The following is a 144179-nucleotide window of genomic DNA, read 5'->3' as shown; positions in this document are numbered from 1 at the left end:
CACACTCCTTTGAAAACAAAAGATTGTTGGAGGTCAGCATTTAGCAGCCTATGGGCCTCTCAGTTTTAATATATACAAACCCTCACAAAATGTATTACTATTAGGAAGGTCACAGGGCCTGCTGGACACCAAAAAGTTCCTGTGAGCAATCTGAATCCATGGAAAAACCAAGTGTTAGCATTCAGCATGCTGGGCTACTAAACGACAGGCCTTCCCCCAAAACTGCACAGTTTGATTCGCTTCTTGAACTTGACATGTTCAGTAATTCTTTTTGCAAATGCACCATTTTCCATGAATGTAGAAATAAATGTAGTAACATATGCAACGTATGTCCTTGCAGAGATACTTTTCAGCTTCAGCATTACCACATTACTGTAATATTCAATTTCAAAGAGTTTGACATAAAAATAGAGCCTCATCCTGATGGTGGGTCATTGTCGCTGCTACTTCCTGATCCCTGTGTAGGGTATGGGGTGCCAGAATGAAGTTACAAAGATAGACCTCACCCCACTGATCAGGCATGTGACCAGTACAAGGACTGGGAAGCCCTGGCCCAGCAGGGGTCAGAGTGGCACATTTTACTCTCAATCCAGGCGAGCTCTGATTCTTTCTCCTCTCATTATCACTGTTATTCCATCACCTTTGGTTCATCTATGTGCATGCAGGAGGAACCTTTGGTTCATCTATGTGCATGCAGAATCTCCAAATTATGGAGGCTGAATCACTGCTACCTGGGTGTGGTGCTTCCAAGGCCTCAGAAGCATGTCATTGAAAAAAGGAGATCCTGCTTCCAACCTCTCGCTTCCAGAGACTGATCTAAACTAGGATGCTTAACCAACTATTTCAACTTCTGCTTTTGTCATTGAATTAAGATTGGAACTTTACATGTAGTTATTTGCTTTTCCCTTCTTTTCTATACTTTCCATTAGATAATATCTAGGTGGGGCTGTAATACGGCAGAATAATGGAACTAATCTGTGCTGCTTTTGCACTTTGTTTTGCAGTGCCAAAACATACCAAATTTTCTCTGCTCCATAAAATACACTTGTGAAGGTGTAAAATAATGGCATTTGTTGGGTTTGCACAACAGAGCAAGCCCCAGTTTTGTTTGACCATTATTTGTCACGCTGTGCAAACCCAGTAATGGTGTTTCAGCATAGTATTTTTGGTATTTAGAATATAATAGGGAATGAGGGTTTGTTCCCTGGTTTCTGCTTACCATCATGGTTTCTCATGACATCTGAATCTCTCATCGTGGTTTCCACAGTCCTTTTATTCAACTGCCATAGAGTCCCTGGAAAGAGTGGCTTGTCTTGGAGCGTCTCCATCCAACCATCTCTGCCTAGGAACAGACTTGTCACTGCTTGCCTTGCCCCTACAGGCTGTTCTCTATTCCCATCCCCATCAGTCTTCTCTGTTGTCATCGAAATGTCCACCTGTTGTATACTGTTCTGTAGTGAAGTGTGCAGCACTGCCCAAAAGAGCAGCCTTGGTATCAACCAATCTCCATCCTGTTATTTGCCTGCTGTGACTTTCACGGATGCTACTCTGGGTTGTGCCTTTTATTTTCGTTCCAAAATATTTGGAAATATGGATACATGCTAGCATGGGAAAGAATGCTATAATTAGATTATGGGTCCAGCTTTTGGGCAGTACAGCTTATGCACTAGCTCAAGATTTTAATAGATATTCTCCAGATAATAAGCTGTAGTTTCCATACGAAGAAATCTTTTAAAGGAAACAATAACCTTTTTGTGCTGCTGAAATAAAGATATCTTTACTATAGAAGAGACTTTCTTGTTGGGAGGGTTTGGTTTGGGGATGGGTTTGGAAAGAATTGTTCTTGTTAGAAAAAATACTGCACTGTATTTCAGTGGGAACTGTGTGGAAAGTTTCTATAACAATGCCCAAGAAGACTGGGTGGAGGCTTAAATATGTGGGTGCTTTGGAAGACATGGTATATTTTTTGAAAAGGGGAGAGAAAGTTGGATCGGCCCTTCTGATCACCCAAAGTGAGCATACACAAGAGGGACAAAAGTAAGAGAAACTGGAATGCAGCCCTGTGAGCTATGGAGGGTGGGAGGAATGAAGTTGGTGGAGAAGTACAAAGAAGGAGCTGGCACAAAGGAGTGGGGGAAGATGGGAGCAGGAGTGATGTGGTGGTTACCATGTTGGACTAGGGATATGGGAAATTTGGGTCCTAATCCCCCCTCAGCCATGCAGTTCATTGCATGCCTTTGAATCAGTCACTCACTCTCTGCTGTACTCAGAAAAACAAATGTTGCCATCCCGCCTCACTGCCTTGCCATAAACACATCAAAAGATGCCTCGATGTCTGGTGGTGAAGACCAAATGACCCCACTCCATTAATGGGTAACTGTCAAAGTGTAATTTCTGTGTTTTATAGGGTTGCCAGAGTGCCTCCCTAACCCTGTAAATTCACACATGTAACCTTTTTGTTTACTTAACTTGTCTAGTCTGTTCAAGGTAACTTTAATTTAGAAGGCCTGTCAAAGGTATCTAATTAGAGTGAAATGTAACTTTTCTTTATGGTGCTGTGATGTGTATCCAATCACTTTTCTATCCATATCAAAGTATCCAATCACCTTCCCTTTTGTGTATTCTATATAACCCTAATGAAATTAGCATAGGGTGTTCCTGTCTTGGGCACCCATGGATCCATGTGTTCAATTGTAAATAAACCCAATTGCCTTCACAAGAAACTGACCATTAGAGCCTTAATTGTGGATCGATGTGACACTGCTTGGCCTACCTCATGTCATTTTCATTGTGAGGATAATAAAGGTAGAGGAGGAGCACAGTGTAAGCTACCTTGGGTTCCTCACAAAGTCAATAAAGTCAGACAAAAAGGGAACGGGGAAGGGTAATGGGAAGCCAGGGCGTTTGTGATGTTTGAACCCAAGCTGAAAGAACAAAACAGGGGAAGGTAGAAGTAAGCTGGCATGGATGGATACCAGAGGATATTGACTTTGGGAAGGAGTATTTCCTAAAGCATCCTGGACCATAATACAGTGGTGGGGTGGGGGGAGTGTGTAGGAGGAACAAAGGCAGAGGGTATTGGAGAAGGACAGGAAGAAATGGAGGCTTGAGGAGGGCTGACAAAAAGCCAAGCCTCTGTGCCTGCTCTTTAAGGGGGCGAGGGGCAGGGAAGAAGCTTTGCTGGGTGGTGATGCAGGAGACAAGGAAACCCTGGCGACAGGCATAGTTGGGAGACAGAGCAGAACATGCCCAGACACACTCCCTCTGTGGGGAATGAATGCATGGCAGAGGGATGGGAGGGAACCTAACAGAAGTGTTTGAGGTTTCTGCACAAAGTCAGGCCTTGGTAGATCTTCAGTGAGGGAAGGGAAGGTGATAGGAGAGAATGTGGGTACAGATGCTTCAATATGGAGAAGAACTGCAGTTAAAAAAAGTAATTTCTGTGAGAAGTTTCATTCACTTTGGCTACGAAATATGTGGGGGGGGGGGCAAAAGGAAGGGGGAAAAAGAAGGATCATTCATACCAAGAGGAGGTGGCTTGAGCAGAGAGGATGGAAGCCATGCTAACATAGAAACTATGTTGAAACTACTTGATTATCTGTTCGGTAGAATATGGTTACAAAACCATGAATTGTGGTAACTATGCAGAGCTGCTGGGTGTGACATGCAAATCTGCCTATTTCTTAAAGCACCTGTAAACAGTCATGAATGAGAATGACTAGTGCACAACATTAGCCTCATCTAGAAAAGTGGTCATACTGTTGTAACCCTTTCATTTCCAAAATCACATGTAATAAATAAATAAATAAATAAATAACAGCACCTCTTCCTTCTACTTTGCAGTCTGGTTAGTGCTGTGGTCCTGGATTGATGGAGAATTAGGCATGCTTACCATATACCATAATCAAATAATGTTTTTCTGATCACATCAAGCAGATCAGCTAAACAGGTCACTTTTGTTTTACCATCAGCATTGCACAGTGCTCCATCACTCTAATTTCTTCTATTTTAAAGCTTTTATTTCGTACATCTCCCTTTGACCTCACTACTACCATTTTTACACTCTGGACACCCATATGCTTATATGTCTGCCAACAAAGGATAACATTACATTCATTTGATGAAGTGGACAAAACTAATGTCATAATAAAAGTGGGAGTCTTTAAGTTTCTGCAAGTTCTTTCTAACTCTAGTTATGATTGAAATTGAAATGCAGAGGAAGCACAACTTCCCATATTTGTCTAAAACTTGGTACCTAAGCCCAAAAAGAAAAAGTCAGAGTTGATTCACATGACCTTTGTGTGTGATTAGTTTCCGATCCGAGCACAAGCTCTGCAACAAATTCAAATACATTCCATCCTGCTACCACTCTGTGATGGCCATTTTCAAGTTAACTGTATGCCTGTAATGTTCAGATTTGCTGTTCTTCAAAAATTCATGAGCTCCCCTCCTAAATATTATTCTATAATGGTACATAAGCTAGTAATTCTCATGAGCTACTACAGCACTGATGTTTATGGCACATTCAAAACGATCAACAGTGAATCATTATTTTAACATCATGTTGCCTCTCCGTCATTTTGTTTTTGCAGATGCATCAATACAGAATGATTGAATTTTTTCTTTCATTAGAATGTACGACTCCAAGAGGGCTGTAGCTAAGAAGCAAAGTACTTCAATGCTAATGTGTTCTGGCATTATCACACACATTATGGAAGAACAAGGATGTTTACATTAAGGGCACCTAGCATATTTATTGAAGATTACTCTCTGCCTGCCCTGCTCTTACATCCTGCATATCCTCCAGCATTTCAGAAAAGAAAACTGGGATCCTCTGATGAAGCCTGTTCTTCCTTTTCTTCTGAAGCAGGTTGCATTTTACTTAAGTGATCACAGCAGTTATTAATGACATATATCTAGTTATTACAATGTGATATTTGTAAGGGGTGGCTGTGGAAACCCAAATCTCCCCACCTTTGGTATTGTTGTAGGATTCCTATCCAACTGATGAACAGCAGGAGGAGAGGAGCGCAGCTGAGTGATGATAGATCCACTTTCTAATCTTAGATCATAATTTTACCACTGTGCTTTGGATATGACCATGAGATGCCCAGCCTTCACTATTAAAAAACAAACAAACATTATACTGCTTTCCCCCCTGCATCCATCATTCTGAAATTTTGCTAGTTTCTTTACTGAGGACACTTTTACTATATGTGCCATTTTAATATAAATTTCTCAAAAGCCACAGGTGGAAGGAAAGGGAACTCCCTCCAAATTTTAGGACTCCATTTCATTTAAACCTCTCCATTTGATCCTTCTTAAATGTTGTAGGTTTTTCACTAGGCTTCTCACTAAGAAATATTTACATACTTTCTGTTATTTTTAGAGTAGTGGCAAACAAGGAACATAGGGAGATAACTGTCTCATCACTTAGAGTCCCTCATAACGTCAAAATTCCTCTTGCATGCATGCACATGCTTGATTTATTATGCTGAAATATTTTTGGAATTCCATGTATAACATAAAAGGTATAATAATCTAAGGTACAATATTTAATCTTAAGTGCATTTACTTTAGCCTGCAAATTGAAAGGTAAAAATGCCTATCTATATCATGTCAAAACTCATTAATTAGGTTATCAAAAATTAGCTTGATAATTTGGGGTATACAGGAATAAGTATTCCCAAATAAGTGATGAGATCTGGATACCATCAAAATCAACTGTGTCAAAGCTGAAATGGACAACTAGAATTTTCAGATAAACAATAAAGGCTCCTCAACATAAAGAATACTTCTAAATTCTAAACAGCAGTCAGAAAGTTGTGAACATTGCTATGTATCTTATCTAATAGTACACACTAGGAGTTCCTAAATAAATCAAAAATCAAGAGAGAAAGATGATATCCCTGTCTGGTACCTCTCCCAAGTGAAAAGAAAATGTGTCAAAATCTTATTGTGAGATTAACCATTCTCCCAGTATGATGTCTGTTATGAACAAATTCCACCTGTTTTGAAACAATATTATTCAACTCATATTTAGTTTTATGAAACTCCAAGTAAAGTTGTACAATACGGCAAATGGCAAACTGGGTCATAAGATATTTTAACTTTTTTTTTTTTTCAATTTATATCCTGCCTTTTTCCTACAAAGGGCTCAAGGCAGCTTACATCATTCTCCTCCTCCATCTTATCCCCACAACAACAACCCTGTGAGGTAGGTTGAGCTGAGAGTCTGTGATGGGCCCAAAGTCACCCAGTTGGCTCCATGGCTGAGCGGGGACTCAAATCCGAATCGTCTGAGTCCCAGTCCCATACTCTTAACCACTACACCACACTGGCTTTCAGTGGGAATTTCTTCTTCAGCTATATTTTTAGACAAAAGTGTGAATACCACCACAGTTTGTCTCTTTCTTATCCAGCAAAAAAATCTAAAATCTCACTAATGTCCCCAACAACAATCAAGCAAACACACTGTTATCAATCAATTCACTAAAACATTCATGAAACATATCAGAAAATCATTATTGGGCTCATAAACATTCACTATGGCAATTACTTCATAAATATATTTCCCAGCCAGAATCAGAAAACAACCATACAAATCAATAATCACCTGTTAAGCTCAAAACAACAAGCCACTTATAAATTAAAATAACAAGTCCTTTAAACTGTGTTGAAATAGCTGTTACATAGAACTTCCCAACTCAAATCTTTTCTCAGCAGAGTTGATCTGCAGCCATCAGGTGGGTTTCTTGTTTAATAAAAAAAATAAAAATCCTCATCAGGGTTAAGTTCATTTAGCTTAGAGCGCACTCTTTCCTACTTATTCTGCTTATTCTTATCCCTTGATATTCCATGAAATCACATTAAACATGGCAAAACTGATCACTTCTCCACACTGTTCTTCACCAATTTTACAGTTGTTACCTACTTTAAATGATATGAATAGATATAGTACATTTCTGTCCATTTTTTGAAAAGCTAATATTTATCATGCTAATCCCTATAAATTATCTAAAGTGAAAAAAATTTAAATTAAAAATGTAATTTAAAATAAAGACTCAAATATTGCATATATTGGCAAAATTCCCCACAAAAAGACTCCAAAATATAACAATGCTATTTTTAAAAGGGACAAAGCAAAAAATCAGAAAAGAACTTCTTGCCTTCCAGTGGAGGACAAAATGATGCCTGTTGCCAGTGCCTATTCAGTTATTAAATACACGCACTAGTCAAAACTTAAGTATTTTAGAAGGTATTCGGCTCTGCTTGTAAACCTTTATTAAGCATATCAAGTACATATAACTTAGATTAAATAAATATAAGAAATGTATGAAAGTTTATGAAGATACACAAGGGAAAACTGAAGAAACAAGAGCAAGAGAGAGTATAAGAGAAAGAGAGGAAGGTTTGAAGACTGATATTAAATAAAACATGGTCAAATAGTCAGAGCTTTATCTACTTAAACAGCATAAACATGAATTAACAACTGTGGGATGTCTGAAGGCCAAATTCAACTTTTTTGGTAACAGCAGGGAAAGCAGACTCATCAGTGAGAAATGATTATTTAGTTAATTTTGATTGGTTACACAAAAAATGCAGATAATGGATATGACAGTGCAAACCAAGGTGTTGTGTCAAGATTCTTGGCTTAGTAAATTGACTTCTTGTCTTTTAGAATTTGTCTTCTCTAGTATTTTGGGGAATCCAGGTTAAGCACGATCTTATGGTTGGCTCTCCTCTTTGTCTGGCTGTACAGACCATAAAAGCTACAGCAAAATTGGACCTGTTCTGGATGCTCATGTGGAAACAGAACATGATCATCTCATTCAGTATCATGAGCTTAAAATCTGGTAGCTATGTCAAGAACTTATGCAAAAATATATCCATAAACTATGCCAAAGAAACTCTGTGCAAACTGTTCCAGAAGATCATGCAAATTGGTCCTCTAAGAAAAGGTTTTGAGAAGAGAAACATGTGCAGATATTACATGGTGAGAAGCTGCTATTGCTATCTTCTGGGTTGTAACTTAATTGTCTAGCATATTAAATTTTGACCCCATCAGTTTAAGGCAAACATCAATAAAACTGAATTATTTGTGGAGATTTTAATTGAATCTTGGATCTGCTGCAACTGTTCAACCTGCTTAGACTGCTAGAATAACTGCAAGGACATATTTTCATCACATCTCATTCAGGAGGCTGAAGTTGAGTGCTAGTCAGTGGCATTTTTAAGTCTTTCTTTGGTATTCGTGTACCCATGATGAAACTCTCTTCTGAAAAGAGACTAAGTGTACATAAAAATGAAAACAAATCTAGAATAAGACTAATGCCAAATACCAGGATAATATCATAGTTTAGAGTAGATTTTTAAAGCCAAAAGATGGGCGAGGCACCCATGTTTGAATTGAACCTGTTTCCACCTTAAAAAGTCTCAAGATTTGTTAGGTTCCAGAACAGGTAAAAATAGATGGAATATGAATTAGCTGAAACCAAATGAAACATTTTCCAAAGTGCCAGACTGGAATCCAAGACATAGCTGGTGGTCAGTGCATGCCTCTAGCCAGTACAATGGACAAAAGAAGGTAACAAGTGTATAAATCTATAAAGGAAGATTTTTTCCTTCCTTTGGTTAACTCCTTTGTAACACAGGTAGTAGCACTTTTATTAATTCTTCCAGTGACTTTCAGTGCACAGCTCAAGCACTATCATATGGTGAGTAAGCGTGGGATATATACAGCTGCTATCAATGTGTGAATATTTTCCAAAATACCATAGTAGATTCCATTTAAATTTATTGGAACAGAACAGCAGCTCATACCTTGCCAGATATAGGGTTACCATAGTCTCTGCCAGCCTTTTACTCCTCCCTGTGCCTCCCTGTGCAGGGGAGACCATGAGCAAGCAAGCAAGCAAAAGACAAGTAATGGGGCATCTATTGCAGAGGTTGGGTCCAGGCCCTGACCCCACACAATGGTTCTAGGTGTGTATCCATGCTAGTGCTAACTTTCTTAAAACTGCCTGCATGTACCTGCAACAGAACACAAAAGTACATGAGCTAGCAAATCCTTCAACCTGAAAAATCCTTACTGCTCTTCATTGTTGAAGCTTTGTTCCATTTTGAATCAAATAATGTGTCACCCATACTGAGCAACAACACTCAGGAACTGTGATTCCAGACAATATATTCCCCTCTCCTTCTTTCAGTCTTGAACTAGGAAGGAGAAAAAACAGAGAAAAGGGACAAAATTACTTCAGCACTGAAAAATTATTCAATTTCTCTTCTTGTTTTATTTGATTGAAAAGAAACGGCTTTCCAGAAGAAATGTTAAGGAGAACAATTTGGAAAAATTCTGATGGGCTGGATTTAGGCTTCTTGCACCTACCTTACTTATGAGAGTGCCAAGGAATTTGTATCCCTTCATACATTATACGAGATGTATATCTTTTTGGCCTTCTTGGCTTCCCACACGTCTGTGAAAGTTCAGACATAAGGATTTGTTGGTAGGTATATAAGTGTAGGCATATAGATTTGTCCTAAGGTTCTGCTTACACACAAGATCAAAATAGATAGCATATAAGATATGTGAGGATAAGGTAAGGAGGGATGTCGAAAACAGCCAAGTATTTGTTTTATAGCCTAGTTTGAGCAAAATGGAAGTTCAAGAAATGATGACTGGGTTACAGAAATATTAGACTTTGCTAAAGGGAAAAGTTTACTAGGAAAGCTTATGGTTGATGCACCTTCTTAGACAAGTTACCAAACATAGATTATAGAAACAGGATATTTAAGGAGGAGCAGGCACCGCTTAGTACGCAGTTTTAGAAAAAGGACCTGAGAAGAGCTAGGCCACCCTACGAAAGCCAATCAGCAGGATTAAAACATGTCAGTTACCAAGTACAGCAGCAAGCATGAAAACTGGCATTGTGCAAGGGTAAAAAGAGAGTTTGCCTCAGGGGCCACGGTTTGCATTCATTCACGATCCCCAGGGCCTTTTCCGAACTCATTGAAAAGCTCTTGAAAGACCATTTCCTCACTGGTCAACATAGTAAGCTGATTCTATTCTTTTTCTATCACTGTATAAAGTATGGAAAGTTTGTATTTATATTCTAATAAAAGCATTCCATTCTATTTTAAACCGTTTTCTTCTGCGTGTAAGTCAGTATCAAGGCAACCACTTCTAGACTCGACCAATTGTTAGCAGACAGAAAATGGGAACCTTGTAATCCTTTAAATGGGTAGCTTGAAGAGAAATCACCTGTACCTTTTATTTCTCTAATGAAGGAAGTGTATCCTGGGAGGCAACATAACAATGGAGAAATACATAAAAGAAATACAAAAACTCACATAAAGATAGCACTCTCAACTACCTTAGAGCTCAAGTAAGCTCAAACATTATAAAATACCCAAATACTCAAAGAATGATGCAGAAAAATCGAAATCTCTTTCATGGGCTAGATACAACACTCTGACAACATTTGGGGAATGTGAGAGATTTTGACACAGCATGAGCTTTACCCCATTCCTGAAGATGGCTATAACAACTGCCTCCGTCACACCTGCATGGTGATGGATGGAAAATGGGAGTCAGGGTGATCCCACAGCTGAGCTTATTGCCAGCTGCAGTGTCAGGGCAGAAAACCAAAAGTCCTCAGGAAAAAGGAAGCAACTGTACTTCCCAATGGAGAGCCCTATATGTGAGAAACCACGAGGAGAGTTTCTCTTCCCACTGGAGAAATTCAAGAGGTTATCTGTGGAAGAGCTAGACAAAATAATGGAGAATGTTGATAATGATGATGGCAAAGATAGGAAATGGATTATCAGTTAAAGCTTCAATGAAAAATAGGGATGCAGCCACAATGAAGCTTTTTAATTCTGTAATTGTTGTGGTTTCCATTGTTTTGATGCATTTGTTTTTGTTATAATCAAGTTTTATACCTAATTGTAAGCTGCCTTGAGTATCACTTTTTCTTGGCAAAAAGGTGGGACATAAATCAAATCTACCAATGCAATATATGTCAGATATTGCTGTGCAAGATTAATAAGAACCTTCCACTGATCTCCAAAAAGGTTCAAAATTTCATGAAATCTCCGTTGCAGTTCTCTACAACCTGATAATATCCAGTTGTGGTGAACTATTGTTAATATTTTATTTATTTGGAGTTTTTGTATGCCGTCCCATTCGCATAAACCTTGGGACAGCTTCCAACATAATAAACAAACAACATATAAATAATACATATAAAATCCGGATTCGCCCTGGCTGTAGAAATTAAAACTAATAAATGATATTAACAGTTATTAAAATATTGTTGAGATAAAAAGGTCTTGGCCTGGGGCCGAAAAACAAATAATGACGGCGCCAGGCGGACCTCTCTGGGGAGCACATTCCATAAGTGGGGCACAATATCACTGTGCTATATTTATACCCTGCCTTGCTTCCTCCTTCAGGAAATTGGAGACAACTTGTAAGGTTGCCTTCACCTCCATTTCTGTTCTCAGCACAACAACCTTGTGAAGAAGGTTAGGCTGAGAAAGGCTGTGACACACACGATAGTCACTGTGGTTCTTTTTCTTTTTTCTTTCCCATGTTCTACCTGACAAAGTAGTTTCTACTTTGTCATGGTTTCCATCTTCCCTGCTCAGTCCTCCCCGTCAGCATTTATCCTATCCCTGAAATGCACTTCCAGGATGCATCACTCCCTGCCTATGCTGCCTGTCTCTCCCTTGTTGCTCCACACATAGAGGCTACATGGCGGGAGTGGCTCCTGCAGTTGCCACTCTTTCTGGAGGACTCTGTGGTGGTTGCAAGCAACTACTGCAGAAACCATGATCCTGGGTTCATATAACAGGACAAGCCATAGTGGCTCCAAGAAGCCACAGAACAAACCATTTCTTATCATGATTTTTAAAGACCAAGCATGGTGAGATACTATTATTGGATTCATGCAACCTGACAGACCAACAAGGGTAAAAAAAACAACAACAACCCACCATGGTCTATCATGTTTCTGAACCTAGTCAGTCAGTGACTAGTCCAAAGTAAGCATCATGACAAGGGGGTGGGGGTGGGGGACTAGAAACTGGATCTCCTAAATTCCAGTCCAGGACTCTAACTTCCATGCAACATGGGGTGTTTACATTTTCCCAGCTCCCCCAAGATGATGGAAATAGTGGTCTAACATATCTGGAGAGCCCCAGGGTGGGAAATGCTGCTCCATACTGTCCTGCTTGGCATAAATCCCTTTTTCTTTGCTGGTAGATTGTGATCTATTGCTCCATCTCAGGACCTTTAGATGATTTACAGCAGTGCAATATCAAGTGTGTAGACAAAGGTGACTGCTTAGCATGTTCTTTGCTTTCATTGGAGTTCTGCTTCCTTTTTCTTCAAGTAACACCTTCTCTCTCTTCTTACCACCTCCTAAACAGTGCATACATGTTATGTTCTCTTTAGAATTTTTACAGCCCTCCTCCACCAATTAATTTAAAGGTCTGACATTGGAAGACACTATTTCTAGCCATTTCTTAGAAACTCTCCAGATGTGCCCAAGTGTTTGCTGACCTCAGTGGTGTTATGTTGTGAGTGAGCCAGGTACAAATGTTACAGTTTTAACTATTACAGCTGTGATAACTTAGTACTATTTTGCTTCATACAAGGAGAACTAAACTCACTTGAAGTTTCTGGGTAACAAATGTTTATGCAAGATGACCATAAAATCTCAGCTGTTCCTCGTCAGACACAACTTCCTTCATTCTTCACTGTTATTTCTTCATTCCAATTTTCCCAAGACTAAAAGGGGAAAAATAACCTAGTATTTTCCTGTGGTGATACAAGTTGCAAACATCTGAGGTGTTGACTTTAAAATGTTTTAGAACAAAATGCCAGTATTATGAATCATGGAAGAACTTTTCAGTTTTCCAACAAGAAAACTCTTTCATGGGAGGAACATGTCTTTGGTTACATAACTCCCTTCCCCCCACACCTAACTTGAGACTAGTTCAAACAAAGTTAATTTGGGAGAAATGCAACACGAAACTCCAAAATTAGACTCCAAATATTGCATGGGAGGGAGAGATCTGCAAAATTGGTTCCAGATTTTTATTAAGCAGGTAACACATAGACTTGCGTCTACAGAAGTGCAAGCTGAAAGAAGCAGGTGAGTAAGTGCTCACTGGGACAGCTCCCATAGCCTTGTCACCACTAAGATTGTACATACAACAGTGAACCACACATTCCTTGTGTGACAAACTTGGGGAGAACATTCCAATCTGCACACTGTGCAGGTGAGTGAGAGACTGGGTGCCCAAGGTAGCTTGTGCCTCCCATGACAAACTCTCTTTTGCAATGCCCCACTCAAAGAAATAAAGAGGGGAGCGGGCTAACAGGGTCGGGGGGACATGGTCTCTTCTGCAAAAGACAGTTCTCTATTGGAAGAGCTAAGAGAAGACCATCCTATATTTGAAAGAGTCCTCTGTTTGAAGTCTGTCTTGTCCTATTCGGTTTAAAGATAATACGGTATACTAATGGTTGTCCAGTTAGTGCCTGCACAGAAGAGTGATCAGGTGGGTACTCCAGTCACCACCTTCTACGATAGGGTGAGGTGTATGACATTTCTATTTAAATTACAGTAACAGTTTTTAAAACTGTAGCTCTACATATGAGCAAAGGTTGTGTGAATTTGTGTTCTATTTTGTTCTCCTTCCTGGAGATGCATGCCCTCTTTTCTGGCAATTAACAGAGCACAGCATGAGCGAGTGGACAGAAGCAGCCACTTGCCCTTTTTCTGTAGGTAGCACCGAGTTTGAATTGCCTCCACTGCAGAGCCCAGAGATGGTGAGCCGCAGAGCAATGTGGGAGCAGCTGCTTGGACCTTTCCAGATCCAACACCCTCCCCACCACCACCAAAGAGACAGACTTCAGAGGAAGATGCTCTGTCAGCCTTTCCTGGTTCACACATCCTGAAACAACCCAGGAGCGGGTTGTAAATCAAGAAGAGAAATGATGAGACCACACTCTTGTCCCTGCCTCCCTGATGAAAAAAACTCACTTAACACTTCAAGCATTAAGGGCAAATAGAGGAGCAAAGCGAGTTAGGATGGGAACCAGCTGTAAAGACTCAGGAAACATTGAGAGATCAGAGGCTATCCATTCCCAAGTCCAGCAACTTTAAAAACCATGTGTGGACCAATGAGATTAACCTTCCCTACAATTACTGTACCTCCTTTCCCTCTCAGTTCCCACTAGCATGCATAAGAGCCACAGAGACAGAGTGAAGTGGCTGTCCCGGCTGTTATGAAAAGGCAGCAAATGGTTATTAATTCAATTCATTCATGCAGTATTTTTACCTCCAGGGATTTCCTGGTTGCTGGTCTGAAAATGGCTTGCACAATTTTTTGGGTGCTCCTATATCTTCTGTGGTGGGTTGGTCTGGGGTGGTCTGCAACATGTCTTGGGCCAGCCCTGAAGAGCAAAGCTGCTGTGAACACTTGCTTCAAATGGCCGCGACTGGACTTCATTTTGGCAAGTCAAATTGTGAAATAATGTGATGGGTTTCCTATCAGATTTCTATAGTTAGCAGAACTATTGATTGCTTGCCCCTGAAGCATTGTCTGGCCAGAGATATGAGGGTGACTGTTGATAGACCTGCAAAATGTTTCCATGGGACTAATTTACACCATTTCCCCAAAACACCTTTCTCTGCTCCTGCTTGGTTTCTTTGGATTGTTTCTCTCTATTCCTAGTATTGTCTACATGCTGAGATAATATTATTATTCATGTGGCATGCAGAAGACTGGCAACTATCGCTCCAGGGGATGTCACAATCCCTGTTGTGGAAAATGTGTTCCACTCCTTGCTCCCAAGCCGGGATGGAAGGTGGCTTTCCAGGTCACTAGTCCCCATGGGAATTCCCTGAAAAGCCTCCCATAAGGGTCGGGAGCATTCCTGAATCAAATGGCCTGTGGGGCAGAGCTCTAAGAGTGCCCCAAATCAGGAAGAGGTCCTCTCCTGAAAACCACCCTTCTTTACTATGGGGCAAAGCTGGAGTCCCATTTGCAGCAACCAGCCCAGATGTGGCCTAAACGAATAGCAGGTTATGTCTGCAATTATGGATGTGTGCGAGTCCCTGCGGAATCTTTACTGTGCTGCACTGCAGTTAGAGTTTGGCACTGGAATGAATGCAGTAGCGATCTGTCAAGAGCGAGTCAACACGAGGTCATCACATTTCACTCCACTTCTTTTTAAAAGGTGACCACAGTCTAAATGGAGCAGACACTGCTTTAAACCCCACCATATTCTCACAAAGCAATTATAATCCTTTGGAAATAGGGATTATTTTCCAAGTTTATTAGTAAGGCTCACTGACCATTCCTTTGTTAGACTGATTGCTGCCTACCCTAGGCACTTTTCTACACAAGGCATTTATTGTGTTCCTTGAGCCCTTTCTCAAGATTGTTTACAGGCGCTTTAGATGGCATTGTGGTCCTCCAGTTCTGCTTTTTCAGAGCATTTTCACTTTTTTAAAGAATGGGTTAGAATGGAGAAAATGACCCTGTTTCTTCTTGTGCATTTGAGCTATGCAAAGAACCTTGTAGGAAGAAGATTCCTTGCTAGAGGAAGTGTGCAATGTAGCAGTAATAATATTCAGCTATACCACTATAAGACAACTTCACCAAGAGGTAATATAGAGGATAAGCCAGGAAGAGAGAGTTCTGAATGTTTAGCTTGGATCTCAGTGCTGTGATAGTGAAAAGAGATACAGCAATTAACAGCCATATGTAGAAAAGGTTTAGATCTCTAGATATGCCACAACAAACATAAAATGACTGCATGGGGGAAAACATGCCTACGTTTTTAAACAGCATGTTTGCACTAGATGATTAGTGAAAGACTCAGGTGTATGAGTTGCACCCTTGATAATCATTACTTCCCAAACCTGGAAGCTAATGGTCATTCTATATAGAGAAGGAAGAACAGGAGGGGGTTTCATGCCCTGCATGTTTTGCTAGACAGGCTTACTTGCTCACACAGCTGGGGTGCTTCAGAGGGGATGGAAAGGAGGCTGGAGAGCCTTCGGGATGGCTTGTATCATGGTCTCTCCAATCATCTTCCATTCCTGGTCTCCAAACCATTCTCTCTCTCATTTTTCTGATCTCAGCCAGTGCAGTTCTTTTCACATCAGCTGCAAGGGAGCAGGGCAGGGAAGGTCAAAGTCAGAGCACTATCTGACTCAGGGCCTGGAGAATCCTGGGCAGCAGGATAGCTCCCTAAATCCATTTTTGCAGTCAGTGCTGCAATTTCCTCTTCTGTAATTCAAATTTAAAACCTGTATTTGCTAGCATGGAACTCGGTTTAACAAGATGGAATATCGTCTCCTGGCAAACAATGTTGATAATGAACCATGCCAGATCTAAACTGAAGGAGAAGCTGCGGATAGCCTCGTATTTACTTGGAAGTTAAGTTAAAATCTGGTATCGGTTCTCAAGAAAGGGTGCCTAGGATTGCCTCCATTGCCTTGTAGAAGCAATCTGACTCTACCGCAACTTCCTCTGAAAGGACCTTATTCAGTTAAAGTTGCATCCAACTCCAGCTACTAAAAGCAAGCTATAATAAGCAGCTAATTGTTTTGTTATCTCCCATGTCTGAATCGAATTTCTGCCAGGAACATCCCAAACTGGGCCTCCCATTTTGACAACAGATATCACAACACTGCTCTAGTACCTCTGCTGTTGTTCATGCTGTCAGAAAGTTATATTTATAATATGGCACCACAGAAATTTTAGGACCGTTATTGTATTTCCTCTTGATTCTAGGAATGGCACCAAAAAGCATTAGTTCTTGCTACATGTGTATGCAACACACTAAGACTCTGATCCGGTGCACACCTACCAGGGCATGAGCTCCATCCAGCATAGTAGGATGGCTTTCTCGGTAAGCATGCGCTGAATTGCATTATCAGTTTGCATCAAGAGTGTCCAATAGAGGTGAAGAAATAGTGTCTAGAGTCACCTTTCCAGCATGGTGCCCTACAGACTACAGCTTCCATCAGTCCAGCTTGTATGGCCAGTGACTGGGAATTGTGGGAGTTGCAGAGCAAAACAACTGGAGGGCTCCAAGTTGAGGAAAGGTGACAAGTCTGTTCTAGAGACCCTGAAGGATAAAGTGAAACCCGCAAAGAATGCAAATTTGATCAGTCTATCAAAAGCAACTTAACAAGGCATCCCTACAGGGTGGAAACAGACATAACATTTTATCAGGGACAGGGAAAAAACAAGCATAAAAAATAGGAACTGATAACTCTAAACAGGGACAGCTTGTCATAATAACGAAAAATATGGGCTTGACTGATCTTTTGCCTAGTTGATGTTTGCCTTCGTCCTTTCCATCCTAGTTACCTCCTGTCCTTGTTTTCCTGTTACCAGAAAAAATATGAACAATATCCACCTGTATCTCCATGGGATTAAAAGAAAAAACACAATATTTTAGATAAGATGGAGCTAGCTAGAGATCTCCCTGAAAGGAGTAGGAGAAGGAAAGAAAGAGTCATGCTTGGAAATAGTGATGCTGCAATGGATAACAGCTGGCAAGAACATGACTGTAAATGTACACAAGCAATCCTAACCCCCTTGGGTGGCCCACTGAGGCAAGTTAGGGGTGCAGACACCTGCTGAGTAGATACCTCCACCCAGAGAGCCCCAATCTCCATTTGCTTGTAGGTGCCAAGCTTGGCTTTTCAGGGAATGGAGGAGGGTTAGACTAAGATATTCCCACATGAGGCCCCAAGGTTGAGCTTTTACTGGTATAGGTATTTTTCCTCTCATTTAAAGCAATGAAAAGAGGGTTTTTTATTTTTATACTGTATTCTATTATATGATAGGGTTCTTCTTGTTGTTGTTTTTAATGGCTAAAAAACCCCATCTCTCTGTCCTGGCACCACACAAGTTATCAGGGCAGACAATCTGCTACTTCATTCCAATTTAGTATGGTTCTTTTCTTAGAACATCAATAGATCAAGGGTATACAACTTTTTTGTTTTCAAGGGCCACATCCAGTGTCTGGCAAGGGATGGTGAGGGCTACACATATACCTGTGCACAAACACACATACATACACACACAGTCATAAACAACTCTTCCACATGCATACCCTTACTCACTCTGTGCTTGTTTTATGCAAATTCTAGCATTAAAAAGCCTTCTAAGTCATGAGTGTGCAAATGTGACACATTTTCTAGGGTATATTCTGGAGCTAGGGTCCCTCCATATGCATACTGTGTGTGTGTGTGAGAGAGAGAGAGAGAGAGCGAGCGAGCGAGCGAGCGAGCAAGGAGCATAGAAGACTTGTTCTTAGAGCAATCCCAAAACATCCTAAGAATCAGGCAAGGGACTTTTGAGTGTTGCTTTATAGGCAGCTCCAGGAATTAGGCTTCTGTGGCAGGGACCATTGAACCTGTCTGAGTGGGGTCTTTCTCCTTTTCCTTTTTCTTATTTCCTCTCCCTCCTCTTTTTTTTTTCTGGGTGGCAGCAGGTGCTGGGATCTTGGGGCACTGGAATGGTTTGAAGGGCTGGTTGTCGTTCATGCACTGTTTTTTGTTTGTTTGTTTTTTGCCCCCCTACTATATATCAAAGCATATTATGCAAACATTATTTTGGTCTTGAGAATTATTGAATATTTAAATAGAATAGAACATAGTTTAGAAAGGTGTACAGTTAAATAAATGATGATGATGAAGCATGTTTTGAAGGGCAGGTATTCATCGTGACAGTTCCTAGTGCAGGGCAGCAATCCAAAGCTGATGGGAGAACAGATGACCCCTCATACAACTCTCCATTGGTCAATCAATTTCAGTGCTATGGCCTGATGGCAAAAGCAATTGTCCACATTCCCTGACATCATCCAGTTCTTGGCAGCCATGGCAGAATGACAAACCTCTTAATGCAACTACCAGAAGTCAGAGCTTTACTGCACGTTATCCATTGGAGAAAGCCCATGTCCAGAAAGGCTGCTTTGCCATCTCTAAATCTTCTCCCACCCTCAGTCAAATGGAGGAGAGCTCCTCTAGCCATTGACTCAGTTGGGTGGTTTTCCCAACATCTTGAAGAAGCTGTTGTGAAGGTGAAGCATCTGGTATTCTATTCCGTATGCTGAGAGAAGGAGAGAGACTGAGACAGAGAGAGACCTACAAGTAAAAAGGGCAAATTTAGCTTAAGAACATGCTAAATTTAATGCTTTGGGTGTTGCAGAACTACTTTCCACTGAATCTTGATGACAAATTGCTGAGTTTCCCCAATTTTTTTCCTGGGGCATGCTATGGGTTGTGCAGCATGCAGTGCAACATGTGGGGTGTCTAGGCAAGTGTGAAAATGTCTCCTGAACCTCCCAAGTGGCCCATCACAGGTCTGAAGAAAAGTAAAATAGTAGTTCAGGAATTTGCTTTTCACATCTTGATAAATCAAATGTCAATACAATACCTCTACCAAACCTATTGCAGCTTATGTTGCTATTATGAAAGCACACATTTCTAAGGTTCCTGAGCAAGTTAATGTAAACGGGAGAGGTGATATATCTTGATAAGCCTATGAGCATAAATTTACATTGATGCTTGTAAATGCTTCCTCATCACCCCAGCTACAAAGAAAAGCAGCTAACGAAACCACAGACAGGTTTGTTTAGCATGACCTGTGAACCTGGTCCTGTAGCTTGTTTCTCTCCCAATAAGCCAGCAACAAACCATTGGTTATTTCTCTGGTTAGTCAGGGAAGAACAAGCTAAGGATCTAGGTTCACCGGTCATGCAACACACACAGCATATACTTAAACTGGTAGTGATGGACACCAATTTAGATGGCTTTAAAGGGAGCCTGGACAAATTCATGGACTAGAAGGCTATTACCAGCTTCTAGTCCCAACAGCTGTGTGCTACCTCTGCATCAGAGGCAGTGTGCTTCTGTCCACCAGTTGCTGGGGAATTTGAGCATGAGGGTGTCGTTACACTCATATCCTGATTGTGGGACCCTGTGGACAAGTGGCTTGCCACTGTGTGAACAGAACGCTGGCCTAGATGGATCATTGGTTTGATCCAGCCTGGCTCAATGTATGTTTTAAATCATGAATTCAAGCTCTGTGATTTGTTTTGCCACTCCCACTTGCTGTGGGGGCCATTAGGTAGGGTGAACCAGATTTTTTCTTGTATCAGATCACTTTGCAGACTGTATGTGAATTGAGTCAATTTGGGACGTGGAAACCTGCTTATTGGAGGCATCAGCAACAAATTTGCACATGCATAAGAAACCCAGGTTCATCCCTGCTCCATCATGAGGGCTAGCAGATTCTCCACTATCTCTTACTCTAACCTACATCACAATATTTTTGTGAGGCTAAAAATGTTTTACTGAGTTCTTAGGAAGAGAGACATATAAATATAACTCTCAAACAATAGTTAACATTGAGTTTGAACCATCTGTGCAGCAGTAGGACCAAAAAGTCTCAACATTTAACACCAGTTCTGGCCAGCTTGCACTGATTGCTTATACTGCTTCTAAGCCCACTTCAGGGTGCTGACTTTAACCTATAAAACCCTACATGGCTTTCCTCCACAGTGCTTGATGGAATGCCTCTCCCAACCACAATCTATCCAGACACAATGCCCAAAATGTGAGGCTTTTCTTCAAGTGCGGCCTTCAAGGGCAGCTTGGTTGGTGGCAACAAGGAATAGCCTCCTCATTACGGAATGATCTCCTCCCTGAGGCCTGTCTGGCACCAACTTTACTATCCTTCCATCACCATGTTAAAATGACTCAACTCCTGTGCCAAGGAGTTGAACAGCTCTAAATAGTACCTGTGGGTTGTTGTAAGCTATTCTAACAGCTGAATGAATCTATGAAGTTTCAGTTTTAAATCTTGTTAACTGGGTTTTTGTTTTGTTTGTATTTTATGAATATTTGTACATCGCCCAGAGGGCATTGGTTATTACAAATAATGACAAAAATGATAAAACTTCAGGCACATCATAAGAAGGCAAAACTCCCTGGAGAAAATTGAAGGTAGATGAAGACCGAATGTGAGCTGGATTGACTCCATGAAGAAGCCCACAGCCTTAAATATAGAAGAGTTGAGCAGGACTGTCATGGATGGGATATTTTGGAGGGCTTTCATTCATAGGGTCACTGTAAGTCAGAGAAGACTTGAGGATAATAATAAAACATCTTTGATATAGAATGAAGAAATTATTATGATTATCTATTTCATTTCTATACCACCACATAGCCAAAGTACACTGGGGAGTTCATTAATGTGTAATTAATTAATGAAAGGAATCATTTAAGTAAGGTGTTTAAATGGGAGGAAAGAGGCTAATGATCTTTTGGAAGAATGTAAATTTCCCACATTTCTATGTGTTAAAGAAAAGTTTGACAAAAACAATATGAAGTGGTAGCACTTCTTCTAGATGCATTATGCAATTCATGCTCTGCTCAAGAATATGCATCTTTTAGGGTGCAATCCTATGAGTTACACCCTCAAGGACTGCAGGCCCCACATTTGAAAGCTTACAGCCAGCCCATGCAGGACAGGAGGAGTGAGAATCTCCACTACCTTGTTCTCCCACCATGCATTTTTACTAGTTCATCCATCTAGTGAAAGCATTTGTGTGTGTGTGTGTGGGGGGGGAATCAGAGAAGCCCCAGATCAGCTCATATCCAGGCCATTCCTGTTTTTTCCTCTTCCCATCCACCAAAGCACAACCTTTTATGCCTCTCCAAGGTTGCACCCCTGATCTCAGACAGCCAGTGCAGCTCTTCAGTGGTTGCAAAGAGGAGTGGGCCAGATGGTGGATTTTTCTCTCCAAGCTCAAAACACCATCTCTGACCATGAAGATTGGTAGTGTCCTATGGTCCCTTGAATGCATAGGATTGTCCCCCTCAACCCCTCATGAGAATTGTTATCTTTTTCCCTCTGAAAAGGCCAGATAGGAAAAAATATATATACTTGATTATAAATAGATAGCAGAAGGATGGGCATTTTGTTTCCCAAAAAATGGGAGGAGAAGATTGATCCTCCTTTCCATAGCCTCCTTTAAACTCTTTAATAACCAGGTTGTTAAATTATGAATAACCCAGCAGAGTGGTACATGGTAGAAGCCAACCCTCAGACTAGGCAAGAGGATCAAATCAACTCCGCTCTACATCGATCAAAGAGCCAAGCTGAGAAAAGTTCAGAAATACTCTCTGGCATTAAGATTAAAACAAACACAACTAAAATCTATGAATAACTAAAGTAACTCAGCAAACGGATTTGTGGAGGAGAGGGAATGACACCCACTCCTGAGCTCAAGGCTTGCGCTTGCCTTCCCAGTTTGCCAGCTGGCTGGGGGCTGAGGCTTTTTCCTTCAGAGGCTGCTCCCAGGGAGAGAAATGAAAATGACTAATCAGTGCTTGGTGGGTTGATCATGAACTGCTTACTTCTTTCCTAGGTATCTCGGTAACTTAAGGCTGTGACAATATGAGCAAGTCCTTCGTTCAGAGCAGTTGCTGCGACAGAGGAGGTAAAGTTCATCACAATAACACATGAACATTTATTCTAAGCTGCATATTTCAATCACGTTCTTTAGGATCTGAAACATTTTCCACTTCTATGAGTTATTAGTCTAGTGATCACTATCAACCAAATAATAATTAGACTATTAGTGCTTCCCAAACTCTTCACAAAAATAAGAAGTTAAACGATTACACATACAATAAAACATTTGAGCACCAGCGACATAATTATGAAAATAGATGGATGGTGCCAGAGGAATATATCTTTATAAAGGTCATCTACAGTTGATGCTGTTATCTGAAGAATACTCAGGTGAGAAAAAGAACTCACAGTAGCATTTGCTAACCAACAGAATCCCTTTGACTCTAACCTCCATACTACTGTGAGGAAGCTGCAAGTAGCAAATGAATCTCACTATTATTAGTATTATTAGGAACTGAAATGGCAATATGGACTACTAACATAAAGCTGGATAATTTGAACATTTGTTAATATATTACTATATTTTGTAACCTGTCCAGAGAGCTGTTTTGGCTAATGGGCAGAATAGAAATTTTACGCACATACATGGGAAGGAGAGAGAGAGAGAGAAACATAACATTCAGATAAAGAGGCACATTTATCAAATAGATTCAAGAGCCTTGTGTGCTTTGTCAAGCTTTTTCTGTCATTCTGTTAAAAAGGATCTAGCATTGAATACCTGCTTTAAAAAGTAGAAAAAGAATGAGAAACACACGTTTTATAGATGGTTGACATACTCACTGATCTCATAAGACTATAAAGGGAAACCTTTTGGACCAGAATAATTCTGATTTAAGTCCAGCATCCTGAATTCCAAGCATCTAGTGTTGAGATCAACAGTACTTCTGATCCTGGAGCTTTCATATGTATAGAAGGTACAAGTGAGCAAACTTTAGATTGTTGGGATCTAATTTGTTTTTCACTAGATGCCTCAGCTTCACCAATGAGAGCCAGGTGGAAAATAACGGCACAGGAAGGCATACATAGAATTGCGGAACAAGGAGACCTGAAGCATATATTCAGTGCAGAAATTCATTCCACTACTAGAACTGGAACTTGAAAACCAGCTCTTTCATACAAAAATCTACTCCTGTCTTGCCCCAGGCTTTTTTGAATTCAGCAGCCTAATTTAGAAGGGGAATAAAAGCTTTATATTATTGCTATTGTTAAACTGTTGGAAGATGAAAACCCTTGCTGAGGTTCTGCAAATTACCTGAAGATCTACCAGGTGATTTAGACTCCTGACATATAGCCATTATGCTCTGCAGCCATCAGTAGTCTCATCTACCATTAATTTATCTAATCCACATTTAAAACCATCTAAACTGGCATCCTTCACCACATGTTGAAGAAGCAAAGTCAATAGTGCTTCCTTTTGTTTCTCCTGAATCTCCCAACATTCCTCTTCACTGGATGATCTAAGATTGTAGTATTCTGTGAAAAGGACAAAACAAACAAAAAAATCTCATCCTCTAATCTACCCGCTAATCTCCCAATATCCATCTAATCTGCAATTAGTCTGCCAACCTTGTAAAAACACATCTTCGGTGAGGATGCTGTTTGACTTGAAAATGTGAAATTCTCCATGCAATGAAAGGAAAATGTAAAGAACTAGCGTAAAAGGAGTCCTGTGCAAATGCCAAGGGACTAGTTCACAGGCCAGGTCCTGGGTTGTTTAACTCAGGAAATGGTGAGGCAGCATGGTTGGGTTTCTGTTTGTTTGTTGTTTTGTTTTGCCACATGATCTCACTGGGTAAATGACTCAGCAATCTGTGAGTTGTGCAAACTGGGTAAACATGTTAACTAACCTGAAGATTTGCCAGAATATACAGATATTCAGTTTTAAAATCTTTTTGCCAGCAGGTGTTCAGATAAACATGAAGTATAAATTACTGTATTTTTTTGTTCTATAAGATGCACTTTTCCCCCCCTCAAAAGTAAGGGGAAATGTCTGTGCGTCTTACAGAGCGAATATGTGTGTGCAGTAAGTCTGTCAGATGTGCAGCCCATGGGGAAGTGGTGGGGAATGTGCCTGTGATTATGTGCCCATTTGAGTCAGAATATTTTTTTTCTTGTTTTCCTCCTCTAAAAACTAGGTGCGTCTTATGGTCAGGTGCGTCTTATAGAGTGAAAAATACGGTACTTCATACCGAGGGTAGGGAGAAGAATAAGGTAACTGAAATGAACACATGGCAGCTTCTCTTCTGTCAGAATTCATGGCTATCATTAAATGGTCTAATCAGATGCTGATCTGAATTATCACACTAGACTAACCTGTACATTTGTGGCAAAGTCCAGAATTCAGCATTCAGCAGTGTCAATAGAAAGACCATGCATCCCAAAATTAGAAGAGATGACAAAGCACCCATGTATGCTTTCTGTGAAATCAGATATCAGAATTCAAAATCAGGAGATCTGGTTCAGGTTTATACAGTCTTCGCTCTCCATAAGCTTCAATGATGAAACGTTCCAATCATCTAAGTATGAAAAGGAAAAAACTAGAACATGAAAATACAGTTCTGTGTGATATCTCCAGAAACCCTTAACAGAGAGAATATGGATGTAGCCACTTCACTAACAAAGCTGCAAGTGTGGTGGAAGTGGATAGAAAGATATTTTCTCATTCTCTTGGGAAAAATACAGCTGAATGGGGAGAGATCAGGACAGACAGAAGGAAGCATCTATTAACCCTGAACACTAGCAACGTTTCCTTTATTTGCATTAGCCATATGCCTTTGCATAAATATAAGAAAACATAAAATCAGTATACTATAAATAACACATATATATCAGATATATTTATACATTGCAATGCCAAAATTTAAACAAGTAAATATGTAAAAACTACAATTTTACAATCACATTTGACCTGATTGTAATTGCTGCTGCTAAAAATTTAGCTGACCTGTTTATCACCTGTTTATCCTGGTGATACGTAGAAGTCAGATTAATGACTTGACTTCTTAACTAGCAAGCAACAAATAAACTCTTTTTGTGCATCTCTATAGAAAGAGCAAAACAGTAGTACATGGTCTAACGGTTCAACCCTAAACCTAATGAAGTTCAGATTTGATACATTTATGTAGGATAAGACAATCAGTGGCTACTAGTCATGATGGCTGGAAATTGCCTCCATCAGAAGCAATATGCTTCTCGGTACCAATTCCTGGGGAACAGGAGTGAGGCATTGCACTCATGTCCTGCTTGTGGGCTTCCCATTGGAGGACCAAGAATTATAAGACTTGAATGAGTGCAGTACCAAACCCCATGCCTTACTTTCTAAACCATCTGCATATACTATATCAGAAAGGGCATCTCAGCTTGGGTGACAGTCCTCCAAACCCCCTCCCTTGTACAGCCCACACTTGTTCAGTTTCCATAGATAATCTCTCAGGTGTGAATAAGAGGTTTCACTTGCAACCTTACCTTGCAGCTGGGCTGAAAGAGAATCTTATTCTCCTCTGGGAGAAATCAGATGGGAGACCAGGCAAAGCCAAATTCGCAGGCCTTGAGTTTCCTGTGAACGATTGGCTCCCCAATTATCCTGTCTTAAGCTTGAATCAAAGTCTGGCTCTGAACACATAGACTCTATTTTGGATACCAACTGGAAAATTTACCCTGTATTTCAATGAAATGCACCCAGATAGAAGGGTATTCCTCTCTGTTTGTCACTCATCTGCATTCAGGACCAGGTTAAGTCTGGAAGGAGATGATCTGGGACCATCTCACAGTCCAGCGGGGTTTAGGATCCATATCATACCTATCTTGAGATCACTCAAAAAGGATCCAGAATAAAGATGCATGTCTCTAACCACTCACAACTCCCTTGTTATTTTGAGTGTGATGGACCACACTGTTGGATGGCACACAGCAACGCCCACTGGAATAATAACCAGCAGGCCTTGGCAACTGGTGGCTTCCTGGCTTTTGGGCATTCTAAAAGATTGAATTCCTCTCCTAAAAAGTTGCTATTGACAGTAAAACCTTTAAGCTAAAATATGCTAATTCCTGTCCCCTTTGCCTTCAGGCTCCCCTAGTATGGAATGCAACCCTTGAAAGTTTCTCTGGAATGGAATTTGGCCCCCCAGCTGAAAGAAACTCTGCATCCAGGTTTAGCTTTTTTGGCTGGTTTTTCTTTTGTGTAGTAGTATTTGGTGTTCATTGGCCTTTCTCCACTTATAAACAAAATAAACCCCAAAAACAAAACAAACCCCCCCCCTTTCTTCATTGTAGTCACTGGCTTAGATCTTGACTTGGTTATGCTCAGAGTAGAACCATTGAAATCAATGGGGCTTCAGTCAATCACTGGTCCAATTAATTTCACTGGATCTCCTCTAAGTATGAGAATGTTTGGATGCAGCCCACTCTATATATAGTTATTCACTGTTATCATTCTTTCATCCATCATAGTAGCCTGGGCCCACAAACACTTATGTACTGACATATTTTGCTAGTATTTAAAGTGCCACATTATTCTTCATTGTTTTGCTGCAACAGCTTAGCACAGTTAATCCATCTGGTATTTTTCTGGGTATGTTATGGCAAGTCACCTAGAATGTGTCACTGGAGGAAACAGGTATGCTCCTGGGTCTGTAAAAAGCAGGTGGGAATCTCAGATTTCCACACTACTTAAGTCAATTGGCCTGAGTCTAAAGGGACAATCATAAGATAACAATGCAGATTAAGTCCTTTTGTGGTAACATGATTTTCATGTTCTGTCAGAGTACTCAAAAGCCAGTAAAAGAAAAGCATATCCCCATTTTTTCCCAATGAGTTTGAAAGGATAAAGCTTTTTTAAAATTTTAATCCACTTTAGTGATTCCAAGGACTTACCAAATTAGTTATGAATTATAGATGGATTAACATAAAAGAATTGCCCTATGCTACAAGAATAAAAAGGAAGATCTTTATGGTTTAACTATTATTGTTTAACTATGCCAATTCTGTCAACAAGAGAGACACACTAAAGAATAATTAGCATATATTCATAGGTTAAATAGTTCTATTCATATGACAATTACTGCCAGTGGCTGGTAATTTTAACACACAAAACCTCCATCCTATCACAAGATGAACAATGTTTCTTGTCACCTCAGGCAATTACTCAAGAAAGGAAGTGCTGATAAGTCTGATGTGCTGATTTGCCATGTTATGGGCTTCACTTGAACAAGTGAACCTGCCCTAAAATTATTTTTAAAAAATGATACCAAGTGTGGCATCTGAGGGCAGTGGGCTAGGGAGGTAGTGCCATTAGATGCAGACCTCCAGGTGACCATGTGTGACTGCCTCCTGAACTCAGAGGATGCTCAGAAGATGGAAGGAAGGCAGAAGTGAAGGTCAGCTCTGCACTTCTCCCATCTTGTAAAGTCTTAGCCAGTTTGGGCCATCTAAATCTTTGGTGCTTGTTTGCAAGGAGAACATCTGAAATGCTCCGAGTGTACATGGTCTCCCAGCAGAGTCTTGTGTCTCCATTCCCTGCCCCTCCCCCCCTCCAGAATGCCTTTCCCACTTATGGCTTTGAGGTTGGTCTTCTGACCTTAGAGCTGCAGTGGGCACCATGCAATCTGAGAGGGCTGCGAGAGTGAATCAGAGGGGCTTGTTTGCGAGCTCCTTCCAAGATGCAGTTCCAAATGTTCCTGTGGCCATTTAGCTTCTAACTGGTGCTCATGGGATTACACCCTTAGTTATTCTAAATCAACGGGACCATCAATGTGCAGTAAGAGTGACTCCACTGGGAGTAGGCAGTAGCATATAAATGCAAAAATACATAAATACATAAATAAATAAATAAATAAATAAATAAATAGGTCGTCCCATTCCAGTGGATCCTCTCTAAGCATTTCTACATCTGCTTTCAAGACAACATATTCAGCTATGTGAGGTGCTGTCTATCCATTATCATATCATTATCTTTTTTTATAATGTATCCTGCTTTTCCATAAAATTGTGCCCTGTGTAGCTCAAACGTGATGAATGAATAGTAATAAATATAGTTCACATCACACCAAATGAACAGCACTAAAGGTTACGGCAGTGTTCAAAGCGTAGAGTAGGAGCATTTGTAAACAGCAATACTATTAGTAGATAAATGCACATAAAAATATCAAAACTGTGACAGATGTGTCCTTGACTAGGTATTTGGGATTTCTGTATTTCGCTTGATCATGGATCAGCCAGTAACATATTCCATGCAATATTCCATGAACAAAGTTCCATCAAAGAAATAATAAATGTATACAATCACTGGTATTAATACACAGCGTTTGTAAACAGGAGATGTAAGGATCAAACCTGTCCTTTCCTCTTTTGCTTCAAAATCATCATCAGCTTTCATATTAGATATCAAAACATCAAAATACAATGTGGTTGCAAACAAAGTATATTCTAAAGTGTCCTAAGTTTAGTTCATAGAAGCATTACCTCTAAAGAAGAAAGTTTCTTACCCAAAGGCATTTCTGAGCTGGGAGCAAAAAGGATCATGATGAGGACGACAGCTCTTGACCTTCTGAGGATAGATGAACCATGTGATGAGAACTGATGTTTGCTTTTCAAGTCCGTGTGCTCTGGCTCTCATATTTATCTGATTCCTTATTAGCCCAGTTATGTGATTCGGTTCATAATAAAAAGTTCTTACTTTTTCTTCAAAATTTCCAGCAATGATTTGGAGAGCAATATGTTTACTTCATATCTTGTCAGTAATGCTGAGACACACTTCCCTTCAAAACAGGATAACATCTGTTTCTCTTTTCTAGGTCCTGTTTACTTAGGATTTTTCATGTCCACTTATTTGTGTCGTAAGTTGAACACATGCGAACAGTAGTTGAGCAAGCAGTTATCTTTATCTTCAGCTTCCATATCTGAAATACCTGTTGGCCTTTTCTGAGCTCAGCTAGAAATATTTCACCTTTCCCATATCAGGCTCCTAGGCCAGTGAAAAGTCATGGTATTAATGCTTCTGCTAGAATGCCTCTGTAAGAAACAAATTTCAGATTTACTACAGAAATATGCTTAATAATTCATTTGTTTCTTTATAAAATATAGCATAGAAGACTGCAACAATTTATGAGAGAGATGTAGAAAACCATTAACTATGTAAGATAAATATTTATTTATTTTATTTGTTGCATCTGTATCCCACACCTGTAGCTGTCTGGCTCTCTGGGACAAATATTTGCAAGGCAGTCAATTTGAAATGTTGGTGCGGGAGTCTTGCAAGATGCAAAGGCTTCTGAGACAAATATGTATCACAATACAGTTATCAGATCGAACTGTACAAATTATCTTATCAAATTTAGCAAATTATATTCAACAAGAGAGAGAATAAGTTTTAAACGATCCCCTGCGAGGATAAGTAAATCTCCATTCCACAGAGACAACATGGAGTTTTCCACAGTTAGCTTACAAACATTGATTGGAGGACACAATTCTCATTTGTGGCAGCCTCCCTCCAGCTCCTACCTAGGTCTCTGCCCGCAGTCACATCACCATCTCTCACCTGGAAAAATACACATTGGCAGTTCTCCTTCAAGCCCCATGTATACTCAAAAGTTGACACTACACTATCTCTCCATCAAGCATCCCATGTAGCTTACATCTTCAGGAAGCAGGCTTGATCAGACTCCAAGATGATGTGGTTAGAGTAGAAATATTTGATTCCTTGATGGTTAGTATCACTTTGACAAACTGCCTTCATATGGCAAACTGTGAGTCTTTCTCTCACCAACTCTTGCAAAATTTGCCATTCCTTTTAAGAGATTTCTCACCCAGATCAATATAACTCCAATTCTGGTCCATTAACACTGGCTGCCTGGAAGTTTCTGAGACCAATTCAAGATGCTGGTTTTAACCCATAAAGCCTTACATGACTTGAGACCACAGTATCTGACAAAGTTCTTCACCTGACAGGGACACACCTGTATTCCAGAATCAACACATGAGCCCCTCCAAGAGCCTTTTCTGAGCAAGGTTCAGAGGATGGCAACAAGAATGAGGACCTGTTGGTGGTGGTCCTAGTTAGGAAATGTTCTCCCCACGGATGTCTACTTGGTACCAGTATTGCCATTTTGGATACCAGGTCAAGACTTTACTCTCATTTGATAGCTTATATTGAGGTTTTAAATTATTGTGTTTATGAGGTAAAGGTGTTTTATTGTATCTTCCATTCTACTCTTTTAAACTGTTTTTAAAAATGTGTGTGTTAAAGATTTAAGATTTTGTGTCTTTCAATTTTGGACTCCAAACTGCTCAGAAATTTTGGCCAGATGTTCTTAAGGTCTGTATCACTAGTCTTGAAACTCACCATGTAGTCCAGAGACTTCACAAGGCAGGCTTCATGAGTCATAACAGCCAGTGCAGAAACAATGCAAACCATACATTTGTTATGGACCAGGTATAATTCCATTATTCCAATGGAAAAATCTTAAAATCTGTATCAGCATACTACATATATTAGGCAACCTTAAAAACCATAAAACACTGGGCAAGCTTTCAAGTTTTTCAAAAGCTTCACCACACAAGATGGTCAACAAAGCAAAATGGAAGAGTGGGAGAATGAAAAAAGTGTCTGTAGTTACTATGAAGTCAGCATTGAGTAGCTCTTGCAGTTTTAGTTAAACTAGTAAAGCTGTAATCTTAATATGATTTTACCACTTTTTGGAGAAGTTTTCTTTTGGCCAACTCAGCTACTTTTGCTTTTGTTTAATTGTTGTACTTGAGGTTTTATTGTTTAATTGTTGTACCTGAGGTTCTGTGATACATTATGTAGTATGTATGAATGCATGAAACAGAGTATTATGTTGAAAATAGGCATGCTCTGGCCAGGAGATGAAGGGGCACTGGAAGGCTGCCCTCCCTTCCTCCCTGGAAGAACATTATGAAGAGAGAAGACCAGTCTGCTCCAACCACTGACTATAGGGAGTTTGCTTGCTTTCTCCTGGTCAGGATGAACACTTCACTCCAACTGCCAGTTACCTTGGGACTGTGGAAGCAAAGCACATTTTGAGCCCTTCCTTGGGCCAGAGGTTAAAAAACTACTAGTATGTCTGTGGTTTTTACAGTATTACTGTAGTCTGTTGTAAGCATATTTCCATTACAAGGTGTTGCATAATTCTTCAAAATAAATGCACATGTCATACAGAGCATTGTTGAAGTGGAAGACCAAATTGTCCTCACCCCACAGAACCTCCATGAGTTGACTGACACCATAACGCATGGCCACAATCACTTATATCCTATCGTGGCCTTCAGTTACTTAGAGACACCCTCAGGTGCAACACAATTTAGGAGAAGGGTATACTGCAATGGAAAGACCACTTGGACTTGGGTGGAAATGGTCCATCTAGTTTCAGAAGTTCTAACTATATAGAGAGCATGTGATAATGTGATATGCACTTGGAAGTATGCATATACCTCTTAAGCCTTCCTGGATCATTTGTGGTTTGGTTATTCCCTGAAGACGAGATATGGAGACTGCTTACAGGCAATTTCCATAGGATGAGGTTGGCTTTGTCTAGGGGCTGACTTATTTTCTGAACTCCTTTTCATGGTAAGAGATGCCCTACCTGCCCCAACCTTCACCCTTTCTAAGATGGCACCTCTTGACCAGGTCATGACATTCCCCACTTTGTAGACATGATCAGCATCACCTACAATCAATTTTCTTCTGTGCTCAGAAACCTTTCTGCTTCTTCCATAAGCATGCTTTTTTTCTGGTGTCTCAGCGTGAACAAGGCTCCTGAGCTCTGTTACAGTCATTTGCTTGTTCTGGTTTCTTTTAAAACACAGTGGTAATCTCTGCACTAAAATATATAGAAGTAACAGTTCTGTATATCAACAGCTGCAATCAAGACTAGGCTTTTAAGCAGGAAATGGATTGTGCCAGACCTGTCAGGAGAGAAATTTCCTAACCAGTTAGACCTCACCTGTGTGTTGGGTTTACCTCTCAAGTGCTGTGATCTTTCCACTTGGTCTCTAAGAACTTGTACACGGGTCATGATTTGTCCAGTGCAGTCTATGTACATGCAACAGGCTTGGTTTATCAGAGGACAGACTCCTCCCCGTGTTGTTGTGAACACATCTAATACTTTTCTGTTTATGATAGCTCAGCTGTTTCTTTGACTACAACTGTGGCATCATCACTCTTCTCTAGGACCATACTCATGTTGAACAAGTTTTCTTTGAGGTGTATTATTTCTTTGGTGCACTGCTCTATCCCAATTCTTGGTGTTAGGATCCTAACAAGTCTTCAGCAGCTGGTGTCATTATCCGATCCCACTTTGATGCTATCTCATTTCTTCTGTGGGATCTCCCCAAGTTTCTTATGTGCCTGCCCATTTGTGTGGTAAAGAGTTCTTGCACTGAGTTTGTTAGTTGACTAATAGTCTCTGACCAGCTCATCTACTAATTTCAGGCTTTCTTTTGCTGGTGGTGGAGGAACAGGTATTTTCATGGGTCTATCTGTTAGGATCTCATGGAGGGATAGTCCTAGTGAACCTGCTACTGCTTTCATACCATTAAGTGCTATTGGAAGAACCTCAGTCCATTTGATGCCCATTTCTTCACAAAATTTTGCAATCTTATTTTTCAAATTGTCATTGTACCTCTCAAGTAGACAGGCGGACTGTGGGTGCTAGAGGGAATGGTAACGTTAACTTCTTGTGCCTCATGACCTAGGGCAGTGGTGGCGAACTTATGGCACGTGTGCCGCAGAGCACGCCAAGTTGCCCAGCATCGCCCCAGCGGCCGAGCATCGGATAACAGTGCACATAGGAGCCATGCGCATGCTCGTAAAGGAGTAGTGGTACCAGGCAATGATGTCACAGGCCACGACTCATTAGCCATGACTCGTCTGAGCTTTGGCATGACTGGTCAGTGTGCTGCCTTGGACTGACTGTGAGTTGTTTTTTTCTAAACTAAAACTTCAGTTTTCAGGTTTGATTGCAGTGTTGGCACTTTGCCATACATAAGTGGGTTTTGGGTTGCAGTTTGGGCACTCGGTCTCTAAAAGGTTCACCATCACTGGCCTAGGTCATCACCCTCCTGGTGAAGTGCCTGCCTCGGTCACTCTGGAGTATGACTGGTAGACCAAATCTTAGAATACACTCTCTTGACAGTTTTTGTCACTGTAACTGCATCTGCCCCCTCCACTGGATAAGCATCCACCTGTCTGGAAAACATGGCTACAGTGACCAATGCATACTAGAACCTCTAACATCTGGGCATTTGTATAGTTTAATTCTGACTTCATGCATTGACCTTTTGGAGTGGGGGTGCTGCTGCCCAAGAGACTTGGGCAGGGTTTCCCACATTAGGCTTTGACAGGCTGCACCATGCTCAGCCACTGCTTGCAAACTGGTCTGATTCCTGGAACAAGCCAAGGATGCTATACTTGGTAATCCATGCTCTCTTTCTTTACAAGTCTTACGCTATGCGTGCCATTGGGAATACAGCCTTTCTCCAGCCACTTCTGCTGCTCTGCTCTACTGGCTGTGTGCTGAACTTCTGCTAAGTGGGTAGCGTCAGGCTGAAGTCCTGTACAAGGTACAGGAAGCTCATGTACAGTAGACAGCCTGAACAGTGACAGGCTGGTGTTCAAAAGGGAAAAGTAAAATCTAATGGGACAATGGATTTTAATAAGCCATTAGTTCAGAACAAGTCGATCGCTAAGTAGTCCTAGGGTGGTGAAGCAGAGAGCAAGCTCTGAATACAGAACATGCAGCTTTCCTTCCAACACAGGGGAATGCTGCAAGGCAGGTAATGGGCAACATCTCTTATTTTTCCTTTTGCACATTAGTTGCACATTAGTTGGACAGGAAGCTGTTTGTATCTTTAGACTGCAGAATATGATTAAAAGGCAATAGGAATGTTTGTTGTCTGCAGCTGGGACTTTCTGGGTGTTTTGTGTGCTAGTATAGACACAAGGCGGGAATTTGTTCTTGCTGGCAGCATGCATTAAAGCCTCAGCAGGGAATTCCAAGTCTTTTGAGGCCTGTTGCTCCCCAACTTGTTTGGAATGGGGTCCTATGGAGAGTGTGAGGTAGTGGATTTGGCTGGAAGAGGCAGACTCAATGCAAGTGTTTGTACATTCAGATTGCTGGGTTTGATGATTTGGTCCATAAGGGTGTTAAAGGAGGAGTTATAGAATGCAGCAGGTATTGAAGAAATTGCTGAGTATTTTGCACAAAAAAAAAATTAAAGTGAGACTACAGGCTCTCCTGGAGGTGAGAAGTGGCCAACCCCAAGCCTAGGAAGAAGTATAGATAGATCATACTACTTGGAACAAAGATATGTTCTAGAAGGAAAAATCAGTAGTTGTGAGAATTGCAGAAAAAGCATTCCTGTGGCTCCAGAGCATATGCAAAGTGCAAAGCCACAGGACAAGAGAATTCACTCCAAACAGGGTGAATTTACTTGAACAGAGGAGCACCTAGACTAACACTCAAAAGAAAAAAAAATGTGCAAAAGAGTGGTGGAGAAGGCTTTAGAGGAAGAATGTACAGTGTTGGTTTTCAATTTTTTTTATTATTTTCTACACACTAAACAAATAATTATTCCAAAGACTTCCGACATGCTGGGTACAAAATCTTATTTCTCTCTACAATTACTATGTATTTCAGCCCTAATTAAAATTCCAAGAATGTACAGTGCTCAAAGTTTATATTGCTGCATGCAGAACATGTGTGTAGGAACATGATAGTTTTAAAACAGAAAACCCTATTGGAACTCTTGATAAAACAATAGAGGAATATTTTAAGGAAGGCAAGCCTTACAAGGCATGACAGAAAGTAGCAATGTTATAGGACATGCATCATATTTGTATCAGCCCCCAAGAAAGGCTAAACAAGCTGTTTCTTGTGTTTCTCATTTTGTGTTTGAGCAAGGTTTAAATCCACGTTTTGAATGATGAGATATGAGAAATGAAAGAAGATCCCTTGCTCAATGTGAAGTTCTGAATATTTAGAATGGTCTTGTGTAAATGCATTATTGATTGCCTTACAGTCATCAATGTATGTAGCTGTGATTAAATGTGTGGTTTACTTGGGTAAAGATGTAGGAAAATATCTTGATAACTGAAGTGTTTTGTACCACAATGGGAGTAGGCAGAGTCAGCTGCCTGATTGTGCTAAGATCCTTACTATGAGATGATCAAAACTGTGAAACTTGATTGACTGGTACCAAATTTTCTTAAAATAGTTTAACACTATAGTTGTGTGTGCCTAATCTCTCAGGACTAGAATGTAGGTAGATATATGAGACAGAAAGGGCAAATCACCTGGTTCCTGGCATTTTTAATGGATATAGGATTTGTTTCATTCAAAAGTCCAAGTAATGGTTGTTTAAAATGCATGCTGGTTAAGGTTTACAATCATCAAGATGAGTCCGAGTATTTTTGTACCTATGTACATGGGCAAATGCCATTGCTATACACAAACGGTTGTTGTGAAACTTGATTAGAACACCCAAGTTCAACAAAGCTTCCATTGTACAGTAAAACAGAACCTTGAAGACTGGGCTAAAGAGACTTGTTCTAGGACAATGTAAAATGCCCTGAAGTACTTCCTTTAGCACTAGGACAAATCGAGGCTATACTAAGAACTCCTTTGATGTGCTATGGGCCCCTCCCCTTCTCAGGAACTATATCTTTTATTACTGGGGGAAATAGAATTAAGAATATGTGATTGCCCTGCAATCTCATGTTTCCCAGATCCATAGCTCCCATCAACCCTCACCAGTGGACCACCCAGTACATGATGTACAGCATGGAGACTGGATGCTAGTGAAGACTGGAAGCAAGAACTGTTAGTTTTGTGTTGGAAGGGGCCCCTCTCAGTGCTGTTCCCAACCTCACAGCAGAAAAGCTGGAAAGTGTTATGACTTGCATCCATCACAGCTGAATGGAGAATGCTGAACCCTTTGGAGAAGACTCACAGACCAGGTCAAGCAGTTTGCCTGGCCCAGAAGAAGATGTCAGTGAGGCAGCCAAGGCCTTAGCAACTGGAGAGAGTGGGAAGAAGTGCCCGGAAGAAAAATGTCTATCACAGGACTCTTCGGGTCTTGGCCTGTAACTAGAAATGTAATAAGAGACACTTGAAAACAGTCTGGGAAAGTTGCCTTTCATGGAAGAAAGTAATGACTCTTGGGCCTCTGCTAGAATTTGGTTGACTGTAATAGTAGTTTGTGTGGCTTTAGAATCTTTTGGTAAAAAACATTACTATAGTAACCCTTCCAACAGGGAGCATAAAGGAATCATGGTCAGAAAGTATGACATAGTAGGTATGTCCTTTTGTGCACTTCTATTAACTTGGTGGGCAGGAAGGGAGTCTTGACTCTAGAACCCTCTGAGAATTCAATAACATCCTTGTTAAGACTATGGCACTCTTCCTGAATTTAGCTAACTAAATGACTGGGAAGGGGAAGAGGTCATCATTCCCTTCAGAGCCCATCTGCTAACATCAGAAGACTTGATTAGCCCCATAATCTTCTCAGATGACCCCATAAAAGAAAATCAGACAGGGGAAGAAGCCAGGTATCGTACCAAAACAGAATAGTGGGACACCGATTGGCAAGATATGTGTTGATGTTTCAGGAGAAACAAATTGGAAAGTGCTACCAGGGATTTGCAAGGCTCCCATTGCACCTGGACCAGAGACTGGAGCCCAGACCCCAGCTGGGGATCCAGAGGACTTGATTGCAGTGCATTCTCCAGATAGAATCAGTCCACCTGAATGGTATATGCTACCATTCAGTGCCACCGTGGAGCTGGAGACCAGCAGTTCGCTTGAGCTCAGGAGTTCTGAGCTGCAGTGGGCTCTGCCAACGGGGTGTCTGCACGAAGGTCTGAGGGGAGCTGCAGGCTCCCAGGTTGCCTAACTGGAGGTAGATGAACTCTAAAGATTGATGCTAATTGATAAGTGGTAAGAAAATGTGCTGATCATATTCAACATGTAGTTTATGTCCCTGTGCAAAAATTGAAAGGATTTAATTTGAAGATTTAGCTGACCTCAGGATTACAAGGTTTTATTTGTCTAAAATTGTCATTCTTTTATGGAACCTTCATAATTATAGTATTTATAAGTTGTTACTGTTATCTTCAATGTATTCTCAATTTACTCCAGCTTTGCTCTACCATTATGAGAAAACCCCTGAAGGGGGCTTATGATCAGTAGAACCAGTTCAGCCTAACTATGGCACTAAGGCAACTGTGTGGCATAGCTCCAAAGGGAGGAATTGATGAGGAAGCCCCAAAATACCAAGTGCTTGCATTGCAAAACTCCATAAGAAGAAGGACTGCAAATGACCCTGACAGTTAGCCTCTACAAGGAAAACAGGACACATGTTTAAGGCTGCTTACTTTAAATAAGAAATTATTTGCTTAAGATAGGAAATGTCTAAGGAAAGTGTAATGATGTGATGCTTTGTTTACTTTGCACTATAAAAAGGGAAACCAAGAGTAGCTTGGGGGCTCAGTTTGGAATGATCTACTGGATGTCTTTTATTTTGCAAAATAAAATTCTGATCTCCACATGCCTGTCATGTTTCTTATTGGGTAATAGCAAGCCAGGGCAGATACAAGTCCACATTTGGACAACAGAATGGTCCTCTAGGAGTGGGCTTTCTTCCAAGGCTTTCCCAGAACTGCCTATTATTGCAAACCCACTTGTTTCTTTCATCTCTGTTTACTGAGCCATCTATGCATCCCCCCCCCCCCCCCCCCCCCGCATATCTTCCAATGCCTGGTCTTTTAAACCTAGCCTTGTCTTTGCATCTCACTGAATAGCAGCTAGGCTGTTGTATGAATTCCCTTCATCTTTCCCTGGCAACAAGGTTACTGGATAAAGGGAACTACATCTTTTCACTTCTATTCCATCTTGTGCTAGAAGGGGTTTAGTATTGGTGAAGATGAGTAGTGGACAGGTACAGGATTTTAGCTTTTAAGAGCAGCATTGTAACTGTGTCGCTTGACCAGGGGATGTTGCAAGACCAGACGTTCACTAGCTCTCACTAGCACTGCTGCTGTGACCATCGCGCTGAGGCTAGGTGGAAAAGCCATTGATATAGGATCAAGTGAGAGACTGAGGTAAGCTACTGACCTCTGCCTAGTACCATGTTCTTCACTTAATACACCTGAGGCTTTTCCCAACTGTTCATGGCAGAAGATGTTGAATGTGTTACTATAATCCAGGAGTGCTAGTACTGGTACTTGGAACAGTGCTTGCTTAATCTGACTGAATGCCTGCTCATGTGTGTCTCCCCACTGAAGAAGTTCAGGCGTTTCTGCTTCTAATGAGAGGTTTTCTAATTTTTCAGAATCCATGATCCATTGCCCACAATGTCCCCAAATCCCTCTGATTTGTCTTTGCATATTAAGTTGGGGTATTTTTGATTGTTTCTATTCTTTGAGTTGTTAGCTCTCTGCCTTCCAGTGGGAAGGAATATCCCAAATATAGGAGTTCTTTTTGAACACACTGGACTTTGGTTTTGGCCACTTGTCTTTTTGCCAATTGCTGTAAGCCATAGACTGAACCTGAGATACATTTTGGATGATCTGGACTGACCAGGAGCAGATTATCCATGTATTATACCAAAACTCCTCACAGAAAATGTTTGAGTCTGGGGAGTTGAACTGAGAAAAGTGGACAGATTCCCACCACCCCCTCATACATCCTTATTCATATGCCTTCGTAGTTAGACCTCCCTATATGAGCATTCCTTCTCTGAGTGGCTTGCCTGGCCACCATGGAAGTATTCACACATATTCTTTGGTTTTTCTGGCTTGGGCTGACCTGGCTGACTGAGGTCTATTCCTTGCCATGTGACACCTTGCCCCTTTCTTCTAAATCTTCCTCACCTACCTCTGCTGTGAGAACTCCTACCCTTGGGGGTCTGTGACTTGAGTTGGGCTGCCTGCATGACTAAAACAGAATCACTGAAATCTTCCTAAAGCTTTTCTTGGGGCTCTAAACAATGTTGGACTGTGTCTAAGATTTCTCCAGTGGGTTTATTTTTCCATCCTACTGTTATGTCCTTGAATCTCATTTCCTCAGTACTGAGTAGACCATTTTAACAGGACATTTACCATTGCTGTAGAGGCATTTTTCTCTCATCTTGTACACCTGAATAATTTTCAAAGCCTTCTAACAACCTGTGGCAGTAGTATGTTATCTTTGACAAATCTGCCTTTGAAGGCAACACTTTTAGCCATCTGACCATATAGGGACACTTTTACTTTGTTCCTGTCCCATTATGGCCCTTTGTGGAGGTCTTCTCACCCACTTAAAGTATGCTGCTCTTAGGACTTAGATCTTCTTAAAGAGTGAACCTCGAGGCTTACAGGCCCCTTTCTAGGCCTTACCCTTTCCTCATGTCATATGAAAGCGTCTGGGTTATGTGGGACTCTGGGCAGCATCTGGAACCCTTGTAAATTTGCCAAGGACGGAGGGGATAGTTTAGCAAAGCAGGGATTCCTGTCCATTGTCCACTTTACTCACCTGATTGGCTGATGATGTGGTCACCTGGATGACTGCTGAACTCCCAGGCTGGTATCTGAGCATGGAGGACCTTCTGAGCGGATCATGAAAATACCCAGGGAGAACAGGTATGCTGGGGGTGTTCAAGCAAAAGAATGTTGCTATTTATTCAGACTTACAGGAAATACATGCAGCAGGTAGGTACAGTGGTACCTCAGCTCACAAACGTCTCAGTTCATGACCAAATTGGGTTGTGAACAGAAATTTCTGAAAAATTTTGCCTTGGGTCACAAACTCTACATCAGGTAACAATCGCGGTCATTCCCGCCTCTCCCCCCAAGCACGCCCGCAATCACACCCGCCTCATTTTTGTGATTAAAAAAAAAGAAGTTACAGAATGGATTAACCTTATCTACATTGAACCTTATGGGGAAATTTGACTTGGCTCACAACCAATTTGGGTCACAGTCAGTGTCCTGGAACAGATTAAGTTCATGAGCCAAGATACCACTGTATTTCATAGGGGACTGAAAGGAAATGTGCTGTACAAGGGCCTTGTAAAATATTGTAGTTATGTGCACAGGTTGAAGGAAGGTACAGGGGAGATCAGAAAGGCAGTTTGCAAGAGGTACATGAAGGTGGAAATAAAAGGATGAATGGGTGAAATAAGGGACAAAAGGTAAGGAGGTTTCAGGGCAGATGTACACTAGCCTATGGTGAAGGATCAGGGCTAACAACGTAGTTTCTCTATCAGGTCAGGATGCCCATCTAAAATTGTTCCTGTCAGTTTCAAGCTTTCTACAAAGCTTTGACTCCCTGAAGAAGTTTTCTCAGTTCTGGGAAGTCTCATAAAGACAAACATAAGGGATTCTTTTATTCATCACTGAATCACAGGGTTCCAGGGTTCCACATATCACTGGTTCAGGGCTTCATTGGCAATTGAGACACTGCCAGCCATTGAGGTTCCCCTTATTGGAGGCTTATAGAAACACAGAAACAGAGTGAGTCAGAAGGGCCCACCCGGGCCATCTAGTTTTACCCCTGGCTCCAGCCGGCTTCGCTCATGACATGCCTACCATGGCATCATGGCATAGCATCATGGCTTGCCTTAAGGCCTAGAGCTGGTCAGAGACTCATAAAAATCATTCACCATTCATACACATTGCTCAACCTCCCAGAACAACCCCCTTTCTGGTTGTGTGCACCAATTGAGAGAACCCGCTCCTCCCAGTCACCTATTCCACCATCAGATCCCAGATAAGCCCACAACTGTTGTGGTCTTCAGTTGGGTAAGAGACACTCTCAGGTACAACACAATCTTATTTAGGCTACAGCAGAGAGACCACCTGAAGTGGGTGGAAAACCTCCACCTAGTTACAAAACTGCTGACCACAGAAGTACTGATTGCATGGTTATGCAAGCTTGTGCATGTGTATACAATTATTAAGGCTTAATAAATACATTTATTAAGCCTTACTAGGACATCTAGTGATTTTATTATTTCCTGCAAATCAGGTATCTGGGACAGATAACTTCCATAGGATGTGGTTGTGGTTTTGTCTATAGGTTGATTTTTCTCTCTCTGAACTCCTTTTGTAAGAGGTGCCTCCTCTACCTCAACCTTTGCCAGTTCTAAGATGGTGCCTCTCAGGTCAAAAAAGGGACCAGACCATTATGCCCCTGTATCCTTTTTCATTTTCTCCCTTCTGAAGAAAGCATGGAGTTCCATGCCTATCCTGCCCATGCAGAAATTCTTCCTAGCACTGACACAGTGCCTTAGTGCCTGCATTTCCCAACTCCAGCTCTAGGTGCCTGCAAGCTCTTGGGCAAAAAAGCATCAGAGGGCTTCCTCCTTTGGTGACTGGTCTACCTTACCACTGCCCTTGTCAATAGATGCTGTCACTTCTCCTCCTCTTCAGGGCTGGCACTTTCTTCCTTGACAGTGGGAAAATCAGTAAGCAAGTGGCAGCATTTGCTGCTCCTCCTTTTGGCCATCACTGTTGCATGGTTCAGAGCAAGAGGCAGGTGAGCAAGCAGACTGCAGTGGTAAAAAGGTGGGCAGTTCTAGGGACCTCTTGTCAGGGCAAAAGTGCGGAAGCTTGGCAGGAAACAAGGCTTGCCATCCCTACTGCAATTTTGGACCTGAGATTAGAAATAACAGCAGGGATTCCTCTGGAGCTCCTGCAGGAACTCTAGGAGGTCTTGCAATTCAGCTGACTTGATGCTTCTGCAATCCTGGTTTACAGGGCACACGTACACACCAGTAGTCATCAGATCAGCTTTCACATATGTTTCCCCTTAGTTCCTAAACATGTTGAAAAATGTGTGATATGCCCATGATCCTTTAGACTATTGGTGCAAATGCTTTCATTTATATGAGGGGCACAATGCACATAAAACATGTCTTGTGATGCAGACATATACCTTATATTTGGTTTGGTTTTTCTTGGCTGCATCAGCTATGTTTCAGAAGCAGCTATACATCTGAAAAAGCGAATATGACGGTAAACCAGTTTCTTTTTATTCTGTGGCACAAGAGTAGCGTCTCATGCGCAGCTCCAGAGTTGGCTTCTCACCCTGCGAAGGATGCGGACTAAAGTTACGTTCTCCCCATCCTCGAGAGCCGAGGTACCAGGCTGAGTCCGCGCAAGCGTACTGGGGCTTCCGAGCTAAGGAGGGGCGGGAGGAGCGCGAGAGCTCGCGGCTTCAGTTCTCCTGTCGCAGTTCAATAGGCGAAGTACGCCTGCGCGCCGCAGAACGGAGGAAGGCGGGGCCGCGTGTTTGGCGCGGCTCACTATTTGGCAGGAAGGTGCGGAGGCCTCTCTCCTGGCAGCGACTCCCGTGCTGGCAGAAGGGAGGATCCCAATGTGGCAAGCGAGAGGAGGGCTAAGCGGCGGCGGCGGCAAAGGAGGAGGGGGCCAAGCGAGACAAGGGGAACCGCCGCAGCAGCAACTGCCGCCGAGGAGCTGAGCGGCCTGGCCAGGCAAGCGGGACTGGCGAAGCCTCTGCAGCACTGGCCCCCCCGCCGACGCCACCCCCCCGCCGGGCACCGCACGCCCGCCCGGGTGGAGGCGGAGGCGGCGGTGGAGGAGGAGGAGGAAGTGGCAGCGGCAGCGGCGAAGAAGGAGGCTCGGGCAGCAGGTGAGAGAGCGCGAGCGGGGAGGAAGCGAGGGAAGCGGGCAGGGAAGCGGGCGGGGGGAAGCTGGAGCTACCGCGCCGCCCTTGGCCTGGGCAGTCAGTACCGGCCATGGCCGGAGGGAGTCGCTGTGGGGGAGCCGCCGCCGCTCCCCTCCCTCCCTCGGGGCTGGCGTTATTTATTATTCATTCGCGGCGGGGCGCGCTGCTCCTCCCCCGTCCCTTTTCTCCGCCGCCCCCACCCCTCCCGGAAGCTGTTGCCATGAAGAAAGAGGGAGTGAAGCCAGAGGGGAGCTCCCTCAGTAACCTGGTGGGGGAGCGGGAGGCGGCCCTCTTCCCCTCCCCTCCCCTCCCACGGCTCGCTAATTGCTCCTCCTCTTGGGGGGAGGGGACGGGGGGGAGGTGCCAAGCCCTGCTTTTTCTCTCCCCTCCAAAAAAAAAAAAATTAAAAAAAATTAAAAAAAGGTTTTCGCCTGAATGTTCCCCTCCTGCCCTCCCTCCTCCTTCGCTATTGTGTCAGGCTGGGGCCCCTGCAGGGGTGCTCAGATCCCCTAGATCCTCTTTCTTCCCTCTCTACTCCCCCACTCGTCACCTTTATCCCCTTCATAGTCACAGGATTTGAGTCTCCTTCAATGCTACTGGGAATTGTGGGGTCGCGGCGTGTGTGTGTGTGTTGTGGGGGAGCTGAAGGAAGGATGCGTTATACGTGGGGATGGTGAAACTGTTGCTGCTGGTGCTGGGAGCATTTGCGTCGCCTCCCCCCCCCCCCCCGCTTTTCCCAAGCAGTCGAATGGGGTAGGAAAGAGCAGCATACTCCATCGCACCGGACACAGCAGCTGTGTGTGTGTGTCTGTCAGGCTTTGCTGGGTTCCTTTGTCTGCTGTTGCTGCCTATCTCTCCTCCCTTCTCTCCTTTCTCTCTGCTCTTCTCCCTTCCTTCCTTGTCGCTCTTCCCCCTCCTCTTTTTCTTCTCTCTCTCTCTCTCTCCCCCCCACCCTGCTCTTCCTTCACAGACTCCAAGAGCTGCTGCAGCTGCAGGTTTGTAAATACTGGGGACACACACACACACAAAAGCAAAACATGGCTGACGCTCTGCTTTTTCCTCTGTAGAGCTCATTTTCTCTGCTTCTCAGCCTTTCATCCACTTGTGTCGTTCCCTCTCTTTATTTTCCCTCCCCTTCCCTCCCCCCTAAAAGGAAAGAAAGGCAGTTCACCCACCCTGGTGTGTCTGTTTCTGTGTGGTTGCGTATCAAGGGTAAGGATCTTTGCTCTAGAGCTTTTTGGGGCGGCGTATTGTGTACAGGATGATGAACTAAAAGTCCAAAAGATTCTGGAAGCTTAGTTGAGGCCTTGTAGAGGGGGAGGGGTTGAGTGGGGCGACCTCTGCTGAGAAGCTTGACTGGAATGTGCGTATCTTCCTAGGTGTGGGGGAAGGGAGGTGGATGCACCAAAATGTTGGCAATGATTAAATAGGTATTATGTTAGCAAATATACTCAGGGCTTTTTCTTTTATTTTGAGACACTGCCTGCCATCAGACAGCCTGTTAGCTCTGAATAGGGTGGCAAAACTACGTTTTCCCCAGCTCGATCCACCCCTCCAGTTAATATGCCAGTATCGTAAATAACTGTTGTGCTATGACAAATAAAACTTTGAATCATCACAAAAAATTTATAGCATAATTTGCCCTTTTAATGACCCTATCATGGCTGAAATATTTGCATACAATTCAAAGATTGTGCCTGGTTCTTCAGTGCTTCAGAAAGTAGCAGATTTAAGATTCATCGCTATCCCATGTTGAGTAGCAAAAAATATCCAACAGCTTCTTACCACTGAAGGCTTTTCACCCCCAAGTTCCTGGTCAGCTACCAGCACCCCCTTCTGGCTTCTAGAAAACTTTATAAAACAGTTTTGAACAGGATACGAGTACATCTTTAGCTGACAAGCTTTTCCACCCTGCGCATTCTTCTGTTGTAAAATGACCTTGAGTATAATTGCATGTTTATTTTTAAAAGATATTAATATACTAGAGTGTTCTCTGATTTTGTGCTGGTCATGGGTATCTGGCTGCTAAAAACTATTTTGCTATTGTATATTACACATCGATCTTATTTGGAATGCATTGATAATGGTTAGAATCCAGTCTTTATGCTAATCTTTTACACCAGTGTTTAAATAGGATTGGTGGAAGGTTTAAGACAGAAGTATTCACACAACATATAGTTAAGCTATGGAATTTGCTGCCCCAGGAAGTGGCGATGGCCACCAATTTGGATTGCTTTAAAAGGGGATTGGACAGATTGATGGAGGAGGAGAAGGGCATGGATAGGACATGATCTAGTGCAAGTTGGTCACACATAAAGCCTGAGATATACAGAGTAAACTACTGAAATGAAACAGCGGTTTCATTCAAGGAGGAGATGGCTACTTGTAGCTACTAGCCCTGCCTGCGATGTGTTGCCTCTTTTTGCCAAAGGTGGCCTGACTGCATACACCAGTTGCTGAAGAGCTTGGGCAGGTCAAAGTCTTGCACCTCTCTTGTTTGAAGGATCCTGTGGACAGCTGGTTTTCCACCATATATATGGAGTGTTGGACTGATGGATCTTTGGTTTGATTCAGCATGGCTTTTCTTATGTTCTTAAATACAACTGTATTTGTGCATCATGAATACAAGTAGTAGTACTTTTCAAAAATGCAAGATAATTGAAATTTAAACTTGAATGGTGACTAGTAAAATTTCTTTGAAATTGCAAAGTAGATTGGTGGAATGATGAAATGTTTAGCTAAGGGTTAGGAATTGGAATCATAAGATTAATTGCCCCATGACAGTGTTGCATAAATGCATGATCAGGAGTCTTGTCAGTATACGTTATATGTATAAATTACATGTCAGTATACATTATAAAATGTTTTCAAAATGCTGAAGCTGAATAAAGGAGGTCCCCAAAATGAAGGTCTGTACGACTATTGAAAAGGAGTTAATTAGTCTCCTTAATTAGTCTCTCTTCACCAGTGGGGGCAATATGAAACCAGTTCTTATTTTATTTATTTATTTAAAAAACTTATATGCCGCCCCATCACATGAGCCTCGGGACGGCTTACAGTCATTAAAATCCCGTATAAAATGCAAAAAATTTATCAAATAAATAAAATACATAAAATAAAATAGTGGAAACAGCCTGGTCAATTTAAAATCAACAAGTAAACCATTAACAGTTAAAATAGCATTTAAATAAAAATGGGCTTGGATGGTGTTAATGGATGATGTTAATGGATGACACAGTGCCATCAGTTACCTGTTGAGCTAAGTGGATGGTGTCCTGTGCTGTGTTTGTCTCCTGAGGGCAGGTAAACCTGTGAACTCAATAATCAGGGCATTCTCTATGGTAGCCCCACAGGTTGAAGCATTCCTACCTCTTACCTTCTCTCCTAAGACTATACAGTGATGTGTAAAATTTCATCAGACACTTAGGGAAGTTGTTTGGTGTTTACTTCAGCTACATTAGAATTAGCTTAGTATAATTTCATAGCCTTTGTTCTGTGACAGTGAACCAACAGCTAGGCCTTGATGCAAGGTGAGGGCCATTGCTCCAGTGAGAATAGCTTGGTGTTAAAAAACTACCTGTATTTCTAACAGGTAGTTGTCCTCACCTGACAAGGGTCAAAGGATGTTTTAACCTGTGGATGTTCATGCAGGTTAGTTTCTGAGTGCATTTAGCTAGAGAAAAGCCTTCAGTTTCAAAGCTTAAAACACTGGGTCAGAAAAGACTTTAAAATAAAAATCCTGGTATAGGAGTACTGTCAACAACTACAGGAGGAGAGTGATTTCTGGCATGATGGGATAAATCCACAAGAGAAATAAGCATAAGGCTTTTGGGTCTTGTTGTAACAGACTACTCTCTGTTTTTACCAATCTGACATATTTGAAGAGGCTGTAATTTTTAGCATGTTATTAAGAATTTGTATGATAAGCCAGCTTTTTGACTTGAAGTACCATGATAAAGTTTTGGTGGGAGGATGCTCTTTCTCTGGACAGAGGTTATCAGTGACAAAATGAAAGACCAAGGTGGAAAACTATTGTGCTGTTTTCATTGGAACTCAGATCACTGTAAGGAATGTGGGTAATCAGGAACTTGGCTCCAAGCATATACAGCTGTTTTAGGGCCATATCTTCCAGGTGACCTAACATCTCTGTACTTGCCTTGGAGTTGCTTTATGAGAATTGTATGGAACTCTAAAATCTTAATATGTGAAGCAAGCATGAACCAGTAATAACACAACATGATTTGCTAGGCTTATTTTAAAGACTGATTTGAGAGTACTATCTTCATACTCTCACTTAAGTGTTTTATTTTGCTTTTATCATGTTTTGTCCAAAACAAGCCAGTTAGATGACCCTATGTATATTTACTTTGGAATAAACCTGATGCAACTTTTTATACATCTGTTGGCTTACTGCTTAGACTTGTTCCATTTTCTAGTCCAGGTCCTTCAGTTCACCCCATAATTACCTTGTGCTGTTTCAATATAGTTGTACAATTTGGGTTGGTACTCAGGAATATTGCAAGCATGCTTCCATGATTTCCCATTGTATGCAGCATTATGCTTAGCCAAACTTAGTGAAGCCTTCACAATGGACAGAGATGTGTGTCTCTGTGCTGGTGTCAGTGTCCTTTTCTGACACTGTACTGCTTGAATGTAGCCTGGAGTGACCTAGCTGTGTGCCCCTTCCCCCATTAACCAGTTAGGTACTTTTCTAGAGTATTGAGTGGAGTTGTTGCTTCTTGCTGCAGTGTTGTTTTGTGGAAGTAGTTAGTCACACAGTGAGTTTGATCCTGGAATATAATGAAGTTACTATTAGAAACAATCCTGAATATGGAAAGATGATAGGTCCTCTTAAGAAAAGAACTTGACAATTTCCAATAGCTGTTAGAGTCTTAAATCATGGGAAAGTTCCAGTATTTCTAGAGGAGGAGGAGGAGGATGATCATCATCACCATCATTTCTGTAGTTCCTTATAGCTGAAGCCCTCTGGACAGTTTACAACAGTGCATAAAACAATTAAATACAATATAAATATAAAAACAAAATATTAAAAATTAAATGAGTTTAAAATACAGTAAAAAAGACACCTTGCAAAGGAAAAGATTCATCCTTAGGCTCCTGGATAACCAAGTAGATCTTTAAAGCCCTTATACAAAGAACTATCTTTACCTGGTACCAAAAATACAGCAAATTTGGCACCAGGCAGGCTGCAAAGAAGGTTATTCCAAAGATAGGAGGCGAGGACAGAGAAAGCTTGTTGCCACCTTCAGGGTTTGGCAGGGGACTTTTCCCTCCAGGTTCAAGCTAATAGGTATATCCAGCCATCAGCTTTAGTAAGGAGAGGTGAAAATCCTCTGTGCAGAAAATTGACTTGCAGTGATGCAGTCCATCTTGCACTAAGGATCCTGTTTTCTCAGAGTTCCTCAGAGAGATGGACTTTGCCCTCAGAGAGATGGACTTTGCCCTTTACCATAAGCCATTTTGGTAGAACATTCTCCAATTGAAGGAAGGAAAGAAAAGGCAGAGAGAAGAAAGGAACCTGAAAGGGAAAAAGTTGACAAGGAGAGGAAAAAATTATATGAGGTAGAGAGCCTATATGCACATAACCATGAAGAGGCACACAATCAGATAAGGGTGTGTATTTGCATCCCGTTTATGATTGTCCCTTCCATTGAGTTCATTGTGGTTCCTGTTCAGAATGGAAAATGTGTCAATAGGTTCAGAAAGGCTGGAGTCTTCTGCTGCAGATCAACAGCAGAGGGGAAAAAGGACATTTTATATGGGAAAATACTGAGAATGTTGCAAGCTTGGTGCATTGGAATAACATGCATCCTCACTGAGAGAGAGGTCCAGGGTGTAGTTTCATTTTGATGAATAAGATGTAAAAACTCTTCACCTTATGAACTCACATTCATGAATGGCTGTTTGAGAAGAATTTCCTTAATTAGAGTGTATGAACTACACCAAAGCTGTAATCAGTTAGATCCAACACTTTTTAAGCAGTGGAACTCCTAAACAGATTTTCACTCAGAATGCTTCTGCTAGTGGAAGGGGAAGAGAGATGTGGGGCGGGGGGGGGGGTTCTGTTTTCTTTTTCTCTTCCTAAAACTTTCAGTGCAGATGTATGAATACAATCTCTCAAGTGAACCTCTAATTCAGTATAAAACTCTTGCTTTATACGGGCAATGGTTTAACTACCTGTGTCTGTTCACAGACAGGTTTGTTCACAGACAGAACAAAATGGTTTGTTCACCTGTGTCTGTACTTTGAATAACTTCATGATCTGCACTACCCTGATTTCAATATCTCTTGCTTAGTAGCCAATTCCATTGATTTCAGTGAAATTATATACAAGTAAAGACCTCCTGCCACACCTAGTAGTAGAATGTTGAAAGTAGTTTTCATGGTACTGCACGTGAAAGTGCAGCAGGAATTTGCATGCTTAGGACATGTATAAGGTGTGTTTTTGAGGTGTTAAATGCTTAGTATTTAGCTGTAGATCAAATGTGAGGTTCTTCATATGCTTGAAACGCTTGGTTATTTCTCAATGGTAGCATTAAACCTAATAGTAAATGGTGGTTCACTTACGCTATATTGTACATGCAGCAATTGTCCTGTGGTTTGCTTGAAGTTTATATTGTCTTTTAATTCTTCTTAGGGACACAAATCTTAGCAACTTGTATGATCACCATTAAGTTGCCAGTTCGTCCCCAACTTTCAGAAGTGAGTGCCATTGCTTTTGTGGTCAAAGAAGCACCATCACACACAAGAGGAAGTCTGTTTGGAGAATCTCAGAGCAAATCACCATGGGGTAGGCAGGGCATAGGGCTATCGGTATGGCGGGCCAGTGGGTCATACTCTGTTGACATATGAATTTTGTAGCAGTTGTGCATCAGGATGATAGTAGGATGAGGTATGCTGTGGGCCAAGGTCACTCTCAGTAGTACATCAGTCCTGGAACGTGGGTATGAATTTGAGTTTCAGGAAAGTTGCATTTCATAGGTTGGTGCAGGTGCAAGGAGGGACCATTCCACCCATGGCCTATTATTACTGGCTCCATCAGCTGGCTCTTTTTCTTCCAACATTCCATCTGCTTTGCATTGTATGCTTGGGATTGGTGTTGCCATGGTACCGTAATCTTGCCAGTCTTGCCCAGTTCCCGGAGGAGAATGCGCTGCAACAGATGTTCTTGCGGGTTATGGGAACAGGAAGGGTACATTCCATAGTGATAAGCAAGGCACTGCTATCTCTTTATTTCATGCCAGTGTTTATTTCTTCTCAGTGGTGTTTTTTCTTCCTATATTTCTACTTTGTGTTGTGGACAGTGCATTTGGCAAGACTGTCTCACTGGGGACAATGGTTAGCTCTCAGCCCCCAGGGAACAAAGAGAAAGATGAAAAGGAATGAGAAAGAGAGGTGTTTGCTACCATCTTGTGGTGACATACAAGGATGGTGGGAGGGAGCTGGGCAGCAGTGTGTGAAGCATCCTGGGCAGGGAAAGCTACTAGTAGGAAGTTGAGTAATACCGATGGTGGCCAAAATTCAATCTTGCTATATTTGGCAAACTAACTTTTAGCTATAAAGCATCAGAAGTTCTTAAACTTAACTTTATAGCTAAAAGTTATCATAACAAATAGCAGTGGGTTTTATTTTGCACCATAGAACATATATATTTGCTTTATTGACTTGATTTAGTCACTTCTTACTGGCTAGAAAGAAATACAGAGCTGATTACAATATTTTCCAAAAAATGTAGAAAAAATAGTTTTCTTCCTCTGTACATTGCCTTTGGTATTTCCCTTGACAATAGTGTAGTCAAATTGTTTGCAACCAGAGCTATAGTTTAATGAAAATTATCAATGGCGGTAGGTGGACGTTATGAAACTTGGTTTGCTGTCTAGGACAGTCTTTTCAAGCCTGGCATCCTCCAGCTGTTTTGAATTTCAGCTCCCATCTGGCCAAGCCATCATGGTCAATGGTCAGGGATAATTCGAGGTGTAGTCTGAAACATCTGGAGGGCAGCTGATTGGGGAAGATTAGCTTGCTATAAAGATTGCACCTTATGCAAACTTTTAAAAATTAGATTGGCTAATCTAAGATGATACTTCCTGATTCCTATTATTAAGTATTCTTGTTTGTTTTTATTACATTGGTGTCTTGCCTTTATTTCAGGGAGTTCATACATGTTATTAACTTGTTTGTTGTATTCTCTCAATAACCTTGTACATAGTTTAGGCTGAGAAATTAATGGACTAAAGTCACACATTTGAACATGATACTCTGCAATCCTGATCCAATTCTCTATCTGCTATAGCATAGTGGCCAATTTTCAAACTATCATTGTAAGTTTAAAATTTGTAACTATCATTCTTTGGATTAGCTGTTGCAACTTGATTCATAAGGTCACTAGCTATAACTAAAACTGGGAGTTTTTATCCTATAAAGTAGAGCTTTAGTTCTGTACATCTTATCGACACCATAGGTCTGAACGAGTACAAGTAATGTGAGTTCCCTGAGATTTGAACTGAGATTTTGTTCAAAGTAAATTAAGCTAATTATTGAAACTTTTCATTTGGTATCCTAAAAGTTTTAATTTGCCCTGGAAAATCACTAGAGTAATCTAATTTAGAATATTTACTAAATACAAGTGAAATAAATAATGTAACTTAAGTATACCCCACATTGATCTTTTGTCCTAGTGCACTTCCAAGTATTTTAGGAGAAAATTATGTTGACATTTTGATTGGGTTCCTTATAAAAATTAAAAATAACGTATACTGCTTTCACATTGTTTAGATGTAAGAAACAAGCAAAGGTAGTGAACACAGTTAGTACACTAATTCAGTATACTCCAACTTGGTATCTTCAGCTGCATTGGACTACAGCTCCTAGCATCTTTCAGTCAGCATATAGAATGACTACACTTGAAACCCAAAGAACTTTTCAGGATATGCTGACATAAATTTCAGCAAAGTTCAGCAAAACTCTCTTCCATTATGGATGTCGATGCACTTCAATTTCTTTGTTCCTATTAGTTCCATTTTACATTGAAATGGCTTTCAATTAGATATATGTATTCTCTCACATAATACTTGAAAAACGTTCATCTCCGCTTTAAAACTGCAACGCTTATCTAATATTTGTTGTTACTAATAAAGTTATAGAAAATTTTCCACCCTCCTCACCCAGTGAGGATGCCAGTTCTGCAGGTTGTTTTTACTTGCAAATAAATGACTAAAGTTACATTGTTGCCTAAAAGTGATGTACAAGCCCTGGTTAATGTTTTGTGTGTGTGTGCACACGTGTGCATATGTGTATTTGTATGCCAAGTCAGTGATGGCAGAAGGTAATTCTAGATCTAATGGTAGAATTCTGAATGCTAAAAATAAAAGTTGGAGCAACAAGGAGTGGATTTTTGTGTTGAATGACTGAATTGCATTCTATACCGGTATTCATAACAAATCCCTAAGCTCATAATTCTGTTATTCTAGTCTTTCACACTAGGCTGCAGTTGGTAGGGTTTGGAGTTCTAATAAGGAAAAAAAAAGCTGGTATGTAAGCCTGATGGCTCCCTACCCTCCCTTGTGTTGTATCTGGGCTTAAATCTTAGTGTAAAGTTGTTTCACATTTGCAAGAAAGTTATCCACAATAATAAAGAACAATCTTGATTTACTATCTGCTACGTCTGCCTTATATCTTGTACTGCCACGCATACAAAACTAGGAAAAAGAGGGTGCGTTTGAATATTTTGTTAATATTCCATATAAATTCCCTTAATTTTGTATGAGTGGCAATGCAAGACGTGAAGGCAAGAGTGGTAGAGGACAAAGAAGACCAATTATTTTATTCTTAATAATATGCTTTCCTGCCTTGTATGTTCGAAGCCTAGGTGACAAAGTAAATTGTTTTAATACAGATGGCAAGAAAGGGGCTACTTTCTAAACACTATTTTTCTTCAAATTCTTCTGAAAATATGCCTGCTATTAGCTAACCACATCCTGTCATTCTCCTTGCTTTATTGTGTTCATTTAACATAAGCAACAAACTCACATTAGGCCCTTCCAAAGAACTATCCTGGAAACTGTCAAGAATGTTGTGGTTTAGAAGTCCTTTTGTCTAAGTCTGGTCCCCAAAATCTGTACAAGTCTTTCCCTTAATAGTTACCTCTTCCTATGTTTTGCTTAGGGCTGTTCTGCAGTTACAATATGTAGTAGAAAAGCCTGTTCGGAGGATGAGAGCTTGCAGTGAAATGCAGAAATGTGACTTTACCACTTAACTGCATTTTATTATACATTACAACATATATAATGATTCCAGTGATTTTTTTTAAAAAGTTTTTAACCATCCCATGGGATGATAGGTGGAATTTCATGAAAGAAAGAATAAGGGAGAAGGTTAAATCCCCCTCTCCTGGAGCATCATGGTCCCAACCTGACTTGGGGCTAAATGTACTTACAAGAGAGCAGAGAAAGCTAGCTCATCCCCCTGAGCTGGTCAGAAGCACTATTGGCTGTGGCTGTACAAGGGATTGAGGAGCAAAGCTAGATGCAGGAATATGAACCCATGTTTTCAAGAGGAATACTATTACCTGTAGAATTTTCTTGGATTCTTAATTCAGACGTCTGTCCCATTTTATTTCAAGGGAAATAATTATTAATTTTTCAGTTCAGCATCAGAGGGAAGAAATAGCATGCTTACAAACTGAGGTTAGTATTTTCCTGTTGAAGTATTCAGATGAAGAGAATTGGGTTTGAATGAAGTTATTTCTCATGCAGACAGTAGACTTTGGGTGTTAGGTCATCTATGGGAATGTGAAGCCTAGGGCTTTTGCCTGGAGCCAAGATAAATCAGTATCTAACTGAATATCCTCTGCTAAAGCTGATAGGATGAGGATTGTCTCATACATTAATACAACAAAGGGGTCTGCTGTGAACATGCTGAACTCAAGGCTGTATTTTGGGTTTCTTTTCTGCAGTTGTGGTTCCTTTAATCTGGGAGGTTGCAAGTTCCCTTGAATATTTTAATACCTATTTTCCCAAAATATTATCTTGGGGTGGAGTAACAGAACTGTAGACAATATTCTTAATGTGACTACATGGCATATTTCTGAAATACCATGATATTACTAAATTTACAATTCTGCAAAATAAAATTGGAGGTAGAATACTAATATCATTTGGTTTGATATGGTATCAAAAGTAGCTCAGTGATCTACTTTTCCTGTATAATTGTAGACAGTTCTGACCCCATCATTATGAATTTATTTTTATTACTTGTTCATTTGATTTGGAGAGATCTTTGGAGAGATCTTTCTGGGGTGTTTCAATCCTCATTATCCATGAGGTAAAAAGTCCGGTTAGGCAATATCTCTGTTCGAATCATAGAATTGGCTATTCCCAAAAGACTACTGTATATCCATAATTCCTGATCCTTGAGCTCAGTTTGTAGGTTGGGTGCTTTTATTTCTCTAACCTTACAAAGTAAGGATTATGGCATTAATGGTTTTTTGTTTGTTTTCAAATTTAAGGATTAAGTATAGTATACACAACTGTTTCAGTTGTTTAAATGCTTTAATATATTTTCATGAGCTTTTGCAGGCTATAGCCTATTTTGTCACATGGTATTGAAACTGGAGCCCTTGAGTCTGAAAAGACAGTCAGACAGGTAGATCTACAGCAAACAGTCTGTTCTCTTAAAGTGACAGTTACAAATAACTAAATACATTAAAGGTGCAATCTTATGCATGTCTAGACAGAAAAAGGTCTGCAACTCCCAGTATGTTCGAGCCAGCCATGATTTGTTAGATATGCTAGGCATTGTTGGCCTTTTCGTTGTCCAAATGTGCATAGGATTGTGCATTATAAGTCTTTATGGAATACACAGAAATCACAGTCTGTTTTGTTTCCCTGATTAATCAGATTAAGTAGCTGGTTCTTGGGAAAAACGGAGACCTTTATTTATTTAAGGTGTAGCCAACCATCAAAACAACTTTCATTTGAAAAATATTATATCAGATATACAGCATTTCATTAATATGCAACACTGGCAATAACATTGGTATTTCAAGGCAGATTTACCTGTGAAGCAAGGCCAGACTCCAACTATAGAGCAGGTAGTCCACCCACAATTAATATCTGTCCTGTCTAGATTAAAGTTTTTCATTGGCTTTCATCCAGCCAATTATCAGCTTAAGGCATCTGTTCAGGTATCCAACTTTCTTAACTGGGATTTAAGAAAAAGGCAAGAAATAATTGCATGTAATATTGATGATGCCAGACCCCTTCTGTATCCTTTGTCAGTTAAGAGGAGAACCCATGTGGTACCTTCCTGTTCAAGATAAGCAATGCAGAGGGATTTGTATTAAAGCACTAAGATGCTTAGAAGGAATAATAGGAAAGTGCATACTGTTCTCTCCCTCCCACAGTCTGAGTCCTAGAATACATAATTTGCTAACACAATCAGTGTAATTTTTTCCTGATAATCTATTTCTTCTACCACCTTGTCAAGTATGACAAATCTCATATTTTAACATAGCCCTTATGTTATGATTCAATCTATCCCATCCCATTTTTTTAACCATTGCTGTAATGTGCTTCACATGGGTCCCTCCTGGCAGTTGAAGGATCACTTGGATGCATTGTCCACATCCGCATCAGTTGGCCACGGTATCTGGAACTGAGCTGTGCATCAGAGGCAAACTATCTATAAAAGAGATAATTTTAGAGGGGTGTATGATTGAACAAGGATTGAGGTGCTATTCCAGGAAGAAACAACTGGAGGTCGTGTTGTTGTCCAGGATTCTGCATCTGCTTTATAATGAGTGCTACTCTGAATTGAGCAAGTTCTGAAAGCCAGCAGCACTCTTGTGCAAACCAAGTTGTAGGCAGACAAAGTTCTCAAATCCTCCTCTTCTATGGCTTGAAAAGCAGCCTTGTCTCAAGCTTTATCTGTATGTTTCTCTTTGTATCTTAGCAGGAAGGGACAACTAAAGCATTCAAAGGAAGAGCTCTACCAAAGCTTCTGCTATTGGTCAAGCTGAGGTTAAAGAGTTTTTGTGCATCTGGAGAAGCAAATGACTGAGTGAAATAATAAATGTGGGGGAAGGGCTTACAATCAGGGAGGATTGGCTTCCAGTTGCTATATGAATCACTTTGTATTCCTATCATATGGCCTCTATGAACTTGAATTCTTTAAGTTTCTGGATGTATTTAATGGCTTTATGAACTGCTGAACATACTTCAAGTATTTCTAAGCAGTTTTGGTCCCAAATTATAGCACTTTGTCACTTTACCAGACAGTATGGACCCTTTTTACGTGCAAGAGAAACACATTTTCCCTGATAGCTTCAATGCCTTACTTCAGCAAAGTTCAGCACTGGACACTTGGTATTTGCTCAGTCTTATGCATGTTTAGCTGTAGGTAAGTCCCATGTCTATATTTGTGCATACAGAATTGCAGCATTAAGTAATTGATCATAAATAGTGGTGTAGGATATATCTATGTGTTTTGGATTATAGTCCTAGGTTGTAGAAAATCTAACAATTGTAAACATAATAATTCATGTAATAGTTAAAATGTAATAGTCAGTGCACATGCTTGCTTGGGGGGATGTTATGACTTTCCAAAAGGGAAATTTGATTTATAAATGTTTGATTTTTTTAATTGGCCTCCCTGCTAAGTGATTTTGTTGGCCCTGCTTTAATCTTCTCTGCTGTATAGACAAGCTGAAATGTTCCATATGTCAACTGATGTCTCATCTCAATAGCAGCAAAATACATGACTGGTCAACATTTGGTTTGGGACATGGGAAACAAGTGTATATCAGGTTTCGTTAGACTACAGTGTGAGGTCTTCTTGCATTTCCTTGTTCTGCAAAGTGCTGTGGCATTAAAAACAAACTCTCACATTTCCTATCCTAAATTACTTGTTTTCTCTCAGTCCTGTAGTTTAGATGTGGTTCTGTTAGGCTTTATTAGAGTTACCAAATATAAAAAAGTGTATAGGACATATATTCAGGCTGCACTCAACCTTTACAGAAGTGGAGATAAAGTAGTATTTTGACTTAATATTGTCAATCCGATTGTACTGCTTATTTTAATCTAGAAACAAGAACTAGAACTTTACTACAAGAAATGTAAAATTAATAAACTGAAATCTTAAATTCATATACTACATATCAGATATCCTCAAGATGATAGAACAATAAAGCAAATGTGTCTTCCTATAGTTTGTGTTTCTTTCCTTGGCAGTGTCTACTTCTAAAACTCACTGTATGATCTAGATAAAACAGTTAACCACAAAAAGCTGATGAATTTATTTTACATACCCAAGGGATTTGCTTGGACGTCTTTTGAACCATAGCCCGCTATGACACAAACTCGTTTTAAAGCAGACATGGTACAGAGGCGTTTCTCTGATTGTCATGAGCAGTTAGCCCTGTGAGTGGGTAGAGCCTATCTAGCAACGCTTGTGCAGTAGTTCTATCTGCATATCTTTGAGTGACAGTTTCTTATTTCCTTCAGTTACATCAGCAAAGCTTTAAAATATTTTTATTTCATGTTAACAGTTAGTGGACATGCATATAGTGGGCATGTCATGAGCAGAGCCGGCTGGTGCCGGAGGTCAGACTAGATGGCCTGGGAGACCCCTTCTGACTCGCTCTGTTTCTATGTTAGAAGATATGTGTAAATAAAGTAACTTGCCAAGCTTTTCACCTTCTTGGTCAAAACAAATCTGGGAAACCTGTATGAGGAATAAGGCAATGTAGACTTAAGCCAAAGTTCCTGTTGTGGGTCTAACCACACAAAGATAGTGCCTGTTCTATTCTGTTGTAGAGGCGAGTGTTTCTCAGTGTCACACACCTCTTTGACCCAAAGAATTACTCAGTTTTTAAGTTGGTTGGTAGGTTGCCCACTACTACTTGCTGTATTTACAAAGCCATAATACTGTATGGTTTTATGCTGCATTATTTGTCATGCTGAATCTGGTACACTTCTTGCAGCATTTAGACTTATTTTAGAAAGAAGATAAATCAATTGTGGTGCCATATCAAGGCATTTAAATAAAGATGGAAACTGGTGTGAATATTTGAATTGGAATTCCCATGGAAAAGAAATATAAACATTTCTGAAAATTGTTTTCTAATCTATTACATTTATTATGCATTTATTCTAATGTGGCAGTCATAAATAAAATGGATAACTGCAGCCCTTTTCAAGTGATTGTGAAACAGCAGCTCAGCACTTAAAATAACTTCACAGATTTGAAAACCAGCTTGAATTTAAGCACTGGTGGCCAGCAACATTTTAAGGGTCAGAAACAAATCTTTATCTTAAGGAACCATATTGATAGTCATGTTTCTTCATCATGGCCTCTGGGCATCACACATATGGGTGCTGCGCCTGCGCAGTGCCTAGGCCGGAAGATTAAAAAGCTAACGGTTTTTGGCGGGAAAACTCCGCTCCCCTCCCCCTTCGTGGTATAAATAGAGCGGAGTGTCCGCCATTTTGTTCAGTCTTTGTGACTGCCGTTCACTGTGCCTCGTGCCTGTTAACGTGCTCGCTAAGATCTTGAGTCCTTACTGTTCCTAGTTTATATTCCAAGTTTGTATATCCCTCTCTTTTTCTTCTCAAAAAACAAAAAATATTATCTTACCCTCTATCCTGTCATCTTTTCTTCTTTTTCCGCGATGGTGCAGTGAGCGGCCTTTCGCAAATGCACCGCATGCAGATCCAAAATGTCACCTGCAGATCCGCATGATCTATGCCTCCTCTGCCTTGGCGAGGGGCATAGAACCGACAAGTGCGGCCATTGCTTGGCCTTTACCAAGCAAGCGCGGAAGAACAGGGAGAACCGTCTCCGCAAGCTCCTCTGGGACCAGGCCTTGATGCAATCAGACCAACTGCTCTTACGGCCTGGTTCCTCTTCAGCTGCACCGCCTCCTGCACGCTCCACCCCAACTGTGAGCACTCCTCTGAAGCATCCCGCTTCCACCGCCCCTCCTCAGTGTCCTTCGGCTGAAGGCACTACTCCAGCGGAGACCCAGGTGCCGCCTTCTTCCCCAGCCAAAAAATGGGAGAAGTGCAAGCACACGGGTTCAGATAAGCCTTCCGCTCGTAAAGTTCCGAGGAAGGAGAAGGCAGATAAACCCGCTCGCAAGACCAAGAAACCTGATCGCCCCAAACACCGGGGCTCGGGTTCGTCTGTTTTTTCAGTACCGTCTGTCGCCACGGTACCGACCCCTTCGGGACCAGCCCTGCAACTTACTATGCAGGTAACACCACTGGGATCCCCCAGGCCTCTCATTCGGCCTGAGAGCGTGCCGACCCAACAAGTGGAGGAGCCGCTTCGGGAGTCTATCTCTGATGGTAAGATTAGAGACTCCCCACCGAGGGAACGGTCTCCAACTCCAATTCCCACGACTGAGCCACCTGTGGAGTCACCTTCGCCTCCAAGGCGCCGCAGCCGCTCGTCCGAACACCGGGGTGACGACTGGAGGATGCACGGATATGGTGCCTTCCCAGACTGGGGTGGCTATCAATCTTATTCATACTACCCTTGGGATCGTGCGTCTCCATCGGCCCCGAAAGATTTGCCTTCGACGGCCAGGCATGTGAAGAGGGGATGTCCGACCTCCCCAGAAACGTCGTCTTCGAGCGACCGTCCACTTTTTTATCTGGATTCGGATGGATCCGAGGTTGACTCTACATACCCCGCTGTAGCAGTCGCCTCCCAAGGACCGGCGTCACCCGATAAGCAACATGTCTCCTTTACGGAGCTCATGTCCTGCCTCGTCCGTTCACTAGAGATTGAGGCTAGTCAACAGCCGGGCCCATCCACAGATCGCTTCTATGATGTCGTGAGGGGAGAACAGTCCGCGGCCATAGTCCTGCCGCTTATTACCACACTTCGGCAGGCTATGGTCCAACCCTGGTATCAACCGGCCCAACCGCAAGCAACCTCCCGTCGGTATGAGGCCATGTACAGAGTTCTGGAGGACGACATTCCATTCCTGATTCACCATCCACGCCCAAACTCTGTTGTCGTCGAATCCTCCCAGGGCAGGGAGTCCAGGGGACACACAGCCCCTCACGACAAGGAAGGGAGGAAGATCGATATGCTCGCCCGCTGAGTCTATGCGGCCTCTGGACTCGGCGTGCACATATCGAACTATGAAGCAACACTGGCACGTTACCAGTATTTTATTATGCAAAAACTGGATAATGTTGCTTCCTCCCTTCCAGACCGCCAGGCCGAGCTTGCCAGGGTAATCATCAAGGAAGCTATGCAGGTAGCAGTGCAGCAATTATCTACCGCACGACATCACGTAGATACCAATTCGAGAGCTCTCATGAATGCCATCTCACTGTGCCGACATGCATGGTTTCATTATTGCAATTTCCCCGACGAGATGAAACGGAGGATCGAGGAAATGCCATTCGACGGTACCGGGTTATTCCATCAGAAAACTGACCGCAAGTTAAAAGCGATACACGAATTGCGTATGACCACGCGCCGCATGGAGCTTCCTCAACAGAGGCGTAAGTGGCAAGGGCCTCGTTCCTCTTACCGTCCACAATTCCACCCTTGGCAACACTACCAACAAAGACAGCAACGGCGAAGACAACAGCTGCAGCAACGTTTCCCCCAGGGCCGGCGGCGCTTCAACGCTGACAAACGTCCATGTTGACGGTCCGGGCAAACCATTCTCTCTCTCCCCACACACCACCTTTCCCTCTCCCTTTTGGGGACCGGCTCCAGGGCTGACTCCCCATTTGGGAGTCCATTACATCTGATAGGTGGGTGTTGTCTATCATTCAGTTCGGTTATAGGATAGAATTCGATGTCATCCCTCCACTGTGTCCAATTCGATTTACATCTTCTTCATCAGTACTGTGCGAAGAAGTCTCTCAGTTGCTTCGCAAGGGCGCGATTCGACAACTATCCCGCTCGGAGGGATTGCACGGATTCTACTACAGATACTTCACGGTCCCAAAAAGAGACGGTGGTCTTCGTCTGATTTTGGACTTACGGAATCTTAACAAATACATCAAAACAAAAAAGTTTCGGATGACCACTTTACAGAGTATTTTTCCGTTACTGAAGAGAGAGGATTGGTTTGCCTCCTTAGATCTGAAGGATGCTTATTTTCATATTGCTATCCATCCTTCACATGGACATTTCCTGCATTTCACTGTTGGGCTTGACTTGTTCGAATATGCTGTGCTACCCTTTGGCCTGGCCACCGCACCTCGAGTTTTTACAAAGTGTATGGCACCAGTATGTGCGCACTTACAGACAAGAGGAGTGCAAATATACCCATATTTAGACGACTGGCTAATTGTCTCCCAAACTAAACAAGGGCTTCTGTCTGCAATACACATGACCTGCGCCTTGCTCGATGATCTTGGACTATGTATTAACCACGAAAAATCGTCCCTTATTCCCACGCAAGTCATTGACTTTATTGGGGAACGTCTCGACTCCACACGGGAAAGAGCTTTCCTCCCTCCGGACCGTCGCACTACCTTATGTGCCCACATCCATCGAATCCGAACGCTAGGAACGGTTCCGGCTATATCCATTCAGAGACTATTGGGGCACATGTCGTTCAACACGTCGTTTTGCCCACAGCAAGATTCTCCCAACAAACTGATCCGAATTCCGTCTGTGATACTCAACACTCTAATTTGGTGGACCATTCCGAGCAACCTGTCTGTCGGTGTCCCATTCTGAACACCTCATCCAACGAAGACCCTGTATACAGACACGTCGCTACTGGGATGGGGCGCAACATGTGCGGACCTTTGGGTTCAGGGAACTTGGAACCGATGGGAAGCAAGGAAGCACATCAATGTCCTCGAACTACAGGCGATTTTCAATGCCCTAAGGGCTTTCGAGACTGTCCTATGCCAACAAGTTGTCCAGATTACATCGGACAACATACCGGCTGTCTTCTACATCAACAAACAGGGCAGCACAAAATCACCACCTTTAGCACGTCTCTCGATGGCCATTTGGGACTGGTGCATACCGAGGGACATTATGCTTCTAGCAGTCCACCTCGCAGGGACCGACAACACCGAAGCAGACATGTTGAGCAGACATATGTCAACAACGCACGAATGGGAGATGGACAGACAAATATGCCACGACCTCTTCCATCTGTGGGGCTATCCGGACATGGACTTGTTTGCCACTTGCGACAACAGAGTGTGTGCCCTATACTGTTCCAGGGTAGGCATAGGATCGGGATCGATGGGAGATGCCCTTATGATCCCCTGGGACAACATAGCCTTTTATGCGTTTCCCGCAATTCCACTTCTAACGAAAGTGATAGTGAAGATATCTCAAGAGAATGCCACAGGAATAATAATAACTCCATGGTGGCCGAGACAACTGTGGTTCGCCACCCTTCTTCATCTATCCAGAGGGACGTTTCTTCGCCTCCCGTCTATTCCTCAGCTATTAACACAGCAAAATGGAGCGATCCGACATCCGGATCTGACTGCCTTGAGGTTGACAGCATGGCGGATCACTTGAGTCATTCTGCTGCGTCGGTACCGACGACATCCGAACCTCTACCGGAATGTATTCGCTCCACTGTACCGACGGCCCCTAGGTTTCGACGACAGCTGCTTCGCTACCGGTGACTGTTGACCAGGAAATTCAGGCGATTCTCACATCTGCTCTAAGACCGTCCACTCGTCGTTCTTATGCGGCTAAATGGAAGAGATTTTCCTCCTTTGCAGAACGCCATTCTTTTTCTCCTGGAATGGCCTCAATTGACAATATTTTACAATTTCTCTTGGAACTTTATCATTTGGGACTGAAACCGTCATCCATTAAAGTTTATGTAGCCGCTATTTCACACTATCATGGTGCGCTTCAAGGGATTTCAGTTTTCTCTCAACCTCTACTTCGATGTTTCCTTTGGGGGTTACAGAACCTACACCCTTCTATTTGCTCGCCTATGCCAACCTGGAGCCTTTCGGTCGTACTCCAAGCACTTACCAAATCTCCATTTGAGCCACTGGCGACTGTTGACCTACGCCTGGTGTTCTGGAAAAGAGCTTTCCTCCTAGCGGTGACATCAGCTCGGAGAGTAAGCGAACTTTCTGCTCTCCGCATACACCCTCCATATCTTAATTTCCATAAGGAAAAGGTCGTTCTTCATATGGATTCTTCCTTTCTTCCTAAAGTGGCTACACCATTCCACTTGAGTCAAGATATCGTTCTGCCAGCCTTCTTTCCAGTGCTGTCAAATCCAATAGAGCGGGCTGTACATACCCTTGATGTTCGCCGCTGCCTGGCTTTCTATCGCTCCCGTACGTCGTAGGAACAGACTCTTTGTTAAGTACTCCGAACGTGACAAAGGACTTCCAGTCACACCTCAAAGGCTGTTGCACTGGATCACCCAGACTATTGTCCTGGCCTATCAACTATCAAAAATAGACTTACCTGTTACCCCCAGGGGTCACAGCTGTTGCTGTTGCGACTTCGTCCGCCTTTGCCACTGGGGTCCCGCTCCAAGATATCTGTAAAGCTGCAACGTGGTCAGGGCCATGCACTTTCGCCAAGCACTATCGGCTTGATGTGCACGCCAGGCAGGACTGCTCTTTCGGCAGAGCTGTTCTTTCGTCTGTTCTTCGCTGACGACAGCTCCCTCCTCCGAGTTGGGTAAGCTTGCTAATCACCCATAAGTGTGATGCACAGAGGCCATGACAAAGAAAGGCAGGTTGCTTACCAGTAACTGATGTTCTTCGAGTGGCCATCTGTGCAGTCACACAACCCACCCACTGGCCCCACTCGGTGTCCATCATTACATACTGCCTCAGTACCATGCTGTAATTTGCATCGGTACCGATGGTATATGCCGGTGAGTGGATATTGTTCTTGGTACCGTACTATACTTTGCATCGGTACTGTTGGGGCTCAATGCCATTTGCAACTAATTTTATTCTTAACCTGTAGAGGGCAAACGTTCAGTCTTCAAGACTGAACAAAATGGCGGACACTCCACTTTATTTATACCACGAAGGGGGAGGGGAGCGGAGTTTTCCCACCAAAAACCGTTAGCTTTTTAATCTTCCGGCCTAGGCACTGCGCAGGTGCAGCACCCATATGTGTTGACTGCACAAATGGCTACTCGAAGAACATCAGTTACAGGTAAGCAACCTGCCTTTCTGACATGATAGTCTAGCTTTGCATGGTTCCTTGATTATTGGATGACTCATTTTCATCTCTCTTTTTCACTTGGCCCAAGCAAGCATGCATACTTGGTTTAATAAACAAAGTATTCTTCTCTTTTTCCATAGGCAATACAATTATTTTATAATTAATAGAAACCCAATAGCAAAGTGCAGGGAGAGGTAACGGGATTACCTTTGGATCTTTGGAGTATAACTGTCAGAATCCCAGGCAGGCAGTGCAAAAGTTATCAGGCCAATATATGAATGAGCAGCATTTAACTTGGTGGGATACAAATACTGTGGGCCTAATAGTAAGACAGTTTAGTCCTTAGGCACATGCTCTTCTCTGGTTTCAACTTCTCAAAACTTAATTTATCCATAGTAAACTGTTAGAGTGTCTATGTTCAGCCATAATGGCAAAGCATGGCAGGAATGGCTTGTAGTTACATGTGAAAGTCAGAAGCATGGTGAAACCTGGCATGTTCAGTTACCATGAATCATAATGGAGAACCCGACAACCTTTTTTTACGTTTCCATATTTGTCATTGTGTGTGACTTCAGTTGCCATGTTTTTCCACAATTTCCACATTTTGGTCAGCCAGCTCAGGAACAAGAGCTTCCAGGACCACTCCAGCTCCCATTTTCACTGCTCCATTCTCTTAGCAACTGAATTGCTGGTGGAAAAGGTAATGATTGGCTGCCCGAATGCTCTGTTTATTTCCTCCTGGTACATGATATCTGAAGCTCAGCCACCCCACTGCTGTAATGCCCACTGCCTTTCTAACTTACTGTGATGCTGTCTTGTCTACCTCATGGCCACACCGCAGTGTTGCAAGCACCAGTCTTTTGCACAAGGTCTTGAATGTGAGAGGCAGGGTCATGGGTGGGTTGTGTGAGCAAAGGGGACATGGCCCCATCCTGCAAGCCTCATGTGACAGGTGGTCCCACATAGGTGTGCATCCTGTTGGCCTGGATAAGTAGTGTCGGAGATGGGCAAGGCAGGCATGGCAAGATGAGTTAGGGAGTGGAGTGGTGAAGCAGCAAATGGGCAAAGAGGTGAAGGGACAGAGTAGAGGACATGGTGGTGGTGGCGGGGCAGTTGAGCATTGGGGAGCATGTGCCAGCAAGGAGGACAAGAAATGCCAGCAGCAGCCACTGGGACACTGTGATTGGTGCTCCTTCCTGGTCTCTCCCCTGCTGTCCTCCATGTGCCAGACTGCTGGGGGAGACAGGCCTGGGAGGGTATGTGGGTCCTGTGCATAGGAGGGGGGAGCATAGGTCATCTGTGCTGCAGGAAGGGTAAGATGGGTGGGTGGGTGTTATGTATGGTGATGGCATCAGTGTGTGCTGCTTTGCTGCTCCTGTGGAACAACCATCCTACTTTAATGAATAGACAGAAGATCCATGGAGCAGTTAAAAAAGAAAAGGTGGTGGGCAGAGAACATGGCCACGGGAGCATGCAGCCCAATAGGAGAGAGGCAAACTTTAATGAAGAGACAGGAGATTGGAGCACATACTGCTCCAATGCAGGCAGGAGCAGTATGTGCTGGGGTTAGTTCCTAGCCACTGGGGTTGATGGATACATGCTGCCAGATGAAGGGGAAAATGGAGGTTCATGGAAATAACTCATGAGTAGTTACTTTGCAGAAGTGTGAACATAGGACCCAGGGTATGAAAGGTAAATTTGTGGTATGCCTTAGTGTTATGCATGAAATATGTTGTGACCTTGTTTCTTACATAGTTTTATGCTTGAATGCGCTGAAACTATGTGTCTGTACATTCTATGAGATTGAAGTACTCCCAAGTTACTCTATGTAACTATTTTGAGACAATAGTTTAAAGGACTAGGCAAACTTTTTGAATCTGTGGATACATTTGGTAATTTGAGACATTGTCCTGGGTATTACCATAAAATGACTGCCATTTGGAACTGTAGTTAGTCAATGGACAATTGACCTGCCTTGGGCAAGTAAGGTGGGGTTGAACTCCTTTAGTGGTAACAGAAACCTACACATGGAAGGCAAACTGTTCCCTTCTCCCAGTTTTTGTGCTATGTGTATACACAATTATCTTCCATCTATTTTCCCACACATGCAGCCACTTCCTGTACCTATGCATGTATACATGCGCATCCCCCCCCAGCCTCTCTTTTCCTCATTGCAAGCACAGGAAAAGGTTTATTCACCATTTCACAATTCGTTGGTATCCCTCCAAAATATCCCAAACCCTATATCATTCTCCTAAACATGCAACCGTTGTCTATTCAGACATTTAAGTATACTGTTCACTTCAGTGTCACAAGTTATTCTCAACTGATTCCACCCTCCCTGATTTTCTTCCTTACACCCAGCTGCTTTCCTACTGGCATCTCTGATTGGAAGTCATCAAGGCTATCTTACCTCTGTCCTAGCTAGCACTCCACTTGCTCTCTTTAGCATGCCAGACAGAAGTGAAAAGAGTCCCCCTTTTTTCTTGGTGGGTAGGTACACTGAAAATGAAAACATTGCCTTGCAAGTACCTGCCTTTCTTAAGAATGTCTGTGAACCAGGTGTGCCCTAGAGATGTTAATGGGCAAAGAAGATTGTAGTGGTTGGAGTTCCTCAGTTTGCTTTGTCATGATCCTGACTTCCAGTAAGATTTTTTTTAATAGGAAAGGTAGGACAGATTAGTTGGCCCCAAGAAAAATATGCAGAAATATGCTGATACTCTGGAGTACCACATTACCTCCCTCTCCCATTTAAAGAATAAATGGCTCCAATTGCATATCATAATAACTCACAGTTCTTTTAAATTATGGTTTATGAGTGAAGCAGACCTCTGTTCCTGACTTCTTTAGTATGATGTGTGAAGAAATACATTTTTCTTCTTGTGTTTAGCAGCCTGTACAGTTCCATTCTATAAGACTGAACCTGCATATATTCATTAGTGCACCTGGGTGTTATCACACCAAGGCTGGCTTCAAGGCCAAAATGGAACCCTCACTAATTGGACTGAGCTCAGCTGGGTGTTGGTAGGAATGTTCTGCCCTCAGAAAACTTGGGCAGGTTGATTGCAGCTAGCTTGTGATTGGCTAATAGGTTTCACCTTAGGTTTGCTGAACTATTTGGGGTTTAAAACCAGGGCTGAGGGAGTTACTGGGGTCTTTGCTTGCTTTCATTTTGCACTCTCTAATACTTGCTTTGGAGGGTTTGCTTTCTGAAGTCCTGTTCTATTGAAGATTTGTGCTGCCTGTATGTATAGGAGGTTAACATCATTGTGCTTTGTAAGTATTATCCTTTGTTGCTCTGGTTCTTTTGTATGTAATTCCTTTTCTTTTTCAGTAAATAAACTTTACTGAAATACAGTATCTATTGTACTTTGATGTGTGCACTTTATTATAATTGGCCTTGGTACAAATTCCAGAGCTTTCCTTGTAGCTATTGCTACTGTTTAAGGTAACGTAGAGAGTGATCATTTGAACCCTTTCTCATAAGCCCTAGGAGTGACTTTTAAGGTCTCGGGACCCCCTGGCTCAAGCTGAGCTGACCTTAAGGGTAGTGGTAGCCTACCTTGCTGGATTGGTGTTCAATCTTAGTTAGGGCACCTCTTTCTTTCTTCACAGTGGGCAAACCAGGGACTCTGGCTTGTTGAGGGTGAGAGAAGCCAGAGTGCCTGGGTTGTATGTCACATTGAGTGAGCAAAGAAAGCTTGCAGTAAAAGTGCAATGGCAGCATGAGCAAGTATGTTGCCTCTTTATGATAAGTTGCATGTTTCTACCTTGTGTGCTTTTTGTGACATGTAAGCTGGGACAATGCTGTGAATTGGCACACATCACAGTGGGACATGCTTCTCCCCAGCTGCTGCAGGATGTCTTGGTGTTTTCCGTGAGCAGGAAAAACTTGTGCACCGCTAGTACTCTTGGATCATGGTAGTTGGTTGTGGTGGCATGATAAAGCGCTAGTCCACATGGAACTCCAGACAGCATTCACATAAGCATGTCAGTGTTTACTAGCTGTAGCTAGCAGTACAAAAGGCGATACAGCTGCCATATGCTAGAAAGAACTGCTCAGATTTACTCTTAAATAGTTATTTTGCCCCAGAGGCGGTTATGCACTTATACCATTCTGTGGTGACTGGCAGAACTGGCAAACAGACAAAAGCTGCTGCTTGCTCATAGTTAATATAACCCATGGGGAATGCTTTTTGAGAAAAAGTGTAGATGCTGTGTGTAGGAGATTTGAAATGGGTTATCCATAAACTTTTGAAGGACTTTTTGCAAGTGTTTACAGTACTGCACAGGAAGTACTGGAAAGGAACACAATGAAGTTAAACTTGCTTGTGCAAATCAATATCGAGCAAGTCTGTTAGCATTTTGACTCTTGTTGTTTGTCAGTGCCCTTCTAGGAAGCACTTAGTTAAATACCGCCTCTAGGGACCAGGGTTGCTGGACAGCTCAAATTTACTCCTTGAGCAAAGTAAATAGAATGAAAAGCACACCTGCAACACGGTGAATTTCTTAGGTGCCCAGCTGTTCCCTTCCAGCCATAACCCAGAGAGCCATTTGGAGGAGGAATTAGAGCCAGGTGGAACTAGGAGAATCATCACAGGAGCTATGACATGGTCACCATGTGGAAAGTGGAAGCAGTTGGAAGGGGACATGTCTTCAAAGGTTTTGTCAGGACAGCTGTAGAGAATCAGCCACAAGAGGGTGCTAAAATGTTAAAGGTACTGCATGCATATAGAACCTACAACTTATCTACTGAGAAGATTTAATGTTGGCACTGTCATTACAAATTACATAATTACTGTGTAATAGCCATCTTCCTTGTTGATAGAATTTCACCTTTATTACTATACAGATTTACTCTAGAAGCAAGCATATGACAAAAGTTCATGTATTGGTCAGTTTGATTATTACGTTTCTGCACTGCCATTTAGAACAATCCATCACAATGTGAGAAAATAAAAATGGTATTCAAGACAATTGTACTAACATAATACCATATAAAATCCTCAAATGCAATTTAAAAGGCAGCTTGTTGGAATGTAAAGGTATTTAAGCTTCATGGAAGGAAAACAAGAGGAAAGATGGGTGGAGTTCTTGTGATGAAATTCAGTCCATCACTGAAGAGGCCCTGCACCAGGGATGTTCCAGCCTGATTATCCTTAATGGCAGCGCCATGAGCAGGGTTTCTGGAGGCCTGGAGAGGCATGTATTGAGCAAAGCAGGGTGGGGGAGTAGTCCTTCAGATAACCTGGTCCCAAACAATTGAGAAGTTTTAAAATGCTACAAATACATTTGTTTCTAGGTTCAGCTGAAAGTACAACAAATGTCATTGATTCAAAATTGGTGTAATATGACCAGACTGTCTAGATTCTGTAAGCATTTCCTTGACTGAATTTTACACCAACAGAAGTTTCTAGACTATCTTTAAAGGGAGACATATTTAAGTAGCCTACTTAGGGAGGTGAGCAGTGCACCTGGAGCTAAGACAAGGTCACTCTTTCTGAATAGGCAGACTTGCCAGTGATTACCTTGAACTGATAAAAGATGTTCCTTTCTACTGAGGTCATGTGTTTCCAAAGGTAATGCTGGGTCCAGAAAGACTGCCAGATGCCTCCCTGATTCTTCAGGAGTGGCATATGCAGTTGGAAATAGGCTGCAAACTTTGCTTCAAATTAAGCATTCATTTAAACCAACAATAGTTGATTTTATCTGGATAGATTCTGGTATGTACAGCTGGTATTATAGAGTTGCCTTCAGATACTTACTAAGGCTTCCACTCCATCTCTGCAATTAGTAGATAGAAACAGGAAGCAGAGCTGCATGTTGCTTGTCTGCTTGTGATATCCTAAACCACACCTGTGAATGACAGATGCAAATAATGCTGCAATTCAAAGCAGGAGTTGAAGCATCACACATTCTGGTACCCTACCTCTGAATGGGAAGGCTAGCATTCGATGGTAATGATTCAGGTCAGTTGCATTCTCCTTAAGTGCCGCCACTACTACTTTGGTGGCAGGAACTGCAGTTTCTCTGAAGGAGGCATTGGCCACTGTTGAGGTCTAGACTTAGAATCTAGATCTGGGTGTTCTTGGTAACCAGGAAATAAAAGGATCCAGTGGGTAGGGAGTAGGCACGATGTTTGGAGGTTTAATAGCAACTTTTTGCAACTGTGCAAACTTGCTGACATAGTGTTCTGGCTACATCAGTTTCTGACACTGTGAAGTCCAAATTGGAGTGGTTAGGAATGTTCATTTGCAACTACTATGCAAACTGGTTTCAATAGTTTCTGGGCTTATTTGAAGTAGGCCTCAAAGTACTTGAAAGAGCTCCAGAAGTTAACATTGAACAGATGCAGTGGTGCAAAGCTGCAGAACAGATGCAAAGCTTTCTTCACCATTATCACAGTTACACTAGTCCCCAAGATGGAATCTCACCTGGGTTTAGTCAAATGCTATAGTCATGGATCCAATCATGTCCTAATTCTCAGTACACCAAGAAACTTTATTTAAGGATGTTTGGGAACAATCGCATTGATGGTCTGGATCATCTTATTCCAATAGAACTGCAGAATTTTGGTAGGATCACTAGCTAGGTAGGAAATCAAGTCAGCTGCAAATGTTGGGAAACCATCTAGATCCATGATTCTTCAAGAACAGATGATCATAATGAGCCGCTCACCCCTGCAGAAGTCTATGACAGCACAAAGCCAAGCCTGACTAGATAGTGAACTATCCATGATGGTAGAGTGATAACAAATGCTCCCTGCCACCTCTTCCTTCAATCAGGTTAAAAAACCCAAGGTTAGTGTGTGTTCAAGACTAGATATATTCTTCAAAAGCAACCCCAAGCAAAGTGTTTTCATCATGCATGCTTGTCTTGGTGTCTTTGGGACCATAGAATCAGCTTGGACAAGGAGACATACAGACAGCAGGTTGGATAACTTATCAGCAGAATCCCAATTCTGCAGATACCCCATTAAGCAGACTGTCCATTAAACTATTTGAGTATTTGGACTGGGAGATGGAATCCTTAGACAACTCTTTCCCCTCTTCCCTACTTACAGATCATTCAGTTATCTTGAATTGATCTGATGCCAAATAATGTTAAATAAGACTGTCCACCTCTCCCTTTTTTCCCAGCAATGCAACAACTGCATTTCTCAGAGGATTGTGTAGTGAAAGTATTGAGGAAGGATAGGCTATATAGGGAGCTATGCCTCCTCCTTACCATCCAGAAGAATTGTGGATTAAAAGGTTTTAAAGAAATAGTTTTTGAGCAGTTATAACTGGAAAAGAATTTTGTGCACAGGAGACCCAGTCAAGTGAGAAGGATGAAGAAGCTGCACTGTTGCTGATGCAGACAGCAAGGAATATGGGGGTCCTCCAGGCAATCAGTGAGACCTGATGAAACACCAGATAAGAAAGATTATGAATGGTAGCAACATTTGCAGTTTTACCAGTTAAGAAACTCTTTTCTTGGTGCTGGAATGTGGGTGATGGGGAGAAAGGTTGGTACGAGGTTGTCCAGTATGGTAAGGAAAGGGAAAAGCAGGCAGAAAGACTTCCACAATTTCTGACTATCATCCTTAAAGGGTTCTGATCTTATTTTTGTTTTGCAGAATATTATAATTGAAGGCGCATCTGGGGGTGAAGATAATCCTGGTTTGGATTGCTTTATTTTTTATTCCAAGAGTGAGAACTCTACAACACCAGCTAGAACTGGATTTTCACCCTAGTACTGCAGCTTTGCTGCTCACTTAAATACAGATGAATGAAGACCCCATTTGGAAAGGCACCAGGTCAGCGATCCAGAGCTGATGCAGGTAAGTAATTTCTCCATGCATTCTATTAGTTGTTGGCAAATATAGATGGCTGCAGATCTATATGCTGTATTGTGGTGCATCTAAGTACTGGAAGCCAGATTTCTGGTTTGAAACCTGAAAACATTCACTATTTTCTTGCACTTGTCACACTAAGCTTCTACAACCATAGACAAAGACTAGTATATTCATACTGAAATGCTCAGCATGATGAGAGGCACATAAGATCCATTAGACTAAAGGATAGGCAGTGCTCTTGCTATTCATCAAAATTACTGGCTGCTAAAGAAAATCTATACCAATTACTCAGGATGTCTTTGAGAAAATTGTCAACAGTTTAATACCTTCACTTAGTTACTTTATTTTTTCAAATCATTTCCAAAATAGTTGACCACTGTCTATGATGTTCTTCCTTTTTGATGTCCTACGGCAGTCATTCCCAACCTTGTGCCTTCATGACACACATGAGCTGCAACACCCAGTCAGTGACCCTGCTGTATGGGAATGCTAGGAGTTCTGGACCAAATGCCTCTGAAGGCCACCAGGTTGGGGAAGACTGTTCTACAGTGTAAGACTCCTCACAAATCAGATGTGTCCTTAATCTTGTTTCATTTTGATGGAAATTTGGCTTTTATGATACAAAAGCTGAATGTAATGTTGTTCTCGTATTAGAACATAGTTATGGTGTCAGGTCCAGCATGCTTTCTAGCTTTATGTTAGACAATATATGTGCATAGAAGCCTATGCACTACATATTTTTGTGATGCTCAAATCAAAGACACAAAGATACAAACATATAGTTTGAGCTATATGCAGACTGCTATGCATTTTTTGCCTCCTAACATGGATGTTGGGCATGGGGAGGGTAGAGGGCTTAGTTGGCACAATCATGATTCATCCAGCAAGCACCTCCTTGCATAATAAGAATGTCTCCACATAGTTAAACAACATCTGTTTTCACTTCATCCTTTGCTCTAATAAGTGATATAATTTGGCTTGCGTTAGCATACCTCAGAAGCACTTCGTGCAGATGAAAATGAGATAGGCCCTCCCTGCACAATCTCTTATATAAATAGGACAATGATATGGTTAATGAGAGGAATGTTGCATATTTGAATTAGAAGTAGAAGATATATAACTGGCTTCATCAAATTGCCTTAATCAATAAGGGTAATTTATTAGACAATTAGTCTGCTCTTGCAGTTGGACTGTAGTCTAGTTTGATGTAGCTAGTGTAAAGCAGTCACAGTATTTGCATAATCAGAATATGTTTTTAGCAAAGGTTAAAGATTTAGTTCCCGAGATAACTATTTACATTGAGGTAAATATAGACTTCTGCATTGTCTTTATGTATTATATTTAAGTTGGGGAAATTGCATAGATGGTGTATAAACATATTGGAGGAGCCCCTAAAAATGCAGTGGCATTTAAATGGGAAGGGTTGTCATTTGAGTGGGAAGAATGCAAGTTTGGGTTCTCTAGTTTTCCAGAAATTACTTAATATGAAAATATATATGCTAAAGATGCCAGCTGTCAAAGCACAACTAGAATATGTCTGGATATACTAAGGTAGGCATAGAACATGGAGTTGGGAACCACAGTTTAACCCAAATGATGGAAATTGCATTAAAGTCCTTTGTTCCCAGCAAGCAAACCATTTGCCATGGTGGCTGGGGATGATGGGAATCATACTTGGGGGGAACCTGAAGTGCTGTAATAAGTTGTCAAGTAAAGCTTGCCAGTTCTCCTGGTTAGAAGTCTAGATTGGTATCAGCTGCTTCTGAAAGACCTTGGCTCTGATCTCTAGCCTGAATTCAGTAAAACATAGAAAAGTGTGTCCCTTGGCAGGGAGGGGAATGTATTAAGTATTTAATAAGGCATTGATTTGCACAGACCATAAACTTTATCAGTAATTTTTCTGGGAGATCTGGGGTCATTCAAGATGCTGGAGATAAATATGATGTGTTACATGTTTGCAAAAGTGAAGATAGGGCTTTTGGTTTTGTTTTTCAAATAATTGTATAAACAGGAGTAGTTTATTACATTTTAATGAATCTGTTCAGTTAAGGATGTATGACCACATCCTTCAGGAACAGAAAATCAAAATATTCTCCCTCTAGATTTTACAACAGAGGCATTTTGCTGCTCCTAAATCTCCATGGGCTAGTTTTCTTCCAAAGTAATATTACATCCAACATGCAACTCTATCTGGGATCATTGCCTTAGCTGTGCAATTAAGAGATTCAATAACCAGCTGCCACTGATCAAATAAAGAATTAAAATATAATGGTGTGATTTATGGCACTGTATCCACCCGTTTAATACGCTTTTAAGTTTGGGGAGTGTGTTCAGCAACCCACTGTGTACCTGACAGAACATCAGAATTGCCATGAGTTATCCCCCACCTGTTTACCCCAGTCCTTCCACTGGTATCCCAAGGACCTGCATGGCAGGACTTGGCTTGCCTCCCATCCCTGTAATCATGACTCACTACAGCCTTTGCCCTTCTTTTCTTTGGAGATGGCTTTTGTTTGGCCTTGGAAGTAATAGACTCTCTAAAGTGCCTGGTTGGCACATTGGAACAACTGTCACTGGTTGGTTACCTGTTTTTTTGTCTTTGTTTTTGTAGCAGATATATGAAAATATTTATGGTAATTAAAATAAATTCAGTTGGTAGTCCCCAGTTGCACAACTGTGCAGCTCCAGCTACCCAAAAGTCTTGCCTGGTCAGCGTCTTGCTAAGCATCTGCTGTTATTGACAAAGGATTCAGATATGTTACTTTACTTTCACTTGGCAGCTGTGCAAGCAAACCACAAGCTCTTTGCTGACAAAGGCCAGTGGCAAGTAGATCATTGAGTTTGCAGTGTAGTACTGTAGGTTTTAATTGTTACTCACCTTTTCCACAGTATCTGAGACTCCAGGTACCCAGGAAACAGGAAAAGTGCGGCCACGCACCATTTACAGGAGAATCTAGTTTTGACAGTGGTAAAATGTAAGGTTTTTGACTGGGCTAAACACTTCTTTTGACAGGGATAAGTATAGATACATAGCCATATGTAACAGCAGGTGTATACCAGGACATTGAGCAGGCAAGGTTTACATATCAAGTAGTTGGAGTTGCATGCTTGCACTGCAGTGAACTCCTCCCCCCCACCACCAATTTTTAAAAATAGTTCTTTTGCTGTTTCTTAAAAAAAATGTATGTGATAAACCAGAGATGGCAGTGCCAATCTGCCGCTTGAGCATTTGATAGAACAGCTGTCATCTGCAGTGGCAGCAAACGGTTTTTGCTTGTCTTGCCAAGCAACTAACTCACTGCTTCCCTGATGGGAATGCATGTTGGAATAAGTGTGTTGAGTTTAAACCATACATCACCTCTTAGAACAAACTACCGATTGGCAGGGTGGCTTGTTGCCCAGAGCCAAGCCACCCTGAGAGAAGTGGTCCAGGTTGACTAGTTACTCATGATGGGTTGGCTTGTCATTGACCCAGTAATTGTCACATACCATTGTTTAAATATATGTATGTATACACACTTTTTTCTCTCTTCCAGATGAAGATGGAGGTGCCAGAGTATACATAATTACCTTTCAGTACACTTATCTGATAGAAGGTACCAGAGCAGAGAATGTAAACTAAAACAGTTACAGAGTCAATAAAGTTAAAAAAAAAAAGGACTATAACATTGGGAATATGATCACATAAGGGATCATAAATAGAAGGGACTTGTTTTGGCAGACACAGAATCTCAAAGAGTATGGAAGGAAAATAACTATTTTGTCACATATATACTGGTAACATGTCATGAGAATCAGAAATGTTGTAAGTATGTTTTAGTGCAATAGATATTACTAAGAGGTCTGCATTTTAGTAATAATGTTTAGACATAGTTATTTAGGAAGAAAAATGTAAGTTCAGGAATGTATTTTAATCAGCAACTATTAACAGGACATGAATATATGAATTAAAAAATGAAAGAAAAAATCTGGACATGTTTAAGAGTTTGAAAAGATATTAAAAGGCAATTTATTGAAAACTGCAGTGGAGCAATCTTACAGAAAGCTACCCCCTTTTAATATGAAGAAGGCTGCCTGATTTGTTTTTGCTCAGCTTAAGCCTTAAGTTAGTGCATTGTGGGTTTGAATCTATGCATTTATAAGCCTTGTACTGAGTGTTTTATGCATATTTTTTAATAGTAAAAGAAAGATAAGCCTGATCTAAGAGTGATTCATGACAAATATAAATTTTCCATATGTCCATATGGATTTAATTCTTTTTGTTACCTAGAGATAACATTTCTTAGAAGTCTGAAAAGACTTAGCTAAACAGGTAATCGAGGAAACATAGAGAAAACATTCTGAGACAACCAGTGAACAAAGACCCATATGCCATAACACATGCGAATGGACTACATTTGTAAATGTAGAACATGGCCCTAGAAAGACGGGACATTGTGCTTGATACTTAACCAAAACAATATTGCATACTAAACACATACTGAGACTTCCATCAAAGGATACAGGCTTTCTGGGGGCAAATTATACTAGAATAATCAAAGAGATGGGTTTGAAATCTGAGTGGCTAAATACATACAGTTAGGCTTGGGTCTTTGGAATATCATGTTCTCATTTTCTCTTTCTCTGGGATGGTTTGCGCAATTGCTGCAGTGGATTACAGCACATGCTGGCATCCACTCCGAATGTTCAGCCACAGTGGCAATCATCATGGGTTACTGTGACTTCTGAAACTGCTGTAATGTTAATGGCCTGTTAGCTGTGAGAACAACCCACAACTCTACAATATCCCATGGATGCTGGGTAGTTTAACCATACCAGTAACCTGTTCTTACTAGGCTCAGATTTTGTCATAGTGACTGCCCAATCCACCTTAAACATTCAAAAAGTGTGCTGGTGTGTGCTACAACCCATTTATTTAAGCAGTACACTAGGTGATGCTGCAAACTCCTCTATATGTATTTAAGGAAATAGAGAAAGAGCAGCAGAAATGAGGAAGTTACAGTTGCCAAATAAATGAAGGGAAGGTTCTACAGATTTACGAGATGGCATTAGACATAACAGGACAAAACTTGTAAATAAGGTGGGATTTGGCGATGCAGTGGGTAGAATGGGAGAGCTAAGATAAAGACGGAGTGTAGGTATTTACATGTTTCAGAGGGGTCTAAGAGTCTTTCTCAAAGGTTCACAGTGATCCAGGAGGTCGTCACAGGAGACCAGATACCAGGGCTATGGGCAAGGCAAATCACAAAATAATGGTGGAAAAAAGTCACATCTTTCTCTACAAAAGCAAGCTGCAGTGGTCCTCATTCTCAGGCAGACAAATCTGTGATGGCGTACAGAAGGTAGGCATGCCTTGTTAGGTACTCTTGAGCCTCCTATAGCATGGTAAACAAATCTGGCATCTCCAGTGAACACTTCTGTGTTAAAGATACACAGGACCAGTATTTGGTGAAGATGCCAGGCAGCAAATTTGTTCTTGGGCAATTGTTTTTAAAACTCCTTTGTTTTCATGGAGTAATTGGTTCCAGGTTCATTTGCTCTTTAGTGTACTATGTACAGCTGAATAACTGAGCTAGCCTTTCCGGATTCTGGCATCGGGAGGTTCCACATGCACAGTAATATAGTGCTTCTAGTTTAAATAGGTGCCATGTGCAAAGAGTGGGTGGAAGTTGTTCATCTCCTTAATGGCCTTAAGCTACTGCTTGAAGGTTTTTTCCCCAGGTTTTTTCTTTTTCTTTTTTTCCTTTTTCTGAAAGCCTGTTTCTCTGTGAAGTGAAAATCTGGACAGGCTTTTGGCTCATCAAACTGACTTGATTAGCATATATTAAGACAAGTCAAATAATATAGCCCCTCCTGATATCCTTACTTAGTTTTACATGTTGTTCATATGTTACTGATTAGTAAAAGTTTTTTAATTCTATACCTAAGGTGCTCTATGCAAAAAGGTCAATGTAGGTTGAAGTAATAAAAATAACATAACTTGCATACTTAGACACGTGCATATAAAGAGTTTGTAGACTCACACCATGTTAAAGTGGTGGTCCCCCATCCCTATTTCCAAGGATCTGCATTGATAAAACAAAAGAAAAAGTATTAAAAAATAAAGGCAAGTCTAGGTAGGAATCAGATAGTTAGAATTGTTTGACTGTTTAGCTGTTAGGTGTTTCCTGACCTGGCACAAAGACTTAAGCTACTAGGCCAGAAGTCAGCATCCATATATAGGCATCTGGACAGGAAATAATGTGATGGATAGCATCCATCTCTCTAGGTAGTGATACCTGATTCACCTTCTGGATTCTCTTATCCAGGATTCTTGGCCAGTTATGCTTGGGGGCAGAGGTTTAGTGTTGCTTGATGATGTGGATCCAGCCGATGGGATAATTGATTTTGAAAGAGTCTCTTCCAGGGAACAAATTACTGAAGGCAACTGTGATAGGAAAATAATAGTTACCAGATCAAGGGTATCCCTTGGTTTTATTTTAATTTAGGTACTTACAGATGGATAGTCATCAAAGGTACAAAGAAATGATTGGTGGAGTCTAGCTCCATAATGCATGTGTGTGATTTTTTGAACTATGACCAATCAGTTTATACATGGCAGTGTTGAAGATAATTTTTACAGAAAGCATCTGACAAATCAGCTTTTCTTGTGATGATGGACATGATCTAAGATACCCTTGATTGGTGGAAGTTGTGCCTGTAACTTCTGTGTCAGCCAGGCTTTTGGAAGTACATGGACTAAAGTGTATAATGGAGAAATTCTGGAAAACTACTATGCAAGAAAGGCACATTATCGGAATTTCCTAGACCTAGTCCTGGTGCTAGTATGTCATTCTGAAACCTGAAAAAAAATCATGAAGACTGGATTCATCTGTAAGAAAGTGGACAAAAGCATGACCATGTTTGTGGTCAGATTAGCACTTAGTCATGCTTAGAAGTAGATCATTTCTATGGGACAAGCTAGTAATGGCTAGCTTGAGTTCCATGGATTTCAATGAGTCTACCCCAAGCATGTAAATGTTTGGATCCCACCCATGGACTTTTATGTCATGAGGCAGGGTAGATTTGATTTAAATCACTAGTCAGTAAGACTAGATTTAAATCCTGATTTTCTGCATAATTTGCATGCATGCCTGCTTTACCTGTAGGTAGAGGACCTTTATTAAAATATTCCCAAAGAATATTAAAATATTCCCAAATATTTATTAAAGCATTTCCTTTTATGGCTTGCTGCCAGTACAGGTTTTCTCCAGGGGAACAAGAATATGATAAACATCAGACTATACATGAAAAGATCCAAACACTTGTGGAGTATTCTGCTCAAAGGGGTTCACTTTCATTTTTACGGCTCACCCTACCCTCTTCACTCTTAGTTTCTTGTGTAGATCTATTCCACTCCCAACAATTTTCTTCTGGTCATAGAATTATTTTGAAACTTAGCACTTAAGAGGCAAGGGTTTGATTCTGTGCACATAGATTTGCAAAGGAACAATGGAATTAAGTTTTTTCTCAAGTCTGCATGTTTATTTTGTAACATTTTTGCTGTGAAGAAGAGACATGTGATCTCTGCAGACACAAATTCACAACTTGGAGAACTGTAAAACCAAGCATCTGTGATAACATCTTCTGTATAGAAAATTTTCCCAGTAATCTTATAGAAACCCCTGGAAAAGCACAACATTGTAAAGGGATTAATGGAATTCATTTACTAAAAAATTTAAAAATTGCATGAATATGCAGCCTCATGTAATTACAAACTAATCCCTATTTCATGATGAATAACCTTTGGACTGTAATGTATCTTAAATAAAAAAACTATTTGTAGATAGATTTTACCTCAAAGCATTTTATTTTTTTTAATCCAATTTGAATTTTTAAAAAATCATTTTTAATTTTTTTTAAATCCTTGTTTTTCATCCACCCTGTCATGAGGAAAAGGAAAAAAGATAATGGGCTCTGCCTGAACGGAGAGATGGACATCAAACTGCACTAAAGTTTGGTGTCTTATCTGAGGTATGTAAAAGAGATGTCTTGAGCTGTGACCTTGCTGAAGAAACTCCCAATGAGCAGGAAAATAAAACCCCTCTGCTGTACCTGAGGGGAGCCAGATGAGGGAATTGTATGCCCCAGATATCTGACTCTGGTCTGCTGGTGGCAGTAATGCTCTTACAAGTGAAATGTAAAGCTTGGTTGTCTAAAGCCGCATAAATTAGTACTGTTAATATTTCATTGGCATATACTGTGTGCTGGGTATTAAACTGAACATTTGTAACCACAGCAAGTTGATACTGTGTGTGAGAAAAAGTTTAAGCTTAATCTGTATGAACCTATGCCTGCTGGCTGAGTCACTATTGCCCTCTTTCTTGTAGGGCATGCAGGTGTGTCTGCCAGCATGATGAAGAAGAGAGCTTCCCACAAGTAAGTGGTTTGGTGAACCTTTATCCACTGTCTTGCAACTTTTGTGGTATATACAAAGTTTTAGGAGTGTCAGCTTTATTGAGGCTTGCTACTTTATTCAGGAGCTTCACTGATGTTTTGTTCCTAAGAATTAGATGTTTTGTTCCTAAGAATCCTAAGCTCCTTTTGGTTGTAGCCATAATATTTAATTAAGCTTTGTGTAGCACTTGCTGATGCTTTATGAAAAAATAAAAATGAGTGAGTTAAGAATTGGACAATGTAAGCGGTCTTTCAACTACCAGTCATGAATCACAGACTTTGAGAGCCAAGTCCTGTGATATTTTTGGTTGGCATGTTGTGTTCCCCTTGTGTTCCAAATACACACTTAAGAGACAAGAAATAAATTGTTATGTGAAATTATCTGAAGTTCCCTGAATTGCAATCAAAATGTCCTGCACCAGAGTTGGAGAAATTCCTAGAGCAAAAGGGAAGTCTCATAATCACATTTTTCATACTTCAGTACAAACTTAGCCCTAAGGCTTATTGACAGGAATTTCCTAGGTAGACATCAAATATTTTATAGTTGAGCTTACCCTAAGTAGCCCTTCTACAATTTTTCCTGTGACTTGCATCTCAAGTGCAGAAGGCAATCATATCGAGCAGAGGCAGTCACTGAGTACCTGAATGAGGGAGAGCCTGCATTTTCAAAATCCCCACCTACTTCCCCTCACACACACACAAAGCTTTTCTAGAGGGAAGGTTCAGAAATAGGGAAGCGGAAAATCCCTGTTGCATGAAGAGAAGGAGTTCCATGCATCTTTGGATTCAAGCAGGAGCACAGAGTCTCCTGTATCTTAGTCGTCAAGTAATGAAGAGGCCGGCACATCTAACTGTAGAGGTATACCTTGAGACTTAGTAGGCAACCTGGTGGCCTTCTGGGAAGGGCAATGGTCAGAGAGCTATATTCAAAGGCATCTGGAGAACTCCAGGTTGTGTATCTGAGACTAGCGTTTCTCTGGTCCAAACTACAGTTCCCGCTTAGAGTCGCAGGCATTTCTTTGAGTTGGTTCAGGACTCGCTACTTCATAGATTCTGGGATAGTTCTGAAAATTCACGAAGTAGGTGACCCCTTGGTCCAGGACGTTTCCTCATTCTGTATCTGGAGATATTTGCCATGAGAGAGGGCTACAGTGCTCTCTCTGTAGCATATCATAGTGCTCGTGAGAAAGTGTGGCTGGTGCATATTTTTATTATAATTTTATCCCTCCTTGTCCCCTGTGATGACCATATGCTTCCTCCACTATCAGAAGCAATATGCTGAGGTTATACTAGTTGCTGAAGCCCTTGGGCAGAGTGGGAGGTGGTGGTGTGCCTATGTTTATTAGGGTATTTCTATCCCATCCATTAGTTTGTCTCTGGATGGTTTACAATATAAAACACCTAATAAATCATAACACATGACTGAGGATAAAAACATAATTAAAATATTTAAACTTCAAAATATAGGATAAATAAAATGGTCTTGACCTGGCGCTGAAAAGCATGTAACATTGGCGCCAGGCAAACCTCTCTGGGGAGCACAGTCCATCGCTGGGCCCAGCACCACTGCAGAGAAAGCCCTCCTCCAAGTGTTCTCTCCTAACCGCCTTCAAGGAGGGTTCTCAGAGCAGGGCATATAGGGAAAAAGATGTTCCTTCAGGTATCCTGGTCCCATGCCGTTTAGGGCTTTATACATTAATATCAGCATCTTAAATTGGACCCAGACTGCAATGGGGAGCCAGTGAAGCTGATAGAAGACCAGTGTTATATGACACTTGCGACTGGCCCCTGACAGCAATCTGGCAGCTCTATTTTGAACCAGTTGAAGTATCCGGACCATCTTCAAGGCAGCCCCATGTAGAGCGTGTGATAATAGTCCAACCGGGAAGTTACCAGAGCGTGGTATATCCTGATTTGTGAGTTTCCTTTGAGCAACTGGGCAAGTCATCGTGTGAACAAAATGCTAGAATAGATGGACCCTTAGTCCAATTCAGCATGGTTGTTCTTGCATTCTTACACAGAGGTCTAGTGTGGCCTGGACATGTTCTTAAAAATAAGCTTGCACAATTTTGGGTTATGTAGTTAAGGGGACTCAAATACAAGTTTACCCTAGTTTCAGGTGCTTTACTCTGCAGAATATATTGGAATAATTCAGTTGTCTTATGAATGTATGTTTAAATACAGAAAGCATCGAAACAACGTGGGACCAAGCAAACCCATTTCTCAACCCAGGAGGAATATTGTGGGCTGCAGAATACAGCATGGATGGAAAGAAGGGAGTGGACCTGTGACACAGTGGAAAGGCACAGTCCTAGACCAGGTTCCTGTAAACCCCTCTCTCTACCTTATTAAATATGATGGATTTGATTGTGTGTATGGACTAGAATTGCACAAAGATGAGCGGGTTTCAGCGCTTGAAGTCCTCCCCGATAGAGTTGGTAAGTGCCTGATGTGTTGATTTTGAGCATCCAAGTTGGTTTACATTGCCAAAAGCTGAAGAAAGATGGGAAATAGATTATCAGCAATATAGGTGGTAAACTTAAAATTTTAACATTGCCCTGCAAACGGCTTCATTGGTAGACTCAAATAAAACCATTTAGGACTTTAAGGATAAAGACATTTCTAAAAAATTGTTCTACAAAATGTATCGACTGCTTTAACAATCGTCTCTTTTCAAATTTATTATCTATTTGTAAAACTTATCCATCCTCCTGTCGAAATCTTCAAAGCATCTTCTGATTTGTAGGTTGATACAATTTTATCTATTTAATTGGAGTTTCTAAGCAGTCTTAGAACTGCAGCTGGAAGAATCCAGTTCAAGACAAATACATTTCCTTGGATGTGATTATGAATACTATGTCCACCGAGCATATAGAATCCGATAAACAAAGAGATACCTGCACAGGATTGCTGTTTTTAGTAGTACCAGGTACACAAAGTAATTCAGTGCTGTCACCATACTTTTGCCCCCATTCCAGTAGAGTTTGAGAAATGGGGCAAGTTCATGAAGGCATCTGGAAAAGAAATTATTGTAACAATGCAGAAATGGGATACCTCCGGCCCATGGGCTAACTTCAGCTCTTCTGGAGACCCAGTCCAGTCTTTGGGCCTTTTCCAGAAGACTCCACACCCTTCACCAGGTACCACCATCTGCCCCAGCCACCACCTACTCTTTGGTCCAGAGATTATTTATGAATTATAGATACGCTTATACTTCCTTTCAATAAAGCTTCTGGATGGTTTATATAAAGAAGTACAAAAATAACTAAAATACAATTCATGCAAATCTAAATATAAAACACAGACTAAAACACAGCAGGCTACTAAAAGTCAGATAAGCTATTAGCAGGGCTAAAATTCTGTGTAAAAGACCAGGGAAAATAGAAAAGTCATGGTGCTATAAGGACAAAGGCACCAAGAAAACTTTCCCAGAGAGAAAGCATTCTATAATTGGGGCACCACTACTGGAAAGGCACTCTCCCTGGGAGCAGTTGATTGCTGCATACAGCAGGGGCCCTTGCCAAAGTGCAATTGATCTCTACTAAAGATCAGTGTACAGAGAGAGGTAGTCCTCTAAGTCACAAAGGGCTTTAATAATCAAGGCCAGCTCTTTACATTGAACTTGGAAGCAGACTGGTTGCCAACACAATGGGCATGGCATAGGTTTGATACAATAATATCCCATCCCAGTTAGTTCAGATGTCTTGACTGGCTTGCTAACTCATCTTTCTGACCTGTCTTAAAAGGAAGGGAGGAGTCTAGTCTAAGGGAGGTTACTAGAGCAGGGCTCTGTCCAGAGTCTCAGCTGTTCACCAGCCTAAATGATTCAAGGCAGTCCATGCCACTAAAATAGTAGATTATGCTTTGAGTTACAAAGATGGATTGAGAAACTTCCCAAAGCATCTTTGGAGCTGGATATGACAGTTTTGAAAAAAATATGCATGACATGCAGTAACTAGATGGATATTTCTTTTCCTCTTTCATAAAACTAGAACTTTACCATCCAGTGAAACTGATTTGTTCCTCTAAGATCTACTACTAAAACAAACAATACTTCATACAACACACAGTTTATGGAATTCTTTGCCATAGGATCTGATAGTGGTCACCAGGTTAGGTGTCTTTATTACGAGACTATGCAAACTGAAGGAGAAGATTTCTGTCACTGGCTGATGGTACTGATGGCTGTCTGCATACTTCAGATTCAAAGGCAGTAGAGTGCCATGCAAAACTGTTCACAGCCCTCACACTTTGATTTTTCAATATTCTGATGTGCTAGAACCTGAAATTGAAATAGATTTAATTGGCATTGCTACCTCTTGATGTATACCAGATACTCAACTTTGTGAAGATGCAGAATATGTTTTATCATGGTATTAAAGTAAACAAAAACAGGCATTTGTTGGATGCATAAATGCTCGCTCACTTTGTTGTGTAATACCTAAGTTTTTGTGCAACTGCCTCCAGAGGATTGTAGGTAGTTGAATGGCACCCACTTGTGTGCAGTTCCAGTGCCACATGACTCAGATTAAATAGTCATTTCTGGAAGGCCCCACATTTTGTTGGAGCACATTCCTAAAATCAACATCAGAAAGACCAAGAAGCTATCAAAACTCTGGGATAAAGTTCTGCACAACACTTACCAGAGTTTTTCCCAAACTATAAGTATCTTCTTGGAACAACATTGAATCCAGTATTAAGAATTGTTGCAACTGTGATTCTACTTTGAAAAGGTTGTCAACCAAATCTCTTCTTGGGTTAGGAGGGCATTAGTTAGATAAGCAATGAGGCCAATGATTAACTTTGAAGAAGCTAGAAATATCAGTGGCTGAGACAGGAGAAACCCCCCATAGGACAGCTATCACCTGCATGCTTTTTGAAACAGAGATTAATGGAAGAGTGGCAAGAAGAAAACCATTACTGTGCCAATCTTTTGTCAGAGCTCATTTGGAGTTTGCAAAAAAGCAGGGGGTGATCTAGCAAACATGTAGAAAGGGATTTGTTGGTCTGATCTGATCAAAATTGAACTTTCTTGCCTTGCTGTAAAATGTTATGCCCTGAAACCACCATCCATGCAGTGAAGCTTGGTGGTGGTGGCAACATCATGTTTTAGGACTGCTTTTCTTTAACACCAGGATTGAGGGCAAGATGGATGGAGCGAAAGACATGGTGATTCTAAAAGAACATGTGTTTCAGTCTGCCTGGAAGCCAAGACTGGCATGCAGGTTCACCTACCAACAGGAGAGTGATTCTGAACACACAGCCAAATTAACACTGGAGTATGTGAAAATCATATGGATGTCGTCGAATGGTCCAGTCAAAGCCCAGACTGTTGAGGATCTGTGGCAAGACTTGAAAGTTGGTGTTCACCAATAGTCAGCATTCAGTCTCACAGATCTAGAGTAGTTTCACTAGGAAGAATGCCAAAATATTGCAGGATCCAGATGCACGAAGTTGATAGAGACCTAGTCAAGAAGATGCACAGTTGTAATTGCTGCCAAAAGTGCTTCCACCAAGTATTTACTCAGGCAGGATGGGGTTAATACATATGCAGCCAACAAATGCCTGTTCCTTTCTATTCATTTAACTTTTGTGCCACAGGAAAGATATTTTGTATCTTCACAGTGTTGAGTTATCTTGCTTACATAAAATCCAGCAATGCAAGTTAAATCCATTTTAGTTCCAGGTTGTCATGCAACAAAATATGGAGCAGTCAAATGTGTGGGGAGTGAATATTTCTAAAAAAATCACTGTATGCTCTGGATGAGTGAAACCAGACTAGAGCTGTTACCTTTATGTCCTCCTTGTGAACTTCCTGCAAGCATTTTGTTGACCTCTATACTAAATGAGATGCAAGGTTTGATGGGATTTTTCTATTTGACCCAGCAGTATGAAGACATACATTGTACAATATAAAATTAGATTTAGATTTAATAAAATAACTGTCTAATCTTAGAGGGATAAAATGGAACTTAATAGTGCACAGTGATATCTTTAGGTACTTAGTAAAGGATCCCTATGTTATCTCTCACTGGCAAATATTTGCTTGATTAAAAGCACAGGACTTGAGACCCCATCTAGGCTATGCCCATTACACCCAATATACTTGTGTGTTTCCTTAAGTATGTCAATCTGGTTAGAAGAATTAGTTATTGTCCCTCAAACTCAGCTGACTCAGCTTGTTTACCTCTTGTGCGCCAAATAAGCAGTGGCTATTTTTAGTTGATATGCTCCAAATAACAAGATAGTTATTTCAGGCCTTTATTTAATACCTAAACCTAGCAAAGCACTTGGGGTGCTCTCTAGGAGTTGTGCATGCTGTTTGTCATTTTATTTGAATAGTAGACCATAGTATCATATTTCTAACATTTTATTTCTTTCAACCAGCAATTAATGTCTGACTTCAAAATTCAGTAAATATGTTGGTAGTTCCTCTCTCCTTGTTATAGCCATTTCTAAAAACAGGCTTGTGAAGTTCCTAATGCATTTGATTTCTTCAGTGCCTCTAATCAAAATGATTTCCTTTAACCTCTGAGCTATAATGATTATTGAAATAACTTCTCTATCTCAATATGATAGCAGGGAATTGTTCATTATGTAACCACAGACAGAGCCTTCTACCTCAGCCTGAATAAACCATACTATTTTTCTGACATCTTAAGAAGTAGCAGCCACACTACTAGAAAAATGTTAACTAACTGTTGGTCTATTTTCCAGCTTCATCTCGAATCAGTGATGCCCACCTAGCTGACACAATGATTGGCAAAGCAGTAGAACATATGTTTGAGACAGAAGATGGCTCAAAAGATGAATGGAGGGGAATGGTCTTGGCTCGAGCACCTATAATGAACACATGGTTTTATATTACCTATGAGAAGGATCCCGTCTTGTACATGTACCAACTCTTAGATGACTATAAAGAAGGTGATCTCCGTATTATGCCCGATTCCAGTAAGTTTGTTTAATATTCTATAAAGAAAATCTATTTAAGATGCTTCCGACTTGATTGAGTAAAGAGAGTTGTAGCTGAACTGGAGTACTAACACGAAATACAGTTGTTATAAACTACGCTGCTAACATGCTATAATGTCTTCATATGCTTTAGACATACAGAAAGCAAAGAAGAACAGAGAATGTTCCGTACCGCTACTGATTTTAACATGATTTTGAATGTTCTGCATGCAAAATGCAGCTCCAGGATTGAATGGCAGCTTGCTATTTGGAGAGGTGTGTCTTTGTTACAGGAGGGAAGGAGAGAAAGAATTGATCCCTGTTAGCTATTTAGCGTGTGCAGAGCTATGTAGGTATTCATATTCATAACATTTCCTTATAGTTGCATAATTAGACCACCTTTTGTGTTCTATAGATATTGCAACCAGCTCCAGGAAAAATTATATCCCATCCTTTCCATTTGTAACTGTCAGTGTTCTGATGTCCCAGAAGCTAGAGGGAGTTCATTTAGACCATGGGTCTTCAAACTACCGCCCGGGGGCCAGATCCAGCCCTCCATGCCCATTTATCTGGCTTGCCATCCCCATTTGGACCCTCTGCTGCCCACCTCACCCCGCATGCAGGGAGGCAGCGGTTTGATTGTTCGGAGAAAACAATCTCCAAGCGAGCAAGCTGCTGCCTCATGTGCCCACCTTGTGGTATGTACCTGCCCCCGCCCATGCCTCCCCTCCCCTCGCACGCCTCACCTCACCTTGCTGCGCGCCCTGTGCCCACACATGCCACCCCTGCGCCAGCCTGCATGCACCACCAGCACCACCTTTCCAGCCCGCGCCCAGCACCAGCAGTTTTCAACTGGCCCCCTGATGGAAACGTTTGAGGACCCCTGATTTAGACTCTAATACATAGTTGTTTGTGATTGGATTGTTTTTGCATATTAAACTAATAAATGGGGGAGTTATTGGTTAGTGTAACTTCACCTGTTGTGATTTATTCTGCCTGTACTTGTCATGCTCTGGGAGTGGTCTATGGGTTGCTGGGTTTGCAACTCGAGAGTGCTTCAAAGCTGTGGATCCATGGACATCTGGTATGTCTAAAGTTGCCATCTCTGAGCTTCTAGACAGAGTTCTGGGGTACTTGTCTTCTGGTGAGATCCCCTAACTTGATGCAGGGTGGTAGAAAAGGCATATTTCCACTTCTTTGACACTTCATGTTAGGCTCTTTATTGCAAAATAAATCTGGCTAAAAATATACTTTAGGACCACTGCAGAGAGAAGCCAGAAATACTAGCTTTTTCTGAAAGGTAGTTATGCTTGATTAGAACAATTGTTTAACAAATGACTACTTAGAGTCTACAGGAAGGAGGGACAACTCCCATTATCCCTCTCAAGTGTCTTTTCTAGCTAGGGATAAGGGGTGTTGAAGGCCAAAACTTCTGGAAGGCTACAAGTTCATTACCCTTGTCTAGTAATTTGGTTTGATGTGAAGTTTTTAGATAGCATTTCTTTTTGATGCTATAATGCTAAGCAGCAGGACAGTTCCAAGGATGATAATTATAGCTGTGAACAAAAAATTAAGTTTATATTCTATATACCCATAGGAAAGACCATATCCTCCTACAAGGCAAATATTATTGGGGAAAAAAACCCTTAAACATCATAGTTTGTACATTCAAAACATTAATGGAATCACCTTTTCTGAATATCTCTGTTTGTACTTAATATAATCTTATATGAATTTTGTCTTATGGATGGTTTTTTCCTTTTATAACCTACATTTCATATCATTTATTGTATATACCAGTAGCCAAAGTTCTATGATGCATTTACAGAGATTAACACCATAAAAACAGAATACCATAATATAATATGAAACTATTAACATGTTTGCATGCGCACACACAAAAAAAGATGTTAAGCATTTAGCAATAAAAATTTCAGGTTCATTAAACAGCCTTAGCATATCCTGTTAAATGCTTGGGAGTAGAGAAAAAGCTTGACCTAGCACTGAAAAAATGGTAATTTTCATGGCAGGCAGACCTTACTGAAGGGAGCATTTCACAGCAGAGGAGGTATTACTAAGAAAGCCCTTTCCTATGTTGCCATCCACTGAACTTTCTTCAGAGGAGGCACTTGAAAAAGAAACTCAGAAGATGTTTGTGATTTAGAGGTACTGGAAGAGTACCCTAAGTATTGTGGTAATGAATGGTTTACATTCATTGTTCAAGGTTCTTCATGCATTAGTTTTTCTCTGTATCCTGAATTATCAGAAGAAAAATTTAGGGTAGCAGTCATTTTGCAGTGTCACTAACCAGCAAAATTGGTGTTATTGGCTGTCAAGTAACCTTAAAGTAGCTTACTAGTTTAGTGCAAAAAATTGCCCATGGTGGTCAAATATAGAAGATGATCCACTTTCTATGGAGTAAGTTCAAGCCAGAGAGGAAGCCAATTCCATAACTAAGGTCATTCTGTTACTGTTTCTCAGGCACAAGTTAAACAAGCATGAATGAATGGCACTAGGCTTAATTTGCAGCATTAAACGATTTTCACCTCTATGTCCTTGTCTTCCTGGAACTTCCCAGAACAATCTATGGTTATTTATTTATTTATGAGATTTATAGGCTGTCCATCATTGTCATCTCTGGACAACTTACAGTATATTATAAATCCTAAACAAGGATATGCAGTTGTTCATTTTCTATAACGTAGTGAATTACAATATTTACCAGCACTTGGTACAGCAGATACAAATTGACAAGCAAAAGAGAACTTATCATGGGGTTCCCATTTGTTTTCTAGCCTGGATTGGTACTTAATCCAGATTAAACAAGAAATTTATTGAACTAGCTCTCTGTGCATGGGGAGACAAGGAGGGGAGGGAGCTATAAAGTCAACTGCTATCTTCCCTGTGCTGCATACAGCTGAATAAATTTGCTAAAATGCATGTTGAATCACTTGAACAACTGACCCAAAGTACTACAAACTGTATCTACCAACTGCAAAGGTTTAACTACTTTCCCTTTTTAACAAATTCTAAAGAGTAGTGTAGCCAGAATCTTCTTGCTGTAACTGTATTTTGTATGAGTCATGAGTTTTTGAGTTGGGTTTGTGAGTTACAGATGAATAACAGAAATGCTGTTACTTTCCAAATTGTACATCCAGTGGTAGATTTTTCCATGGGTTAGGAACTAGAACTGCTGTGGTCAGAATATGTTGCTATATACATCCTGCTGGGATTGAAGCAGCCGCTAAATTGTTCCGCGTAACTAAGAAGGGTTAATTGGTCAACTCTTTGACAATGATTGTGAGAGTGCATTCCTTGAAATTCGCTTATCTTAACGAAACTTGGTATTTTCAGATGATTCACCTCCAGCAGAACGGGAACCTGGTGAAGTTGTGGACAGCCTAGTGGGAAAACAAGTGGAATATGCCAAAGAAGATGGCTCAAAAAGGACTGGCATGGTCATTCATCAAGTTGAAGCCAAACCCTCTGTCTATTTCATCAAGTTTGATGATGATTTCCATATTTATGTCTATGATTTGGTGAAGACATCCTAGACACCACCATGCGAACGTTTGCCAAACTTGTGGAACTTCAGTGTAAAATTTGTAGACATGAAGACTTGACTGCTTTCCAGTTTATTTGAAAGCTTAAATGTCCCTGCGAGCTCACAATCTCTGCCAGGAAAACTATTCCATTGTGAACTATACAAATAGACTTTTATGTGAACATGACACATTTTGTGTAGGGAAATTCCTTTTCTTGAAGGACGTCTTTGGCGGGGGGCGGGGGATGTGAATGAAGTTAGAGAAAACAGCAGCTGCAAATTCAAGCTGTGTGAGTGGATCTAGCAATGTAATCATTAATCTGATTTTTTTCCCCAGTTATAACTTTCCCTCAGTTTCTCTCGTAACTGTTCAACTGCCACATGCAAGTGTAGCTTGATATTATTGCTTTCATGTATGTAACATTAAGTTTTCTTGTCTGGCAGTTCTTGTTTCCGGGGTTTGGGCAAAGATGATTACAAAATGTTTTAAGCAGTGTTAAGGAGTGCCTAACCCAAATAACATCAGTATACTGTGTTCAGCTTAGCTGTTAAACTACAGTTACAGTTTTGTACATTTTAGTTGCAGGAAAATAGAACATGACATACATGTAACACAGTTGATGAGAAAATGCAGAGTAAGAGCCCATATTTGCAATTATAGGACCTGGTCAAAGTATTTAGAACAAAGATGCCTTCAGTTCTCGTAGGGATTTTTGTTATCGTCTAGCAGAACCCAGGTGCTTGGTGCCATAGCAGTCTAGTAATTCATGTTAACGTTAAAGGAATACTACGCAGCAACTATTGGGTGTCTCAATATCAAAACTAGCAACCTAGATAATTGTGTGTGGACTGAAATCTGTTACATGTAAAGACAAACCTCAAGAAAGAAGAGTCCTCATGCATTAAAGGCTTGTGTTGTAGAGAAGGAAAATCATTTGTTGCCTTCTATTTTTATCTGCTGCATTCCTTCTCATTTAATTGTCTTTTGTTGAAGAAGGCATCTACCCCTTTTCCTGGCCTTCTTGGGGTGCGTCTAGACAAGACATACAACTCAAACCTGTTGTCGCCTTTTGTGCTGTACATTGTATTTGCTTGAGGTATGCTGTTTAATGTGAACTTCATTAAAAGAACACTAGGGTTCTGCATGCTAATGGTGTACTATCTAACGAAAGCTAGGCAGTCTCCATGGTTCAGCCATCTGCAGCAGATTGTGGATGTAAATAAGCAGCCCACAGCCACAGAATTCACTCTTTTTTAATTATTATTTCTGTTTTTGTAAAGTGGTAGGTTCGTGTGGCAGCTTTTTAAAGTAATCAGTGGAAAAAATATCAGAACAGCAACAAAGTTGAGGCAGGGCATTGCAGTTGTTAGTGATTGCTTTGCGCAAGTAAATGAGAACCAAATACCATTGTTTATATACAGCTTAAAGGAGGAGTAAAAAGTGTTGCTGATCAGCTTTCTGAGGTCCAGATTACCTCTGATGTGAGTATGCATATTAAAACTTCATGTGGTTTAAACCCTTTTTATTTTTGCCTGAATTCATATTGTAGCCTTAAGGCTTGTGCCTCATTATGCTCTTTAATGGTAATAAATACTCACCTTATACATACAGTATCTTAAAATCTCTTGTCCATTGCTACTGTTGCATTATGTCCAGTATTTCATCATGGGCAACCAAAGGCAGGCTATTGTCTTTTCCATGAAGAGCTTCTCAAATGCAGTCCTTAAGCCCTAAGTACCTGAGTCATAAATGTTCCTGTGTTCTTGAACAAAGTGAGCAGATTTGCAAACCCAGTGTTTTTCATCCTGCAGATCTGTATGTTTTCTATTGACTCTTTAGAGTCCTGCATGTAAATCTCAAAGCTGAGCCTGGCTCCATGAGCCCAAGTTGATATTTGTGGCACAAGAATGAGTGAGTGTATTGAACACATACACAAGATACACACATAAACGTACTTTTGAATTGTGGGCTACATAAACAATGAATCCAAGGTATGTCTCAAGATACTTGCTGAGGATTAAGTAGACCGAAAACGTTGCGTTCTAAGAGCTTGCAGTTGCTGGGAAGAGGGGTATTCTGCAAGTCTCTTAATACACCACATTCTGCCAGTTTAGAGTAATCTATATTCTGTATAAATTTTATGGTTTTTTAAGTGTCCACATTGTCTGCTTTTTTGATAGCTTAGACCACTTTTTTTAGGCTTGAGACTAATTCTACACTCTGCCCATCTGCTTTGGGCTTTGTTTTAGGCTCATGTTTCAGATCTGCATGCAGTGCTTGTTACCCTGGTAACTAAATGTTGGCTCCTTGATCTAAGGGTTCAACATGGTTTTCCAAGTTATCATGGGGCTTGTGGTGGCACAAGCTATGGATCTGTGTATAAAAGTTACTGGCCTTTCTCCATTTACCTGCTGTAGTATTGTATATTGTGTGTTTTGCGTGATGTCAGGCTGCCCTGTAAAAATTTAAAAGACAGACTTAAATTCAGACCATCCCTTTTTTGCATGCTTAGAAGGTAGAATGTTCAATGTAACAAACTTAAAAGTTGCATGTTAAAAATGTTTAGGTTTTTAGGTTTTTTATTTTGTGTTTTTTGTGAATTTGCTTATTGTGCTGTTTTAATGGTGGTTAGTAGGATTAAATGCACTGGTGAGGCAAACATAGTGCCAACAGGAGGTAACTTTCCAGTTGTATGTGTCATGCAGCGTTTGAAGGGACCATGTACTCTGTTCAAAATTAAATAAAAATCAGTTAAACTCAACACTACACTTTTTTGTGCCAAATCTCAAATTAAGTTGAAGTATAATCATGTTAAAAGCCCCAAACAATAATGGAAAAAAGCCTTTTTCACTATGTTTTAACCTTCTTAAATTGGTACACTTTAAAAATGAAGGCTTCTTCACAGATATATTACTTGCAACCATTTCAGAGAACCAAAAAGTAAGTTTGTGGTTCCTTGGAAATGCTGTGCTTTTTGTATTTTACATCATTAGTGCAATTTGGATGGTTCTTGGTATGTGTATAGTTCAAAGGTCTTCGTGTTCACATTTTAAAATTAGGTAAATGACTTCATCTCTAGAGCTTGGTTTATTTTTTTTTATTTTTTAACAATGTAGACAGTTCCCTGTTCTCTGCATTTAGAAGTATAAACACTTTAAATCTGTTACTTAATTCTGTAAGTAATTTTTATAATTATGATGTAACTCTATCCTTAAAACATTTAAAATAAACCCTTTATGTGCAACTTATGACTGTAAATCTTGTTCTCACAAGGCATATGTAGTGATGTGTTGAAAAGTGAAAAGGAATTTCTTCAATTTTATAATTAAAATTATTTTAACAATGAGCATTTATGCTGATATATATCTTGCCTAAGCAAATACGCTTATTAGGCATTATCTTTTGTCAAAGATGATAATTGAAAATATCAGTTTAAGTTGGATAGAATTGTTTCACAGTTGAATAATACTGTTTTACCTTGAAATTCCTAAAATCAAATGAATAATACCTTAGAAAGTAAGCAAGAACATGAAGCAGCTTGAGATATCCTAGTGTGTTCTCCTAGTGGTTACAGGGCAGTACTCAGTGCTGCCTGCAGCCTGGCAGGACCACTGCTTGCACAGTGAGAAAGGAAACAATCCAAAAACAAGGCAAAAGGAAGCTCTGCTGACCTGTCCTGATCTAGAAACGAGTGGCTGCTCATCTGGAGAATGGTTTGGCTCAAGGGACATGAATGCTGTGCCAATTGCACTGGTTGCCAGTATTTTTCTAAGCCCAGTTTTAAAGTGCTGGCATGTGACTTTTAATGCCTTAAATAGTTTGCCCAAGTTACCTGAAGGACTGCCTGCACTGTGAGGTCATCAGCATGGGCTCTTCTCATTGCTTGTCACCAAGAGAAGTTATGATGGTGAGTACAGGGGACACGTCCTTTTTAGAAGTTGCCCCCTGCATATTGAATGAGTTTACATTGGGTTCATCAGGCCTTGCAGATCTTCAGGAAAGTTCTGACGATCCATATCTTTTATGTTGGCCTTTTCTTGATTTGGGACTGCTGGTTTTACTTACATTCATGGCTTTTTAAACTGAACATCATTACTTTGTGTTCGTTTTTATATTGTCTGAATGGTTTCCATACTTAAAGTAGCCTAAAAATAATAAATAATTTGAGCAGATGTTTGAATCATGATCGAACTATAGTTACAAAACTACTGAATGTGATAACAGTTCACAGAATACTTTTTCACTTTTTTATTGTGCTTCTTCAAAGGTGTCATACTTGTATTTATTCCTCACTTTGCTTTTTGAAGTTAATGGACTTGAGGGGCAGTATAGAACAAGGTCTAGCAAACAAAGACTTTGAAACCCAATTCCTTGCAGAAATATATAGTAGTTGTGCTTCATATGGGTTTGTTGGTGAATTTGGTGTTTCAATCCACTGTTTTAAAGACCTGAAGAATTGAGATTCTGTATTTCTTTAAAGCTTTTGGTGAAATTGGAGCAATGATTTGTTTGTTTTTTGGCTAGTGCCACACCTAGTATGTGCCACAGACAACAATTCTGCTTATTATAATCAAGCTGCTAGTAATTAAATTTCCTTCCCACTTGAAATATGAAAACCAATTCTTTGTTAATATGCTAACTTTTAAATTTCATTCTAAATAATTCTGCCAATGTACCAACATTGTCCAAGGTATCTCACAAAAAAGAAAACCACAGTCTTGCATTGCTTCAGGACTAACCTAATTCTGTATGGTCTGCTCTTAACTATTTGAATCATGAAGCTCACTCTGCAAACTGTAGATCATCCTATATCCTCCATGATGTCTGCAGATGATGAGAGTTGTAGTCCAAAAATCTGGAGGACATCAAGTTAGGAAAGTATGCTGTGGATTAGTAACCTAAAGAGTTGAAAAAAACCGTGCCTGTCTGTGTATATACACACAAGTGGGCACTTTGCTACTTTTTCTTTTAGATACAGAACAGGTAGACTCCTTTTTCTTTTGGATACAAAACTGGTAGGAAAGGGGTGCTAAATTCATTTTTAAAGCCCCAATAGAATTCTTGTTTATCACACTCAACAGCTCAAAAATGCTGAAAATACAGTTCTTCATCCTAGCATGCATGCCTGTATCAGGATGGGCCATGGTCAAAGCCTTTCTGTGGCTACACCTCAGCTTTGGACAGTCCTCCCAATACCCACCTTGTCCCCCACCCGTTTTTACTGCTCCACCAAAATAACATTTGACAGACTTTTGGCCTCTGAAAAGTTTTCACTTATCAGAAAGATTTTAGTTAATATTTAACTCTGCTATCTCATTAAAAGACTACAGTTTTGTTTTGTTTTTATGTGAGATAAGGGCATCAGGGATCAGCAGTATGAACCAATTGGGGTCTTTCCCTTTTAAAGGAGAAGAAACTGTTGGAAAGTTTGGAACAAACAGAACACAATACATGTAAGGGTGGGAGGAACAGCTCAGCAGTGCAACTGACACTCCAAAACACCAGCCTGAGATTACAGGATGATGTTACTCAAGCTTCAGGAACAGTCAGTCAAAACTTTGGGTCGGACAACTGCATGACTATAACAATCTATCCTCCTACCTGGTCCCTCCATGTGAACCAGGATAGGCAGTCCCACCAGCATTGTCCGTGGTCAGGAATATTGGGAGCTGCAGCCCCTAATATTGGATGGTACCGGTTTGGGGAAGGCTGCATGGACACAAGCAGATCAAAATATTAATGGCGGAGTGATTACTTCAGTAGAATTAAAATGCAACCTGTAGGCTGCTCTGAACTTTCATAGACATAAGACAACCCATTGTGTGTACTAGCTACAGTGGACTGTCATGTTACCTGAATCCAGACAGCTTCCTGCAAGTTGGCTTATTTGGGAGCAGGAAGCCATCCTAACAACCCATGTTTCATTCTAGGGTTTAACTCATGATGGGTTCCTGAGTTGTCCTTATCTGGCATTCTAAGTTAATTGTGCATTGTGGGGATCAGCAAGTCAAACAGCAGCACCACCCATCTCAATCTTACTGATGCCATTGCCAGGCATAGCTGCGCCACCTGATGTCCAAGCAGCACTTTGGAAGGACCTTTCACTGGTGTGCACCCATTTTCTAGTTCCCCAAAATTCTGCCCATCCAATATGTGTGAGCTTTCAAAAGGAAACAGAGTAGATAGCTGATTGACAAAGTGAAACTGCTAATAGGCTAATTTGCTCAGTATAGGCAGCTGTTAACTGAAAAGCAATGAGGAAAGAGCAGTGAAAGGAGGTGCACCAAAAGGGGGTGGCAACAATAGCAACCCCTTAGCAGTATAAACTCTAGCTTCTAAATGGTGAGCTGAGAGTTCTTACAGTCCTCAGCCATTTCAACACCTTCCCAAGTTTCCAGCTATTGCTGTGGTTACTGCAGATTCTGATAGTTCATAAAAACTCTGTGGAGGCAGATGGATGGTGCCCCATTTGCTCTGTCCTCCAGTGCAAGTCCTGGAGTTGCTGCCCTGTTGGCTGCATCCGGTTTCCCTATCTCTTAAGGATTATCTTTTTAAAAAATGAATTTTTGCACTTTCAGGGCAGGGAGGTGGGAAGTATATGCAAATATAATAACTGGAATGTAAATGGAGGGAAAATTTGCACCAATTTAGGGGCAGTGAATGGAGGAGAAATTTGTGCGGCTGCCATAACAAACAGTAACTGAAGATGCACAAGGTTCCCTTCAATTTACTTGCCAGCCGTTATGTTTGTGTCTAGTTCTAAGTCCCCAAAACTCCACAGAGACTTGCAGTAAGCAGCTGGAGACATGGGAAATGTTGAAAAGATAGAGGATGCCAAGATCCATCAGTCTGATACTTGAAATCAAGAATATTACATTGCTAAGGGGGTGATATTGTGGCCACCCCCTTTTGATGCATCTATTTTTGCAATTTCCCCCCTTTAAACTGATAGTTAGGCAAGTGACAGTTGGCAGCTGTGCATAAGTTTACCTATCTACACTCTTTCCATAATGTCAATTTCCATAATGTTACCTACCCACTTTTTATTTATTTATTATTTAAAAGGTTTGTATCCCGCCCTTTACAGCGTCTTAGGTCAGTTCTCTTTTTTGCTCTCTTTCATGCTTGAAACTGCAAGGCTGTTGACAATGCTAAGGTACACATGCATAATTGTACAATAAAGGGCTGACCAAAGTAATAACTGAAGAAAATAACCCAACTGCACAATTTTCAGGAGCCGGGGGAAAATAATGCCATTTGTACTTTTTGATGCTCCTAAAAAATATTTTTTGAAGGTAGTGAGTGAAAAGGCTAGCAGCTGGAGTGGGGAAACAAGACAGATTCTGCTGTGAAGGAAAAGCCTGATCATCTGTCAGGTGCTCTGGGGGTTGTTCTCCAAGCAACCTGTGTAACTGATTTGCAGCGTGCCTTAATGTGTCGTCTGAAGTCACCCAGTCAGAGAGCAGTTGTGGATTTCATTTACTCTGTATGTTTTTAATCCCATTCCCCGTCTGCAAAGGAATGTTCTATCCTGGCATCTGGATAATGTATTTCGCTGTCTCCTCTCTCCCCTGCTTTTGTATTGCTTAAAGCCTTTCCTTTCTAACATGCTAAGTGGCTCAAAATAATGGCCATGGCTGAACATTACTAAAATGAATGGGTAGAGTACTGGCTAGCAGACTTTAGTAGCAATATCATTTGTCATACGCAACTCTGTTTACATTTCTTCCACATAATATAAGCAGAGAAGCTGTTTCAGTCTGAACAACAGGACCTTAAGTGGTTCGTCCTATATTGCTATTGTTATCTTTTGGCTTTCCAAAATGTTTGCTTGAGGTGACCTAAAATAATTTTAAAAACATCAGATGAAACAATTTCAACAGAACACAAACTGTTTTAAGGAAACTAATGACTACAATTAAAACTACCAGCTAAACCTGGATCACTTTTAGGTCCAGGTTTTTAACAGTCTGCTGATAGAAATTTTATGCTGTCATCTAAGAACTTATATGCTTTAAAACATTTATAAAGAAGTATATATGGAAGATGGACACAAATGAATTACCATATTTTTTGCTCTATAAGACGCGCCTTTTCCCCCCTCAAAAGTAAGGGGAAATGTCTGTGCGTCTTATAGAGCGAATATGTGTGTGCAGTAAGTCTGTCAGATGTGCAGCCCATGGGGAAGTGGTGGGGAATGTGCCTGTGATTATGTGCCCATTTGATTCAGAATATTTTTTTTCTTGTTTTCCTCCCCTTAAAATAGGTGCGTCTTACGGTCAGGCGTGTCTTATAGAGCGAAAAATACGGTACTTTCCACTAGCATAAAGGACCACTAGCATTAGCTGGTGCAGTGGGATTCCCTGGGGCGACACGGAGGCACTTCTGTTGCATTGGGCACTGCGCTTCGTTCTTGCCCTCTCTGAATGTGGCTCTGACATTGTCCCCAACATCAGCAATTGATCTTCTAGATTTCCAGTTAAAACTTCCCACATGTATTAATACTTTATGAAGCTTTTTGTAGCAATTTCCTCCCCATTCCAAGCAAGACTTTTTAGTTTGGTTCTAGAAGCAACAAGTATACTAGCGAATGAAGGCTGCACAGTATATTCACAGAGCTGAAAAACACAGTACATTATACTATTAGTTTAAGCAGGCAAAAAGGATCTAATGTGATTTATAGTACAGTTGAGCACAGATATCCAATTCTTTTTTCCCCATCACTGGGAGGCTAGTTGAGCAGCAATGGAGGGACCCCAGAAGATGGACAGGTACAGATTCTTTGAAGTTCAGGTTTGTGCTGAGGTTCATCACCTAAGACACTCTCAAGATTCATATATTGACAATTCTGAAAGCTAAAATGTTCTCATAATTAAACATCTCTATTTTCAAAGGTCAGTTTATCAGCCTGATAGCAGATATACCATCTTATGCCTCTCTTTAGAGAAAATGAGTTAAAAGGACATTTAAGGATCTGCTTGCATTCCAAGATAACACATAATTTTATTGTCCTAAAATAACAGCTTTTTAATAAGATACACCTGCAAATTGTTTAGAAATGGGATCTCTTTCAAAAGATGCAGCATGGGAAAAATAGTTTTGTCACATCAGCTGTCTCCTTGCAAACCAGCAATCTTCTGCTGCCTTTTCCCATGCAACATGGAGCATGTTTACTATGATGGTACATGGTTATTACTGTACTTGGTATTTCTGATAGCAGACTTCAAGCAAGTTAGTTTCTGAAGGCAGAATACTTTTAAACAAAAAAGGAGTCAGAAGCCTGGATAAGGCTGCAATCCTACCAATGTTTTCTTGTAAGCAAGTCCCACCGAACATAATGAGACGTAATTCTGAGTAGACACGTCTTGCATTGTGCTTTCAACTGTCAGGCTTTCGGGGCTTTCTATTGGGTTTTTTTAATCCTACTGATTCTAATGTATTTCTGCCTGTTTCATCAGGAGAAAATCCCTAATCCACATATGTGGAGAGCAGACAAAAATATGAACACAGCCATACATTAAATGCTTTTCAAAAGATTCTTCATCAAAGAAAAATGTGGGTCCCCCCACATTTTGAAGATGTTCATTAATTCTGTCTTCTGTTAATTGAATATTTAGAAAGATGTGACTCCGTCTTATCCTGTCTTTAACAGGCATATTTGTTAAGAATGTGACAAAGAAAACAAGCCATGTCAGTAACAAATGTTTTTCCTCGTGGTCTCTTTGGACCCTGTGTCATGTAGTAGATTCATGCAGAAGCTGTCTAGTTCCTACTAGGCATGATGGTGTACCGCACAACCAAAAGCCTAGAAGGTGTTCTTGGACAAGGCAGTTATTCTTCACACAGGACTTGTCCCTCAGCAACAGAATATGGATCCCTGAAAGCTTGCCTGTCATCCAGCTTCCGTATATGAGTTATGGGACAAGCCAAGTTCCCAACAAATGGGATGAAGACCTTGTTCTACCTGGACTGTGAATCTCAGATATACTGTACTGAACGTGTATGCCGAGACAAGCATGGCAAATCTGAATTATGATCTTGTTCACGCATTTTAGGCTCAGCTCAGAAAGAAGGCATGGCTGCATGTCCTAGCAAGACTCTCCCCACCACCCCGTACCAACTTGCTGTTCACACAATGGGTGAAAGTTGCTGGATGCATAGAGGCTTCCTCCAGGAACGAGAGCCCAGTGCACAGATGGGACCATCCCTGTCCCCTCCCAGTGACATTGATCTCATGAAGCATAGAATTCCTGAATGGGGTTTATGCCTTGCAAAGTAACCATTAGGGAATATCTTGTAAGCTCTGTCTTGTCAATGTCGCTTGTCATGAATGATTTTGAAATGTCTGAACAAGAGGACAAAAATAAAATGTTAAAAGTTCAGCTCCACAGTGTCTAAGCTCTATTATTTGCTGGCTGAATTTTCTTTTTCAAGAAGTTGCAGCTTCACCATTTTGGGCCATGCTACTGTGAAGATGTTATGCCACGAGGGTAAAAATCTATATTCCATTTCCTTTGTTATTGCTGTTGTCACTTGTCAATTGGGAAAACTTAGTCAAACCTAGAAAAAGCCTTTTTGATTCAAATAGCTCCAAGTTTCAAGTTTGGTGTGGGTGATCTACCACTTGAGTGCATCATTGCACATCTGGAAACTTGCCATGGAGCATGACTAAATTGGAGTCATACTAATGATAACAAGCAGCCCAAAACTCTTTATGTGTCAGCAGACAGCTAATCACAGTTTATTCTCATGCCTGAAAATGTCCTCAGCTGTATATGCATTGATGATCTTGAACTGGACAGCTGCAGATCTAGAATTAACTCTCTCTCTCACACACACACACACACACACACTAATCAAGCAAGATTAGTGTACAACTGCACACTGATACCTCATATGCAGATTAGTGGTTAGCACAAATGTGGCACTGGCACCAACAGTATGAAAATGACATATCCTTAGTGGGGCCTGGCAAATGATTTTTAAAACATCCACATTATCCTAGTTTTCTTCAGACCCTTTGGCAGTTATTAAATTGTTTATTGGATTTCTATACCCAATAGCCGAAGCTCTCAGTTCCCAGAGCTGAAGTAATCCTAACCGACACCCTGAAGAGCCACATCCACCTAATGTAGGTGGCTCTAGAAGTTTTGGACTTCAGCTCCAATCTGTCCCAGCCCCATGGCTGGGAATCCAGAAATTTGTAATCCAAAGCATCTGGAGGGCTCCAAGTTGGGAGGGATGCTGGTGCAGAAAATATGGATATAGGTGATTTGGCTCTGTTTAAAAGAGCTTCCTTTGCTCCTATCAAGAACTGTGGCCTTCCTTTCTTGGTTGGTAAAAGAGTTCCATTTTGTAGTCAAATAAGTAGTTCATCAATGGGATAGAAAGATAAATAGACACACACAAAGAGAGAGGAGGGGTAAGAGCATATATTCTATTATCAAAATATGCAAGAATTATGTTTGAGTGTAAAAATACCTTCTTGTTGATCAAAGTAAAAGACATGTGGCAGTAAGCATGTAATGTTTACCAGATTTCCAATAGGGAGTATGCCATCTCAGTCTCAAACTAAAGCTAATTTGCTCCCTTGAGAAAGAAACACAAACTCTATATAAATAGTGGCTTGATGATAAACCTCTGAAGCTTAGGAAACATAACACCAAACCAAACAATAAACACACGCACAATGCTTACTATGAGCAAAAAAGCACCAGTCTTCTTGCAGCTTCTCTAAAACTTTTACTAGTACTTGAACAATATAATATAAAATTCTTAGAAAATTCCAAGCTCTCCCAATTTTCAAAGCAAGTCACCAAGTATAAGAGCAGTTAGAGAGTTAAAAGCAAGAACTCTATCTAGGGTTCTATTTTAATCAGGATTTAAAAGCAGCCTCACATTCTGGTTTTGTTAGGAATGAAATTAAGTTCCAAGTAGTGACGACATGGGAGGCAAAGTAGCAAGCAGTACTAGTTTAATAGGTACGTGCAAGAGCGGGCGGCCACCACACAGGTGGCGTGCCGATTTGGCAAAAGACATTGCCTCTTATTCCCTTTCCCCAATGCACAGGCCCTGCCTCTTTTCATCCATTGGCTGGGTTACTAAGAGGTCACAATCTTCTCCATCTGCCTCCATCATACTTCTCCTTCGTATGTTCCCCCACCTGTTCATGCATCCCATGTTCTTGCTAATAAGTCCATTACCTGTGAGAGGTGTGCCAGTTATTATTCATAAGCCTATTAAGTGTGCACACTACTTCCTAGGAGTTCTCTAGTTCATCTTGTCCTTGCATCAGTCCTAAACTACTGGAAGAATGAGATAGGGAATAGCCAACTTTCTTCCAAGCCAATTATCGTTTTAGCCAGCTGCCAAGAGACAATCACCTGCTATCTTCTGCAAAAGCAATAGTTTGACCATTCCCTACAATTCCCCCCTTCTTTTCTTCAGAAGTTTGATGTGAGAAATACTATTCTTCTTGTGTTCAAACTTAGTTATACTACATATTAATTCACCCTTGTTTAGTTACCTTAGTAACTAATTCAAACCTGTCTACTTATTTCTACTTTCTATTTACAAATCTCTTTATACGGTTCCTTACTATGGCCTTTAGCAATCCATTATTCTTCTGCTTAGTAACAGTAATTTTCCTTCTCTCAGTTTCAAAACCCAGTTGGGGATTTGTTTGGTTGCTTGCTTGTTAAAAAGATCCTTTCATGTAAAAATGATTTGGCATACTAAGAAGATCCTTGTGATTTCTAAGATAACATTTAAAGACATTTCAAATGTTCATGAATTTAACCATATGACATCAGTAAGTATAATTTTCTGAAGAAGCCAACACATCTTACATTGTTGGGCTTTCACAATACTAAAATTTCCAATTCTTTGAGAAAGCTCACATTTGTACCGGTTTAAAACTGTAATGTAAATATGCCATAAGAATTCAGGTGGTCACTTGAGACAGATCGGTGAATTTTGAATGGAGGGAGTTGATATAAAATATAGAGAAATATAGAGAGATTGCAACGTATTCAATTTAGAAAAGACCTGCAGCAGGTCCTGTTTCAGTGTTACTGAATTCAGCTGGTCAACAGCTAGGGCAAGCCCATTTGGACCCCAGACCCCGAGTCAAAAGGAGCCTGAGACAAGACTTAGAACCAAAGCAGTTTTATTCTAGTGCCCTATAGAATAAAGGGAGATGAAAGGGGATACGCAGCCCAAAGCAGTTTCTCCAAAGTTGCACCCCAGTGCATCTGTTTCACATCCTACATAAGCAATTAGGTCACCTAATACACATTTAATGCATCAATACATCAATGTATGGATCCCCTCCCCTGCCGTTAGCTTCAAAGAGTCCTTTCTTCTGTCAAGGACCGAACATCCCCATGTCTATTTCTTAGCTGCTCAAGATTCACACAGGCTTGCCAAGTTCTTACTCCCTGTACATTTGCAACTTTCATGGCGGCTAGAACCACTTTCCACCGTCCCTTTGATTACTGTATTCAAGGTCAGGCTAGCTTGTTAGCTGTGGGTTACACAAAGTTCATTTTGTCCTTATCCCCACTCCCTTCTGAGATAGGAAAAAACCACAGCCCTATTGAATTTCCTATGTGACCTCCCTCTAGCCAACTATTTTTTGGGGCCTTCCTCTGGTCAACTACTTTTGGGGTATTTTGGAGTGCTGCAATTGGCAACATTACCTTAAAAATATTTTGAGGAAGCTCTTGTTGGCTGCATTTTAGAGACCAAAGGCAAAAGGAGTAGGCGAAAATATCATCATACTTTTGCTTAAAGATCTCACTGCCCTTAACTAAGTCTTGGGAAAGGGATTTAAACCTTTTAAAATGGGGAAAACTGCACAAAATGTGAGGAACAAACCCCAATCAATGATTAGGACAAAGAGTGTGGCCATCTGGGGACACCCAGTTGGCTGGGCTAGGCCTGAGGTTCTTTACCCCTGAAGTAGTCTATAGAACTGTTTGCAACTTGAATTCTGATGTTAGATTTATGGGCTGCACCTGTGCAAAGGGGATAACATTAAAAGCATCTGTAATGAGTTAGGATGAACTGGTTTTCAGATGGCAAGTATGAAGAAATACTATGTGAATAATTGTCATTATGAATGATTAAATGCTTATTGTGGTCTTTGTGAAGTTATAATTGTGCCAGCCTGAGGAGGAAAAGAAGAGGAAAATGATAATCCCCCCCCCCATATATCTATCTATCTATTTATCTATCTATCTATATGAGAGAGAGAGAGAGAGAGAGACGGAGTTTGGAACAGGTAAGTTCAATTTGATTGGTCTGGGGTACATGCTTGTGATTGGCTGGAGGTTCTACCTAGATGACAGTTAAGGAGTTGATGGTATCAGCTGACTCAGTCAGCTGTTGGGAAACAGAGAATCTGTTGGCTGTCATGGGTAATAGAAGGACTAGAGAAAGGCAGGGAAGGTAGATAGTTGACACTGTCATATTAAGGATTCCTTATCTATGCAAGAACTGTAATAGCTTGTAAAGTTCAGGAGCAGGTTGGCTGCCCTAAGATCTTAGCAGAAGGATACACTGCCTTGAGTTCTGAGGCATTAAAACTCAAATAAACTGTCCATGGTAACATTATTACAGCAAGAGAGGTTCTGATGTCAGAGGAATACTATGTCCAAGAACTGGACTGGGTTGTGAGTGCATTTGGCTGGAATGGAGGTTTGGGAAATTTAGGGAATTCTGGAGTTAAAAGAAAACATGAATGGGACAATCATAGAGGCCCTGCACAACATCTAGAGGGCATGGGATTTTTCCAAGTCCAACACTGGAAAACAGCTCCAACATCAGAGCTGTGACTCTGTATTTGAAGTGCCCTGCCCCCCTCACAGAGGGAGCAGAAAGAACCACAATGGCTGCTTCTCTAACTGACCGCGGAGGTGGGGTTGGGGGAGAGGAAGGAAGGGAAGCTGCTGCGGCCAAGAGGCAGTGTGTCCTGCGTGCACCTCAGCCTCCTTCCCTTGATCCAAAACACAGGAATTGGACATCCTTTGCACTCCTCCTGCCTGCAAAGGATGCATGCAATCCTTCAAGTACAGGAGGTTACGAGCATCCTAAAATTGGACCTGAAGAGCTTGAATGAGCAACAGTGCACCTTGAGTGCTTAAGTAGTCAGCAAGCATTGCTTTAGATCTCCCAGAGTAACTATTAGCATTCCCTTATGCACAACCCTTTAATAAACCAGTTGAATCATTCCGCTAGTCTCTAGTAGTAGTCCCCATCGCATGTCTAAACTGGAGTGAGCAATTGTTTCCTTCCCACTGGCACCTGCAGGAAGAAAGGGGATAAGGGGGGAAATTTAAATGCCACCCCACACCTTTTGCTCTGACTTGTATGACCCTGGCAGAGTTAAGAAAGAGGTGGCTGCAGGTGAATGCATGTCTGTTACATACACGCACACCCAAATGGACTGTTATGGCCCATTTATTCCAGTGGAAGAGTTTGAGCCTAGGTGCTTAAACAAGCTAAAGTCTGGCTTGTTTGTGCTTGGTGAACTGAAATTCTAGTCTTAAGATTCAGCAAAAGTAAAACTCGGGTGAAATGACTTTTCATTTGTTAAATAAAGAGAGGCTGATGGCAAAAAATTAATGCTGGCTCCTAAACATTCAACCTGTTGACCTTGGGTAGGGAACCTTTGGTCGACTCATCATGAATCTCCGGAAGGATTTCCATAGTTGGAGAAAGAAAAAAAGAAAAGGTCAAAGTGCTGGCGTGTCTTTCTGTTCCTCAGTCCTTTCCTTGCCTTAAGAAAAGTTCGAGTGGACTTGAAAGCTGCCCATTGCTTTATGCCGCTCCGCTTGTACCCACGTTAAGGGTCGTCGAACTTCCCTTGCTTGAACGGAGAGGGGACTTCAAGAAAAAGAGCAAGACGCCGTGTGGGCTGGTTTGCAAGCACAGCTTTGACTCCAGTCCCTAACAAGACCTTTCCTCTCGTGTTTTGTTGGTGCTACTGCAGGGCCTCCTGCTCGCCCCTCCGCTTGCCGGGAGACTTCGGAAGAAGTGAGGACCAGCTCGGCCGAGCCACGCCCCGCCGTTGTGCAAGCGGATCTGGAATTAATTCTCGAAGAAGGGCCAAGCGCTCCTTTTAAGCCCCGCTTCCAAAGGCTATTTTTAGCCGCGCTCCCTCCATTTATAGCGCCGGCATACAAAGGCGGCAACCTGAAGGCATTCCTTCCCGACCCCCAGCCCTGCTCCCGCGTCACCTGGCCCGCCGGCCTCGCCCCGGCCCGGCCGCTCGCTCCCCGGATGCACGTCGAGCGTTTTCTCGGCGAAGTTTTGACCCGCGAGCTGGCTTCGCGTCGCTCCCGCGCTCTCATCCCGAGCAGCATCCGCGCTGCAGCGAGGACAAGCGGCTCGCTCGGGAAGCAGGCGGCGCAGTGAGCGAGGAAGGTTTGGGTTTGATTCGGATTCCTCCAATTCCCCCGCGCTGCAAATACGAGTCGCGCGGAGTTTAGACGCTGTGCGGGGCTGAGTTTGGAAAAAGGCTCGCTCAACTCTGCCCCGCCACCCCTCCCGCGCACACAGCCAAGAATACACGTGACTGCCCTTTCCAGAGCAACCGCGGCGTGAACGATCGCGGCTTGGGGACGAGGAGAGGCGGGCGCCCCGCCGCGCGCAGCCCCGCTCAGCATGGTGGACGTCTTCAGCGGGCGGCTCCTGATCAACAGGGACGGCCACGCAGTGGACCCCGAGCAAGCCCTGGAGAACAAGGTGGTGGGCTTGTACTTCTCGGCCGCGTGGTGCTCCCTCTGCCGGGAGTTCACGCCCACGCTGTGCGACTTCTACAGCGAGCTGGTGGAGGACGCGCACCCAGCGGCGCCCTTCGAGATCGTGTTCATCTCCTCGGACCGCAGCGCCGAGGAGATGGTGGAGTACATGCGCAGCATGCACGGGGACTGGCTGGCGCTGCCTTTCCACGACCCTCTGAAGCAGTGAGTAGAGCGAGGGTGGCCGGCGTGGCGTTGGCACGTGCACGTGGACGCGGGGTTGGGAAAAAGGGCGCCCCAGCGCGCCTCTTTTTGGCACAGCTGCTGTTTCTGCTTTTCACTCTGATCCGTTTGCTAGGCTTGAAAAAGCGTCGTCTGAATCCGGGGCTGGAAGCTGGGCAGCCGAGGAGTTGAGCAAGGAGATTCGGTGTCTCCTGCTCATTCTTGATACTCACGTGCCTGAACCCAAGCGGGCACAAAGTCCTTTTATCACTGGATGGCTTCCCTCTCTTAGTGGGAAGGTTCTGATGAGAAGTGTTCTGTTTGAGATAACCTGGGCAGGTGAGGAAAGGTGTTAGCTCCCCGGTGAGGAATGGCATTTCCATGTGTTAGGATGGGGACTGCATAAGACTGTGGGGCCCCATCCCAGTCAGAGCAGTTGAGGAGGTGGATGCTTGGCCCAAAGTCCAGGGCAGCCACACTTTGAGCATTGATGGTTGCTCCATAAAATGGGCCAGGTTGTTCAGTGAGTCATCATCAAATGTGAGATTTGTGTGCTTTAGTAGAAACTCCCACTTTCAAAACTACCCAGTGTGTGCTTTCGCTTCACCTATCCTCCAGATGTTTGTTCATCACATACCTTTATCCCTGCTTCCCAACCCAGGGTTGTCTCATTTTATCCAACAGTCTTGTGATGCTGTTTAGGTTTAACGTGACCTGGCCAACGTGCTTGATGGATTGGTGAGGATCTGAATCCAGGTCTGCCTGGTCCAATGGCAAACATTCCATCAGCTGTTAAATCGCAATGGGTCTCAGAAGTATTCATGTCCCACTTCCCATTCAGTGAGGCTTATACTGAAGTGAATGCATTTAGTAGCTCAGATTTTTAAAAATATCAAAGAAGAGTTTTTGAGGGTGACGAGGGGTAGAACACCACCTTGACAAATTCCCCACCTAACATTTTAAAATAACCTCTTGCACGCTTACCACCTTCCTGCCGTCTAGCACCTTATTGATGCTTCCTGAGCTCTCTGGAAAACACACCAATGAGAGCTTGCTGAAAGAGAGGAGCTTTGCTTTATGCAAGCTCCATTGTCCTCGGCACCCAGCAGGGTAGGACAAGTACAGCAGAACTTCTGCAAGGCAGCAACTGGACCTAGCTAGGCTGGGGGTCTGCCAGTACTGACAGGCATGGATGCCTGATAGTGCCTTGAATTGGCCTTGCTGCTAAGAAAACCTAATATGGCAAAGTGCAGGACAAGAAATGGACAGGAAAGCAGGCATCCCAAGCCGATCAGTTATTTTACCACTCTCAGCCAATCACAGTTTTTCAAGAAGATTTCTTTTCTGGGCATGTCGGTGATGTAATAATAGGAAATACTTTGGTAGCTGTTTCCATTCCCTTCTTGAGAGTATGGCATGGTAAGCAGAACAGCAGCAGGAGGACCAGCAGGCATTGTTTACATTTTTGGCCATAGCCATTCTTGTGGAGGAGATGCAGTGTGAGTGTACAAGGCTCATCATACACATTGGATTCTAAAAAGACTTAACCCTCACAGAGAATTCTCTGGTGCTAATGGGGTATCTAGGGCCCCCCACGCAAAACATTTGTCAAATCGTGATTTGGGTTATTTACTTTGGTGTAAGTACATATAGCTACAATTTAGACTGGGACTCCGTTGCTCCAAGAGTGGGGCTTTAAACTTCCCTTCCTGTTTTCGTCCCAAAATTCCACCTCCTTCTTTGGCATATTAATCAGCAATCTCCACTGATATGATACAAAGTTTTGTTTTTTTTTACCTCCCCAGAAGGTGGGGATGGAATTTCAGGATGAAAATGGGAAGAGGAAAAGGTCCACGTACCCCAGATTTATGATCCTAATCTTAATCAAAGTCACACATGCTTGCACAAGAATAAGTCTCTCTCTCTCTCGTATATAGATATAGATATATATAGATAGTTTGGTCCTCTCCAAGTACCAGCCCAGCAGGTGGCAGGGAAAATCGCATCACTTGTTGAATCAGTCCAGACCTATAAGCCAGCAATATTTAGGGGCAGGGGTTGGTGGGTAGAAGTGACTTTTTTTTGTTGTTGTTGTTGTTTTGGTCTTAGTTTAAAATCTGTTTCTGATTTCTTAGAGAAACCCTGATTATTTATTTATTTATTTATTGGCAGAACTTTGCTTAACAGACAATACCTTACATCGCTCAACTGCTTTATTTGCCCATTCCTGGGGCTTTGCTGCCTCTGTAAAGAAAATTGGTTTTTAACTTGCTCTGTGGTCATTGTTATTACCATTGTCATCACTGTCACTATTGTCATTACCATCGGCCTTATTGTAATGCCGATAATATTGGTGGTTTGGGGATCATCAGCATAATTGCTATCATCATTATCCTTCTCTCCCCACCCTGCCCCCATGCCTCCTACCTTTCAGGCATGATGTATTACTGAGGCCCAGCTCCCATTCTTCCTCTTCTGTAGCTTCTCTCTAATTTTCCTTTCTGGATTGCTGGCAATGTAAGGCTGTTTCTTCCCCACCCCCTGGTTTGTGGCCTGATCATGAATGCATGTTCCCCCAGTTCGCCTTTTCTGTGGTATGGCTTGCTGGCTGCTGTGGATTAAAAGCTCTCGCGCTGCATGTCACCGTGCCAAAGCATCCCCACATGCCAGGTACTCTGCATTCCCGCCAGAGTTAACTGCCTCTTTTCCTTGAAACAAGTTCTTGATTCAGAGCAGAGCATTGCGGGCTGGAAGCCCTGAATGATGGTGTTGTTGGTGTGATCTCTGGAGTGACTTGCTTATTGGCTTCAGCTTTCCCCTGCCTGTCTCCCCCGCCCTTCTTCCATTCAGATACGCATGAACTCCCTGTAATCTGTTGCTTAAGCAGCCTCAGGGTCTGCCCAGAAAGGAGGGTGGGAGGCCAATCAGATGTAGTTGGCGCTACCACTGCTGACCCCTCGGCTGTGCGTCTGGTGACGCACTCGCCATCCTTCTGACAGGCTATTAATGCATCCTGCCCCCACTGATATAGGGTGAAGTAGCTTTGCTGCAGGGAAAAATGAGAGTGCAGTTCGGGTTTAAAGACTTCTGCTGGAATGGTATAGGAATGAATGCTTAACCAGCTGAGAAAAAAGAAATACAAGAAAGTTAGAACGGCTTTTAAAATGGGCATCAGAAGGAGGATCCTGTGATGTTACTGGCCCTCTAATCAAAAAATACCCCTGCCTTTCATGTGACTGTGTAACCACCAGTTAATAGATTAGTTAACATTTGTGCGAAGATTCTATATCATCTATATATGTATATCTATATCATCTATAGATAGATATTACTGTGTGGAGAGAAGCTATTTTGCCTGGAGCTGCAGCCCAGCACTGGCATTCAGCATGATTAATCTCACCATTGCACAAGATCTTATCAGAGATAATAGCCTCTGAGCTCATTTTAGCTTCTAGTTTGCCTCTACAATCCAGGGGCCACCTTAAGGTTGCAGCAAGTTCACAGCATGGAGAAAAAAAAGGAGAAAAAAGGCAGAGCCTTTAGTGTACTTCATCCTGAGATAAATGAGCATGTAAAGAGCCGCTTGGAATATTATCTCTGATGGGTGTAGCTCAAGGTTCTGCGCAGGCTGAGGCCCCTATTAATATTTCATACATTTCCCTAGAGTGGGAGTCTATTCAGCAGTTTTCACAAGTTTTGATTAAATCACTTATTGCACTTCAAACATCTGTAATTTGACCGAGGAAACCTGCCTGGTGGAATGTTAATTTATTCTCTTCTATTCTCAAAACCCACTACCATGGGGCAAGAACCCCAGTGTGAGAAAACAATTAAGGTTCGTAGGGTGCAATTTTATGACTTCTAGATGATGGCTGAAAGGCCATAGGAAAGCTTGAGGTCCCAGGGACAACCTGAGAATCACATTCGGAGGTCAGAACTGGATCTCCAAATTCAGAGCACCCTTGCTCTACCCTCTCAGCCAGTGTGTTTCTTTCTGTGCCAGCTCTGGGGAGGAGGAAGGCTCTTTAAAATAATCCAAGTGCTGCTCCAGCCCCTCCTTGCAAGCAAGGCAAAAGTCTCAGGCAATTTTGGCTGTATAAGTGTATACAGCCATGTATTTTTCATGCAGCAGAAGTATGGAGGCAATAATTGCCTCCTTGTTCCTTCCACCCTCAATAAGATGCCCAGAATCCTTTGAATTCAGGGGGAAACTAGCAACCACATTGGATGATATCCTTCTACTCATGTGCCACAAAATATGGAAACTGCACATTAAGGTTCCTGCCTTAATTTGCAGCATCTTTTTTCTGCTGTTAAGGGTAATAGTGATGCTAACCCATCATCATGTAATGCTCATCCATCGAGTATGCTCAGTCCTTGGGGGATTCCATTCCCCAGGTTTTTCCTTTGTTAAAAGATGTGCCTTGGGGTCGCCACGCCTGTTGTGACTGGTGCTGCTTTGGCTACATAAGGAACCAGACTTTAAGAAAGGAGTTCTCTCTCCTAGAATGCAGGATTTTGGAAAAAAATTGAAACAAAATTAAATGTACAACCAGATCATGTTCAAAACTTAATACGGTCAGCTGGCAGCACTTGAATTCAAGACTGAAAGGATTTTTTATTTTTTTATATTCATCTGACACCTAAAGATTATTAACTTCGGTGCCAGCTGTCCTGTGAGCCTCCCTGGGGAAGGAGCTAGTCTGGATTAGAGGTTAGAGAATTGGACTAGAATTGGGGAGACTTGAGTTCAAATCCATACCTTGGCACAGATGTCACTAGGTGACTTTAAGTCAGACCCATATGTTAGAGTAGGCTACTCACAGAGTTGTTTTTGAGGTCAAATTGCAAGAAGGAGAAACTTTTATGTTTCACCAAGATCCTTGAAGGAAAGATGGGATATAAATTTTGGGTCATTTTGTGTTTGGCTCATTCTTAAAAATCCATAAGCCATTCACCACAGCTTTGTCTTGCCTAATATCTAATGGGAGGCATATTCAGAAAAGAGACTCAAATGATGTCTTATCTATCAGGCCAGTTGTAGATCATAGGAAAGGCCTGCTCTGCCGAGGAAGCAAAATTGGTTTTATCTTGTACTGAGCTGCTCTAACAGGCATAAGTCTTGTTTGAACGTCTCTGAGGTAAACTTGTACTTCTGTGGCTCTGTATAGACCTCTCCCAGTGCTTCTAGCAACAACAAGTTACATAACTCCCATTCACTTGATTTTTTCAGCCACTTCCTTTTACAGCTGGTGCTTTCAGGATCTACTTTTGAGCTCAGCAGGTTGCAAGAAGGACAAACAAGTGAAGCAACCGGAAGAAATCAATTAGGAACAGCAAGGAGCAAATAATGGCCCATTCCGGATTGCTACCTGTACAGGCATTAGAAATGGAAAGGATTTGGGGATACCTGTGTCTGAAGCAATACGCAACCACAAATCACAGCACTTTGTTTAGCTGGAGGTACTTGGCCTGATTTCCCTGTAGCCCTTGGCCTCATTTCAAAAGCCCTGTACAAGCAGTTCGGACCTCTGACACAAGCAGTCGGTCTCTCTGCTGGGCAGTCTGCTGGATAGGGAAGAAGATGGAGAGAAAGTATGCCAAAAAGGGTTCGGCATGGTCTCTTATAGTCTATAGGTTAACAATTAGCTTTCACTGCATATATCAGGGTATTTCCAGGCTAACGATTGATTGTAACATTAATTCTTACCATGCCTATCAGACTGCCCCTTTCTGGCCCTTTTCAGGAAGTCAAGGAATTTGTGGCTGATATTTTCCAAGTAACATATGTGACCACCTCCATGTAGTTCCAAGAACTGATGCAAACTTACACCCTTGACATTTGTGGTTATGCTAGGTGGCTCTTATCCTGAGGTCTGTTTGTGGTTAGGCTAGACAGCTTCAGCCAGGTAGCATCTCTTAAGTGGTGGCATCTTAACGTTTGTGGAAAGGCCTGAGGTTTCTGCAGGCCCCCTTTCAGGTACATCATCCTGTAGCTCAAGAGTGCATGCCTTGTCCTACTTGTTGCGAAGGCAAGCTAGCCAAAACTGTTTGGGTCCAGAGTCTGGCCATTGCCAGAGTTGCTGGGTCACAGGAAACAGTCTGTGAATGGTTGCCTTCTGCAGTTAGAGCAAGCAGAACTCATTCTGAACAGCAAGCCTTTTATAACAAGAGAAGGGGGTCAAAAGAGAAAGGGCTGGCTTCATCCTGCCCAGCTGGGACACGAGCCATCCCCGCCATGGGCATGCAGCCCTGAACAGAGTAACAGCCTTTCCCGAGGAAACGCAGTCCTCCACAGGAAGAAAAGATTCCCCACCAATTTTAAATGTTGTCCTAGCTGGGATTTTGTCCTTGAGCACCAATTTTCCATATTTCTGTTTTCCACTTGGTCTTGTTGCTTGGAGGAAAGCTTTCCCATCCTGTCCCTTTACTAAGGAGCATGCTACCATGTGGCTTTTTCATTGAGAAAATAGTCCAAAGAGAGCTTCATTTAAAAAAAAAAAATCATCCACAAACATGTTCATGCTCTGTTTTTCTGACATGGAAGTACAGGCAGGGGCGTCCCAGTGTTGGGATTGTGCAAGGACACTGCCTTTCATATGAGCTTTAACCACACAAGGAATGCAGAAAGCTCTGTTTTGCCCAACTGGATCATTGCTCCATCAGTATTGTCAGTTTGGACTGAAGTGTTTCCTGGATTCCAGGGAAGGAACCTGTGTGTACAACATCTGTGTCCTCCCACTGAGCTACTGCCATATGCCCGTCAGCCAGCCGAGCAACCAGAAGTGAGGAAGCTACTCTCACTTGGCTCCAAACAGAGAAGTACAGTTCTTTTTCTCTTTGCCAAGATGCATGGACTTAGGAGCAGTGTCATCTGCCTGCACTCATTTTCTTGTATCCCTCATTCATTTTCAAATGTGCCACCTCATAACATCACATGGTTCACAGATTCCTGGGGCTGTTGCAATCATGGTATTCAACTGCTGAAGAATCTGGTGCAGCCCCTCCACCATCTCCACTTGATGAGTACCTCCCAGAATTCTTCCAGTGGTAAATGATCAAAGGATGAAAGTTGATATTCTCAAGGGCATGAACACGATGTTTCTATTTGACATTTTTTTCACAAATGCATAAAATATGCCCAGCTGCACATTAGAATAAACCTCATAATGCTGTATGGCTCACTGTCTCCTGCCACAAGCTGCCAGTAATGTGGCGTGGCAAAATGAACAGTTCTGTGATGTGAGGATATGGATAGGTTTTACTTTCAGGTTGAAGAGGAGGTGGCATTAAATAGGTAGAAACTGGTCCCCAGAGGCACTAGGGGGGCACTGCTATAAATCTGACATAACCTTCCAAGTCTAGCACTGTATGCACATTCTTTTTAGTTCTTTAAAAAGAGTGTAGAGTTGATGACTAAAGCACACAATCTTATCCACAGACCACACATCATCATAAAACATATAATATGCAAACACATTGTGGAAGAAAAGGAATTTCACTCTGCATTTAGGTTTTTCCAAGTAAGTAGGTTTAATAAAGTATGCAGATCAACAGTTGCAGGAAAGGGGATTTAAATTAACAAGGCATCTCCCGAAGGCAAGATTCTCTGCCCTCAAAGAAATACCCCTGGCTTATATAATATTCTTTGGTTATACAGAGAGAAAAAGAAACCCGTTCAGTTTCTATGTATGTAAATGACAACAGTTACAGATGCGCCAATTAACACAGACTTGCATACTTGCTTTGAATAGGGATTTACAACAGGCATACACTCAGTCTTGCATCAGAACAAAAGTTGAGATATAACAGACCCTGACTACATCATGAGTAATCGCAGATAGATAGGTGTAATTTACTGTACCCTGAGTCTTCCCAGGAAAGTATTCTATTTACCGTCTCTCAACATACACATGTGATCTGCTTTCCCACCAGGCCTAGTGGGCCAGAAAAATATTCAAAGTCGGAACATCTCCTACAGTGTTGTGCATGTAAGGAACTGAGTATTGATAAAATTAGAAAGACTTGCTCATTTTACAGAAGGAGCAGATCTCAAACAAGTAAAAGATCAAATACAGAGGTCCCAGGATGATAGTAACTAGATAAGCCAGACTGATCCTTTAAAGTAAATAGTTAAGTTAGGAAAACCCATCCTTATTTTCTGCTTGGAATTAAATGCCCAACTGCTGGTTTGTCTGTTCCTGTAACTTTAATCTGGAAGGCATTGCACACTTGCCCTGGGATTAAGCCTACTAAATGCAATGGGAATTACATCTGAATAAACATCATGGGAAGATTCTGTTAATGTAACAATTCTGACTGTAAAATGCATTACAGAAATGTGTGCTATTTGTTAGAGGATTCAGAACTCCTTTTCAACGATGTTTTTTTCTTTTTCTAAAGGGACCTTTCCTATAACTGTAATTGGATTTTTATTTTTTGAAAACCCAATATGATTTTAATAGGGTTTCTTTTAGTTTTTAATTTGCTTTGTATCTGCCTTGCTTATGTATGCTTCACACCCGTGTATTCAACTTTTCCCCTCTTTTTCTTTACAGTGAGTTGAAGAAGAAATACAACATCACAGCCATTCCTAAACTTGTGATTGTTAAACAAACTGGTGAAGTCATTACTGATAAAGGAAGAAAACAGATACGGGAAAGAGGGCTCAATTGCTTCCGAAACTGGCTTGAAGGAGCAAATGTCTTTCAAAATTTCTGTAGCTGAACTAAGTTGCGGTTTATAGACAGGACAGATTTGGTATGCATCTGTATCTCCAGAATTCGACTGTCACAAGTAGGTTAAAAGAGAAAGACATTCTCTTTTTCCTAGTATTATTTTGCTTTATTTCAAATTCTCTGTGGCTGTACTTGGTAAAATAGTTGGTCTTAATGCATTTGTCCCTCTGATCTGCATTATTGTTGTCCGTTGTTGTTTTTTTTATTACACAGAAGCTAACCAAAGCAGTCCTTCTATTACTGAAGGATTTGATCATGGTCAGCTAGTACGGCCCTCAAAAGAGTGCCATCTCAGATCTATGCAAACACTTTATTTTTTGCAAGGCTAAAAACTTTACAGAGAAAAATTTATATTCTTGACAGAGAGAGTTTTTTGACGTGCTAGTCTATAATTTATATTAGTAAAACAAGAGAGATTCTCATCTTTAATAAACTTGTTTCTAGCTTACATGTCTTTGCTTGTGTCCTTTCATGATATACAAAATTGAAAAAGGAATACTCTTCACCAAATCCCTCTCTTGATTTATGGTTATGCTTTAAGAGTTAACATCTTTCTATGTGCCCACTTTGTTTGTTGGTGCTTCTTACTATATTTTGGTCATTTACATATTAACTTGTATATGTAACTGCTGTATGAATTAAGTACTTAAGAAAGCCATGCTGGATCAAAGCCCATGTTTCCTACAAGGACCAATAAGATGCTTGTAGGAAGCCCACGAACAATACAGTGTAAACTGTCCTGAGAGCTTCAGCTGTGGGGTGCTTAGGAATGAAATCATTACTTATTATTATTATTTATTATTATTATTATTATTACTCTCCTGCTCATGGACCCTAGCAGTTGGTATTAAGTGGCTATATATAGCTACCTAGAGAGTCCATCAGGCTATTGAGCAGCATATAAATTTGAAAGTAAATGAAGTAAAATACAATCATGACTAGTAACCACTGATTGCCATATTCTCCATTAACTTGTCTAACCCGCAATTAAAGCTTTAAAACTGTCTAACCTAGCAGCCATCCCTGGCCAGCAGCAGCAAATTCCATGTTTCAGCTGTGTATGAAGTAGTGCTTCCTTGAGATCCAACAAGCCAATCACAGCACGCTGAGCACACATGGCAGCATATTGATGGCCTGTTAACCCTCATCCCCCTTTTTTGGCTGCCTGCCTAGGACTGCAAAATACCTAGCGAAGCAGCTAGATGTCCGCCCTCTGGCAGGGCACAATTTAGGGCTGGTGGGCAATATTCATCTTGAGAGATCATAAATTATACAAGCTCAGTGTACACAATGCTGGTGGAAGTCAACGCTATTTGTCCTGATGTCCTAATTCCCACCCACCCCAATAAAACCTGACAGTAGAGAAACACAGCTGACATCATTTTCTTCCTTGCAATAAGTAAGGTTGTAAAGGTTGAGGACGATCCTGTGTTTGTAAAGAATTCTCTATTCCAGTTATTGTACGTGTAAGGGAAGAATGGTAGGTCTGAATCCACTGCACTGTTTAATTTAAAAGATTTCCCCTTCCATGCTTGGCACTACCATGGTATGCTTTCTCCAAGCTTATATTTGCACTGCCCAAGCAGTCTTCAACTTGCAGATCTGCATCTAGGAGGTAGTCTCTTTCCTTTCTCATTCTGCATCTGGGTGTTGTAACATGAACTGGCTCAGGATTCTGCCAGGCAAGGAAGAGTTAACAGACAAGAGGGGCACACTGTTAAAATTGTCAGGTGTTTGCTCAGTAGGATGCTGGTGCCCAAGGTTGTGGGAGGACTGGCTACGATTGAGGTATGCAGAAGGGCGTGATACTGTAAATTATCCTCAAGGACAAGAGAATTTACACCCAAGGACAGGAGATTGCAGCAATAAGGGCAAATGGTTTTCATCTGTGGTCAATCAGGGAACATCACCCGATGGATCACTTGAGCCAAGTTGCAGGGGAATAAAGCTAAGGGCCTGAGGGGGCTTGGGGTACTTCTTTGAGGAGAGGGTCCACTCAGTTGTCAGACTGTGCTGAAGGATGCAAGGCTAGCCTGTTCCTATAGCTGGCATAGTATCTGCATATAGCTAAGGCTAGGCTGAGCTTTGTTATTTTGTGTTTGAGGAAGCCAACAAGCCTGTGGTTGTTGGTTGGCTGTGAGGTGTATTGTTGCTGCTCTTTAATCCCCTTCCCCTTTTATTCCTTGTGCATTTGTTTTAGCCATTTTAGTACCCTCTGCCCTGATCTTCTAGTCTTTTTAATAAATGCCTATTTTCAACCAGTGCTTGAGTTGTGTATGCGATTGAGTGTCTGGTCCAAGGTTTTGGGAGCAGGGAGTTACTTGCTGGAACTTTAAACTCAGTTGGCTGCAGGACTGGGTAATCCTGGCTGGGGGGCTGCACAAGGGTTAACGTATGTACTACATTACGTAAATAGTGTATAGCTCAGCCTGACTGTGGTGTTGCCTTGTGTGGCCTTGGTGCAAATGGAGATTTCTCTTTTTCAGCTTCCTTACAAAGAGAGAGAATATAGGGTAGGGGAAGCAGATGGACCAAAGGTATTTGACCTTCCCACTTCACTATGGACATACAGCAGGTTAGGGTATTGGGCTCCACATTAAAGTTAAAAACAGGATTGGTATCAAGCTACACATTTGATGTAGCCTAAAATCTAGCCCTTTCTTAGTGAAGAACTTAAATGTGTCCTTGAACACACATCTGGGTGTAGAAGCAGGCATTTTGCATGCACTGCATTGCTTTCAGCAGATGTGCTTTTGCACCTGTGTGCACATCCAACAGTGGAGACAGGTCTAATATGTGGATCCCTTTTAAAATAATGCAATGGAATCGACTGCATTTGCAGTTAAACACATATTTTGATGTATATCTTTATGGATCAGTCTCTTCTTGAATCAGGAATCGTACCTGTATGATACATGTGCATGTGTGCACACATGCGCGTGCACACACACACACACACACATATCTGTTGGGGCATTGCTTGGATCGTGGTGTGGAAATGGGGGGTGATGGAGTGTAGCAAGTGCCTTCTATGCTCCGCTCCCCTTCTCTTTCGATGAATTTTGTTCCTTTCAAAGGCGGGGGGTATTCTGAGTGGAGATGGGACAGCAAGGTGAGTGGGGGGAATGGAGGACAGATGGTGAGGAGAGGTAGGAAGCAGCAGGTGCAGAGAAGCGAAATGAAGGTATTTTATCTTTGCACCTCCTTCACTATGTACAGGCCTCCAAAATATAGCATCAAAGGTAGAGCTACTGCGAATCTGCTTTGAAATAGTTTTCCCCCATGTAGACATGTTGCTCTTTATTGGACCTGACTGAGACATCTTGTGTGCAACCTGCAGAACACATCAAAAATATCTTGAAGCATTTTTAGGAGACATTATCGTGAATCTTCTCAGTGGAATAAAAATGCACGTAAAACAGTCTTGCTTGTTGATGCTGATTAATAAAGCCCTATCAGAGAGCTGAAAGGAAGGTGCTCTTTACACTGTTTAAGTCTATGATTGCTTAGAACCTTCCTTGGGTAACTTTGAGCATGTTTTCAGAGAAAAAACAAACATAGGAGACAAAGATTGATGGGCTAAGAAAAAAACATGAAAAATGATAACCTTTGCAATGGAGACAGGGAGGCACCTGTTAAGTCAGACTAAGTCATTCATATTAAATGAATTTGGTCCCTCCATCTTGGCGCTTGCTTGTACATGAATCTTTATCAAACTACTTTTCAGAATGAGAATTTACTGTGAGAGCACTGCCATTAAAGAAATGGTGCTGCCTTTGACGGGAAAATTCATCTGTTTTGACTCTAAAATGATGAATGCGACATCCTCGTCAGAGATCTAGTCTGAAATTTGTTACTCACCAGGCAGTAAGCTTTGTTGAACATAGTAGGGCTTGGTTCCAAACAAAGATGCTTAGAACCGACTTCCAGAGCAGGTGTGGCAGGATCTCCTCTGAAGGCTCTTGGGCAAGTTAATAATTTGTGATTTCATAGGATTCTAATGCACTGGTTCTGCGGCAAGAGGACATGGAAAGCCAGCCTATAAATTCTGGTTAGCGACAGAGCTGAAGGGGATGGCAGCAGAAAGCCTCCCAGGGGCTAGTAATATGAATGAAAAGATCATTGTCCCCCGATGGCTTCAGTGCTATTTGTCCTCTATTCCCCGCACTTCTCCTAAGTGTCCTTTTCTGCCTCCCCTGCTGCTTTTGAATTGCCACATGAAGGGTGCTGCTCAGGAGTGCTTTGCTGCTTGCGCTAGGAACTGCTTCCAGATGTTCGGGACTGCTTCCTCTGTCATGAAGCGGTAGTGTGTGCAGTAGTATACAACAGAGACTAAAAGAGCAAATCAACATGATGATAAAATAGCTTAAAAAGCAGAATAATATAATGTAAGACCAAGTCATAGAAGAAAAGCGCAAATGAGTAAAATTCTGCATGAACAACAGCAACAGGTTTTTCAGCTACTTTCCCAGTTGAAAGCATTTCCCTAAAAGGTCTCCATCTTACCTGTTATCAGGAAACCGACGACAAGAGCTACAAACCAGTCTCACAGTACAACTGTGTAGGTGATGAGAGGAGTTGCCTGAAGGGCAGCAGGTTATTGAAGGCTGCAGTAGGGGCATGAATCTTCCTATGGATGTGAGATATCCTGAATTCAGCTCCCAGGCATGCCCAGGTACTAGGGGAATGATCTTTAGAAAAGATTTCACTGGTTAGTGGTAGAGCACATGCAAAAGGTACCAGACTTAATCCCTGGCATCTTCTGCAGGTATCTAGTAGCAGATGGTCAGAAAGAGCCTTAGAGAAGCACTGCCAAAGAATATTGGCCTGATTGGTTGGATTGTCTCCGGATAAGGCAGGTGTTCATATAAACTGGGATATAGCAGGAGTTTGCTTGAGCCTCGAGGCAGCAGCGGTCCCTTGCAGGGCCACGCAAACGCCTTGTTAGTGGTCCTGAGTGACTTGGCTACAGGGGAGAGAAATCCTCTCCATGGGAAGGTTGAGTCAGAAACCTGATCACACGTGTTGCATCCAAATCAGATGAAGAAGAAAAATAACACATATTCTTCCTCCCTTTGGTTTTTGTTTTTAAACAGAAACAAAAGGAGAACAGAGGCTGCATAAGGCAGAACAACAAACCTAAAACTTGGTACGGTCTAATCTGCACAGACTCCTAGCTTACTTCCGTAGGGCGGTCAGTGGGGAAAGCCTCCTGTTCCTCACGGCCCCCTTCCCAGGAGGGGAGCCAAGGTCCAGAACAGGGTCGCACCCCTCTGCCAGTGGTTCCGCTCCAGTTGCGAGGAAGCAGCAATTCCACATCTGTTTCTCCCCGCGAGGCAAAGGAGGGGGGCAAAGGAGCCTGCACCTGCTCCCGATTAGGCTGGAATGAGCAAGGGGCCAACTGTTGATTAAGGGGGGAAAGAGCTGGTCCTGTTCCAGCAAGTTGGCTGTGTCAGTGGAGAGCTGATAAAAGAAACCGGCCCTTGGAAGATTGTCTCATGCCACTTATTTTGCCTTGGGTTCATACCCCCCTTTTTCCTTTCAAAGCACTCTAGGCAGTTTCCATCATTCTTTCCCTTCTTGCCAGCTTACCCTCACAACTACAACACTGTGAGGTAGGTTGGGCTGAGAGTCTGTGACTGGCTCAAAGTCACCCATTGAGCTCCACAAGGGAGTGGGGACTAGAACCCAGATCTCCTGAGTCCCACACCCGCGCTCGTAACCACTATACCACACTGGCTCACTCATCAGGTTAGGGGATGGTGGGCCCTTGAAGCAAGAAGGAAAAAAAATGGCCCTCGATGTTCAGGCCTTCTACCTTTGTCTATTCTGAAGTGTGTATGAAGAAGAACAGACAATGGAAGGAGCTATTTCTTTGCACTGTTTCCTACTAGAAAACCCACAATTCAACAATAGCTCTCAACATTTCCCACTCCACCTTTCTTCAAGGGCAAGGTAAACTGATACAGTCGAGTGAGGAATGATCTGCCCATATTCACTATCACTTTATCACCAAACATCAGACAAGGAATCCGCATTTACAGCCCGAAAGCCGTGTAACCGTTAAATAAAAGGCTTGTACAAGAGGCTCTTTCCTCCTCGCTGATCCTAACCTCTGGAGGTTCAACTGATGTGGATGCAGCGTCTGGTTAGCAACAGCCATCTGTGCTGGAGAACAAAAGGCTCATATTTCTCTTGTAAAATTCATGTTTGATATTGTCTTACAACCAGACATTCAATCTAAGCAAACAAAATGCCCTGTTGTGTTGAAAGATGTGCCTAACTATTTACTTAGGTCCTTGAAATGTTTGAAGAATAACCATTTTAAGCATTTTACAAGGCAAATAAAGTTGTTGATACTGAAAAGGAGCAGATTTAAATTCTGCTTTGCTGCTGATTATAGCCAGGATCCAGACAGTTACTTGGACTTATGGATATGGTTTGCAATATTGCTGTGGAGAGTCTGTCCTGTTTGTCTTTGATCTCCATATCGTATCACAGGCTGTTTTTTAAATTCTCCTCTATTTCAGAAGCAGTTGACCACACCACAGTTTGCCACTGACCCACCCACTCACTTAGGACTCACTGAAGTAATTTTCCAGTCATTGTAAACACTGTTCTCCTTTTAAAACACATCACTAGATAAGTTTCCCCCATTCTATCAGCACAGAAGACAACAGTGTGAAACACCACCAAGGTTTCCAGGACCACAATCTTTTATCCTTTCTATTTTAATTCCACTGTAAGCATAAATTATCCATAAAGGGATAGATTGCAATAATGTATGAAAATCAACACGAATGCACTTCACCAGACTGGGACGTTGAGAATGTGCCATGAACTGGTCTGTGCAAAATTCATCTTCTAAGTAGTGGTCCTCTGATGGCTTCAATGTGTGATTAGAAAGAACATTTGTGTTCTCTGTTGATATAAAAAACTGAGTGAGTGAACTTCTAAATTGCTTTCAGTGGGTATTGGGGAGTGGAGGACCTCAGGTCTCAGGGTCAAACACAACCCTCTAAAATTCCCTGGAGGGCCACCCTCACTTCCCCCCCACTATTTCCCCTTTTCCCAACTTGGCACTTTTGCATGGATCCACCCTTCTAAAGGGTCAAAACACTTCTCCCAAGGCTTGGATGCTGAGAGTAGGAGCCTTAAGCTAAAATATTTTGATACTTTGACTCCATCCCTTTGGCCTTTGGCACTGCTCACCACTGGAATTTCATTTCATTTGCCACTTTTCTAATACTACCCAATAGTCAATGCTCTATAGGCAGTTTACAAATATTAAAATCTTTCAAATGCAGTATGGTGCATACTATAAAAAGCAATTTAGCTGCAAACATAAACAGACCGGACGCATATGCACTGGATTAAAAACTTACCTTACTGCTGACAAATGCCTGAAAGTTGAGAAGAATCTTAACCTGGCCCTGAAAAGATAACTATGTTGATGCCAAGCCAGGCAGGTCTTGCTGGGGAGTTCGTTCCAGCCATCTGAGTGGGGTGGAGTGCGTTGTAACCAGCAACAGCAGGGGGCTGGACCCGATGGCCTTCTCTACTATTCTATGATTCTGTAATTGTGTGTGTGGTGGGGGGAGAGTCTGCTATGAAGAAGGCCATCTCCCTTGTTGCCACCTTCCAAGACTCCCACAGAGGTGGCATCTGGAGGAGGGCCTTAGAAGTGCACGGGCAAATTCATACCAGGGGATGCTCTTCATCCAGTCTTGTGGTCCTGATCCATCCATAGGCCAAAACCAGCACTCTGAATCTGGCTCAGAAATATATAAACTGCTGCAGGTAGGCCAAAATGAGCATGGTATGTTCAGACCCTCTTTGCCCCTGCTATCAATCTGCCACCACGTTTTGCCTAAACTTTAGTTTCTGAACTCTCTTCGAGGGTAGCCCTACAAAGATGATACTGTCCTCATCTATCTTGGAGGTTACCACCAAGATAGTCCCTGCTAGAAGGGACTTAGTGCCAACGGAGCCAACTAAAGGTGATAGAAAGCATTCCGTGCCACCTGATCTTCGAGTGACAGGAGACTCTCTGAGATGTGAACTTGCTCCTTCAGGGGGAGGGCAACCCCCCTGAGGAACAGTTGAACACTCTCCATCTGGTCAGAAGAACCGCGCACTAAGAGCTTCACTTTATTTGCCCTCACCCACTCCTTTTCACAGCTAAACACTGATCTAGCACATCCAGAGGCTCACTTGTTGAAGAAGATATGGAGAGACAGAGCTCCATGCCTTTGGCCTACTGATAGCAATGCAACCCAAAACTCCAGGTGAGCTCCTTCAGCAATCCATGTACATGTTAAATAGCACAGGGGACTAAAATGAGGCACAGCCTCATCCTGGAAAATCCACAGGGCTGAGCGATATTCCCCAGGCACCACCTTCTGGATCAATCGTGCAGGCAGGAGCAAAATCACTGCAATGGCCTTCTGCTCTGAACTCAGGAAATCCCCCCAGAAGGATGCCATCATCAATTATATCAAAAGCTGGCAAGAGATCCAGGAAAACCCCAAGGCAATGCTCCCCAGCCTCCCTCCTGATGTAGTTCCTTGGGCAAAGTTATTCATACAGGAGCACAACCCCTGAGAGCTTCTTCAGAACTGAACTTATCCATCAGGCTGAAAGGTTCTTCCCAACCCCCTCCATCCAGTTAATCATAGAATGGTACCATAATATTAACAAGCAAAGTTCATACTGGTTAGTGCCTGGATGGGACACTGACTAGGAGCTCCATGTGAACAGGATTACTCATTCCAATCAAAACAGGAAAGATTCCCACTCTACCTGGCCTGTCTGTGTCATGCCCATCCCCTTTATGATGCATAATCAATACTTCCCTGTCCTTGCTAGGCACCACTGCCTATAGGGAGAAGGGGCAGCTGAAAATCACAGTATGATGACATCCAAACCAAACCAAGTACATTTTACTGTATGTAATGTGGGGGTACTGAAGGTATCCTAGTAGCCTTGTGTTTTATCAAGCCATGTAGCTCCACCTCCAGCCTCCTGAAGAAAGAACAGTATATACATGAAATAAAGGTAATATTACAATGGTAGTTGTAATATTTGTAATGAATTAGTATTAATATTATTGCTCTTAAAATGGTGATGGTGGTGATGCAATTCTTGTATTCAACTGGTATGTCCTGAGCACTCAAACTGTGAACAGAGTGTATTCTTCTGGACTTTCTATTGCCTTTTGCAGAAATGAAACTTAATTTTTGTGGTCACATTGTACACACAGTTTTTAATGATCATCTGCAAGATGGAGTTACTTCTCCGCTGTGAGTATTCAAAAGGGTTAACTCAGCTATTTGCACCAAGCATAGGTTAAAGTTGAGGCTTTTCCCTAGTACATGAATGTGTGGGTGGCTGCCGAATCTCTGCTGTCAAATGCTATGAAGACAAATATACAGATGACTGGGTCCTACTCACAGAAAGATTTATGGTCCTCATCCTTCTCCTTGTTGTTCTGTGTAATATATTTAACACAAATGTCTTGGACATAAAACATGTTTATGATTATTTTCTTTGGCTTTAAGAAAAGATGGATGTATTTCTAACGGGAAGGTTGCTATGGTAAAGGACCCTCTCCCATAAGTTGAAGCACACCAGGCTATTCCTACAATCATGTCACTGTTAAATTATTCCATGTTGGTTTTTGGAAGCAAATTGAACAAAGAGTCCTGGAGCACCTTAGAATATGCCATTATAAATTTGCTAGTCTTGAACATGCCACGGGGTTTTTCTCCCCTGAAATGATGAGTCTTAGGCATATGCTTTGTTGTCATGCAGTTGCTCGATTGCAGACACATGCCTTCCAAGATGTCATCCAGCAGGCTGTTCACGCAGCTTGTATGGAGTCCCAGGCACTCTGTTCACAGAACAGTTATCCTTGACCTTACACGTTTTGATTAATGCTTGCTAACCTGAGCAGACAAGAAAAGAGGAGCTTGGTTCTATAGACATGGCAATGTGTTCCACAAAACCATGCCTGGGACCTTTTAACGGAAGGAAGGGTGGGAGAGAGTGAGCTATAGCTAGCTGTTTATTTTGGTTGGAGATGGGGAACCTCTGGTCCATGGGCCACATTTGGCTTGTAGCCCCACTCGTCTGACCCACAGGGCTTCAGGCCATCCCTGAAGCCCTGCCACCTAAGAAGGGAGAGGACAGGAGGGCATTAACCATGATACCTTGGGAGACTTTGCTTTGCCTGGGCAGAACAAGCCTGTATCCTTGACCAAGGCAGGGTAAGCAATGATGTTTGGGGTCTGATGATATCATGGCCTGATATCCATCTCATGGGAGGTCTGGGTGGCAATTTGGCCCCTGAACTCAAAGGGTTTTGGTGCCCCAGTTGACGCGTGTAGCTTTGTTAAAAAAGCTCCACATGGCTAAGCATTGGCAGACTGGAGCATGGTGTGGTTGGGAATTAGGAGACTAGGAGTTACTGAGCAGCATAATAAACTCTTAGGCTTTCATGAAGAAAGCTGTGTCAATACAAATCTGTCTAGTTGGAACCTTAGTTTATGAGGTGCAGGCACCCATGGGAACAAAACTTTAAATGTCAGCAAGAGGCAGTGTAGAAGGAAAGCAGTATATGAGTAGAGCCTTTTAAATCATCCCGAACTCTATAGTGCGGTGACTGGCTGCCATCTCATCCCTTCAGTTGGCTCAGAGCATTATATAAACCTCCTGAGTCAGCAAGGTCTAGCAGAAGACTAATGGTGTTTCCAGACAGGCAGCTCCTAGTGCCACCAGTCAAAAAGCATTGTGGAGGTAAGGTAAGAAAAGGCAGCAGGGGGACCATGGAAGAAGCAATGGAAGGACACTAAAGGGTTAAAAATGGAAGATGAATCCAGGTGTTTCCAGATGAGGTTTTATTTTGCAATTCCACTGCCTCCTTCATGGAATTTTATGGGAGGCCCAGGTGTCATTCCAGCTTGCTCAGATTCTCTTCCATTTGCAACCCATCTGTGTTTTCCCAATTCCTCCATCTTCTTTATTACCAGAAAAAAATCCATTTAGGTGGAAAAGATGGGATAGTTGCACAATGTGTTTTGATCAGTAGTTCTAGGATCCCTCTACTGGGAAGCACCCACTGTCTGGAAACCTCCTTCCCATAAAATTCCCTGAGCAAGCCAGGGCAATTGCATAATATAAACATAATCTGAAAGAAAGAGAAATTTATGGTCGAGAAGCAGGGGTCTTCAGTAGGGCCTTCAGAGGAAATCCCTTCAACGGACTTCTGCATTTCCCATTCATTGCGTATGAATACTTCCTAAACCTACAGGGAAAAGTCTTACTGCAAGCATCATGGAAACTTACAAGAGACTCACGTCAGCCTTTAAAAAGGAAGTTCCTTGTCATTTATAACAATGTGCAAGCTGTAAACATCACAGAAAATGTTCAGATTGGAGGATTATTTTATCTTGTGTGAACCAAAGTGACTGACAGTACTCTCTTTCTCAGTTACTTATTTTAGAAGTTCAGTTGAGATACTGTTTCTAAAAGGATGACAAAACAGATGATTTAAATACCAGCCAGCATGATCTTTACACAAAATCTGTTCCACTAATGAAGAGATTTTAACCAGGTCAGCAATCATATCTTCAAAAGTGTAGTAGTAGTAGTACTAGTAGTTGTTGTTGTTTCTATGGGTTCCCAACACACAGGCGCACGAGTCTTTGTCACAGTACCATTCTATCAGAGTTGTACAATCCTAGCCAGTACTGATATTCTCTTTGGATCCACTGCCTGATAGTGAAGATGCTGCTACTAAGACATTGCCCTTCACAACTCTGCATGAAAGCATTGTCTGAGGAATTCAGCATCCAGATAGCCCCAGCTGTGATGGAGAGCAGTGTGCTAAGAGGTGGAATCCTGGAATCCCTACTGTTATTGGTTGGTGGACCACTCTGCCTCCCCATTGGAAGGATTTCTCTCCATGCTAGCCTCTATGTTTCTGGTGGGCCCCTGGGTGGGAGCTTCCCCATTCCTGCTATTGACAGGCCCAGAATCTGTCTGATCCTGGGGCTTAGGCCCACAGGACAAACTAATAAGTAAGTCAGGGGGTGGAGTACAGCATCATGGATAGTTCTTGGAAAACACGCAACAAAAGCTGCAACAGCTACAGAGCCCATCGACAGAGAAGCCTCCCCTGGAGGAAAATAAGGTGTCCACAATCACATCATGAAAAAAGAGGAAATACATCATCAGAATAGAGGATCATACATACTTGCATAATAGTTGCATGTGCTGATTTAGATGTACAGCTGCACATTTTGAAATGGTAACTATGACTTAAACAGAAGGGCAAAACATCTCGTTGCAGTGGGAAAGGTCCCCCGTGCGCAGCCTCCTGTCCAGGTCCTAACTGCTGCTGAAGGTCAGGGTGCTAAGGGCTGCCACTTCAGGATCCTGCTGTCCCTTGCCATGGTTAATTTTTAAACGGTGCTCAGATAGGACAGTCTCTTTGCAAACCAAGGACTGTCCCTTCTAAAGTAGGATGCCTGGCCACCCTAACTCATCAGGTTCAATTCTGTTGCTGCTGCTCAGAGGCAGAGGCAGGCAGTGGCTGCTGCTCATTAGGAGTGGAGAGAGATCATCACTGGATCCTTCTGGGATCTTTAGGACTTGACCACTGCCCAACCCTTGTTGCCAACTCTTCAAACCATAGCGATCTGCTAATTTGTGGATCTTTATAACTGACAGGGTGGCACCTTGCAGTAGAAGCCATCCCGAAGCGAAGCAAAGCAAAAAACCCCTGCTGCTTCCCAAAGAGAATCAGCAAGACGCAGATGTTACAGGCAGGATCATACATTCCAAAGAAGCCACATAGTCTTTGAAGTTCCAAGTTGGGATTGTTTCATTGCTTTGCTTAAGTGAAACATACTCAGAGTAACAAATTATTGTTTCCAGATTTCCTGTTAATTAACCTGGGTAAATCTTGCGGCAATGAGTAATTTCAGCAGAATTTTCCAACTGGAGACCTCCATTGGATATGTAAATTGGTTACCTAGAAACATCAAGTTATTAATACATGGAAATCTGTAACTCGGGAAAAAACATCATCCCAGGCAAACAGGAGACAGATCTGGTGTCGTCAGCAATGTTCCTATTAATAGATTTAAAAAGCAGAAACTATCATGCAGGAATAAACCCTGCTGTTTTGTTTGACTTTTAGCTGCTAGCTCACTGCTTTTAATCTGCTATTTCATTCTGTTGTTTTTACTGCATTGGCTCCAGACTTGGTACACCCATTGAAATCAAAGCTAATATTCATACTTACTATACCATTGCAATAATTAGGATCTTCGTTCACTGAATAACTTTAGTCTCACTGATTGGAAGAGGCTATATCCATCCTTATGATTACCATTAATCATAATTACTTACGGTTTTTGTCTTGCCAACCAGCAATAGAAACTTAATTGCTTGTTCTTGCTTGTCCTTCCTGAGCTGGGGTAAGGAGAGGTTTTTCTAGCTTATGGACTGTACTACTAGAGAGAAGGTGAAAAGACAACCAAAGTTCCCAGCCCCCAAGTTGAAGACTAATTTGTTAAATTGGCCTTTCTAAATATGACAGAACATTCAATACTGACAGCTGCTGAGCAAAAGAAAAGAGAGGACTAAGCCTCAACAAAAAATATGCATACAATACCACTCTATGGAAAATATACAAATAGGGGATTTGGTGTAAGATGTGACCCTTTACAGCTGTTCTGCAGAATACATCAGGGCTACAGGAGTGGGGCTGTGCATGCTGGGCCCACCCCACCTGCCACCCCACCTGGGCCCTGGCTTTTCCTTTCCTGGTCTTGCTGTTTTGAGCAGCAAGAACTTAGTGGAGGTTCTACTTATGTCCTATTGGATGTGCTTCATATGGCCTGTGCGACTGGGACCATGTTTTAACAGGGATCCTGATCATGGAAGCATTAAGTGGAATGCGAGTACAACCTACATCCAGACCTATATTGCTCAATGCAGAGGAGGGCAGGGAAGGAAGGGTGGGTCAAGCTTGCACAGAAGCTGGGGGTAAGACCATCCCACGCACAACCATCCTGCCCGCATATTTACTCTTCACGCATTCATCAGAACACCTGTAAAGGGGGTGTATTCGCCCAGAAACTGATGTAAATACATACACCAAATCAGTTCTCCATCAGTTCTAGATATAACACTGGAAATGAAAGAAATTCTTACATGGAATTTGTATCTGCCTAATGTAAATCCTTTTGACATTCCATTGAGAGGGTGTATCTGATATCAAGGGGAGTGAATGCAAAACTACATTGTACAAGGCTGCTCCAATTAGGAGTGGGCACTACTTCATGGGGGAAGCAATACAAATTGAGGGGCAATATTTTGTTAATACCGGATGATGTTGAACAGGAAGCAATTATAAGCAGAAAAAAGTATTCTTTCTGGAAGAGCAAGCTTTTAATTAAAGGCACAGTAATCCAGAAAAAAAAAATCAATCACTTTTGTGGGAAGGGGAAGAATCAACATGTATCAAGCCTGGAAAAAGGAGAACTGCATGGGAAATATCTGAATGTACTAGCCTGGCAACAACCTCGTCTCCATTTTCTGTATATAGTGAATGTATAGAGAATGGTAATTCCTTATTAAATGGTTAAAATGAGGGCCTGTCAGGCAGGAGATTTTAAAAGCTATGAATTAATTTAAAGGTAGTTTTCATTATTCTGTTTTCACTAGCTTTATCTGTGGCTATTCTGTTCCTTTCAAGACTATTTGGTGCATTATATGCCTACTCTTCAATGAACCAATTTTCTAGAAAATTGCCTTTTGGCATGTCTCTTTTCTGTTATATTAACAGAGAAGGCAATTCATTTGAACATTAGTGCTTTTGCAAAAGTGCTAGAGAGTCCTATTAGTTCCTGCTTGACCATTTTCAGCCCAAACTTAGTTTATTATTTTAGGAAATGATATACTAAAGAGGGGACTTAAAGCATATATATTTTCATTTTCTGAACCTGCCTTTCCTCAATTTAAGAATAAAGCAGACACAAGGAAAGAGATGTTTCTCAATTATGTCTGTAAATAGAAGGCTGAGCACAGGAGTTTTCCCACTCTCTGAAGCCCCCTTTTAAGTCTTGAAAATGAAACCTCTAGGTGATCTTCTGAATTTTCTTCCTATATTTCTGAAGCTATAATGAAGCACATTTAGCATTCAGCCGTATGCAAATTTAAATAGAGTTGTCAGACTTTTTTCTGTCTAAAAATGTGCAAAATTGCATCCTTAGAGTTCTTTGAGTTTTGAAAAAAGTTTAATTAGGAATACATAATGGACTAAATAACATAATTAGGATTCTAGAGGCTATGGGCTATGGTATGGCCAATTTTATATTCTTTATCAGTCCTCCCTGACTACAGGATGGGAAAAATGTTTCTGTGTAACACATCTGATATCTCAGGGTCATACCTTTTTGCCAAAACCTCTCTGCTCCTTTTAGATTAGAAATGCAAGCATTGCCATTCTTACGATGCATGTCTTCATAGCTTCAGGCACATATTAGACCCAGGACAGTCAGACAGAACTTTCAACCTGGGGAAGAGTGCCTTTGAATGGCATTTGGGTGTCCGGTCTGGTCATTTTGGTGACCTCTGGACATAAATTCTCCCAGTCCAAGCGAAACTGTAGTCCCAATTATGTCACAGTCCCTGTACTTTATCCAAACAGCCAGGTTACTGCTCAGAATCCAGATATTTTACTTCTGTACATAGAAGTTAGCATGTCTGGAACTGTACTGATATAAAAATATCTTTTTTGGAGGTTATTTCCACAATAATGTTTATACATAATAAACTAATTCTGTTGTTCCATTGTTCCTCATCTGGTTTTTTTATGGCTTAAAAACAAGTTGACAGAAGCAAGGTCTATCTAGCCCTAACCTCAAATGGTGGAGGTAGAACTAATTGTTTGTGCCCTGGCCAAATATATTACATGAACCAACCGTATCAACCTTAGAAAGTCAAAAGAAACCTGCATTTTTCTCCTGCCAAGTATTTTCAATATCCTTCTCACTTTTCGTTTGGATCTCTTCCCACCATTAGTGTAAATATGTTTTCTTTCAGGAGGATTTTAGCTTTGTAAGCCTCACAAGATTAATAGTTAGTTGGTACTCTAACTCACTGTAAGCAAATCAAGTCCAGAATATGCCAAGGTATGCAACATGTTCCTTACAAGAAGCACAATTTTTTTTTTTTTTAAATTCAGGTACTGTGATGCTTGGCAAGACTTTGTAGTTGGCCACATGTTAAATGTGAGTGAACAGCTCAGCATGGCGTTACATGTGGCTTTCAGGTTTCCACTTCACTGCTTTTCCACAAGAGGGCAATGTCATTCTTGAATCCAACATTTGTGAAGCCCTGCAATGTCTTACAAATTTTCAGCATATTTTGCAACCGTTACTCTGTTACTAACATTTCTGCCGTGACCTCAAAATAACACTTGTTTGACATTATTATTAGATGTCCAGTGTCATGCCAAGAGAGTATTCAGTTTGGCTTGAAACTACTGTAACTATCACCTGAGGTTATGTGTACAGCCAAACACCTATTGTAACTATTGGAAAATTCAGATCAATCTTGGTAGAAAAACGTTGCTTATATGTGCCTTTGTGTTATAAAATGAAACCTGCACCCCTTTCTCAGAAAGCACCCCAATTCCAAGCCAGGTCACTGTTTAGTGCTGCTGTTACTTTAAGAAGATGCAATTCTTAACTGGACTGAGATGCTGCTGCAGGCTAACACTATCAGTGAGGAAATACCTGTGTTCTCATCAGCTGCAGAAAAACTGAAACAATGGTGTCCATTTGCTTCTGAATGTACCCACCTAAGCCTTTAGTCCCACAGAGGCAAGTGCCTGCACAGTACAGTTGGCAAACCAGATTTCCTGAATGGTTCCTCAGTTAGACACATTTGCATGTTTAAACAGGATCCAAACTGCAAAGAGGTCTACTCAATTGACAGGTCAATAGAGCAATCAGTAATATTTTCCATTCTATTGTTACCAGTATTTCTGATTGGTTTAAAACATTACGTCATGCCTAAAGACATCAGGATGCTATTGTACCAACATTATCTGGAACCGTAACACTCTGTATTGGTGTATGTGACTAGCAGGTTATAAAAGTGTCTGTACATGGGCTGTGATTTTGTAGTTGAGTTTGCCTCTACTCGGTAGGGCAGTATCATTAGTACTGGGCCACCCATCAATAAAGCTGCAGAGGTTCAAATGTTTGATCTTCCCCACTGATCTCACAAATTGAAAACTGAGATTCTGTCATAACTCACATAGAGCACAATCCTATGGCTTTGTGGGATCATTTGCCATGTCATGGGATGATTTGCGGTCCAAAAGTCTAGCCTCCACCCTGACCCCTGGTAGCCAACATGAAGGGAACTGCACCTCTGCCTCTCCATGGTAGGATATTGGGCTTGGGGAGGAGGAAGAGGTGTGTTCTAGGAGGCTGGGAGGGGAAGAGGCTAAACAGCGGCCATAACTAAATGGTGGTCCAGCCTCCTTCCCTCTGTCTGCACTCCTTCTTGGCTGTCCAGACAGGATGTGGGGCACAAGGTGTGTGTGGCCACCTCACACTGAGTAGTGGATGCACCTAAACCTGAGTCTGGAGGCTTATGTGCACGAAAGGTGGGATGTAATCCAATCTACATTTAGGCAGGAAAAAGCTGCAACTCTCAGTATGGCTGGCTCAGGAATGCTGAGAGTTGCAGAATTTTTTTCTATCTCAATATGCATAGGATAGCACCCTTAAAAACAGAATAAAAAGTATGATAACAGCCAAGTTGGCGCTACAAGACCAGGTAGCCAAGTCATAAGCAGTTCTGGCCCCTTTTCCTTCTTGTCATGTCTTAGACATTTCAGTCCACTTTGGTTATGGTGATCTTACTTCATCACCTCTAATGTGGTGTAGCAGTTGGGAGTGTGGACTGGGACTCGAGAGATCTGGATTCTAGTCCCTGCTCAGCCATGGAGCCCACTGGGTAACTTTGGGCCAGTCAGAAACTCCCAGCCCAACCTACCTTGCAGGGCTGGTGTTGTGAGGACAAGGTTCAGAGGAGAGGAAGAATTATGTAAGCCACTTTGAGTTTCTTGAAAGGAAAAAAGGTGGAATATAAATAGAATGTATGGTGTGTGTGTGTAACAGCTTTGTCTGTGAATCTATAGGTGTATATGTCAAATTTCCATTTTGTTGAAATATCTAAAGTGACACAGAAGCAACTTTTTAAAATAAAAATAAAACCAACATAATTTGATTGGGTTCGTTGCTTGAACAGTAGTTATAAAATGGCATTTGATTAAGGTACAGTTTTACTATTTTTGAATACAGGAATTTTTACATACATATTCAATATTTTATACTATGATTTAAACTAGGGATGCATTTGGCTATTAAGACTTTTCATCCCCAGTTTCCATGGCCATTGGCAGAGATTATGGGAGCTGTAGTCCAACGCATCTAGAAAAAGCAGATTATGACATGCTGAGGCCGTACACTTAGGTCAAGCTTAAAAGGCTCCATAACATTTTTATATGTCTGTCTGTCTTTCTGTCTATCTGTTTATATAATCATTGATCTAAATTCTAACTGAATTGACAAAGAAAATAGAAATAGTGAAGCTCTGTTTTTACGTATCTGCATGTCAAAGATGGATCAAACCCCCAAATAATCTAAGAAAAACAGTTATCTTGCAAATAGTCTCTTTGCATCAGCCATACCTTTCAGTAATTTAACATGCAATCCTATGTGTGTTAAGGCAGATATAAGGTCATGCAACTCCCAGCATTCCCCAGCCAGCATTCTGATTTCTTAGTTTTTATAAAAACTTGTAAGATGCAGAAGCACAGAAGCAATTGCAGAGTTCATTACTACTGAACTGAAGAAGCAGTGCAACATGTACTAGATCTGTTTCTGTATCGTGTGCAGTTTAAAACACTTTTCTGTGTGATTTCTGGGGAGTGAAGTGGTTAAGTATGTCATTAAATGACAGGTTACAAAGTTAATCACTACCTATGTACATAAAACTTATTGCAAACAGCCGTTCCTGAAGCCCTGTTGCTCACAGGTCGACTTTTTTCCCGAGCTATGAAAGAGACCTTACATTTGGGAAACCCAACTCCATTTGCTCTCTGATGATGACTTGATATAGATCCTAAAGGCATGAAAGTTCTTTAGTTGAATAATTGTGCTTGACAGAAACATGACAGTATTTATTTTTCCAGTGAAGTTAACATCAACATTGTCAGGATACTGTTTCTTTTTAATAACATTCTTTCAAGTTATTGGCTTGCCAAACAATTATGTCTCTTCTTTCTATCCCATAAAACTCAAAATTGTGTCTTTTTTCTATTTTGATGTACAAGTATAATGTGAGGCCCTAAGCTTGAGCTTATTATTTATTTATTGGTATACTTGTATTTATTTATTTATTCAATTTATATGCCTCCCCACTAGCCATAGGCACTCTGGGTGGCTTGCAACATGTTAAAATCCAAACTACTTAATATTAAAAAAAATCCTTTGCTTATTTAGTTTGTGACTAAATCAGAGACTGACAAGTACAATATCTTGAGTCAATGGACTCCTCAAACCATGTGTCAAACCATTCTGCTGTTGTGGCAATCGATGTGCCTGCTCTTTGCTGGTACAGCAACCCATAGGATGAGGCCTTCAGGCACACACACACACACACACACACACACACACACACACACACACGGCACTTTGTTAGTAGAACTGATAGACTGACACAGTCAAGGATGATTAAATTTTGGAAAATTATTTTGGAAAATTATTCTCAAATCATAGAAAAAACATTATTCCTTTGGTGCCCTCCATATGGGTGGAGTTGCAACTCCCACCATTGGCAGCTACCATTAATTGGCAACAATAATGAGTATTGCTGAGGGCACTTCCAGAGGGCACCTGACTGAGGAAGGTCATTGCAGAGTGATGGAGATAATATATTGGTTCACTCTGGTGGATTTCACTCCAGTTGTTTCAGGACTATTCGGTGATCAGATATTCAGTAATTTGTTTAGTATAAAATTCTCCTGTTGGCTTTGATTTAGTCCTGGAACAAAAAGCAGCTGTACAGCATGACATTATTCCTGGTTCTCCACCATTCCTGAGTTTTCGTCGGCTGGTCACAACCCCCAGGATCCAGTACATGTCACGCAAGTGCAAGAGACAATCCAATGACGCAGAACGCAGTGGGCCTTTCAGTCCTGCAAGTGCTCAGCACATAGACATCAGCTGTATGCACAACAGCTGAAAGTGAATTATGCTCCTCTGACAGGCCATTTTCAGACACCTTTCACAGGATTTGCTAGATTTAGAGAGTACAAGGCATTCTTTGCTTCACCGTAACAATATAAAAAATAAATGATCCAACTGTCAGAAGAATATTACACCATGCACCTCAAGGCCATTTGTTTATGACAGATGCTAAGAAATGCTCAGTATTACTTGGGTGCCCTAAGAGCCAACAAAGCCTTCAATTTGCTTAACAACCTCAAAAGGTTTCATTGCCTTCTGAAAGTTTCAAATATGCAAACCAAGCCATAAAATACAGATGAAATTATCCCCTCCATTCAGGTATGAAATGAGGGGGAAACGCAAACAAGTAATGTGGGGAGGGTCCAAACAAGGGCTGTGGCTTCTGTTCAGGGCCATTCTGCCTTCTGTTGTGGCAAGAGAAAGATCCCAATTCAGCACTTGAGGATTTACAGTTTATACAAAAACAAATGAGTTTATATTATTCCACTTGCTCAGAGAGGTTCACTCCCAGGTGTTTCCTGCAAGAATTATGGACATAGATCCATGAAAGAGTTGCTACAATATCACAAAACTGAATCATGGGCATTGGAGAAGTGATGGCCCGGCACTATCCTAAATTTGCCTTTCCTATGTAAAGGATGGATTTGGTCTGTTCTAGTATTCTTTAGCCGAAAAGCAGCTGTCAGGGATAAACATGAAGCAATGACTTCATGGATTGCTTGGGTTAAAGTGCAAAATAGTTTTTCATAGCTGGATGGATGAGAATAGTTGTTGAGTATTTGTCAACAAATAAGCAATTTCCATTCAGATGGAAGTGCAACCTGCAGTCAAAGTCTACATTTCTGAGCTTGTGGCATGGTTTGTGGGGGACAAATGGTGTTTGGAAAAAAGTAAACATTGGGCAAATGCACATGAAAATTCCTATTTTTGAAAACTGCACATGATCACACTTTAAGTAATAGTGAAAATGTGCACATTTCAGGAAATGTGCAGAAAAGTGTGATTTCTTTTCTTTTCGAGTGAAAAGAAACAAAACTCACACTCTGATAAGGATGCAAGTCAGAATGAGCGTCAAGGCACACTTTGGAGAACACCGAGGAGTTAAGTTTTCTGATAAAGAACAAGAAGCTAAAAAAGAAATCCCAAGTTAGTCCATTACTGTGTAGAAGTCAGATTTCTGAATCTTGACCTGAGTTTGGTACCCAGAGACAGGCAGACAGGCTTTGAATAGTTCCAGATCAAACTGAGCCATTTGATGAAGCACTCAGCACTGAGTCAGAAACTGTAGTCAGGGCACACCTTTACTCTGAAGCCATTCTTTCAAGGAATCTATCTGGATTTCCCCTTATTTTATTCCTGCAGCAACCCTGTGAAGTAGATTAGGTGAAGAAGCTTACTCGATACCAGTCAAGTGTCCACAGGGCCAGCCCTACAGATAAGCAGAGGGAAGCAACCACCTCAGAGAAGAGATGTTGCCAGCCAGTTCTGGCAGTGCCCCCTCATTCATTCTGAAACTCCAGCCTTTCCCCTCTCTTGGAGGACAGAGCTGTGTGTGTCAAGCAACTTGTCCTAATTAGACTGTTGGCCACACGTGTGTGGGAGGGTAATATCCTGCCACCAGTGTTGAAGTAAGACTGAAGCCCCAAGTCAATCAACTTCTGTATGTTGCATGGACCAGGTGCCATTTTGTTCCTTGCCTCAGAGAGCAAATCTTGGGCCAGGCCTCTTAGGCTCATACATGGCCTTGTGGTAACCTGAAATCAATTCACTTTGTTCTGACCAGATCCAACATATTATAGGACTGCAAACACCGATCTACGAAGATCAGACAACTTTGAATTTCAGTTCCAGTGGAAACATTGCAAAGTGGGTTACTAGGAACTCTTTTCTTCAGTCTCTTCTTTACCTCCACAGATACAAGTTCTACACCATTCATTTATCATATTCTTTATACCATTTATGTTTAAAAATACACATCTTGCTCTTTGTCTTCAGAAAAATCTAAATAGCATTTCCTGCATACTAGTACCTGTGAGTTTATAATGGTGAGACACAAACAAATCTTTGAGCTATAAATCTCAGGCTAAGCATATTTATTTTACTCTAATGATTCTTCCAGTAAAATGTGTCAAAACAATGAATCAAGTCAAACATGGCCCGGTCATTCTGCTTTAAAGCCAGATAGGCCCAGTCATGGCTTTTTTTCAAATGCAGAGCAGCCCCAAACTTTATCCTTGATTAACAACACATGTATTTTGTATTCAGTGCCCATATATGAGTAGAACACCCCACAAGGATGGGGATGTTCAAGAAATTCATTTCCTGGATTTTGAGCAGAATATAACATGTTTGCACCTTGTGGGACAAAATGGTTGTTTCCCCTCTTTTTCTTTTTCCCCTTCCCCCTTTCCCTTTTTTCTCCTTTCCCTTTTCCATTTCCTTTTTTTGGTTTGTTTAATAGTGAAGCATGGTAGTGTTGGAAAGAAGCATTCTTCACTGTAGGAAAATGTCTGAGAGAAGGATTGATATCATAATTGGGAGAGGAAAAAGGGAAATATTTTGAACACATGACAGCAGTGCTTGAGATCACTCTTTACCCAGCCTAGGACAGAACCTCTGACTTGTTTGCTACTGAACAATTGAGGAGACAAAGCTGAGAGACTTGGGTACCTCATGATCCTTTCCCCAAAATACAGTGACAGGAAAGCCCCCTGTCAAATGCCTCCTATGACTGGAAGGTGAACCGCTTGGATCTCAGTCACACTCACTTCCCCTCATCAGCATTCATGGAAAAGTGAAACCAAAAGACAGTATTTTGGAGCGTCTGGATTTCCAAAGACTGAATCAGTTCCAAAGCTTCATGTAGGGTCCAGTTTGAAAAGGAGCATGATTTCCTGGAAGAAGTACCAGAAGGAATCCAAAAGAGCCCTTCTGGAGCTAGGCTTTGGACCTTGGCCAAATCCAGCACACAGACATAGCGAAGGTTGACTTACGAAGAGTGATTGTTGGATAATTACTGGCCACTGATCATATGGCTCTGGCACCTTCTGCAGCTCAGCCCATAATGAAATCCTGTCCCCTTTTTCTCCTCTCAGCCTAAATAATGAATTACAGTATACAAATGGCACAATTCCACTGTCAATATCTAAGAAGTGGGTGGCAGGAAGCAGGGACTGAAAAGCATAGACTGATGGGATTTCTGAGCACTGAAAATTGCAGCGGGTCAGGTTTGGTCTATCAGTCTTAGAAACGCCGTCTGCACAGACCACACTTGCAGACTGCATTTCTTATTTCCTTTTCCCCTGGGGAAGAAACACACCACCCAAATGGCTCTATGCAGGCTTCTGGGAAAGGAAGAAAGTGGCTGGGAGAACAGAACATTCCCAGGCCACGTGGCTGTTCAGTCTGGGGCTCCCTGATGTGCCCAATAGACACAGTGGGGCGCCTGAGCCACGTCCTTCCCACTCTTCCCCTTCCGTTCTCTTGCCAGTCTCCCAGGAGACACCGTGGGAGCACCAGGGTCCCCTGCCCCTACCACCACAATCATGAGCCATTTCTGGCTTGCCATTGCTTGCCCCCCAAAAATAAATGAATAGAAGTGGAAAAAAACTTTTTTTCACCACCATGAAAGCTGCCTCTTAGGGCAACTCACACAGTCCCCATTTTTGGCAGCGGTGAGCTGCCTGCTCCAGGAGCCCCAGCAGCATCTTGGAGGAACTGCCCTGGCAGTCCTCTCCCTTTTAAAAAACCCTCCTGCTCTGATTACATGTGCAAACAATTGCGCTCATAGATAAATAAAGCTGGGCTGTCCTCTTTGTGCGAACACCGCAGTTCTGATTGCTAACCGCGACTGGCATCCCACGATGTGGCAGGCAACCCATGGGAACCGACAACTGTTGCTTGCCAAGGCATGTGAACCCAGTCACTGAGTCATTGGTCCATCTAGTGCAGCAGTATCAACACTGACTGGCAGCAGCTTTCCAGGGTTTCCAGCAGGATTTTCCCGAACCCTACCTGGAAATGGCCAGGATTGAACTTAGGACCTTCTGCAGGCACAGCAGGTATCCCACCACTGAGCCAGAGCGCCTCCTTCACTGCAGGATACGGAATCAGCAGTTTAACAGTCTCTGCTTTGTTTCGCATCCACCATCTACAGCTAATCAATGGTCTGCAAAGGAAAATTCAAGTTTTCACTTAAGTGGGTGGGGGGGATAGCTGATTACAGTGAAGCTTCACGTAGGGAGCCTCAGTTAAAAATAAAATAAATAAATGGAAGTAAATAAATAGCAAAGAGCAAATGCTGTTCATGGTTAAATGGATGGAAACTAAAAGTAAGGACCACTGGATTCTGAGAAAGAACTGAAACTTTGCAGTAGTGTAACCTGGGGCTGGGGGATTGCTTGCTTTTTTCCTTTTACAGTTAAACACCAGGAAGGACTCCAAAGAAGTAAATGGAGTTTTTGTGGAAGTGCAGCGCTGGGTATCTTTGGAGCCTAGCTAGGACCCATGGAAATTGGGCAGCAGCACACGACTCACTGAATCATCTGAACAGGGGATGGAGGATGGGGAACTGTCTGCTCTTCAAGCAAGCAGGCAGAAAACACAGGGCGGCATCCTACAAACGAAGAAATGAGTAAGTTTTTAAAAAAGGGCTGTTGAGAAATGCCCTCTTCCTTTGGCCCATTTGCAGGTGGTGAAAATGGGAGGGGAACTGGAGTGATTTTTCAAGGGGATATTAAATTTTCATGGGTGGAGGGGTGGGAATCCCTGGCCCTGGCTCCTCAAGCTGTCATCTGGCATTCTTCTCCCAGAATGGTCCTAGAGAAAGGCTATTTTGTGATCTGTATACCAGAAGCATTCTGGGTGCGGGGAAAAGAAGCACTGTCTCCACCACTGTTGCTAAAAAGCTAACCCTTCCAGGAAGGCTGCCTCACTGTGCCATATCGCCAATGGTAAGCTTCTCCCAGGTAACATCTAGCTGCATTCCTTACATGCACATACATATTGCCCTTGATTCTGGAACTCCCTTTCCTCATTTCGCCCATCTGCCCCCTGAATTTTGGATCAAGAATGCCTCACAGCAAACTTTCATCTCGGCAGTAGAAAGAAGCTGCACCACCTCAGTTTGCTGCTGTATCTGCCACGGGAGCTGCTTGGTCTTCCCTTGGAGTTGTGTAGGGAGTAAGCGATTCCCTTGCTTCTCAGTGCCTGCCCTGTTCTTTCCTTCCCCTCACTTGAGTAATTGTTATTGCTCTGCTTGACCTGTCTTGCAGAGACCACACTGGACAGATGGGACCAGCCAATGAGTCATTCTGTTGCCTGCAGATTTGCCAGCTGGGATGTCTGTCTAAGCAATGTTGAAAACGATCATGTGCACCCAAGGTGGTTTAGTGGCTGAGCTGTGAACCTCAATTTAATATCATGTAGCCCCTGGGTTAATTTCAAAAGACCAGCAAGCAATCCCTTCAAACCTCTGGTAAGAGTAATCTGTCCCTTTTTCAGTAGGAGGAAAAAGAAGGAGAAGCCATAAAGTGACACAGTATTGAACTAGAGGACCTTTGGTCTGATGTAGCAGACAATCAATCAATCAATTAATAAGTAAGTAAAATAAAATAGGATTGAGGAGTCTTAGGTTCAAAACCCAAGATACTTCACAGAGCTGTTAGACAAAAACTGTGTAATCCATAAATGTATAAGATCAGGGAATAAAATGTTGAGTAAACTTTGATCTTGTAAACCTTCTGCAAGTCAAAAACTATATTAACTCAGGATGTTAATCATGATATTTATAGCAGACAAACCAGTTATACAGGTACCAATGCATTTGAAACTCTTAATTCAGAAAACACTGGCTCAGGATGCATGGACACCTAGAATTGGAACAGGGAACCTGGTACCCTCCAAACGCCTATCAGCCAATGATCAGGGTTTATGGGAGTTTTAGCCAAAAATATGAGGATGACACCAAGGTGGCCTACCCTGGCCTAGATTCCTCAACAGCATATTAACAAATGGGGTTAACATGAAGCAAGCAGGGTAGGTGAACAGTGTTGTGAAACTGAAAACTCTTGGCTTACCGAAAAGCAAAATCTAATGAATGGCAGAGCACTGAATGATGTATTTTGAGCTCAGAAGGCTAAAAGATGAGTGAATATTGGATAAATATACAATGTAAGTGCCTTAGCACAGGCAATGCATCTGTTTGCTATTAACTTTCCTTGAGATAAGTAAAGGTCAGGGTTTTTCCTGTGGTTTAATTTGAAAAGCAATTTGGATTTCCTGCCCTCAGCTGGAGACATTGTTGGTATGAGACCAAAAAAGGTCTCAGTCTCTAAGAAAAGCTTATATTTCACAAGGAAAATACCTACAAAAACTCCTGTAGGCTATCAAAAGAATGAGTGGGGGGGGGGGGGGGGGGGGTCGGAAAGAAATGCTTCTTATTTATCTGCACATTTTTTTCAGAAAATTGAAATCCTCTCCAGAATTATATTCTCTCCTTTCTCCACAGGAGAAACCGGCACGAGAGAGATTATATTTTTTGCTAAGGCTTAAATCCAATGTCAAATGAGCAGACTTACACTTGCATGATTGGACTCCCCCTTAATCTCAACAATCCCACTGCCTCCCACACACCATCCTCCAAGGTGTCCCCTAATTTGAGGAGTGTATTGGGGGTGCTATTCCATTCTGCGGGCAGATGGTCAGAAAAACCAAATCTTTTCCAAATGTTCAGTCTGGACTGTTTGATTAGCAGTAGACTGTAAGCAGTAGATTACCAGGAAGATTGTAAGGCCGTGTACACACATCAGCATAGGCCAAAATGTATGGCTTGACATATCGGATATGAATGAGTGGTGTGCTAATTCATGCAGCCTGGCAAACTAACCAGGAAGAAGGTGGCTTCTTGAGACATCCAGAGCCGGTGCAATGGTTTACAGAAGCCAGGATTTATAAGTCAATGGCTTTTCTGTTTCAGAAACGGTAGCC

At 41.8% G+C, this 144179-nt stretch overlaps 2 protein-coding genes and 1 long non-coding RNA gene across 10 annotated transcripts; 2 read left to right on the top strand and 1 right to left on the bottom strand.

Moving 5' to 3' along the window:
* Positions 1-24762: 24762 nt before the first annotated feature.
* LOC123031260 lies at positions 24763-43005 on the bottom strand. Its single transcript, XR_006416257.1, has 4 exons — positions 41898-43005; positions 40044-40155; positions 29001-29526; positions 24763-25034 (listed from the first exon to the last, which is right to left on the bottom strand). It is a non-coding gene; the product is annotated as an uncharacterized LOC123031260 (long non-coding RNA).
* On the top strand, positions 42945-94491 carry SPIN1 (spindlin 1). 8 transcript variants are annotated; one of them, XM_044445990.1, is made up of 7 exons: positions 42945-43163; positions 71995-72198; positions 80146-80226; positions 80583-80631; positions 82834-83087; positions 87367-87600; positions 90955-94491. In XM_044445990.1, exons 4-7 carry the CDS (start codon positions 80606-80608, stop codon positions 91152-91154), a joined length of 714 nt encoding a protein of 237 aa, XP_044301925.1. In that variant the 5' UTR covers positions 42945-43163; positions 71995-72198; positions 80146-80226; positions 80583-80605; the 3' UTR covers positions 91155-94491. The 8 variants fall into 8 exon arrangements, with proteins under 8 accessions (XP_044301925.1, XP_044301919.1, XP_044301922.1 ...); XM_044445984.1 differs by lacking the exon at positions 80146-80226 and adding an exon at positions 75750-75809; XM_044445986.1 differs by lacking the exons at positions 42945-43163; positions 80146-80226 and adding exons at positions 44396-44411; positions 75750-75809.
* A 13322-nt stretch (positions 94492-107813) lies between these two features.
* Positions 107814-116967, top strand: NXNL2 (nucleoredoxin like 2). The gene is made up of 2 exons (XM_044446763.1): positions 107814-108115; positions 116671-116967. The coding sequence occupies exons 1-2, from the start codon at positions 107814-107816 to the stop codon at positions 116837-116839; spliced, it is 471 nt and encodes a 156-aa protein (XP_044302698.1). The 3' UTR covers positions 116840-116967.
* Positions 116968-144179: the final 27212 nt, after the last annotated feature.

The sequence above is a fragment of the Varanus komodoensis genome, unplaced genomic scaffold (assembly GCF_004798865.1).
Source record: "Varanus komodoensis strain SLA01 unplaced genomic scaffold, ASM479886v1 scaffold5, whole genome shotgun sequence".
Classification (NCBI taxonomy): domain Eukaryota; kingdom Metazoa; phylum Chordata; class Lepidosauria; order Squamata; family Varanidae; genus Varanus; species Varanus komodoensis.
This window is presented reverse-complemented; position numbering and strand designations above follow the sequence as displayed.

Coding starts and splice junctions, on each gene's coding strand:
- NXNL2 (XM_044446763.1), top strand. CDS start 107,814: ATGGTGGACGTCTTCAGCGGGCGGCTCCTGATCAACAGGGACGGCCAC. Junction 108,116..116,670: donor TTCCACGACCCTCTGAAGCA/GTGAGTAGAGCG, acceptor TTTTCTTTACAG/TGAGTTGAAGAAGAAATACA.
- SPIN1 (XM_044445984.1), top strand. CDS start 72,147: ATGAAGACCCCATTTGGAAAGGCACCAGGTCAGCGATCCAGAGCTGAT. Junction 72,199..75,749: donor GCGATCCAGAGCTGATGCAG/GTAAGTAATTTC, acceptor TCTCTCTTCCAG/ATGAAGATGGAGGTGCCAGA. Junction 83,088..87,366: donor AGTCCTCCCCGATAGAGTTG/GTAAGTGCCTGA, acceptor TCTATTTTCCAG/CTTCATCTCGAATCAGTGAT.